The sequence below is a fragment of the Calonectris borealis genome, chromosome 8 (genome assembly GCF_964195595.1).
Source record: "Calonectris borealis chromosome 8, bCalBor7.hap1.2, whole genome shotgun sequence".
Lineage (NCBI taxonomy): Eukaryota > Metazoa > Chordata > Aves > Procellariiformes > Procellariidae > Calonectris > Calonectris borealis.
In genome coordinates this window covers 31,407,801-31,546,751 of record NC_134319.1, presented here as the reverse complement: position 1 = coordinate 31,546,751, position 138,951 = coordinate 31,407,801, and the positions used below count along the sequence as shown (strand labels likewise).

The 138,951-nt window shown below is 55.9% G+C and overlaps 1 protein-coding gene across 1 annotated transcript; it reads left to right on the top strand.

Moving 5' to 3' along the window:
- Positions 1-17,557: 17,557 nt before the first annotated feature.
- On the top strand, positions 17,558-113,186 carry CACNA1E (calcium voltage-gated channel subunit alpha1 E). The gene is made up of 47 exons (XM_075156803.1): positions 17,558-17,823; positions 26,436-26,541; positions 27,001-27,140; positions 37,622-37,725; positions 38,472-38,624; positions 38,929-39,110; positions 53,861-53,964; positions 66,705-66,820; positions 67,859-67,912; positions 68,270-68,404; positions 68,701-68,910; positions 69,996-70,108; positions 70,370-70,482; positions 70,604-70,735; positions 71,089-71,161; positions 71,569-71,686; positions 72,014-72,081; positions 73,507-73,604; positions 76,667-76,723; positions 77,971-78,579; positions 78,676-78,950; positions 79,566-79,722; positions 80,272-80,401; positions 80,951-81,010; positions 81,333-81,439; positions 87,374-87,470; positions 88,620-88,780; positions 89,211-89,348; positions 89,877-90,078; positions 90,277-90,441; positions 90,870-90,980; positions 91,988-92,071; positions 92,157-92,282; positions 92,484-92,549; positions 94,532-94,623; positions 95,072-95,237; positions 95,424-95,551; positions 102,856-102,952; positions 104,679-104,784; positions 105,932-106,039; positions 106,579-106,679; positions 106,977-107,083; positions 107,727-107,835; positions 109,151-109,279; positions 110,766-110,946; positions 111,058-111,251; positions 112,394-113,186. Exons 1-47 carry the CDS (start codon positions 17,558-17,560, stop codon positions 112,931-112,933), a joined length of 6,888 nt encoding a protein of 2,295 aa, XP_075012904.1. The 3' UTR covers positions 112,934-113,186.
- The last annotated feature ends 25,765 nt before the right edge of the window (positions 113,187-138,951 follow it).

Genomic DNA, 138,951 nt, shown 5'->3' with positions numbered 1-138,951 from the left:
TCCAGCCGCGGGGAGCTGTGCTGCTCCGGAGACCCCAGGGAGGGCTGGCTGGGGGGTCAGAGAGCTGCAGGTTCAAGGGGTACAGGGGTGCCCAGGTTGGGAAGGAGGAGGAAAGCAGGAAGGCAGGAGGTGCTACCCCTTCCCCTAGCCTTGGCGCACAGCGTTGTGTGCCCTGTGCCTGGTTTGAGAGGGTCTAGCCCAACAAACCCAGGAGAAAAGGGACTTTTGGTGGGCGTGGGAGGAGGGGAGGCAATTTGGGGGACAAATGGAGCAAACACCTGAGCCTCCCCTCTTTTTTTTTTTTTTGTGCCCCTCCAGAGTGATGAGCTACAACAGCACCAAAGATGCTGGGATTCGGCACGTGCTCCGTCAGCACCCCGGCGCCGGGCAGGGTGGCTGAGCTGGATGCTGCCTCCCCCCGCTACGTCCTGGCCCTGCCCGAGGAGGAGACGTGGCGCAAGCACCGGCTCGGCCTGATGCAAACCACCCAGTCCTGCAACCTGCTGGAACCCGAGAGCTTGGCCGAGGCCCTGGTCTCACGCGCTGCCAGCTTCGATGCCCTCTACGAGCCCCGGTCCCGGGATGCCGATGCCGGCACGGAGACGGGCAGCACCTTCGACCTGGGGCTCGGCCAGTACGTCCCCGTCAGCCCGGACGTTATCAAGCGCCGGCGGGGTGGGCTGATCGAGCAGAGGGATATTATCAAGGCGCACGAGGCGCACAAGATGCAGAGCACGCCGCAGGCACGGAGGAAGGAGTGGGAGTAAGTACCGGAGAGCCCCCAGCCCAGGTGGGCAGCCGGGGGGGAGCGGGAGCGTTCCCCGTCTTCCGTGGGGCTGGGGGGGGGGCTGCGGGGTGTCACATCGGCGTCACCCTCGTGGAGCAGCCAACACCAGCCGTGCTCCATCTCCTGGCACTCCTGAGCTTTTTCCCCATCGCCTTTGTTTTCCAGGGAGGATTTTTAAAGGCAGAGAACAACTTGAAACAGAGGGATTGAGATATTTTGGTGTTTTTTTTTTTCCCCTAATGTCTTCTGGGTCCCTTCTTCTCCCCGTGCTCTTAAACCTGATGGGCTGCACGGTCCTGCCTCCAGCAGCTGGGACCTTGTGCAGCACCCATCCTGCCCTGCCCTGCGGCACGGCTCATCCCACAGGTCCTGCAGGGCTCGGGCTGCTCTGAGCCGGCTGGACCCACGGTATTCTTCTGGTGGGGGGAGTTTGTGGGGTGTGCACGGGAGATGGAGAGAGATGCTGCTGTGGGGGGCAAGTGTGTGTCAGCCAAAACGGTCAGAGGTGCTTCTCTCGGCTCTGAGCTGGAGGGCGGCATCCGATGGGAACGGTGCGAAGGGGTCTCTGCGGATGAGGGGGTTCCCTGAATTGTGGGGCGGTTAGTGGGATGGAGAGCCTGGCGAAAGCAGACTTGGAAGTCTTCAAGACAGATTCCCTTGGCTGCAGCGGGGCTTTTGGATGCCTTTGGGGTCATCGCCTTTTGCTTTCACTGTAGTTTGAGCCCTGCTGCAAAGGGATTTGTATTTAATCCTAAGAAGTGGCCAAGTCCCCCTGAATCACAGCAAACTGGAGATGTTAATGAACCTGGGAGAATGGAAGAGAAGTGCTGGGCAGAGCTAGAACCCACTTATTTTACTTATTTTCCTTTAATTAATTTTTTCTCATAGTTTACCTTAGTGCTGCAAAAGAAACCCAGCTCCAGGTCCTGTCCTCCCTCGCCCAGCACCCGCTGCACAAACTGCATTTAAATTACAAGGTTTCCCCCTCTTGTGTCTACTCAGCAAAATTGCCTGGAATAAACTGCTGCAGACCATCCTGCTCCGATATCGCCCGTCCGGAGCAGCTCCCTGCCTTGGGCACTTTATTTGGGGAATAATCAATGTATTATAAAACCCCGGGGCGGTGAAGGAGGTGGGAGCCCCTCTATTAATTAGACGTGGCATGTTGCTTTGGTGACATCCAGGTCAGCGCTCCCCTCATTTGAAGTGGGTAAGATTTCTCTGGGATGCTTTGCGTGATAAAATTACTTGTGATAACACTGAGGCTGCTCCTGCCTTTTTTTTTTTTTTTTTGGAGGGCAGCCCATCAGCAAGGTGGGCTTTCCCTGGTCCTTTCGGCTCAGTCCTTGCCCCTTTGCTCCTGGGAAACCTCCTGGCCGGTTCCTGACTCAGGAAGCCCCGCACAGGGAAAATAAATTGACATATGGGCTCGGCAAGCGCTCGGTGCCTTGTTATTTTTCGTGACCCACCGGGGGATGCCAGATGAATAAATCATGGCTGGGCAGGAAGCAGAGGGATGGCCTCGTTAATTGTCGGCTGGCGGAGCGAGTTCCTAGAACGGCTGCTCGCTAATTAACTGCCTGGATGACTACAGCTCTATTTCGTGGCAGGGAGATGAAGCTGGAGCCCTTCCTGCTCGTACCGTGCGGGATCTGCCCCTTTCGCTGCCGCCGGCTTCTCCATCCAGCTGTAACTCAAAACACAAAGCCTAATATTTCTGTCTTTAATGCGATGGGAGTACGCAGGCGGCTGCCATCCCACCCGCTCCCTGTGTAATTGGGTGTTTCCCCAGGCTGGTAGGGTCCAATCTTTGCATTTTGCAGCTCTTGGATGCTTGGTTTTGGCGTTTCAGCCTGCTTTACCATGGTTTTGTGGGTGTGCGTGGGAAGTCACGTCTAAGGCAGGCATCCCTGAGATTTGGGACGGGCTGTCCTCCTTTCACCAGCCCGGGCTTGTCGTGGTCAGGGTCTGGCCGTCGGGCTCTCTCCTTGCAGACACCCAAGTCCATGGCCCGCAGGAGATGCTGGCGCTTTGCAGAAGCCCCCGACGCCGGGGGGGAAGCCGGGCTCTGGCATGGACGGCAGCCCTCGGGCTTTGCAGACCTCATGTCCCACCGAGGACCGGAGAGCCCCACTGCCTGTCCTGGCCAAGTCCCTTCCCGGGGAGCCGGTGATCTCGGCACGGCAGGCTGAGCCCCAGAGGGCTGGATCCATGCCTCTGCCAGAGTTAGGTGCCCTGGTACCTCTTCAACCTGCAAAAACCACATGCCAGAGGCTCCTGCTGTAACATCAGACTCATAAACCAGGGATGTTTCCCCAAAAACTTTGCCAAAGTCCAGGCTGGTGTGCAGAGCCAGTAACCCGGGTGCCATGGGTGCTCTCTGGGACTAGTTGTGGGGGAGAAAAAGCAAATTAATTTCCTTATCTGTGATTTTATTAGTAATAATGCAATTTCCTTATGATTTAATTTTCAGAAGGACCCATCTCGCTGGCATGGGTTGAATTGCCCTAGGGGCTTTTGCCTGGGCGGGCTGGTGTGAACTCTGCCGGTGAGCACCGCTGAGCAGGGAGCTCGGCCGTCGGTGGGGGTGGTGTTCTCCCGTGGTCCCAGCCTGGTGGTGGGCCTTAGATGGAACATGGGGAACCAGGAAAATGGCTTTTCTGCTCAGCTTTGAGCTGTGGCAGGCCCAGAATAACTGCTTTTTTTTTTTCTCCTTGTTGCCAAAATGTGACGAGTTAAGCCAGGGCGGTTCAGAGAGGTCTGCGCCTCCTTCACAAGGCTTCTGGGGAGTTTTTGGTTGAACATTGTGCTCCGAGCACTGTCTGTCTTGCACGAGTTAACTCTGATGGGTGTTTCCAACATGAGCCTCAGCTGCCTTGGTCGGGGCTCCGGGAATGGCTCCTCGGGCTCCTGTTTGCCAGCCGTGGCCGGCTGGCGTGCGGTGGGGTGGGCATGGGGAGCGAGTGCCACGTGTGCTGCTTTTCTGCTGCACGAGAGACCTCTGCTCCCCTGGGGAAGCTTTCTCTTTGGAGATGCGGCGTTCCTGGTGCACAGCCAGATGTTTGTGCGCAGCCGCTCTTGTGCTGGGTTGCAATGAGGGAAGAGAAGTGAAGGCTTTTTCTTACTCGCCGGTGTTGGCGTCAGCAGGTCTGATCCCTTCCAAGCCTCCATCTCTGTTGCCTTTTGCCAGGCAAGTGGCAAACCCACAAGTGAAATGTGCTTTCCCCTCAAGATGGAATAAGAATAGGAGGGGAAAAATGCTCTTTTCCCTATTTTTTTCATGGGGAAAGCGAGGCAGAGAGCAGAAGACAGTCTACCGTGTGCTGCTCGAGCACGTGCAGGGCAGTGGCTCTGTGGGAGGCTTAGCTTTATGGTGAAGGGTTCGTGTACCAGCCCACCTGGTTCTTGTGGAGGGGACTTAAGTCCAAGGCAGACACTAAAACCTGTTTTCCAGCATCCCAGCCTGATGCCCTGCCCTCCATCCCGCTATTCACACGTTAGGGTTGGGGATGGAGATAACCTGCTGCGTGGAGTGGTCGTGGTTGAATCACCGGTGCCTTTGCTGTGTACGCGTGGCAGCATCGTTTGGACTATGTCTGGCTGAGAGAGAGCTCAAAATTAAAGCACCTCGTCAAAATAAGCCAACGGGGAACCTCCTGTGGCTTCTCCAGGCTGAGCAGCTGCTTCCTTAGCTGATGGTAAGGACAGGCAGAGCCACCCGGGGAACATCCCAGAAAAGCCTTAAGCTGAGTTTGCAGCAGAGAGGACCCAAACCTGCCTGGCACAGCTTAAAATCACGTGTGCACAGATATTTATTGAGTTTAGCTTGTGCAATTTGGGGAATGCAAGCTGCGCCCTCATTTTGGAATGATATCTACAGCAAGGATGCATGGAAAAGCCTGATTCCCAGAGGCTGGGAAGGGAGCATGGGAAGATAGGGAGAATGGAGGGAAAGCAGCTGGGTCGTGGTACAGTTTGGGGGTGATAGCGTGGGGGTGGGATGCTGTAATTCAGTGTTGAAGTAGCTGGGGCTCAGGGGTGATGGGTGGCAGGTTTCAGTGTCCTGGGGGAAGCGATGCACTCTGCCCGTGGTACAGGAGCGTGCTCCTAGAGGATAAGGTCGTTAAAAGCAATCTCCTGTCTGGTAGCATCTTAGAGTTAATGGCTTTGATGCTAGGAGCTTGCTAGGTCTCCCTCGCGTGGAATGATCCACAGTGAGATCCCCATAGCCCGTCTGGGAGCCTGTGGTCCGTGGAGCGGCAGGGCAGGAGAGCTTTCTGCTGCTCGCTCAGATCCGTAGCTGCGACGCAGCTCGTGGGGAGCCTGTTGGGCTGGAGCATAATGTTACTGCAGCTCTGCCTGCGTGCGGTTTTATTGGAAGAAGTAAGAGAACAGAAGAAACTGTGAAAAAGCACAGGGTGTTGCTAACAGATCTCAGGGGCTCTTTACGACTTGGCAGTCTCTGTCTGGTTACGTGCATACTCTGCATCCTGGATTACAAATGAAGCTGACTCTTTTTTTTCTTAATCCTTTTTTTTTTTTCCTTTGGTGCTGAATGAGACAAAGGGCTCCCTTGGCGTGTGCTGGGCTGCCAGCTCCATCGCTGCTTCCCAGCATATTCCCCAGTGCCTCGCACCATCTGGATTTAATTTGGCTGCAGCGACGGAGAGGGCAGGAGCGTGCACGGGGTGGCATTGCCACTTGCTCCTCGGTGCCAGCGAGGCTGCCTGGGAAATGCCCCAGGGCTGGGGCTGCTTTGGCAGCAGCGTGGCCCTGGCTGGACCAGCGCCCGTCGTTCCGGCCCCCCTCGGATCTGCAGGGAAGGGACGAGCCCCAGGATGGCTCTGAGTTGCCGTCACAGATGCCGGTAGCTCTGCGGCACGGTTTTGGGAGAGGTGTTGGATGTAGTGGGTATTGCTGCTGTGCTATAAGGAGCAGCCCTGCTCTGTGCAGCAGCTCCTGCCCACCTGAGTGGGCTCCGTGGGGGGCTGCTTGGTGCCATCCTGCCCCAGCGTGGGGCTGCGGGAGGGTGCTGGCTCTTGGCCGCAGTGTTGACACTGGGAGGGAGGCACCTACGCAATGGCAGCCCTTGCACCCCCATAGGTGCTGCCAGGGAGGGAGAAGGTGCCCTGGCATCCCCTCCTGGTCTTGGCCCTGGTGCCAGTGTCCAGTGCCCGTCACCCCTCCTCACACCTCCCTCCCTGACCCTGCCCTGGGATGGGAGGTAGACGATTTTCCTCCTCCAGCACCTCTGCAGCGTCGGTCGCTGTCAGAGGCAGCTTAGCCACGTCCTTCTCCACTGTGGGCTCCTGTTGAGATGTCTGTGTGCCCGGGAGCTGGGCAGGAAGGTCAGGGCAGCGCAGGCAGCTGGCAGGAGCTGCAGGGGCAAGCCCTGAGATGTCGGTGACAGGCAAAGCCAGGCTCCTGTACCTGGCAGCATCCTATATGCATGTCTCCTATGCAAGTGCTCTGCAACCCAGGGCAAAGCAATTAACCTCTCCGAGCACCTAATGAGCAGCTCTCAGTTAAGATGACTCTCCCTGCTCATGTTTTACCCTGCAAGGGTAGCAACGCAGGTGGTGGAAAGGGCTGTGGATGTGCTAAACCCGAGGGCAGTGAAATATGGCTTTTTTTATGGTAACTTGGCCTGGAGCGGCAGAGGAGCATCTCTCCCAGAGGTGTCTGCCCTGGACCTCCCTGCGCTCTCCCCCCTTCCCTTCGGTGCAGACCCAGGTTTTGATGCACGGGGAGGAGATTGTTTTCTGACCCGGGATGAACTCGAGTTCTGCTGAATGTCCTGGCAACAGCGTGGAAACTGCAGCATCTTTCCCTGAACTCGAAGTCTGGGTTTCTGGCACACCCTGGAGGAAGAATTCCCTTTCTGAGTTAATTCAGGTGACTTTGCAAAGTCTCCCAAGTGCTGCTGGGGGGGGTGGGCAGTTACGGTTGGTCCCAGCCTTCCTGCACAGCTGAGGCCACTCTTCCAGGGAGCTGGGCTCGTTAGGAGCTGGTTGCTGAATGGGGAGGACGAGGTGGTTCCCAGCGGATGCCTCTGCTCAGGAGCTGCTGCCTCATGTTTTGTCACCGCATCCTGGCATGCCTCATTCCTGCTTCCCTTGCTGGAGTCTCAGCTGCAGCTGCGGGTGTTGCAAAACTTCATTAGCACATCTTGGGACTGCGTTGAAGCCAGGCACTGTGCTGGGGCTGGTTGTGCGTCCCAGGAACCAGCCTTTGGAGAGAGCTTTGGCCTGGGGCTGGCCAGGGCTCAGAAGCAAAGAATTGCTGGGAGAGGTGGTGAGGTGGGAAGGGACCTCTGGAGGTCACCTGGTCCATCACCCTGCTCAAGCTGGGTCACCTAGAGCAGACTGCCCAGGACCATGTCCAGGCAGGTGTTTAGTATCTCCAAGGATGGAGACTCCACAACCTCTCTGGGCAACCAGTCCCTAAATACTCAGTCCCCCTCACAGTTAAAAAGTTTATTCCTGTGTATAAATGGAGTTTCATTTATTGCAGTCTGTGCCCATTGCCTCTTGTCCAGCTATAGAGAAGAGCCTGGCTCTGCCTTGCCCCCCCACCATCCGGTATTCATACGCGTTGATAAGATCTTCTCTGAGCCTTCTCCAACCAGGCTGAGCAGCCGCAGCTCTCCCAACCTCTCTTTGTAGGGCAGATGCTCCACTCCTTTAGTCACCTTCGCTGGTGTTGCTGCAGTAAGTCCATGTCTCTCCTGTCCTGGGATGTGTCTCACCAGGGTCACCCCCTCGACCTGCTGGCAACACTTTGCCTAACGCAGCCCAGGAGGCTGTTGGCCGCCTTTGCTGCAAAGAGCACGTTGCTGGCTCATGGTCAGCTTGGTGTCCACCAGGTCCCTCAGGGCTTTCTCTGCCAAGCGGCTTCTCAGCCGGCATGTACTAGGTTGTTCTTCCCCGAGTGCAGGACTTGGTATTTCCCATCAAGCTGAACTTCATACTGTTCCTCTGCCTGTTTCTCCAGGCTGCTGAAGTCCCTCTGGATGGCAGCACAGCCCTCTGCTTCAGCGGTCCCAGCTTTATATCGTCTTCCCGCACCGCGAGCAGGGTTCATTGCAGCATGCATGCGATGAAACTTCTGGTATTCGGGACTCGTTTGCACCCTCGTCCATTCCCTCCCCTGGAATAATCCAGCCTGTTCCCCTCTCCCAGACACCCCCCAGTCCCTGTGCGATTCTGACGGGGGGCTGTCTGCTGGCCGGGAGGTGTTTGTGGGAGAGGTGCTTTCCAACCTCTCAAGAATATATGGTTCACGTTATTGTCTATTCACGGTTTCTAAGGTGTAGTACACCCCACCCCCTCGTACTATTTCTATTTAAGAGATGACAGGGTAATAAAACAACTCGGGATGGAAGGGACATCAGGAGGTATCTAGTCCAATCAGACCATGACTTATTTTTCACTTAACTGGACGTTTTACATTTTAAAACATAGATGCTGTCTCGTTGAGCACTCCCAAAATGGCATTTTCTTCATTTCAGACCACACAGTCTTCAAACCTGGGAAAGGTTTTTGAAAGTTTGGTGAAAACCCAGCTGGGAGGATTAGTGCACAACCCGTCCCCAGAAAGATTTGCAGACTTATCTGTACCGTGGGAATGGTACTTCCACCTCGCTGCACCGACGGACGCCAGCGACGGTGAAATTCCTACTGTGCGTGTACGCGTGGGACACGATCCCGGTTCAGCTGCCTCTGCGGGGTTAGGGGCTTTTCTGCACTTGCCAGTTGGTCCTTCCTAGTTCAAAAGGCGTTTGCTGCGTTTGTGCATGACAAATGTTAATCCCTGGCTTGGACTGCTTGCGCTACGCGAGAGCTGAAAAAAAAAATCCAGGTGAAAAGTTAAGAAGGTGCCTGAAGTTGTACTAAAGCAGCTTTCAGATGTGGCTCTCCATTTCCCAAGGTGGCCTTTGAAACATCCAGAGGTCTTTCTTACAAAAGCAGAGAGGAGGGTTGAGTTTCTCTCTCTGCTTACCTTTTGCATGCTCAATGGGGAAAGTCCGCTCCGCTCCTCCTGCGCAGGGTTACGGGTGCGTGGGTCACCCAAAACATGTCGCTCTTTCTGTTGCTTGGCTGGTTTTGGGCTGGTGCTATGCACACCAGCAAGGCTCTTGCTCTTTAACTGGGAAAAACATACTGGTGCTTATCCCCAGCCATGGTGCCGAAGGAGATCAGCGTGGCATCGTCCTTCCCAAGAGGCACCCCAAAGAGCCGGTGGTGTGCCTCATCTGTCACGGGTGATGCTAACCAGCTGCGTGAGGGTTGCTTGAGGGGAAGCCGCTTTCCCGCGAGCTTGGGGCACACCACCGTGGTGGATGATGCCATAACAAAACATGCATCATCTTTGTGAGCTCTGATACAAACCACAAGTCCATTTTTGTCATCAGAGGAGTTTCACAGGGGTAGGTTTTTTTTTTCCCTACCTCCTGAGACGATAAAACAGTAGCTAACATGCTGTAACTGTCTTCTCTGTGCATTTGCTCGAGTGGAAATAAGCCTAAAAATTCTTCAATGAACTTTTTTCCCATTGAGGAATCGCGCTCAGCCGCGCTTTCCCGGGGATGTGTTTGCCTTCGCAGAGGCTGTCGAGCTGATGACTGCCTGTCACTGCGGCAAGGGGTGGGGGGGTGGGGGAGGGATGGTTTTTTCGCACCTCCCAGCACCGAGTAGCTTTCGGAGAGAGGTTTTGCTCTTTGGCCTTTTCTCTTTCGCAGGTTTGGAAGATGGAAGCAACGTCTCCTCCCTGGCTGCGTGCCAGGGATGGGGCTTCTCTAAGTTCAGACTTGCCGGAAAAATTTTTCAACAGCTCTATCTTCTCCTGGCTCTTGTCCTGACAATGTAATTTTATTGAAGGCACCCTGTTTGCTAGCAGGGTGCTTCTGAGAAAGCTGAGTCTCTGAGTTTGGCTTCATGAGATTGGGGATGGAGATGATGGCTTTCTGGTCCAGCTTTCTTTTGATTGCTGGGGATATTTGCAGCCCAAAGGCAGGAGGCTCCTCCGTCATCCCGCTCGCTGGTACTGTCGTTGCTCTGTTTGTCTGACTTGAGCCTTGCAGGGCAGGCAGAAGATCAGAGAAAGCACAGGATGGTCCTCAGGCATGGACCTGCCTTTTGTGGGCGTGAAGAAGAGATTTAAGAAGGAGAAAAATCCTCCGCTGGCTTTGGCAGGAGCTTATGCTGCTGTGCCAGAGGGGTCACGGGGATGCCGATGGAGAAAGTGAGGGATTTCTTCCACTTAGGGTAGTGCAGAGCTTGAAAAAAATGCTTTTAAAAAATCCCTCTCTAACCCTTTGGCAGGCTAGAAGTAATCTCTCTCCTGTTGACTGTCTATGGCTGGCCCCGAGGATGTCCCTTTTTGAGCTTGATCTCCTCGCTCCCACGCACACACAAAGCTTGGTGGCTCGGTGTTTTGGTGTTCGGCTGTGGCAGGATCTGCCCCCTCAAGCCCTCTGCTTGCAGGGCTTTGGTGGCAAGCAGGGAAATATCCCCCCCGGGTCTGTGCGCCTTCCCTCCCTCCTCTCCTTGGTCTCCTCTTATCCGTGCCACCCAGCCCTGTCATCCTTTTGGCAGGCTCATTCTCAAATATCCCTATTTTTTTCCCATTGGATCCTCTCGACTCCAGCTCTCTGGAAGTGCAATGCCCAAAACTGGACCCATCAGAGCCAGGAGGATGGCGAGGTTACATCTCACCAGCTCGGTTAGTGGGGGGCTGGGATGCTCGGCTGAAGGCAGAGGTGGTGCAGAGGGATTTGGGGCTTGGAAGTGAGGATGGAAATTTGCTTTAATCTGATGGAAAAGCAGGGGCAGGCGGATAGCTGTTCTCTGGGAGGTGGGATTGCTGTGTGCATGCCCGGAGCAGCCTGGATGCGGCTGCAAATGCTAATTAGAGCCTGACTTGCAAGGTTAAATAAAGCAGCAGGGCACTCCAGGCAATTTATTAATGGGTGATTATTTCAGGTCTCTTCAGCTGAGCTGTGAAGCCTCCCAGACTAAGGCAGAGAGAGTTAGCCTAAGGAATGCTGTGGTCGTCGGAAACACTCAGCATGGGGTGTTTCGGTAGGAAATAAGAGAGTGGGCAGCGGCAGGCCGGGGGATGCTTCCCTCCCACATGGCATCGCTGCGGCCAGCACCAGGGCAAAGCGATGCTGCTCCTTGGCTGTGACGGTTTGGGGGGGACGGGGATCTCGTCTGCCTCTGCCTGAGCTGTCAGCAAACCCCTTGTGCTTGTTCGGTGGCTGCAAAGGTGGCCCTTGGCTTTGGTTTGGGCTTTTTGGAGAGCATGAAGAGCTGCACAGCCCATGGGGAGGTGGGTGAGCGCAGGCACCGAGCTTGACGGTGGCAGAGTAAGACCATGCACCAAAACCAACTCCCGTGGGTTTTGCAGGGCTGGATACAGAGCCCTGCTGCATCCCTGAAAATGCACAGGACCGGAGGTTTCTTGGCTGGCCTTTAAACCTTTCCCAGCTCTTTCAGCCTGCGATATTTAGTTGCTGAATCTCCCTTTGATTCAAGATACAGCATCCTTCTACTTTATCGGTAGCTCTGATGTATGAGCTGCTCCAATCCCACAGCGACGCGGTGTGGGGGAACATCCAACTTCAAGGCTCTGTGGTGTATTCGGGCACTTTTGGTGGCTTCAAGAGGCACATGAGGAGTTTAGCTTGGGGTGCTTGTAATCCCAGGGCACTGCGGGCAGTGGTGAGCCCCGGGGCTCAGGCCACCCGAGCAGGACCTCGTGCTGGGCTGCAGCGTAGGCATCTTTGCATGCCTGGCCTGCACCGAAGAGTGCTTGGGGAGAGCACGAGAAGCAGATTATACACAGCGCCTGATCCCTGCTCTGACATCCCGCCTGACTTGCGGAGACACCTTTAGCGTGTCTCTCCTTTGCTCGCCCAGATGGATGTCACAACAGATCAGCCGCTGGGAAGCATCTGCACGCGTGCAGCAAGGGGAGGAGGAGGAGAAGGGATGGAGGCTCCTGGCTTTTCCCCCAGGCTCTGCCCGGAGCTCCCTGAAAAAAACACGGCTAATGCATGCAAATAGCTCTGGCATCTTCCCCCCTAGAGAAGCTGGGGACTGGTGGGCTCTGCTGGGGTGTGGTGGGATGTTGTGGGTTTGGGAACCTTGAGTGGGACCTGCTGGGAACTCCACTCATGCTTGTGTGGCTTTTTGCTTCAGGTTTGTGTTGCATTTTGCTTGGCAGCTGGGAACTGGCAGGTGTTTTAAAAAATGGGGCTGAAGATGCTCTGGGCTGGATTCTTTTAGGCAAACGCTTGCAGAGAGGTTAGGAAAAGGGATGCCTGGGGTGGGAATGCAAGGTGTGCTGCATCTTGTGTCGTGGGAAGGGGCTGCAGGGGGAAAGGCTGGGTGAGAGCTGCTATGGCACTGCTCCTTCTGCACCTCCATCGCCTGCGCTCCTGCTTGCGAGAGCTTGTGGGGGGCGGAGGTAGAGTGACCAAAATCCCCATTTCCAGAGCGTTATTCCTCCATCCCAGGAAAGAGAGCTTTACAAGATTCTTATCCCATTGATTTTAAAGATGCCGAGACTAGATGTTGGACTCATGGTTCTTGGTAATTAAACCCAGCAGCGTTTGTGAATACAGGTGTGTTTTATGGCAATGTGCAGCAAATTACACTTTCAGCTTAAAGCAGTTTCAAGTTTTTCTGCCACTGCTGCTGTGTGACACCTGGTGTGGCTGCTTCAGCCGAATGACCGGGAGGAATTTGATGGGGCAGTGGCAGTTGCTTAAATCTGGATGCATAGTTTATAGCTCGGTGTGAAATTTGCTGGCTTTTGCTAGTCTTCCAGCCGTCTAATTTCTCGGTGAATAAATTATGGTGCTGACCCGGAGAAGTCAGCCCTTCAGGTCTGTGTTGGGGATGTGTCCAGGCCGTTTTACAAGATGATGCTCCTCTCTGTTTTTAGTGCTGAGGAAGGCAGCTTGGGGCGAGCAGCCATGGGGAGCACAGAATTGGGCAAGGCTACTACCAAAAAAAGTGAGCAGAGAGGCAACACTTGGCTTGACTGAGTTGCTTTGCTGCAAGGCAGTGCAGAATCTCTGCGGTGTAGCCGAGGCCATTGTGCCTGGCCCGGGGCTTTGTTGGCAGGGGAGATGCCAAGAGGGCTGTCGTGGCCCATACTGCAGCTGCTAACATCTGCACAGATGAACATCAGGCAGAGATTGGTGTGGTACCCTCCTCTGGAGAATGCCATCTTGGAGCTGCTTGGACCTTTTCCACCCGCATCTCGGGCGTCCATGGGTGAGGTGCAGCAGCCCGGGGATTCTGCCTCCCTGCTGCAGAGGTGTTTGGCTTGGCAAGGCTTCCCCTTTGCAAACGGGGAAAACATCTCTTCCTAATCTAGCAGGTAATGAATTTGTTCCTGGAAAAAAACTTCCATTCCTGCATGGTTATAAACATGCTTCTGAGTCACAGCTACCCAGTCCCAATTTGAAATTTGGCCAGAGCACCGTAGATGATTCTCATTTGATCCTTTTTTTTTTTTCCCCTTTCCTCTCAGCATAGCTAGAGCTTTATTTAAAAAAATAAAATCAAATCAGGATGCCAAAAGCCACTTTCTAAGATGAGTGCAGCCCATCAGAGCTCCTGGGAATATCAGTCACCAAAGCAGAGCCTGTCCCTGCTCTCCAGACCCTGCGTTAGGGATCTGTCCCCTGCGTGATGCTGTCCCTGAGATGAGGAGCAGCCTCGGCTTTCTGAGCAACCCGGGGCTCGGCAGAGGATGATTTTAATATCGCCTGTACCCAGCAATGCATAGGTGGGAGATTTTGGGTCGCCTGGGGTGAGCCGGAGGCTGCTCCAGTGACAGGAGAGCCGGGCGAGGGGATGCAATAGCTGGGCAGGGGGGTGTTTGTGCATCGGCTTCAAAGCACCCCGCGGGAAGGGCAGGCAAAGGGGGGGCTCGGCTCGGATCCCCCCGACTGCTGAGCGGCGGGGGGGGCTGCAGGGAGGGGGCAGCGGCCGCTAGATGGCAATGCCGGAGCGGCGGCAGCCCGGGCGCACCGGCCCCGGCCGCGTCCCTGCGGCGGAGGTGGGGGGTGATGGAGGGGGCTTGGTGCTCCCCTGGGAAGGGGTAGCCCGGTGTCTCTGGTGATGCCCCCCCCCCGTCCCAGTGGCATGGCTGGGAGGCGGGAGGAAAAGCAAGGAGGAGGCTTGGATGGTAATATCGGCGTGAGAAGGGGAGTTCGCCTGTCTCTGTAAGACCCAGCACATCGCAAGCGCCTTCCTGTCCCGGCACCCGCTGTTGCCCTGTCTTCTTGGATTTCCTTCATTCACAAAAAAAAACACAACCCACCAACCCCACATAGCTGGCTCTGAATCTTTGTGCCATGTTGAATCATGCGGGCATCAGCCACGCTTCTCCCTGACTCACCGATGCCAGCGTGCTGGGGTGAGGGTCAAGACGAGAACGGCAATAAACATCCTGAGAAACCGAGCCTGCATCTCTTGGCATAGCCAGGGATGTGGGGTTTTTTTTTTTTGTTTTCAATCTTCTCTTAAGGAGCTGCTTTCTCATAAATATCCCATCCTTTAGTACTGTCTGAGCAGGAGAGAGGCTCCCAGCGGGGTCATCCTGCGCTCTGCTCTGCAGCACCGAATATAGAGTGGCGCCGAGAGCGAGCCCCCGGGCGCAGGGGATAGCCCACTGCCCCAGCAGAGGTGGCCAGGTAAGGCTTGCATCCCTGCTTCGAGGGGGCAGGAGGAACGCTGCCTTCCTCCTCCTCGGCCCCTTGCACCGAGCGGTGAGGCAGGCACGGTGCCTCTGAACACGGGGAGTGCTGGGTCCAGCCTTCATCATCCTCCTCAGCCTCCGGGTACCAGCCAGAGCCTGAGCGTTTAGACTGGGTGGAGGCTTGCCTGCAGGCTCAGGGGGATGGGAGAGGGCTGGGGGGGTCAGGGGGGAGCCGAGGCAGGAGCTCTGCAGGGCTGAGGATCTGCTCCTGGCAATCGGCCCGGCCTTGGGCTTAATTAAGAGCAGCTTAAAAGGTTGAAAGGTGGGAAGAGCAGCATTGCTCCTGATGCTGGTGGTGGGGAGGAGGAGGAGGCAAAGAGGATGAGCCACAAATTATAATTGATTTGTTTAGGGCAGTGTCTTATCTGGAATGAATCAAAGGGTCTGTAATTAGTTGGTAGCTGGTGTGGCCTCCTTGCTGCCCATCGTTAGTGGAATGAAAGCCCAGGGTCACTCTGGCTTGTGCTGGGCCCGGCCGGTGGCCTAGGAAGCATTTTGGGAGGGATCTGCCCAGCCCTGCTCCACTCGTGCTGCAGTGTGGTGGTGGCAGAGCTGGAGGGGTTGCTGAAACCCAATTACACCCACATCTATTATAAGGCTAATTGGAGGAGCAAAGTCGAGTAGGGATGCAGCAGACGGGCATCGTGGTGAGCTGGTGGGCTCTCGGTGTCTGCCTGAGGTTGGGGGAATGATCCCATGACCTTTTTGCAAATGTTTCTCTGTTATTTTGCTGCGGAGGGCCTGATCCTTCCTCTTCCTCACCCAGCTGGCCCGAGGGCTTCTGGCAATGTACCTGTGAGAGCCTGGGACAAAAAGCGAGCCCTGTGGCTGTTTGGTCATGGTGTTGCCTGGAGGGTGGGGAAGTCCGTGGTGAGGTGCTGCCAGGCTGCACCGAGGGAGCAGCCCTTGCCCAAATGAGTTAATGATTTATGTGATGAAAGGCTTGATTTTTTTTTTTAATTTCTTTTTTTTTTTTTTTGTGCTGCCCCAAGCGTTCCTGGCTGCTGCCCAGCAGATGTGGGGGACAGGACAGCAGCTGCTGTTTGCAGAGCAGGTTGCTGGTGGTGGGGTGGCCAGGGGAAGAGCATCATGGGGACACGAGGTGTCTTGTGACGCCGGCTGGAGCTGCGGGTGCTCTTCCTGCGGGAAGGGCAGGTGGTGAGCGCCGAAAGCCCTGGGGAGCCCTTCGGACGCGGGGTTGAAGGGGAGGGGTGGGGGATCCTGCATGTGAACAGCTCGCAGGGTGTGCTGAGTGGTGAGGCCGGTGCCCTGCCTCGGGGTAGGGAGGACATTGGGGGTGCCCCTGGGGAGCTGCATGTCCCCTGTGTGTGCAAGAGGGCAGGGTGGGTTCCCCCAAAGGCGGGTGGGCAGGTAGCCCCTGAGCCAGGGCACAGCCCAGCCTAGGGGACCCTGAGCATCCCTGGGTGACCTTGGCACCCGCATGGCCACGGAGGTGAGGGCACAGCACCAGCCAAGTCCCCGGTCCCCTGCCCGTGGGGTGGCTGGGGGGAGCAGGGTCAGTGCCAGACTGGCCCCGGGGCCAGCCCCTCCCCGCGTGGCTGCTGCTGCAGGGACAGATCCAGACCGGGTTGTTTACACCTCTCCGATGAGCTGCTGCTGCTTCTGGCCAACATCAAGCATCAAAAAGAAAATACCGAGGCGGGGGGGGGGGGGTGTGCTCAGGAGGCTGATCTGTATGCGAGTGAGCAGGAGGGCTCTCCCCGGGCAGCACTGGCATCGGGGCGGCTCCGGTGGGGAACCGGGAGCCCCAAAGTTTCCCAGGGATGGGGGGACGATGCATGTGGCTGGAGAGATGCGGGCTGAGACGGCGTGAGCCTCTTGCCTCCCCTGCAGGTAGGGGGGAGGCAGAGCCCCCTCCCCTTGCCCCCCCCCCCCCCCCCAATTTAGCCACTCACCTAGAAACACCCATGTGCTGGAAAGCCCTCTGCAGCCAGGGCTTCTTGCAGGGTGGGGGCTCCCCCATTGCCTTTGTTCCCTTCAGACCCTCCCCTCGCCTCTGACTTTCCTTTGCGGCAGCTCCCGTGCTTGCCAAAAGAATGCACTGGATGGAGCGAGGGAGCGAGCCGGGCGGGCGGGCGTGTGTGCGCGCTTGTGTGCGCGTGTGTTGCCACTGACTTCATTAAAGCAAAGCTGTCCCCGAGCTGCAGAGGCGCGGCAGCCTTTAATTTCGTGGCCCGGCTCCTGCGGGAAGCCGGTGTCGCCTTTGCACGCTCCTACCCTGGCAGCGAAGGGCTGAGCATCTCTGCTGCCGCAGGTGCCTGCCTGGGGGCTCTGCCCTCCATCCCTGCCCGCTGCCCCCGGAGTCAGCAGATGGGTGACCGGGCTCTGGCAGGCTGCTGAAGATGGAGCCGGGAGGAGGGAGTTGGACACTTGGCTCTAACTAGGCTGGACTACGCTGCAACCTGTTCCCCCGGCCTCCCCTCCGCTGCGCTGGGTGCTGTACCAAATTGCGTCTTCCTTTGCGACGGGGCGGATGGAAGGACTTGGATCCCAGCCCTTTTCCCTGCCTGATCTCTGCCGGCAGGCAGTCCCCGGGCTCGACTTGCTGGGGGGGGGTTAAAAGGGGCTGGTTTGGGTTTGCAGGCAGAGCGGTGGGAAGGATGTGGCTGGGCTTAACCCCTTGCTTGGCGGAAGGTGCTCAGGGACCAAGCTGCTGCGGCCTCTGCCGAGCACGCAGGACAGCTCCCTGCCCTCCGGGCTGCCTGTGTGGCTGTTGGGGGGCTGGGGGGGGCGGTCTGGGGCAGCTGGCTGCCCACCATGCTGTGCCGGTGCCGCGCGTTGCTGCCTCTCCTTCTCCACGCGGGTCCCTGCTCCCCCGGAGGGACGGAGGAGAGACGGAGCTGAGCATCACCCGGAGAGGAGGAGGGGGCTGTGGTTGGGACTGCGCCCCGCAACCCCCCTCCCTCTTCTCTTCCCCCCCCCACTTCCTCGGTGGTGCTTCTTTGGCTCACCTGTGTGTTTTCTTCCAGGATGGCTCGTTTTGGGGAGGCGGTGGCCAGCAGGCTGGGCTCTGGAGATGGGGGCTCCGACCAGAACCGGAGCCGGCAAGGACCTCCTGCTCCTGCGGGAGGGACCCCAGGAGCCTTCAAGCAAACCAAAGCGCAGAGAGCCCGGACTATGGCTCTGTACAACCCCATCCCCGTCCGGCAGAACTGCTTCACTGTCAACAGATCGCTCTTCCTCTTCGGGGAAGAGAATATAGTCAGGAAATATGCCAAGAAGCTTATCGACTGGCCATATCCTTTCTGCACCCCTTCCGAGCCCCCCCCCTTTGCTCCCCGGATTTGCCTCGGTGGCCGCCCAGGACACGTGTGTGTGGCACTAGCCGGCAGGTAAGCGCCTGCCTTCTGCTCTCCTTCGGTGTGCGGAGAGGGGTGCGCCGTCCCCCGGGGATGCTCTCCTCGCCCTGTTGCTGCTTCCCCTCCTGCGCTCTGCTCGGTGCCTGGTGGGGAGCTGAGCCCCTTCTCCCCATGGGGAGCCCCCCTGGCCCCTCCTCAGGCTTGGATTTGGAAGCCCCCCATGCTGGCAAGGGGGGGTGTCTCTGATCCCGGTTTAACCCTGTATGCTTTAGGGTGCCTTGTGTGTGTGTGGGGGGTGTCATGGCCTTTCCTCTGTGCCTTGATATCTTGCTGGAGTTTCGCTACCCCACCCCACCTGGAGCCACCCATCCTATTGGGGATGGACCCCCAGGAACCTTCAAATTTCCAGACCCTGCTGGGTGGCAGCTTTGTCCCCTCCTGCACCTGCTGGCGTGTGCCCCCTTTGCTGCTGATCACATCCATGGCCATCCTCGCCCTGCAGCCCCCGGCCCCCCACTGGGAACTGGCTGCCCCCTCCCTGCAGCACAGGGGAAGATGCTGAAAATCTCTGGCTGTGTCCCATGGCCCCTTGGGGGGCTGGTGCAGGGGACCATGGTTTATTCCAGGGACCCCCCTCCTAGGGCTGGGTGAAGGGCGTAGATCCCATTGCTCCTTCATCCTTTCGTACACCCCCGTGCGCTTCTCTCCCCTCCCACCCTCCCTGCGGGTGCCCAGCACCGCAGCACGCGGCTCCCCATCAGCCTGGGCTCGGAACCCTGCTGTACCCTGAGATCCCTCCTGGGCTTTGTCCCCACCAAGGACTTGAGCCTGAAAACTTCGGCGTGGCCACGCTTTGGCTTTAGGACCCTCCCCGTGCCGTTTTCTGCAGTGGTGATTACATGCAGCTCTTGCTGCTGCTGCTTTCTCTCCCTGGAACTTGTTGGTTAACTTGCCGGCTCCTCCAGCGGGCGCGGGCGAGCTTGCCCCGGTGCCAAGCAGCAATGCCTTGGTCTGGTGCAACAGGTACCTCGGGGAAACCCTCTGGTGAGATGCAGGATGGGTCACCCACCCTGCTTAGCATCACTGGGGAAATAATCCCTTTGCAGCTCCGACACGTCAGGTCGAGCCTCTGTCAGGCAGGAGCTGGTCCTGGCTGGGGAGCCGCAAAGCCCCTGGGCTTGGGGGGGTGACCTGGGGGTGAAGGGGCAGCTCGGGGGGGGCTGAATTCCCTGTGGCATCCCTATATCTGCCCCTGCTGGCAGCGCCCGCTGGGTGGGCGGCTGTATGAGCATCGGTGCGGTAGCGAGGATGGGGACGCGGCAGCTCAGCTCGGAGCCCTGCAGGGCAGCGGCCGGGCCGGCCTGCCTGCTTTTCCAGAATATGCCAAGTTATTCACGTGCTTTTTCAGCGCGGTGTGGGAGGGCCCTCGCCCCTTCGGCTTTCATTTAAAGCAAGAAGGAGCTGGGGTGCTGCCGCTGGCCCGGCACTCCCCGCGTGGGCCGGGGTCCCGTGCCGGCGTGATGTCTCATCTCCAGGCAGCCGCTGTCTCCTAGAGACTAGAGCTTCACCACCGCGCAGTAAAAACTCCCCAGCATTATTCTTTCCTGGAATTTGCAATGCATGAGGGAGATGGGCTCATTTTATATTTTTTTTTCTAGAAGTGACATATCCCCACGTGAGTGCTGGGAACGGCCGTGCTCCAGGCGCGGGAGCTGAGCATCCCTGGCTGTCCTTTGCCTGGCTGCCATCTCTTTCTAAGAAACTCATCCACCCCGGAGCTCCTCTGCACCACTTGAGCTCTCGAGGGCTTGGGGACGAACAAAGCTTTTTGGTGATGAGTTTGGTGAGGTTGGCCAGGCAAGTTGTTCCCATCCTTGTAGTTGTAGCCTGGCACACGTAGCCGGTGCCTTTCAGTAGGGCCAGGGAAAATGTGTGAGCATCTCAGCTGCCTGGCCCGGAGCCCGTAGCATCGCTCCTGAGCGAGGGTGGTTTGGGGAGGTGAGCGTTGGATTTCGGCCACCGTCAACAAGAGCTGCTGGCCTCGGGAGGGAGATGGGCTGGTCCCAGCGCTGCAGGTCGGAGCGGGCACGGCACTGAGGAAAGCCAAGGGGGCTGGGGTGGAGCACGGGGAGGAGTAGAGGCTCTTCTTCATCCAGCTCCAGTTGACTAGGTAATAGGGCTAAAAATAACTGGTGATTCAGGCCTGTATATCTGCTGGGTAACTGTATAATTATAACCAGCAGCCTCTGCAGTTTGGCTTCCCAGTGTAAATAGGGATGATGCATGGAGGGGAAGGAGGAGAAATACGAGCAACTGGGATTGGGATGCAGCTCCGTGGGGAGTCTTTGCCGAGTTTCTCGCTGGAAAGCCCAGTGTGTTACCTCTGCTGGAGCTGCTCTTTTTACTGGTCCTGCTCAAAACGTGAGGCAGCTGCTGGTTTGGCTGTAGGAAGACCTACACCTCTTCTCCTTCAGAAACAAAGCCTCGTCCTGCCTGCTCACCTTCTGCTGATGGCCAGGCCTTTAGCCCTGATTTCATTTGTTTGGCTGCCTGGAAAGCTGCAATTCAGTTAGTATATGAGATGGGCTGCAGCTCAGCTATATCTGCTCGGTTCTTCATCTGCTTAATCACATTTGACCTGGATAAGATCCCTCTCCTGCCCCAGAAAGGCCAGATGACGTTGTGTGGCTCTGGCTCTGTCCCCAAGGACAGCCTCTGGCAGTGGACAGGCACCGGCCACCGTACCTGTCCCTCCAGTTTGGCAGGGGAGAGGGATGTCTATCAGTCCTTTGAGGACCTTGCTGTTCCCTGCAGCGAGGGCTTTCTCCTATCTCACCCCTTTGAGGACCAAATCTGGTGTTGGGCGGGGGAAGAGCAGCCGGGGTGTCCGCAAAGCCCCAGTGCGCATCCCTGGTCCAACACGCGTGGGGATTTTGCTCTGTGGGATGCTCACCCATGTGTGCCTGAACCATTTTGCTGGTGATGACTCCCACTTTGACCAGGGCATCTCTGATGCTGGGTGGGCACTGCCCCTTGGGCACCCTGGTAGTGTTATGCTACACCTGAGCAAGTGTCTTCTGCACCTTTGCTTTTGCCTAGCCGAGATTTTGGCAGGTCTCGCTTCCCCGCGGGAAGAGCTGCGCCGTGTCGTGCCGTCCTTGGGCAGCTCCCTCCTTGCGCTACCCAAGAACATCTTTTTTTTTTTTTTTTTTCCTTTTCTTTTCTTTCTTCTCCCTCTAGGGCTGTTTTCTGTGCCCTTCATTCATCAGATTTTAAACTGGTTTTTTTTTTTGGGAGGGGCGAGTAGGTGTAATGGCAGGTCCATCTTTTTGACAGCCGGAGAGAGCGAGGCTGCCTGTCAGATGGTGAATTTAAACAGAGGCAGCTGTTGTCATGGTGACGCCAAGTTGCATCCTGTTGCTGTGGCAACCAAAGTTAAAAAACTGATGTTAAGGCAGGAAAATCACATGATGTGGTTCTTTTTTGTTTTTTTTTTGTTTTTTTTTTTAAAAAAAAAAAAAAAAACAAAAAAAAAAAAACAAAAAACAAGGAGAAGAGAGATTTGATTTCTAGTTTTTAAGCCTAGGGTGAGGTGGGGGAGACGGAGACGCTTCTCCACGGAGCTGTTTGCACGTGGCAGGCAGGCACCCCGCATCCCTACGGGAGCGGCAGCAGTGTGGGCAGCTCTGCCCCGACCGGCTCCTGGCTGGCACTGCCTTCAGTTTAGCCCCTGATGGCGACCAGACCACCACGTTTTGGAGTCATAAGCAGTGATGTCTACGGTCACAGATACCGAGTGGAGTCTCCCCAGCTGAGGCACGTCCATGCAGTGAGATTTAGGCAGGCTGAGCACCTTGCCTGGGTGCTCCCTGTGAGCTGCACAGAGACAGGAGCAGAGCCCTGAGCCCACGCTCGCTCTCCTGAGCCTCTTTTGCTGTGCATCGTGGGCACGCAGGAGCTGGCTTGCGTCCAAAGCATGGCCGAAGGATTTGGGGTCTGTTGGCACCTTGTCCCTCTGATCATCCCTTTCTGTCAAACCCAGCAAAGCACGGATGGGCCGGGACTGCTGGGTGGCAGGGCACAGGGATGGGGACAGCCACGAGGGGCCATGGCTCTACGGCTGCTTGAGGGTACCAGGTAGCCTTATCTGCTGAGGGGAAGATCCCCCGTGTCCTTGGGGACAAGCCAGGGAGGTGCTGTAGGGCTCAGGAACCCCGGAGTTGAATTAGGACCGCTCATGGTCTTTGCTCCATTTGGCATTTTGGGTTTCCCTTGGAAAACAGCTTTAGAGAGGGGTGCTTGCTTTCCTGGAGCTGAGAGGAGGGGGGTCAGGGTGTCCTAGGGATGGGGATGTTGAAGAGGTGGGTCTGTCTTCCCATCACGCCATGTCTGTGTGGGGCAGGCAGCAGTGCTGGGGTTGGGACCACAGATGTAGGATCTGAAGCTCCCTCTCATTGACACCTGGGGAGCAGGGAGAGCCCCTCAGTGCAGCAGGTCCTGGGGGAAGCCTGCGGAGCGGTGGGAAACGGAGACTTAAGTTTCTAGGAGACCTTGGAGCTGGGCTGGGTGATGCAGGTAGGGCAAGGGGTTAAATCATTCCTGCCCTTCTTGCTGACCCTCTGAGGCAGGTTTCCTCTCTAAGGCAGGCTTCAAGAGGTGCCCACAAGGCCTCACTCCTCTGGCTCTTCTGCTCCTTCCCCACCTGCCTGCCCAGGAGCGGGGAGAAGGCATGGTCACTGAGGTGGAGAGATGGAGAAGGGCTTTCCACAGCTCCTGGCCCTTGCCCGCATCCGGGGAGGGATTTATCTCGTACCAAGCCTCTTGGGGAGGTTGCATCAATGTGTCACCAGCACCATAAATCCATCTTCAGGGCTTGGAGCTGGGCACACTCCCTGCGTTAGCAATATAGATGTTCTGGGTGGGCTGGTTTCGGCTCCCGGCTGGGGAGGGAGGTGAAGAGGGGGAGGGTCACAGCTGGAAGCAAAGATCCACCGATGGCTGGACATCCCCCTGGTGCTCCCTGCCACCTCCTGCCAGACCCACCAAGGAGCTCCAGCTCCAGGCATGGGGTTAGCTCACAGTGCCTGCTCTGGGTGGGCTGGGGCATGGGTCTGGGGGGGGTGTCCACATGGCCTGGGGGCACCTTCCCCACCTCAGACGCACTGGGAGGGAAGCGTGGAGCTGCAGGTGTGGCGTGCCCTGGGATCGGCCGAGTTGCTAGGGAAACAAGTCAACGGTGCAGGGGAGAGAGCGTTGGGTAAAGGAGATAAATCAATAAGAAAACCTATTTTTATCGGCTCCCTAATGATCCTCCAGGAGAAGCCAGACGAAGGAGGAGGAGAAGGCTGAAGGGAGACGGGCTTTCATTACCGGGCTTGGAGGGAGGCGAGTGCTACTCTGCGTTTTGGGTGGCTGGAAGGTTGTGTAATTAGACATTTAATGAGAGAGGAAACAAAGGAGTGGTAGAGCGTTGTCCGGTGAGCTCTAGCCCTCAGCTGGGAGGATTCTTGCTTGGCAGAATTGAAGTGTGTGGGTAAAATTTCCCCCGGTTCAGCCAGATGTTCCTGCTGTCCCCTGGGGAGGGTTTTCTTACCCTTGGCCTCTCAAAACCTGGCACAGCTGGAGCTACGAGGGCTTGTTTCCGTGGGGTTGATGCCTTGCAGCTCTCACCCAGCTCCAGATGGGATAACCCAGGCTCAGGTCCTTGGAACAACGGGGCCAGAGGGGTTTGGAGAGTCACTTTTGGCAGTGACCTCATGCTTAAGTCACGGCTTAGGGCAGCCTCTTTCCCTTGGACTTGATATCTGCTGACCCACGCACACGCTGGAGGTGGAGCAGGGATGTCTCCTGCTGGGGCTGTGACAGATGTGCACCATCCTTGTGCTGTCAAGCCAGATGTTGGAGCCAGCAAGGAAATATAGGGGCGAGCTGAGTCATTAGAAGCGGTCCTGAGCCCCCCAGCCGGGTAGGGCTCCCATGCTGCTGGCATTGGAGAAGTTGGGTTTTTCCCCCACCTGGGTGTTTCCCCAGTGGGACTAGCGGCCGCAGGAGGGAGGAGGCGGTGGCAGTAGGTGCCCGGCGCGGTGGGGAGGAGCGCGGGATGCTCGGTGGGGTTAGCCGCGCTGGGGCGGACAGACGGACTCGCCGGGCCATTCCCACACTTCTCATCTAGGCAAATGTGCCTAGCGCCTGGGGAGCTGGCTGCACCGCCCCACTAACACGCTGTTTTCTTTTAAGCCTGTGCTAATTGCTTGCAGACTTTCAGGAAAATGAAACAAAAAGACCCCAAATAGGCTGGCGGCTCAGGGCCAAGCGCCGCTGTCTGCGTATCAACTGAAGTGTGCTGCTAGAGGTGGGAAGCAGGGAAAGTACGTGGCTTTTGTAGGAGCTGTGTAATGAAATCCTTACTTGTATTAAGCCTGGGAGGAAAACTTTTGGGGTCTGGCCTCCCCCTCGAGCACAGGGAGCTGCTTGGGATTTGTGCCTGGCTGGCTCCAAGGTCCGAGCCCGCAGCAGTGAGCTCTGCAGCGGTCTTTCTTTTGGTTTGCCTTTAACTTAGCAACCATTAATTTAACTGAGTGGCCTTTTAAATGCCTTGGCTGAATCTTTCCTGGCTCTTTTCCCTATCAGGCTAAATACATCCTAGCTCCTGCAGGCTCTGCTTGGCTGTTCCTCCTGGCCAGCTCTCTGGGGACCTGCTCCGATGCCCGGCCCTGCTCCCACCTTGCCCGCGAGCCGCAGCGTGCACTGGGTTGCTGCTGCCGGGTCACAGTTTCCCGTGCTCGTGGCCAGCACTGGGATGTATTCTCTTGCCCATGGGCTTAGGGCCACTTGTGTAAAGCATCTTGCTGTAGTCAGCGGCTGCAGTGGCCACAAGGCAAGGTTGCAAAAGAGAAAATCATCCCTTTTCCCGGGGCTGATGGCACCTCCTAGCCTGAGCGATGTGAACCTGAAGCTGCCAGGTCTGGAGAAGCCCGGAGCGGTGGGGAAAGGGCTCAGCCAGGGCGCTGCTCTCCGTGCCGACTTGGTACGGTGGAAGCATGGATGATTTCTTTATAGGCAAATCCATCCCAGGTGGGATCACATCTCCTTTCTACAGATACAAGCCTTGGGAAGGTGGCAGTCCTCTCCCAGGGTGGCCGCTGACACCAGTGGTGACGGTAATATAGCTGTGGGGTTTTGGCCTGGAGGGAGTGGAGAAGGGGTGTGCTGCCTGCTGATGAATCTCGCCTCATTTTGTTTTCAAGGATAACAGGGCCTTTATTGCAAAGATGTGGTAAAGATGGATGGGAAGTCGGAAAGATGTGGCCGTCCGGTTGCTTGGGAGTGCTTTGTTTTCGGGGCTTGGCGATGGGCCAGGCAGGAGGAGGGAGCTGCACACCCCGGCCTCGCTCCCGGCAGCCCCTGTGAATCAAAAGGCAGGAGGGAGCTGAGTTTGGGGTGCTTTCCTGGGCGTCAGCCTGCCCTTTCCTCTGCCTCCCTTCCCCAGTCACTCAGGTCCTCAGATAGTCTACCTGCTGCCACTTGTCCTGGCGCAGGGTTGCTCCCGGAGGAGGGTCCGTAAGCCCTAGACATGGCTGTAGGATTTAGGATGCTCATAAGGATCCAACCAGATCCTGTTGCTAAAGTGCCGCTACCCCCTGGGGTCTTGCTGAAGTGTGGCCGAGGTAGGATGTCTCCGTAGGGAGTTTCAACCCTACCCGAACTGGAGCTCAGACCCAGGCATCATCAGTGTCTTGAGCTGCAAATGCTCAGCCTGGTGCTCTGCAGCTCCCAGTGCTGCCTGGGCTCACCCTGCCACCCGCCGGGTGCTTGGCAGGGGACCCTCGGTTCCCAGGGCATGTCCACCTTACCAACGCGGGGCACAGGGTGGGCTGGGCTGGGTTGGGTCCCCAGGACCTGCCAGGGATGCCCTGTCCTCCTCAGACTGTGCAGATAGTCCCTCCCACAGGGATCCTTTAGGACCAGGGCTGCTGATAGCCCGTGACAACTTCCTCCATGCCCCATCTCCTGCTGCTTCATGGTGGAAGAGAGAAGGCAAGCAGCAGGGCCATGGCATGCAGGGACGTGCCAGCCCCAGCCACCAGCATGCTATGCCAGGGAGAGCCTCCCTTGACACTGCCAGGGACCGTGCCAAGCCCTTTTCCAGATGAATCCCAACCTGGTCAGAGCCTAGTTGTCCACCTTCATACTTGTGTCTGTCTTCTGGGCTCCCACCACAAGCAGCGTCTCTCTCTCCCAAGAGAGCCCAGCAAAGGCCGTTGGTTAAATGTCCCATTGCCTTGGGAAGGAGGTGACGATGCTCAGCAGGTCTCCAGTGAGGAAGGTCCTGGGAGCTCTCAGTTCTTGTCACCCCTCTCATTTCCAAAAAGCACCAAGGTGGGCTTCACCCTCCTGCCCGGGAGCAGCGGGAGATGAAAGCCGGGCTGCGTGTGTGCATGGTCCTGTGGGGAAAGCGGTGGTGGCAGCTAACGAGCAGGTGAAATCAGGGATGGGCTGGTGGGTCAGGGACAACATTCACCTCTTCTCTGCTCCTTAACTCCCTCCACTCCCTTCGAGTACATGATCCTGGCGACCATCATTGCCAACTGTATCGTGCTGGCCCTCGAGCAGCACCTCCCCGAGGATGACAAGACGCCCATGTCACGGCGATTAGTAAGTACCCCACGTCCATCCCTCTCTGCCCTGTGTCGGGGGGTCCGGTGGGGGAGGAGGGGCACCCGCGGAGGGGAGCCACCCCATCCCACCAGCCAATTTCTGCTGGTTTCAGGGTGGTAGAGCAGGAGGTTTCCTTAAGGACCAGCCCCTCTAGCCTTCCTAGGGCTGCTGTCACATAATTCTTTTCCGTGGAAAGTGTTCAGGAAGGTTTAAGCCCCCTAAAAAGTGGGGTAGGGAAGGGGGACTGGGCAACTTGAGCGGGTTGTAGCCCCTGTTTTTTGTTTCCAAGGTTGATGCTGGCTGAGGAAGGGCTGGGAAAGCTTCCAAAGGGAAGGATGGGGCTTCCAAGGGGAAGGTGGAATGGGATGTGAGTTGGGTCAATGTGGAATGGCTGGTGCTGTGTTTGCCCTGTCTCCATCTCCCCCTCTCACTGTGTCACCGGTTCCCCTCCGGCAGGAGAAGACGGAGCCCTACTTCATTGGGATTTTCTGCTTCGAGGCTGGGATTAAGATCGTGGCTCTGGGATTCGTTTTCCACAAGGGCTCGTACCTGCGCAACGGCTGGAACGTCATGGACTTCATCGTGGTCCTCAGTGGGTGAGTCGGGCGGCACGGGGCTGTTGGTGGGGTTGGGCAGCTGGGCACAGGGTCTTGTCCTGGTGGGGACACGAGCTCCCAAATGTGGGGCGAGGCCCTGGTTTGCTGTTGTCAGTGGTGTTTCTTCACCCCAACGAGAGAGGGGAGGATGGTTCCCTGTGCTGGAAGCTCCTGTGTTGGCTTTGCTGTGGGCAGCTGATGGTGGGACAAGGCTCCCCATCCGGCAAGGAGGGCTGGCTCTGAGGGCATCATGTCTGGCTTTCCCCAGCTGGTGGCCTGACGTTTGTCACCCATCTGGGCATGGGGTGAGGTGGGGATGGGGTGGGAATATGGCCTGATGAGCAACTGGACATGGTTTGGGAGAGGTCTTGGTCAAAGCCCCCGAGGGGAGGGAGAGAATCTCTTCTCCTCTCACCTTCCCAAGCACTTTCCAGCCTTGGCCTGGTGCTGGGGGTTTGGGAACAAAGTCTAGGTGGGGCTGCGTTCCCAGGTGATGCTTGCTCAGCATCCCAGCACGCAGCAGCGATGCTGGGGGTGGTAGTGCACAGAGCTTCGCGGGTGCTGGTTGTGTCACTGGTAGTGTCATCTGCTGGGGACGTGGCCCAGATTTGAGTCCTGCTTGTGGTGTGATGGGCTGTGCTGGTGACATAGAAACCAGCAGGGGCATTTGGGCTTGTGATAGCCAACACTGGCAATCAGCTTGAGCAGAAGCCCCCCTGGGGTGACCCCCCCCCGACCCCTTGCTGTGTGGAGGGCAGGTGGGTGCCTGCAGCCACCGAGGGGTCCCGGGGAAGGGGTGCCTGAATCGTGGCCGTTGCCTTTTGCTTGCTGATGGAAACGCCACGTTCAGAGGAGCTGGTTTGATGCGTGCAAACAGATGGTGTCTGTGGATCTCCGAGCACTTCATGAGCTCTGCTGGGTGCAGAGCAGCTGCAGGGCTGGCCGGGAAACTGAGGCACGGGAGCCAGGTGAGATACTGGGGGTGTCTCCCAAGTTGCTTGCTGCACGGTCCTGTCTCTTGGCTTGCAGCCTTCTCCTGGGTGGTGGCACCACGTGGGACATGACACCCGTTTGGGTGTTTGGAGGAGAAAGGCGATGCTGAGCTTGGTGCTGCCAGGGGCATGGTGATGGGTGCTGCTTGTCCGTGGTGGAGAGGTGCAGGTTGGGACTGTGCTCGAGAGAAGGCTTGAAGAGAACGTGGCCAGGAACATTTTGACTCCCTTGGTCTAACGTGGACATGGACGGGCTCCCTGGGGAGTGGGTGAAGGCAGGGTGTCTCGGCGTGCTCATGGTGGGGTGATGCTTCTCAGTGGGCAGCAAACGGGCTGCCTGCGGGCGGTGCGGCCATCGCCCAGGGTGCTGCTGGCTCTTCTGCATCTGCAAAGTGACTCTCAGGGGAGGGTTCCGTGGCCAGGCAGGCTCGCTGCTGTGGGGAGAGCAGCCAGGCACCGCTCCTGGGCTGGGCAAAGGTGGTCACATCCCTGGTGACATCTCTGGGACACGTGTCACCCCTGGTAACAACAAGAGGGGATGTCTCGGCCTCACTGTGCAGCTGCTGGGCTGGGTGCGCAGAAGGCGGCCGGGTGGCTGGGAAATGCCCGTCGGCCGTCTCCTGGCCCGGGCATCCTTTGGGGCCTGGGCCAAGGGGAAGCACCGGGCTGGGAGGGGGGGTCGCCACGGCCCTCTCCCTGCCCTCCCCGCGGCTCCGGGCGAGCTGACTGTAACCGAGCGGGTGCTGAGTCAGCGCTCGGCAATTACTCACTCGCGAAAGCCTCGCCAGCTCCTTTCAGTGCCACGCTGTGCCGGGCCCCGTGCCAGGGAATCAATTGTCCGTGAAGGGCTGTTAGCGCCGTGCCGGCCGCCCTGCCGGGAGGTGCCCGGGTCCCCCTGATGCTGCTGGTTACGGGACCCAGCTCTCCGGGGTCTGCTTCGCCACCGTCACCCCCCTCGCATCCCGGTGTTTGCTCCAGCAGGGCAAAAGCCTCTCCAAGAAATGCCCGATTACCCGCCGGCTTTGCCCCAGCGGTGCCGGTGCCCGCTGGCACGGGCTCACCGGGCTTTTGGGGTGAATTCCGTTGTATGATGGGTGGAGGAGACAACCTGCAGATTTTCATCCTGGACCAGTTTTGGGGAGGATGGGGTCACTGGGGGATCGGCTGGACCAGGTTACGGGCTCCTCTGTGCTGTTCAGCTCTTGCTTTTGCCGTGCGGTGCCGGCAAAGCTGCAGTTCTTCAGCGCCATGGTTGCGCCTCCCTCGCAAGAAACTCTTGCCTGTTTGATCTGCTGAATTATTGGCAAATTTCTTCAGCAAATAATCCTCGGCTGGCAAATGACTTGCAAACAGCTTGCGGGAGAGGGTTTGCACTCGGCGGTTCACGCTGTGTCGGTTGCGTAAGGCGGGCGGTGAAGTCTGCACGGGGAACGTGTGCGGGCGGCCGGCGGGTTCAGGATCGCCTTTGCGGACTAAAACTTTACGCTTGATTAATATGTGAGCGTCTGGACAGAGACTATCGAACTTGGGAGAATTAATGGTCATTGGGATCTTGTCGCGACTTAGCAAGTGGCAGTGGCTGTGGTGGAGGGGATGTTGTGAGCATCAGAGGTGTAGGGTAGTGCTCGCCTCGGGACGCGCTGACCGGTTTGGGATATTGATGAATCCCATGATGATGGGCCAGAAAGGATACCCACGTGAGCAGGACCCACCCCAAGATCCATCCCTGATGGACCCAGAGGGACCCAGCATCACGCTCGCTGGCCCTTGTCCCTCCAAGGGTGACACAGGGTGTTACTTTTCCTTTCTGGACTTATCTTTTGCCACACGTGCAATGGGAGAGGTGCTTAATGCAGGTGGCATCACAGCCCCAGACACAGAGTTGGGGTTTTAATGAGCCGTGGGATATCCTGGGCATGCTCTCCCTGGTGTTAATTAGCCTAATGAGGGACTGCTGCTGCGAACAGCCTCCTGGGACCCTGTGCAGGAATGGATGGCACTGACTTGGGTTCAACTGGTGTTTGCTTCTTATGTCAATAAAATCCAGATTTTTTCATCTCGGTGGAAATCAACGCCCACCTAAAACTCCCTGATGCTAAAGCTTCCACTGGGGAACTAATAGGCACATTTGTAAACCCGCTCTGTTTATAACCTGTGGTTTCCAAATCATCATCGCTGCCTGAAAAAAACAGCCTGTTCTCCCCCAGCTAAAAATATTTTTCTCTGAAAACATGCATAAAATACCTTCACTCATTCTCAGGCAGAGCCGGGGAGGGGAATGTCTGTGTTTCCCCTGGGGCTTGGGGGTGCTCGCCTTGCCCATGCATGAACCAGACCTGGCCGGGCGCTGAAGCTGGACTCGTGAGCTGCTTGATGCAGCGTGTCCTGGACCAAAAAAGGGGAAAATTGCTCAGAAATGGTCAGGAAGGGCAGCGGGAGCTTGGCGACCTTTTAATCGGTGGTCGCAAAAGGGAGAGGTTGAAGGACCTTCAGCCATCAGCAACTGGAGCATCAGCTCCCTGCTCCCTGGGTGCAGTTAGCGTAACTAATAGAGAACGAGGACCTACACCAGCCCGCCTTGTCCTACACCGCTCGTGGAGAAAGAAGGGTTAAACTCCCTCTGCAAATATCCAGGTGGGTGTGTGCTTCACACACTCCGATGCCTGAGCATCATAGCACCGCGCTGGCTCTTTTTATAGCTGCAGCAGTAATACAATAACACGTTACGTGAGAGGTGAAGGGGTGGGGGAACGCTTCTAACAACGGGGAAAAAATCAAAATGGAAATCAAAAGGTTCTTGTGAAGTTGTGCTGCTCAGGAGCCGGGGAAGCAGTCGCTGTAAAACCGGGATAAATACACCGGGGTCGCTAAAAAGAAGAGCTGGTGTCAGGGTTTTTCGGAGGGTTTAATAACAGCCGCTACACCTGGATGCCTTTGGTGAAGCCCTTGGGCACTGTGGTTTTCATTAAGGGATCTTGTGGAGTGGAGCGTGGCCAAGGGAAGGCAGGAACGAATGATTGCCGGCAGTGTCTGCCGTGCCCATAGCAAACCCGGAGCCGACCGGAGGGGCACCAGCCTGTGCTGGCAGAGGAAAGCCCGGCTCTCCAAGCCCTGATGGCTGGCCTGAAAACCAAAGTCCTCTCCCTGCAAAGGCAAACGGCAGTCATGAACCCAGCCTCTCCCTCTGGTCTCCCGGTGAAATCCTGCGCACACCCGTGCCCTGATTTTCAGCCGTGGCTGGGATGAAGCAGGAGAGAGCAGTTCCTAGGAGGCTGCTTCCCTCCGTGCTGCGGGGTTGCAACGCGAGCATGGGGATGAAGAGGGCGGCTTGGCTTGTTGCTCGTTGTGGTGCTGCCTGGATTTTGGGATGACCGTCCTGGAAAGTGCCCGCTGTCCTTGTTGCAATTCCCCTGAGCTCCCCCACGGCAGAGGTGAGGGTGCTTTGCCCTCCTGTATTTAGTGCACCTCGCACAACCCAAGTTCTGCATGTCTTAGCTGGTCTTTCTGGTTTTGGAGGTCCAGAGGTGGGGCGGGGGGGTGTCCTGTCCGCAGGAGCCTGCGAGGAGTGTTGTCCTATGGGGTAAACCAGTGAAGAGACAACCCCGAGTCCAAAAGCAGAGCAATGCTTTGATCTCACCAGACAAGACTTTTTTCCTCTTCCCTTCTTTTTCTTGGACCCGGTCTCCAACCTGATGTCTGCCCTTACCCCCACCCCCTTCCCAGCTTTTTCCTTCCAGGACAATTAGTAAAGTGTTTGGTCTTCCGTTTGGATGAATAATTAATTCCCCAGCTTTGTGAATGATTCATGTGCCATATGCCATGGCGATGGGGCGTGCCTGACACCGGCACCTCGTACAAAGGGCAGCGTCGTTTCCCCGGCCCGGCGAGGGGACGGGGAGTGGGTGATGAGGGAAAAAGCTTTGTGCTGCCGGGAAGAGGTGGGTGGGGGGACGTGAGGTGACCCCTGGGCAGGCAGTCCCCCGGCTCTGGCTTTGGGGAAGGCAGGCACCCTGCCTTCCCCCGGCGCAGGATCCGACCCGCGTGCCGCTCACGCGCTTCGCCCTGTCCTTCCCGGCTCCTCTCCCCCAGCGCTTGGTTTCCCGCAGCCGTTGCACTGTGGAGTGAGTCAGTCCCTCCCACGCGGCTGCTGGTCCCCGGGGACATTGCCACCCCTCCGCCCCGCGTGGTCCCCAGCGGCTGCTTCCGCAGCCCCGACACCCCTGCTCCGCGGCGCTGGGTGCAGGGCTCCCAGGCTGGGGTGAAGCCCTCGTCTTCCCGGAGGGTGAAGCCTTGGGCCAAGCTGCAAAGTCCCTGTGCACCATTTCTTTGCCACGGACCTCGGTCTGGGAGTTGTGGGGTAAAAGCCTTCGAGGGAAGGGGAAAGGGGTTATTTTCCACCACATCCTCACGTGGGGAGGTGGTGTCACCCAGGCTTGGGTGAATATCCCTGGGGTCTCGGACCTCTCCTTTGGCATGAGTTCAGCCAACTCCTGCTGTGCTATGCGGTCGCGTGTATTTGTCTTTGCGGGGCCGGCTTTCCAGCCTCCTGGCAACGACTTTAGGTTTCCACCAGGTCCCGTTTGGGCAAACACAGTTTCAGCAGCATCTCCTCCCCCTGCCAAATCCTGCATCGGGAGGCGCAGGGCAGACTTTTGCAGAGGGGATGCTCCATCGTGTGCCGAATCCTGGGGGCTTCTCCAGGAAGAGGCGGCTTTGGGGGATCATTTCATCCCCCAGATCCAAGGCTGGTGAAGGCAGATTTTGTGTTCACCCTCAACACACCTTGCAGGGTGTCGTTGGTGCCCGGTTCAGGGCTGTCAAAGCTGCCAGGAAAGATGGGATCAGCAGCTTTGCAGCAGTGCCAGCCACTCGTGTCACGGCCCCAAAACCTAGAAAGAGCAAGCGAAGATGATGGAGGCTTTGAGGTTGCTCTGAACTGCGCGGAGGGCAGGACCTGGACCTGGTGTCCCTGTCTCCTGGCATCCCCAAGGCAGGAGCATTGCGCTCTGCTGGGGCATCCTCGGGTTGGGTGACCCGATCCCGCTGGCCCTGCCTCGAGCGGGATTTGGACCCAAGAGCCTAGAGTCCGTCCTGCTCCTCGTGCTGCTGCCTGCAGAGAGGGGAGGGATTGATTCACCAGCAGAAAAGGGCAAGAATGGGGTAAATTCATCAGGTAACTTACTTTCCGTGAGCCGTTTGACCAGTGTATTAATTATGAAGCAGTCTCCCTCGTAGAGTCGGGTGGCAGTGCAGGCCTTGAGGGGCCTTTCCACTTAATTATAAATATTAATTTGCGCATCAGCCAGCCAGCCAGCACCCTCCCTGCCCCAGATTTTGAGCTGAGATTAGTCTGTCTCAGCCGATCCCTCCCTGCACCCAGCACACCCCGGAGCTGCCCTTTGCTGGGACGGCTTGTCTGCATGTGCCTCTGCAGCGGTCCCGGATGGAAACGGTCGAGGGATGCTCAGTTTGGGGTGGGGGGGATGAATCGGGGGTCGATTTGATCATTTGGGGGTTCAGCCTTTGCTTGGGGTCCCCGGTGCGAAGCCCTTTGCAGCACGCCCCGAGCTGTCTGCGCTGTGTCCCCAAGAGCTGAGGCTTCAGGGCTGCTGGTGCCGCTCCCGAGGGGGTGATGGGGACGGGAGCGGGTGCGATGCGCAGCCTGGCACGGGCAGCGGAGGGACGGTGGGTGCTGTAGTGTGTGATTATGCCCGAATTTGGTGCTGGCTCTGTGCTCGTAAAAGGGTTTTGTGTGGGCAGGGTCATCGAGCATTGCTCATGATTTATTCTGCTAAATCCCAAGAGCAGGGACTCATTTTAAATGGGATTATTTTCTTTTTTTTTTTTTTTTTGCCCCCCTGGGAAAAGAAATCCATAGGTGCGGGTCTTCAGCTGCGCGGGCGTGCGCTTTGCTCAGCTGCTGCGAGCTGGAGCGGTGCCCGAGGGCTGAGCATCGCTCCGCCGGCAGCCAGCCCCAAACCTGCAGGTGCGACGGGCCCAGCGGGAGCTCTCCCTTCGCTCCGCAGCCTGTAAATAAATAAAATAAAATAATCATCCTGGTTGCAAACACAAAGCATCAGGTTTTTTTTTTTTTTTTTTTCTTTCTTCCTTCCCCTGAAAACATGTTTTTGTCTGCCGGTGATTGCTCACTATTCAATTATACTTTGGGGATTAGCATATATTTCCCATCCTGCCTCCTCTCTCATTTGCATTCTTCCAATAGCTCCTCTCTGCTCTTTTCTCCACCTGAAGTCTCTTCCCCCTTTCCTCTGAAGAAGTAAAACTAACCCCTTTGCCTGGGTGACCTATAAAAACGCCGCCTTCACTTTTTTTTTCCCCTTCTTCTTTTTTTTCTCCAGTACATATGATGAAAAGCATGAGATCATTGGGATTTTTATAGCTCAATCTGGCAGCTTTTTCAAATAACTTGGATGGTGAGATGTAATTTTAGTTTGGGTCCTTGCCTAAAAATAAAGAATAATTATTAGCACATCAGACGTGGATATTGTAAGTGTTCAAAAAGGGTTTAAATTGTTCTACAGATAACGGAGCTGCCACCCTGTCAGCGCAAAGGTCTGTCACAGCCCCAGTCCCATCGCTGCGCCGCACATCTCGAGGAGCTTATAAGAAACCTTAATGTGTGTCAATAAATAAATCAGAAACGGGTCGTGCTGCGTGATACGGGTGGCTCTTGGGGAAGAAAAAAAAAAAAAGGCATGCTTAGAGGGTTAATAAGCAATTAACAGGTGAGATGCTAAAGTCCGAAGCAGGAAGGTGTGTTTTGAGCCTTGTATTTATTCCTAGCAGTGTCTGTGCATACTAGCAAAGCCTGGCTATCGGAGAGAGGTGGTGTCTGTTACTCGGAGCCACTGAAGGGCTTGGGAAAAGCAGACGGAAGCCAGGCTCGCGTGCCTGGAAGCTTGCTTGGTTTTTTTTCCAGCCACCTCAATTGGTGTAAAAATGGCCCAGGGCTGCTCAGACCCTGCTCGGAGGCTCTGGGGTGCCTCGGTGCTCTGGGATGGGTTTGCCGGGAGCAGCTCCGGGAGCGCGTGCTCCCAGCGCATCCGCCCTCGCCGGGAGCCGCGGCTGTGCCCGCAAAAGGATGCGCAGGCACCTATTTCATGACGGTGGGTCATCTTTCTGTTGTCGGTTGGGAGACGTGTCTGCAGCGCAACCACCTCGCTCCGGTGATCTGTCCAAACCCCCGTCCGAAAAAGCTCGTGATGTCCCTTGTCCCCCAGCGAGGACAAGGAGCATGTCACCTTGCCACAGAGGAGTCCTCATTCTTAGCAGTTAATTTAGAGCGCGGGGAAGTAGTGCCCTGAAATCGCCTGAACCTTGCCTGAAGGCTCAGCGCGACGGCTCCCGAGCCCTTCAAATAAATCTGGGTTAGCAGAGGACTTTGCAGCCAGGGTGCTCTGCTCCCCTCCGCCACGCCGGACCGGCGGTGCCTCAGGTGATGGTCCTGCCCCGGGGAGGAGATGCGCGGTGGGGCTGGGAGTGGCGACGGCTCCACCTCCATCACTCCACCCGGCTGGGTAGGACCACGGCTCGTGCTGCTCTGTGGTGGTAGGAGAGAGCTGTCGATCCCGTTCTGCTGCCAGGAGCCTTCCAGCTGGTCTTTTCATAGTGCTGGGCTTGCATCAGCAAGCCCTCGGGAGGAGGGCTGGAGCCCGCATCCAGCTCGGGAGCATCCCTGGCCTCCTGGAGATGCTCAGCCCCAGCTGGAGTCAGCGCAGGGGCTGCAAATGCCTTTTCGCCGTCCCTTTGGGAGGCTGGTTGGACACCAGGTGTTGGGATGTGAGGAGCAAAAGCTGAAGGAGGATCTTGGCGTCTCCAGCGCGGTGTTGGGCGCAGCGTGTCCTCTACACCGGTGTTTTGGGGAGCGCTGGGTTACCCCGCTCTTGCTGGCAGGTTGCAAGAAAGAGATGAAAGCGCCCGAGCTCTTCTCTCTCCCACATGCTGCCGAGTGGCCGTGCTTTATCATACTTATTGATTTTGATCTTACGACCAATTTAACAACGCAGCTTTCCCCAGCCTCTGGGTGCTCTTGACTTAATTAAGTCCCTTTTTTGCTCTCTCGTCAGCCCCGTGGGTAGTGGGAGCTGGGCCACGGGGGAAAGGGAAAGTGCCATCAAAGGTAAAAGGTCCCTGTATATATCGGGGATAAGCAATGGGGAGTTGTGGGCGATGCTGGGGTGATGCATCCCGGCTGCTGCTGGGACCGGGTTTTGCAGCCCGACCCCTTGTGCCGGGGAAGGGAGGAAGAGGAGGCGAGGAAAAGGAGTTGAAACAACCTGGTTTGCTGATGTGAGAGCGTTTCTGCTGCCGGGGTATCCTAGGAAACCCAACCGCCTTTCTGGAGGGGCAGGTTGGTACCTGCTGTACCTCGGGGAGAGGGGGAGAGAAAGAGTGCTAATTGCTCAGCGCGCCAGAGAGCTGCTCTGGCCTGTAATTAGATGAATTAGTGGAACAATGACCCAATTTCCCTCGATTTTTGGATTGCTGCAAACAGCCCTGAGGTTGCTACCTCCCTCTGTCCCACTCTCCTCCCCGTCCCCTCCTCCCCCATCCCCTGCTCCTCCAGTGCAGCCCTCCCTCCTCCTCCTCATCCAGCACCCCAGGGACCGAGCCCGGATGGGAGAGGAGGCCACGAGCTCTGGCACCGCTGTCTGTGCTCCCACGGCTCTGCTGGCATCCCCGACCCGCAGCATCCCCGTCCCCGCAGCAGGTACAGGGGCCCTCAGTATTTCCACTGCTGGACTCGGTGTGCACTGGCTCCTTCCTGCCCCAATTTGTTTTGAGAGATGAGCTTGAAAAAAAAATCTTTGTGTTTTAAAAGAAAACCTCTGGAGTCCTTCCTGTGCCTGCCGGTTGCCTTCCAAGGTCATCAAACTTTCATTACTATAGACTTTTGAATGCATGTGAGGTTCTCGGCTCCTTCTTCACGATCCCAGAGGTGGGACTCTAAGGAAGCTCCATGTGTGGAAAAAGCCAGAGCAGCTGATGGCTGGAGGTGCTGCCAGGGGAGCATGGGTGACCATCAGGGGAACATGGGTGGCCATCAGGGGAGTGACCCCCGTCTCTGGGGCACCATCTCTGGTCCATGTGCCACCTGCCTGGAAGGGAGTTTAAATCCATGCGGCTGTGATGAGCACTACGTCTGCAGTGTTGACTGCATGGCATGGGTGATGACCAGCACTGTGGTGTGGGGCTGTCCCCCCACGTGGGACATGGATGAGGGGCTGCCAGGGCTGGGTGGCCCCCAGGTGGTTTTGGCTAGCCAGAGTGGCCCATGAGCTTTGGTGCCAGCATCAAACGGGGCTCGCTGGCATGTGGGCTTTGGAAGGTGTTGAATCTCTCTATCTGCCCAGGGACACAGTGCTCCTCACGGCTCCCCCCAGCCTGGCGTGAGAACATGGCCCTTGGCACCGGGGTGGCCGAGGGCTCTGCCCGGGGTAACTCTGCTCTCTCCCTGTCTGCCCGCAGCATCCTCGCCACTGCTGGGACGCACTTCAACACCCACGTGGACCTGCGGACGCTGCGGGCCGTGCGCGTGCTCAGACCTCTGAAGCTCGTCTCGGGCATTCCCAGTAAGTTGGATGCTCCTGGTCCTCCTCCTCCGCATCCGTCCTTGATGTCCTTCAGGGTGAGAGGGGTCCTCGTGCCACCTCTGAGACGTAGGGTGAAATCAGGGAAGAGGGGGACAAACCTCTCCCACGTAGTGGGAACTCTAGGATGGCAGCGTTTGGTGTCCCCGGGTGGCATTTCCCCCCGCCCAGCCCGCTCTGTGCTGGCACAAGGCTGGGCTCGGCGGCTCCGCTTCCCTGGCCAGAAGGCGGTGGGTGGATCCTTTCAGGACTGAGGTTTATTCAGGGGAGATTTGGGATTTTTTTGCAAGATTTCATCTGCCGGCACGGGGATAAATACAGAAACTAGGCTGCTGCTGGCACCAGTCTTCCCATCCCTTCTGCCCTGGGCACCGTGCTGGATCCGTGCCTTGGGGGCAGTGAGGGGGACAGAGCTGCACGGGCCATGTCCCACCGAGCCCAGGTGAGACAAGGACAGGCAGGATACCAGAGGGGGGACCAGATCCAGAAACCAGCCCTCTTGGAGCCTTGCTCTGCAGCCTGGCCCTCCCTGCTCCCCCTGGGATGGTGCTTTTCTCCATGGTCCTCAGCTGCCCAAAGATCCTCCAGGCTGTGCTGGCCTCTTTTATCTGTCTGATGACTGTCCACCCTCTCTGCTCACTCTTCTCCTCTTGCCAGAGGTGGGATGGACGTGCTCCAGGCAGGGGGTTTGATCTCCGTGCTGAGCTGTGCTCTCTTTCCCCTCCCAGGCCTGCAGATTGTGCTGAAATCTATCATGAAGGCCATGGTGCCTCTCCTCCAGATCGGCTTGCTGCTCTTTTTCGCTATCCTCATGTTTGCCATCATCGGCCTGGAGTTTTACAGCGGGAAGCTGCACCGAGCCTGCTACACAAACAATTCAGGTGGGGAGAAGGGCTCTGCACCCACGCTGCGTCCCACGGGTGAAAAACAGCCGGGACAAGTGCATGTTGCTATTGTGGGAAGCCCAGGGCTGAGAAGATCCTGCGTTTTGCTTTATGCACACCAGGCATCACCCAGTTGTGTTCAGGATGTCCCAATTTCTTACGGAGTGGTTTGCGTGCAGCCAGGTCCCAGCGTGGTCCCCTGCTTTGCCCCGAGCCCATCTGCGTTCAGGCTCTTCCCTTTGCCTGTCCCCTGCCTCTCTCTTACCTCTCCCTCCTTTGGCTCTCTGCTGTGTGCTTGCAGGTGAACTAGAGGAGCTGGACCCCCCCCATCCGTGCGGGGTGCAGGGTTGCCCCCCAGGCTACGAGTGCCGGGAGTGGATCGGTCCCAACGACGGGATCACGCAGTTTGACAACATCCTCTTTGCTGTGTTGACCGTCTTCCAGTGCATCACCATGGAAGGGTGGACCACAGTCCTGTACAATGTGAGTAGCACTGCTCTGGGGCTCTCTTTGGGCAGCTGGAGATGGATGGGGAGCCGGAGACAGTATTTCTGTGTCCTGGAAACCTGTGAGATGCTGAGGTTCCTTTGTGATGGAGATGGGGTCAGTCCATCCCATTTGGGCAGGAGATGGGGAATGAAGAGGCGTGTGTTATGTGTCTCTGGGCAAAGGGAGCTCCAGGGGCTTTGGCCCCCATCTCTGGCCTGGTTGTGCAACCCGTTGCAGAGAGCAAAACCCCGTGGGTATGGGCTGCAGCAAGCTGCCTGCTCGAGGGCTGTCCCTGGGGAGCGGGGAGGCATCCTTCCTTCCCTCCTCCTCCTCCTGGGCTCCCCGGGGCAGCTCTGTAAGAGTGGACGTGGTTTCTGGGCACTGCGCATCCGCTCTCCCTGCGGACCAGGCGGTGGATGTGCCTGCATCCCTGCGGCAGCCTTGGGAAGCCACGGAGATGGGCTCAGACCCCGTCCCTGGGGCAGAGGAAGCGTTTCGGTGTCCGACAGGGAGCTGAGACCTTTGGTTTTCGTGCTGCCAAATGTCTGTCGGTGCTGATGAAGCTGGGCTGGGTTCCTGTGGTTTGCAGCTGCTTGAAGTTGCTGATGCCCGAGCCCTTGGGGTACGCAGGGAGCGACTTGGGGACAAAGCTGGAAGCAGGAAAAGAAAAGCTACCGGTGATCACAAAGTGTGATATCGTTGTGGGTGATTGGCCGTATACGTACGCTTTAGTTTATGGGCTGGAAGCAACTGTGACAGTTCTGTTCCCAGCCTAATTTCAGCATCAATTTTGGCATCATTGCACCGGCAATGTTTTTATACTCTGGTTCCCGTAACACCTGGAGATTTGTAGAGTGGCATTGCTCTGTGGGAGGCAAATTGGATGGCTTGTGATGGGAAACATGCTTCAATAGTTACTTCGTTGTGAGCAGAAAGGCTGGCTTTTAACCTCAAGTGAAGGCACCTGGCTGTGCTGGGGTCCCCCTCCTGCGCCATCCATCCCAGGGTCCTTCTGGGAATGCAGGATGGTGTGCGCAGGCAGACGGACCATGAAACCCAGACTGGGGTAGAAAGGGGAGAGTTCATGGCAAGGGGTTGACCTTGCTACGAGGATTTGTTTTTCTTCTTTCTAAAGGAGATGGCGGTGTCTGGATCTTGCTGCTTCAGCAGAGGAATTAGGCAGGATTGCACCACCTGGGAGTTCAGACCGAAAAAAGATCATTTTTTGGCTGCTTCTGGCTTATCAATGAGATTAGAGACTTGACTACAGCATCTATTGCCCGGGCATAATTGAGCATAGCAGGAAAGGTGCATTTTCCTGCCTGGTGCTGTGGTTCCCCTGCCTCTAGCACAGCTGGGCAGCTGCTGCCTGCTCACCCCGCTGTGCCGCAGCCCGAGCGTGCCCAGCACTGCCCGTGCCCGGCACCAGCGACCTGCCCTGCATCTTGTTTCTTGCATTAATGACCGGCTCTCTGCAAAAACCAGGGGCTGCTTCCATCGGCGCTCTTCATGTCCCCTCCTCCCCATCCTTCAGCCCCTGCAGCAATTAGCAGCAACGTTCCCCGTGCTAGAGCCCCGCTTGTGGTGTGTGAGGAGCTGGTGAGCTACACGGATGGGCAATTTATGGTTTGATCGATCTTGTGGATTTGTACCGGCAACTCCCGAGAAAGTCTGGTCTCCTGCCATTTAGGGTGTCCTTACTAGAGCTGATCCATTTGATATCTGGGATTTGCTGATCCACCATCTGGATCTTACTGGGGAGTAAAGGTGGGAGATGATGCTGGGAGCACCGATAACCATGCTCTGCAGGTTTCCTGCGGAATCCCCTGTTTACCACCGTAGCTGCTAAACTGGGGGCTCTCTGGGTTATTTGGGGAGCCACAGCCCCAGTATCCGAATGCTTTTCTCAGCAGCAGTCGCAATGCCAGGCAGACGCGCTCTGTCACCGTGTCCCCGATGGCCGGGACCGTAAGGTGCCTCCCTTTCCTGCTCCTCTGCAAAGAAGCAGCTATTACTTACTTATAATGGAAGGGATTAGGGACCTTCCTTGGCTTTTAATTGAATGAGGGTTTGGGCCTTGGTATAGTAAAATGCTGCTGATTCACTTTGGGAGGCGGCGAGGGACGGGCACTGTTCCCAGCACTGTTGGGCTGTGCCTCCCGCCCCGCCCCGGGGACAGGGGCTGTCTCATAGGGTGCCTTTAGGTTGCAAAGGCTTGGAAGCAGCAAAATGGACTTCTGCTTTTTTTTTTTAATAGAAAAATGAGGCATACGCATGGGGGATGCGGTCCCCGGGGGCATGCTGGAGGAGGGCTGGGCAGGGGTGGAAAGGCACTGGGATGCTCCGCCGTCATCTTCGTCAGTTGGAGCAGCAAACCAGAGCAGGCTCCTACTGCTCACCAGCATGGCCCTTGCCCAGCAGATGTCCGAGGTTTGGGGGGATCGGAGGGGGACTCTGCTTTCCCACTGGAGTAAAGCGATGGGAGGCTGCGTCCTCACAGGTTAATGCCACAGAGGAGAGGGAGATTGCAGGAAAACCGCTTTAGCAATCTCTCAAAGAAATTGCTTACTATAGTATCCCCCTGTGTAACTGTACCATGATTTTAAGATCCATTTTTCCACAATTTTACCGGGAGTGGAAGCGTGGCTCCCGGAATTTGTAGATAGCATCACGAAAAGCTAATCGGCCCCGTGGTACTTTCCATGTGTGTTATTTCATGGATGTGCTTGCCTTTTGTCTTGTTTTCATCAGCCTTGCCTGCGTGAAATGCTGTCTTGCTAGTATGAGTTAAAAAAAGAAAAAACCTCAAATTGTGGGGTGTTATAGCTTTTCCAGCTCCTATCCCTCGGACCCTGAAGGACTTTAATTTCTTTTAGAGGGGAGTTTCAGCTTTGTGGTTCCTCTGGCTGTCTCTGTGGTCCAAAACAGTGGGCTAAGGAGTATTTTGTTTTTCTTCTTATGCTGGAGGAGATGCCCCTTCCCTGGGCTGGCTGGAGACCAAACCTGATTTCTGTAGGGACCAGAGGGAAAAATAACACCGGCGAAGAGGCTCGCTGTCCTACTTCTCCACCTCTGCCGGCGTGCCGGCACGGGGCAGGGGCTGCGTTGCAGTTTTGTATTAAACAGCGATGCTGGGCTCTGGGAGGGGGTGGCTGGGCTGGTGAGGGGCAGCCGGTGTGTGCCACGGCGCTGGCCGGGCACGGCACAGGCGCTCGGTGGTGCTCGTGGCTTTGGATGCTCAGCTCGGCTCCCCTGGTCCCGGAGAGCAATCAGGAGAGGAGTTTGAAATCGTTATTTCCTCCGAAACACTGACTCGAGAGACTGTGTTTATTCACCGAGATTATTTATTTGCTTTCCCGTTTGGAAGCGCTCAGCCACCGTGCTTGCAGGTAGCGAGGAGGAGCCTGACTTGCCGGGAGCTGCCGCTCTCCTCTTCCCCCACGCTGCCGGGAGCTGAGATGGGAAGAAAAACACCCGTGGCAAGCATGTGCCGGGGCCGTGGGCTGGCCTGGTGGGCTCTGCGGGGAGAGGGGTCAGCCCTGCCTGTCCCGGCTGGGTTCCTTGCCCGCAGCACTGCTCTGTGCTCTCCGGGGCCGGTAACACCAGCCACACGCTGGAACCGCAGCCCCCGGTCGGGCATTAGCGTTGGGTTAGTGCCGGACAAACGACAACACAAGTGCACGGAGAAAGCTGCTCTTTGTAGCTGTGGGAGCAATGCCAACGTGGGCAGATGCAGGCAGGAGAGCCAGGGCTGCCTGCTCCTCCCACCGGCGTCGCTCGCAGGGTCTGAGGCCGCTGCGAGGTGCAAGCGGTTGCAGTTGCGAGCGGTTGCTGAGGTTGCACGTGGTTGCAAGGGGCCATGGGTACAAGCATGGGCACGTGTCCGGCCGTTGCCCCGGGGCACCCTCCGCTTGCACCGGGAGAGGTTCCGAGCGCTTCCCAGGTACAGCACGGCCGGTGTGGAGGGCCGGAGCTTGCTGCGTGGGGAAAGCCTGTTTCCCTGCACGGATCTGGCTGTCAGGTTGAACTCCTGATCCTAATGGTGTGGCTCCAGTAAATTCCCAAGAGTCGGAGCAACCGGCAGTCAGGCAGGAGTGCCCGCACAGCAGTGATAACCAAGCTGCAGCTGGGTGATGCAAAGAGCCGGCTTGACTTCGCACAGGGCCACGGCTATTGGCAACGATGGGTAAAAACATTTGCCTCCTAAGCACACGCCTTAAAGCAGCACTGGAAGCGCATCCATGCTGCTAATTAAAAATGCACGGCAAGGAGTAATGGGAGCTAGCTGGCCACAGTTGCTTGCTATAAAGCCAAAAGGCACAAGGGATTGGGACTCTACGGAAGCAGGACAGCAAAAAGTTACAGGGAGCCTTAGGAGATGCCAGGGCTGCGTGTTGGGAGCCTTCTGGGTGCTTTTGCAGCAGGAGGAGAGCATTTGCTGGGGAAAGAGAATCAAGTCCTTGGCAACTTCCAAAACACCTACCGAAATGCAGTGGTTGTGGGCAGATCTGTGTGCCACAGCCTCGGGGGAGATGGGGTGTGCGGGTCTTGTAGCCCCGTGCAAAGCTGAACAGCCGCCTGCAAACAGCCAGGCGGTTGCAAACGCGCTCGTTAGGTGCGAAGCATGAGCCGTGCATGCAGAGCCCGGCAGCACAGACTCTGCAAGAGCAGCTGTAAAACACGAGCTGCTGCAAGGAAAGGGGTTTGCAGCGAGCGTGACTCAACCGCCACGTGCTTCCAGCACGCCCGAGGCACTGCGGCCAGGAGGGTGCAAGGGGAGCCCACCCTGCGGGAGTGCTGGAGCCCGGCACCACCACGGTGTTTGGGATCTTCTCTAAATGTGGGGTGCAAAAGGGCTGAGATGAATCTCACCATGTGCACAGGTCGGGGTTTCATGCTGCTGAGCTGAGTTTGCAAAAGTTGGCTTGGGCCGATTTTGATCGTGAAGCACCAAACTTGAGATCTTCTGCTGGAGCCTGGTTTTCAAATGTGATGAAACATCCATCCCTTTTGAAATGGGGACTGTTCAGGCAGCCCTGATTTGGGGCGCTGGGAAAGGGAGGTGTGTTATATCACTGGCCGTGCTGCAGCACAGGGATCAGAGACGGACACAAGGCTTGGCTGTCCTGCTCCCTGCCAGGTCCCCAGTTGCACTAGTCGAGTGGCCTTGGAGGGGCTCAGAGGAGGAATCTGTTTCAAAGCAGTTGCTTTTCCATGTGTGTGTGTGGACAAAATTGCTTGTCGCTTGTTGGCATAAATTCCCGGGGTGTCACAGTCATCCCTTGGGACGCTCAGCACCCAGCTGCTCTCCCCGCAGCACCTATGTGTGAACAGTGTGAGTGGGACCTGAGCATCGTGCAGGTCTGGGTGTGTTTCTCCTCTTGCTTTTCGGAGAGCGAAGGCAGTGCCTGGCTTTATGCGGGGCAGCCAGGGGCCAGCGAAATTAATGACTTGACCAGAGAGGAGTTTGCTCCTGTTGGGGTTTGCTTGGACTTGGAGCTGAGCTGGGAAACCTCCCTGAGCCCTGGTGCTTCCAGGAGCTGCTGCAGCTTCTTTGGACATCAGTGCCTGTCCCCTGGGGTCCCTGCTCCCAAGGCAAGGGCTACAGTGGTGCCAGCCATGTGCCAAGGGTCATCGGGACTCTGTAGCGAGGGCCGGTGGTGCAAAAATCCCCCCCAAACCAGCACCTGCCCTGACACCACGGTGATGGGCAGAGCACTGGAGGAGCTCAGTGCAGCAGTGGTCCCGCAGGGCTGAGCCTGCCCTGCTGCTCCTTCAGGCACTGTAGAGGGTGAAGCTGGGAGTGTGATGGGTAACGGTGGCTCCCGGCAAGGATCTCACAGGCTAGAGATGGTCTCTGGGGAGAGGAGGAAGAGGAGGGAGAGAGGCTGGAGAGAGGAGGAGATGGGAGGGATGGCAAAAGAGGGAAACCACTTGGCTTTTTAGCCTCTGTGCTCTGGGATGTCGCCAGGCTCTGGAGCTGGAACGCTTGCAAAGGGAAAAGGAGTCCCTTCTTGTGTGTTTTAAATTAAAATGCAACACAAAAAAATACCCTGTCGGGGAGGTATGAAAATTTAATCAACACCCAGTGCTCTTAGCAGCTCGGTAGCAAGCACAGATCTTAATGCCTCTGCAGCTATTCCTGGCGGCTCCCGGCCGTGCGGGCGAAGCGGGGTGTGCTGTGTGCTGGGGGGGGACGGGGGCTGCCAAAAAGTCCCTGGCACTTGTGGCACTGCAGGACAGAGCCCCTTCCTGCTTCTTCCTCCAAAACATTAAACACTGAGTGTTTTTAAATGCAATTAAGTTAGTGAGGACTTCAGAGAGGAGACTTCAAATTCCACCCTGAAGGTTTAAAACCTTCCTAACTTAACGAAACGAGTTGTTTTTCCCCAAATGGCTCCCGTTGGTGCCCGAGCCGGCAGCTCGGGTGCTGGAGCCCATCCCCAATGGGCACGTGTGCGGCAGCCAGCCTGCTTTACCCTCTTCTCCCTTTGGAAGAACCGGCTCTTTCTCCACACTCAGCAAAGCCAGACCCTCGCCAGCTTGCCAAATGTTCCTGCCTTTTTTTTTTTTTTTTTTTAATTTTTTCCCTTTTCCCTCCGTGTGTGCGCTGAAATGACACAGCAAGAAACAACCCGTGTCTGCTGGATTCCCAGCTTCGCAGGCATGTTCTGTCAAAAGCTCCCTGCCCACACCCTCCTCCCTGCCCGCGCGGGAAAGTCTCGCTCCTAGACCGTCTGCCGGCAGGAGTAGGGGAGCCCAGGGGCCGGTGGAGGCACCGATGCTCCGGCGCCGATGCTCCGGCACTGCCCAACAACTCCAGGCTCAAGGAGGGGAGGTAGCAGGGGGTCTCGGCGCTGCCTGACCCCCGCTGCTCATCTTCGTTAAGCCCAGGGTCTCTAATTTCATTAGCAGGTTTGGCGCTGGAAATTGTGCCAGTGAGGTTTTGTTTCCACGCCTCTGCGTTGGTGCACGTGGTGCTGTGCATCAGGGGTGGACTGGGGGTATTGGGGCGAGTCGGGGTCCTTGAGGAAGGTCACGCGTGGGTCTGCTGCCCCACAGCGTCGCAGCTTGGGGGTGTTCCTGCATTTAGGAAACTAAATTGTGGGGCCTGAGCTCCCTCTCTGGGCTTGCGGCGTGCTCGAAATGAAGCAGGGATCCAGCCTAGCAATCAAACCCCAAAGCTGATCCCATGAAAACCATGCCCTGCTGCAGCGTGCAGGCTCCAGGTCCAGCGGCGCTGGCCCGTGTCCGAGCCCGACGCTGAGGATCTGCGCTGGGAATGCCGGTGCTGCCTTAGCCAAGCACTGGGTTTAACGAAGGCTGCAGAGCTTTGCAAATAGTCCCATCAGGAAAAGTTCATCCTGCCTGCGGGGCAGTTAAGGGGGTGCTGTCATCCGGGGCTGGGTGAAGGTGCGGGAGGGGTCCGGGCAAAGGGAAGGTGGGGTTTCGGGAGCAGAGGTGGGGGCAGCTGGGGGGTTGCAGCGAGGGATGGCTGGGGGGAGAGGAGGAGGAGAAGGAGGAGGCACACGTGGGGTCAGGATGCTGCGGATCGATGCTGGGGCAGCTGGGTGTGATTTCTCGGTGGATCAGAGAAGAACAGAGCAATAATTGCTCTCTGTGCCCGTATCAAATGTTTTGAAAACTCTTGATTTTTAGTCACGCTTCTAGCAATGTGGGTTTTTTGCATTCCATTTAGAAAGCAGAAAAATGAAATATTTTTTTCCTGTTTCCCCACTCCTTCCCCTTCCCCCCCCCCCCCCCAGACACAAGCATGCCCACACGCTATGGGCTTTGCTGAGCTTCCTGGAGCCCCTCTGCAGGGACTCCTGCCTGCCCCGGCACCCCAGAGCACCCCGGGGCCGGCAAAAGGCAATGCTACAGGCAGAGCATCGGGCTGGAGGTGCCCACCCTGCCCAGAGACCCCGGTGCTCAGCCGTGGCAGGATGTGTCCCACCGTGGGCCAGCCCCGGTCCTGCAAAGGAAATGTACTAATTTCCTCATTAACCTGATTTGGAAAAGCAAAGTATTTTCATTCAGATCTTGTCCAGCGCCGGGGTCGCTGATGGATACCAGGCAGGGCTGGCGAGGAGTGAAGCATGGCCCTGCACGCAGGAGATCAAATTACTGCTATTAAAGGGAAGAAAGAGATCTGTTACTGCGCTGGGGAGAGCAGCAGCGGGTGTCAAGGTCTTGAGGGAACTGGTTAGGCCAGGGAATCTGCTGTAAGGGGTTTTTTTTTTTTTTTTTCTCTTTTTTTTTGCTGGGGTGTGGAGATTTTGAGGCTGTTCCTGCTGGCCTGCGTGTGTTTCACAGCTGGATGCAGCTGTGGTTTGCAGGGAGGATTGGGTTAGGGGGCCGTGGAGGTGATGCTGGGGGATGGCATCAGCCGTGGCAGGGTCACGGTGGGTGTCACCAGCAGGCAAAGACCGTCAGGAATTGCCGAGCCAAGGATTTGGCATACAAATCATGGAAACTGTGGTGTTTTTGCACCTGCTGTCCCGGCAGGTCTGCTCTGCTCTCGCGCCAGGCAGCAAGCCCCTGGGAAGTGCTGGGGAAGGCAGGCACAGCGTCGAGGGCAAAGCCTCCTGAGATCCTGGCTTTCCCCATCATCCCCAAACCCCCTCATTAGGATTGCAGCCAGGGGGGGAACAGACAGACCGACCTCTCCTGCCCAGTTGTGGTGGTTGGGACAGTTTGGTCACCCCATCCCTGCCTGTTAAAGCCGTGGGAGCTCTCCATGGGGTGGGGGATCCCTGGCAGAGGACCGTGATGAGAGCAGGATGGGGCCACCCATGTCGCTAGTGGTCCCGTGGATTTTCCCCCCCACCCCGTAGCATAGCGCTGCCGTATCCCCCCGAGCACGTCATGGCCAGTTGGTTACAGTGATGAATGTATATTACCCCAATCTAATTATGTGCCGTTTTGGTCCAGATTAAAACAGAAACCACAGAGGCTCTCTCCTAATGCAGATGGATTTTGAGAGGGGACTTGAATGGCTACGGGGCATCAGCCTGGGCAGTTGATGTTGGCCAAGCTGGTTGTGGAGGTCTCCAGGATGCGTCTCCTGCTGGGGAAGGGGCAGAAAGCCCCCCTCCTCTCCAGGAAAAGCCTGAAGTGGGAGCTCAGCCCTGTTACTAGACACTGGAGAATCCACCACTCAAGGAGGGTGGATCGCTATGCGAATGAAGTCCAGCGGCTCCCCGATTGAGATGGGTGCCCAGCGCCTTGGCTGGCCGGTCCCCAGTCCTTCTCCCCGCGCTGGTGGGCAATGAGTGGCCATTAAAAGTGCCCTGCACAGGCCGAACTTGCTCTCTGTTTATTTTTAGGTAGGAAGGATTGAATTTGTGGGGTTATTTGGGTCCTCCCCCCCCGCCCCTTCCTCTATAGCAAAGAAATCCTAAAAGTTTCCCATACGAGTGCAGCCCGAGGGAGGGTACGTGTGGGCTGCGAGTTTGTACTTTGCATTCGACTCGGGTATATATTTAGATTTCTTTAGATTTCTGGCCCCCTGAGTGAGACCTGCTTTTGCAGCTCCCTGTGCCTTTTCCCGCCCTTTAGGGGAAAAAAAAAAAACAAAACCAACAAAAAACCCCAAAAAACCAACACAAGAGCTGCTGAAAGAATAACCCTGTGTCGGGGGTTGAGAAGCGGGAGCCGGCGGGGGGTCCTTTGCCGGGTGGGGACCCACCGTGCCGGCTCCATTACCCTACGAGGGTCCTGCTCCCACGCCTTGGTGGTGTCATTCCTAGGCTTGGAGGCTTTGCCGGCAGCGGGATGGGTCATGTCCGAGACGTGAGTATGGTGGTTCAGCTCTGGCTGGGGTCTCCGCCTTGGCATGAGAAACACCTTTGGGTGTGTAGTCCCTTGGGGAAGCTCTGGCTCTCCCTAGTCTTCACCAACAAGCTCATGTTGGTTGTTTCGGTGTCTTGGGTATGCCTGGAGGCAGTAGCCAATGTGTTTCTTGGTCTGGTGGCCATAGGAGAGCTTTGGTGGTGGTGGTGGTTTAGGCTGGTGGGGTGCATAACGAAGAGGTGGTTGTCTTAAAGGGAAGGGAAGAAGCAGCAAAGATCAGCTGTCAGACAGCTCCTCCGTTTCCCAAAGGGCTTGGGTGAGCGATGGGACCTGGTCTACAGCGCAGGGAGCCGAGCATTGCTGCGAGGCTGGGGCAACAGCAAGGAATTTCTTCATTCAAGGAATTACCTCATTCATGCAATTTGGGGATTAAACTCTTTGTGTCTACCCTGACTTCTGCGCATGACGACCTCCTGGTACCTTCAGCAAAGAGGAAAAAACCTGTGGGAAGGCACAGTGGACCAAGGTGATGAACCCCCGCCTATGGAGCGATATTAAGAACAAACGATGCCCCAAAGGGATGGGAAAAGGGGCTGCTCGGTAAAGACAACTACATCTTGGTGCCAAAGAAGTTGTGAAGTGCCTTGGGAGCTGCCAAAAGTCATGCCGACATGGACTTCGTGGAGGATGCTCTAAAGGACAGCGAGAGGTTCCCCACCTCTGCAGATGGAAACAAGGCACGGTGAAGCAACGCCTGGGGAGATTTGGACATGGATGGATATTTCACCCTGGCTTTTGGTCAACAAAAAGACAGAGGCCACAAAAAGGGCTGGATAGTGGGAAGGAGGACACGGCCATGAGCGCGGCTGATGTGGAAACCAAGTGCCGAGACCATCGCGCCCATCAGCCCGGCGCTCAGGATGGCTTTCCCCCGCCCCACTCTCGAAGGGAGCTGGCACATGAAATGGCAGGTCTGGTAACAAGTATTTTTAACAACTCCATCGAGTTGGGGGAGGCACCATCTGACTGGAGAATAGCGAATGCGATGCCTATATTTAAAAGCGGGGGGAGGAGAGGGAAAAAAGTAAGGCAGGCAGGAATAGGACTGTAAGCCTGACCTCAATCGCATGCCATTTCGGAACAGATTTGGAAGGCAAAAGAGGAAAATGAATCATGGGTTTGCCAAAGGTAGGTCACGCCAGGCTAACCTGGCATTGGAGATCTGGAAACGTGTAGAGCTGCTCTTTATAGTAAAGCTTTTGCTACCAGAAAGTGTTAACCAAGCAGAGAAGAGGGGAAGGAGAAGAGGAGCTCTGCGAGGCTGGCAGGGAAGCAAGCAGTGCCGGGATGGCGCTGGGTGGTGTTGAGGGGACGTAGTGGCTGGTGGCAACCAGTGGGGCTCCTCGGGGATGAGTCACGGGCTTTCCTGCTTCCAGTGTCAGCCGGCTTCCCGGAGCTGGGGGGACGGAGGCTGCCACCCTGGGTTGGAGGAGTTTGAGGTCTGGAGGAAGAGATGCGGGATGCAGTGAGAAATGGAAAGCCATGTGCTTGTTGAGGAACAGCAAAGAGATCTCCTAGGAGCCCAGGTCTTGCTGATTGGGAAGTAGCAGTGTGGAGGAGGATGGGATGAGCGAGTGACCGCAGGGTGACCGCTGGCCAGCGGAGAGGCAGGGAGGTTTGCAGGCAGGATGGCAAAGTCTCGATAGCATCGCGCAGGGATGGAGTGGGACCCATCAGGATCGCTCACTCGGGTCTCCTGCATCCAGGGAAGATGAACTGAGCCTGGACTGAAGCAGGGAAGGGGCTATTAGATAAAATAGGGAGGGAGAGCCAGTCATACAAGAGAGAACTGGAGGAACGTTGCTTTGGCTAGCAAAGCAGAGGCTGGGGGTGGCCGTGATAGCTGTCTGTAAATACATTGGGATGGGAAACAGTATTCCAGCCAAAGGCCAATGCTGGTAAAAGAACAGAGGGGTATATAAAATGACCACAAATAAATAGGCTGAAAATTAGAGCAGCCAAAAATTAGAGAATCTGCTTGAGAAGCCTTCCAGTGGGAATAGTGAGTTTTTAAGGTAGAGCTGACAAAAGTCTGGGGGAGATTGCGTGACACGAGGGGGTCTGGACTCAGCAATTCTGCGAGACCCCGGCAACCTGCGTCCTCTCTCAGGCAAACGCAGCCAGGTGTGGTGAATCCTTTGGTTTCCTGGGAGTGGAGAGATGGGAATGCATCCACTCGTGTGTGTGTATGCTGTTCTGCGTGCTGATGTCCTGCTGCACTGGATGCTTTCTGGTCATGCTCTCCGCCACGGGCTAGAGAAGCAGTGGAAGATGCAGAGCCTGTGAAATGCCAAGCCCCTTGTGTTTCCCAAACAAGCCCCCTTGTCCCCCTCCGGCTGGGCCCTCTGCACCTCCAAAGGTACTGGAGCAACTCTTCCAGCTCCTTGGGGAATAAAAGGGCAAATTTTGGCAATCGGAGCAGCCGAGCTGGTACCAGATGACGGGCTGGAGCCACCGCAGCCTGGCTGGGCATCACCAGCTCCTGATTTTGTAGGGAACGTTGGGATGTGCCCTGGGAAATTTTATCTTGGGGCTGGAGGGTCCTGGCAAGGCTGGCACCAGGCAGGGGACCTGTGTGGCTGCTCAGGGCAGGACTGTCCCTGGGCCTGCTGGCATCGTCCTGGGTGGCTGGGACCATTCTTGAGCTTGCTGTGGTCACTGGTGTGCCGTTGGGTATGTGGGGTCCATGGCCGCAGCTCCCCATCCCCTCCCCTGCCCCAGCAGTGCCCCTCCTGGAGCCGCTGGCTGCTAACAGTGCTGGACGTATAACCCCCAAACCCTCCTAAAATCTCTCTAATCCCCTTTACCTCCACCCCCATGGGAGCTGGGTACACAAATGCACGTAGAGGTGGAGATCACAGACAGCCTGTCCTGGCAGGGCCCTGCCGAGCCCCTGCCTCTGCTTTCCCAGCTGTGGGTCCCTGGTGCCACCAGCTTTGGCCGTGTCCCAAAACCCCAGGGAAGAGGTGGTCTGGATGCTGCTGCTGGTATCGCTGGCTGATAACCCTGGGAAAACTGCCCTCTGCTCCATCATCTCATCCCCATCTCCCACTCCATCTCCTGCTGCGCATCACTGAAGGGGAGAAGGCCAAAGGAGGGGTGGCAATGGCCCAGCCCTGGGGAAAGAAGTCGTCTTCACCTTCATCTGTTTTGCATCCCCTGTGCCAAGGTCCTTGGGGAAAACCCATGGTTTTTGGGCAGGAGCCAGTTTCAAAGGCAAGTGATCCTGGCACGGGTGGCAGGTACCCAATGGCATCTTGGTGGAGAGCTGAAGCCCAGCCAAGCTCGTGCTGAGGGGTTGCACGATGCCTTGAAGACTAATGCTATGGCAAATGGTGCTGTTAGGGTAGAGTGCGGTGGCCTGGGTGTCTCTGGAGGGATTCCCATGCATCATTTCCACCTCCCTGTGCTTCTCCCATGGCCCCGAGGAAAGGGGCTGATGGTGGACTGGGGGTCTTGAAAGGTGCAGGACCTTGAGAAGATGCGCGTGGTTTCCCCCGTGCCAAAGGAGGAGGGCAGTGAGTCTTTCCAGATGTTTTCCCCAACCTCAAAGTCCTTGTTGCTGCTGGGTGCCAGGCGCTCCTCGGTACTGGGGTCTGCCCACAGCATCTCCCTCCCGGTGCTGTGGTTGGTGCCCGCAGTGGGATGTGCTGGCATTGTTCTTCCTGCCTTGGGCTCAGCGTCCCCAGGGCGGTGGGGATGCCGGCTGAGGTTCCCGCTGACGCCTCGGTCACTGGAGGAAGACTCCAGCGTGGTGGCTTTCTCTCCCTCTCGGAGATGCGCTTCTCCCCTTGCAGAGCCTCGTCTCGGCTCCTGCACTGGCTGACCGGGAGACGTGGTGCCAATGACTCAGACGAAGATGAGGGCTTAATTAGCACGGGGAGAGGGGGGAAGAGAGAGAAAAGAGAAAGAGTCTTTCATTGCAACAAGATTGATACCACCTCCCCCAGACAGTCACGTTCTGCCGCATCACCCTCCAGCCCGGCGTCATGTGCGCCGTGCCTGACACCGGAGGACAAATGGGGCCCGGGAAGCAGCTGCGAGGTACAGAGGGGCACTGCTTTATTTAAAGCCTCAATGAATAAATGTCTGGAGGTATAGAGCAGGGCTTGCCAGCAGCCTTTTTAGCTGTCGGGCTTTGCCCTGCGGTTAGAGTGACCCTCCGCTCTCAGCTCCTTGGTGTTGGGGTGACGCACCCAGGGCCGGAGGGTGTCTGGAAGGTATTAGCAATGATGCCATCAGCAAAATGCCCATTTGAAGGTGTGGGGCTTGTCTGCACCAGCCCCTTCGCCCCTGTGCATGGAAGGATGAGCATCGGCTGCCTCTTCTTTAACCGCCAGCTTTGCTTGCCCCAAGGCACCTCATAAATCTTTCCTCTCTTCCCGTGCTCGGCAGGCGCCGCTGCTGCGGGGCTGCTGTGCCCTGTCTCGCTGGGATGCGCAGGGGAGCACTGAATCAAGCTATCGTGGCGGGGCACACTCAGGGTGTCCCACTCGCCCTCAGCACCCCAATTTCAGGCCGCAGGGCCCTGCACCTCTGACTATATCATTGTCTTACAGCCCCTGCGTCCCTGCAGGGATGGTAGGAGGAGGCAGAGGAGACCGATCCTGCCCGATGAGGGCTGGAGACCGTGGAGGAGAGTGTGGCTGGGATAGGATGCCAAGGGGCAGGGGGGCACTGCTGGCTGGGAGCCCCTGTCTGGGCATACCTGCCTGCACAGGCAGCTGCCCAGTGCCCATCAAGGCTTGGCGGACATGGCCACATCACCCCAAGGAGCTTGGCATGGTCAGCCTGGAGGGAGAATCGTGCCTGAGCTAACACACCCTCCCTCTGCCCCGGGTGCTGGTGTTGAACATAACGTCACACGTGTTTTTTCTTTTCCCCTCTAGACCAATGATGCCTTAGGAGCCACCTGGAACTGGCTGTACTTCATCCCCCTCATCATCATTGGATCCTTCTTTGTCCTCAACCTTGTCCTGGGAGTGCTGTCGGGGTAAGCGAGATGCTGTCCTTCTCCTCCAGGTCATGCCCGTCCCCTGTCTCTTAGCCTCAAGGTTGGCCCCCAGTACTGCCGTGCCCCCCAGGACCCCAGTAGCTGGTTCCCCCCGGTCCCCTCCATGCCTGCCTGCCCCACAGCGAGGGATCGCTCCCCGGCTCTGCTTACCTCCTTCGCTCCCTGGGGAGCCGGGAAAGGGGCAGCGTTGAAGGGGTTTTCTCGTCGTTTCGCCTTGCTGAAGAGCTTGTGGGTTTGGTCACCTGCGAGAAATGGTCAGTGTCGATCTTCTGGCTGCTTGGGACCTGCTGGCGGGGAGAGACATGGGGGAGCCTTATGGAAATGTGCTTGAGTCTGGGGTGTGTTTGTAGTGGGGTGCGCATTTGCTGGCTGATGGAGTGTGGTGGGCGTGGGTTGGGATGGATTTGGGGCACGCGTAGGAGCGATGCAGGGCACCTTCGCGCTGTGTGGGCTGTGGCCGGGAGGATGTGCCCGGCGCCGGTCGGGGATGCGCACAGGTGAGGGTAGGGGTGCCTGGGGTGCACGTGGACAAGCCGGGGACACAGGCACATTGCAACTGTCCCTGTTCTGCTCTTCGCAGGGGAAAGGAGGGTTTAATCCAAGCCATTAAGCTGGGTTTGGAGACAAAAAGGCTTCTTGTCTCCATGACAATGAACTGTGGTTGCATCAGCACATCCTCAACCACTGGCAGGGGTTGGCGCATGGGGAGAGCATGCCCGCTCCTGCACTGGGCTCCTCTGCCCTTGTCGCAGGTGGTAGCGGGGACCCTGTGCCCAGCAGCATGTCCTTTTTTTCCTAATTGCTCATCGTGGCAAAAAAAAAAAGCCACCGTAGCACTGGTTTGGCCAGCTGGAAAGCCCTTAGATGCAGGGATCAATGTGGAGACTGGCCCTGGTCATCTCTGTCACTGTCCTAAGTGTCCCCGTGAGTTCAGGTGTGATGGTGGTGGTTTCAGGAGTGCTTCTGGAGCTGCAGGCTGGGCTTCAGGATCTGTTGGTGGGTTGAATTTCGCCAGCTCTCAGTCTGGGGTCTGACTGAGTCCAGGGGTTCTGGGGACAGGCTGCAGGAGGGGCTTCATGCTGCCTTGCAGGGAGGGAGCTCATATGGAGGATGAAGACCTCCAAGCAGCGTCAGGTGGCTTTTGCATTTCTTATGCCACATCCAGCTGGAGATTTGAGCAAAGTCCCACTGGGTGTCAGTGGCAAGCAGGAGCTTTCCTACAAAAACCTAGAGAAGGAAAGTTAGAAAGCTCAGGGCTAGGCAGCTGGGAAAAGGCTTTTACTGCAGAGTTGAATCGTGCCAATGTAGTGCGTTGTGTGGACACGGAGGCTTTTGGTGCTGGTGTGATGCTGAGAGCAGCCTGGGGACACAGCAAGGTAGCACCGCTCTGGCCTGCAAGCCAGCCGCTGGCAGGAGGACCACAGGGTGGCTGGTGGGATACCCGGCCCTGGTCCATGCTCGATCCTTGTCTGTGCCGGTACTGCGCGAGGCAGCTGTTCCCGCGCCCGCCGAATTGGATGCAGTTGTCTAGGGCTCTTCCCAGGCGCTGGCTGGCATTTCGACTGTTTGTTTATCGCTAATAGGGTTTGTATTGGGGAAGGATGCAAGTGGGTGGGTGGCCTAATTGGCAATGGAGATGCTCTCGTGGCGTGCCAGGTTACCTAGGGAAAAGCACGACTGCTCAGCTCCCCGGAGGGCTGAGCGAGGTGAGTGGAGGCGGTGAGTTGGGCTCTGCCACCCGATGGCAAGGCCACCACGCACACCCTCCTGCCTGGCCACGGCCACAGACGTCCTCTGCGGCTCGGTGGATGCAGTACCTTGGCGGTGGTGAAGCATCCTCTTGCCAAAGCTGCTGCCGGAGCCGCGGAGGGGTGCGACGCGAGGAGGGAGAAGGTACTTCTGCACGCAAACAATGCGTGTCCTTGAGTGCGATAAGAAGGGCTTTGTTCCTTGCTTTGCTTGTTTAGTTTTTATTGTTTTTAAGACTTCTCGCAATCCTCTTTGTGCTGGAAGAGAGCACTTGGCTCTGCTGCGGGAGGGGAAGGGTGACCTTTCCATCCCCCAGGCTCTGAGCGGGACGAGCAGGCAGGGTCTGGCTGGGAGGAGAAGGTCACTTTGGGGATGAGCTCCACAGAAACACATCCACGTGAAGGAAACCTTTCCCCGGCGTTACGGCAGCCGTGCCCAGCTAACTGAAATCGCGGTCGCTCTGTTAACTTGGGGCGCAGAGGTGAGCAGCGAGCCCTGGTAGCCCACTTGCAGAAACCTGGACCCACGTTGCTTGCAAACTGCACCATCTGCACTGGCAAATAACGAGGTCCACTCCGGATTTCCAGCCACCTTCTCAAGTTCACACTCACGAGCTGCTGCAGAGCTGCCTCTCTGCCCTCACTTCGTCTCGGCAGCGGTTTTCTGTGGGGAAACAATCAAACATCCGAGGCAGGTCCTGAATGCGAAGAGGCTGCAGGAGGACATTTGTATGTTTAACTTGCCACCATCAGAAGTTTGCCGGAGCCCAGATTTAGCAATCTTCTGGTTGCGATGCGCATCTCTCCCAACAGTCAGTTCCCCAACTGTTAAGCTGAGGCATGACCTCCGTGATGTAAACAGCCTGGATCCATCTGCTCCTAAGCACAAAGTATGTGGGAGAGGAAAAGAAATTATTTCCATCATACCGAGGCTCCTCGATTTTTCTCTTTAAATACTAACACGCACACATGCACTGGAATTGCATGCATGTGCAATTCTCCTCCTATTAAGAGGAGATGGAGTCGCTCCAGGCAGGGGCTTGGAGGGCCGGTTCTTCTGGGGCTTTGGCATTTATTGCTGTGTCTATTAACTTTCCCCCTGTATGGGTGCAATTATGGATCAATTAATTCCAACTGAAAGCAGGAAAGAAAAAAAAAAAATTGGCCCTGTTCCTCTTTGAGAGCAGGTATGAAGCCTGAGGAGATGTGACTGCTCAGCTTTTAAAGCTACACAAGCTACCGAAATAATCCTGGCAGAAGAGAGTCAGTGGGAGCGAGCGAGGATGGAGCATCAGCTGAAATGCCCTGTTTTCTGCCGCGTGGCAGCCGGAGGATTTGGGAGCTCGGGAGGATGCTGAGACTCATCTCAAGTGTTGCCTGCTGCTATCCTGTGGCCTGAGGTTGGTGTCATCCAGCACCCTGCTGCGGTGGGGCAGGGTGCACCGGCAGCTCTGCGCCTCTTCCCCGGGAGAACCGCTGTAGTGCAGAGAGAACGGCGCTGCAGGAGGAGTAGGAGGGGCGGACGGGACCTCCTCCTGCCCTGCGGCTGATGCCCGCTGCGGGCAGTGCCCTGCGGTCGGTCGGCTCTGAGTCAGGGGGATGCAGAAGTTGCATGTGCCCCGTGCCGGAGATTTGCAAAAATCTGCTCTCCCTTCTCCGTTAAATGGTTTGGGTTTTTTTTTTTTTTGCTCAGCTGTTTCTCATGTAAAACAATTTGGATCTGTGTGTTTGGGCTGCAACTCCAGAGCAGCAGAGACCGGGTGAGAGCCGTGCTGCCCCGTCCCTGCCTCCCGTGGCATGCGCGGTGCTGCAGGGGCAGTAACGCCATCCCAGTAATGACCACAGCTCACCACTGGTCCTGTCCTAGCCACTGCAGAGGTCCTGCCTGCTTTGCCCCTCCTGGCGAGAAGATGGTTTATGTCTAGCTTGTCGCTGGGAGCAAGAAGATGAAAGAGCGAAGATAAAAAATAAGCCATGCTTGGAGGTATAACGTTGAGGACTCATGCAGAGTTTCTGATACCAGACTGTGTTTTGACTCTTTTCCATCTCCCTTTCCCCAACCCCTGCAGAGAAAAAACGGTTTGCAATCACCCTCTTCCATTCATGGCAGCTTCTGTCCTCCTGTTGAGGGCTGGTAGAATCCCTTCCCCTATCCAGCCTCGTACTTCCAGCCCCTTTCCAGGGTGATAAAGCTGCTATAATCACTGGTATTCGTGGTCCGCAGCAATAGCTGAGTGGGAGCAGAGCGGAAGGGGATGCTGCCCGACCTGGGAAGGCTGGGTTCTCGGGTCTGCCAAGGAGAAGACCTCTGGAAGCTGATGGCAGAGCAAGAAGTTGAGCATGGTGGCAAGAAAAATGAAATCCATCTGCGTTGTACCAAACAAGAGAGTAATTTAAATGCTCCTAATTGCTTCTAGTCATCCTGGTGATGTTAAGTCTTTTCTCCCTTTAAGTCTTTTCTGCCCCCCACCCCCAGCTCTTGCACTAAGCCTTTGAAAGAAACGACTAATGTTATAATTAAAGGATCAACTTGGCAAGATTTCTTTGTCTTAAGATCTTCTTTCTTTCAGGTTGGGTTAGCGCTGCGTTCCCAGTCTCCGGAGAGTTTTCTTCAGCTCCTTCAGGAGCCTTCTGTACCATCTCTGAAATCTTTTTACTTCACTTAATTTGAATTTTTTTCCCATCCAATTTTGAGGCATAACAAATGAGAATAAAATTAAGTTTTATAGCAATTAATAATACGGGCGTCGAAGGAACAAGTGTACATTTTCAATGGAGGCAGGGTTGTTTTTTTTTTTTGCCGGTTCTACGCAAAACCTGGGCTCCGTGCGTTCGAGCTGGATCAGGTGGTTTGAAGCCAAAAACACTGGGAAGAGGATTAATGTCTCAGAGGTGGGCGGTTTGCGGAGGGGAAAGCAGGGAGACACGTCGCCACAATGCAGGAAGGCTTGTGGGGAGATCGTGAGGGATAACAAGATGCCAACAAACATACCCGAGAAATATTGCATCGGAAGCGTGAAAGCTTGGAAGCATCGGGTTTTTTTTTTTTCTTTAATGGTTGTAGCATCTCGGGGAGTGGCTGGGATGAGATGTAAAATGGCTGTGCCCGTTGTGTGTTTGGGGATTCACCAGTTGGAACCCCTTTTGAACGGAGGTGTGGGTGTAACGGGGGTGGGGGGCTGTGGTGGCTCCTGTCAGGTCTTCCAGCACCATCATGGGATGCATGTTGGTCGGGCCATGTTTGGTGAGAAATGGCCACGCTTGTCACTTTGTTCTGGGGAAGCTCTTGTGTCATCGACGTGGTATTTGAACATGAGTTCAAAGGAGCCTTTGAGCATCTATATTCAGCAGCCAGGTGGGCATCCATATTCAATGAGCGCCTCTCTGCCTTGCTCTGCTGTACCACCTTTCTGCGGAGGGCTTCCAAGCCCTTTGCAAACAAGCTGCCTGACAAAAGACGCGTGTGTGGTGTGCCGTATCTGCCGGTGTTCCAGGGAATAACGACTCCTCTTACAGCCAGCCGGACAGGATAAAAAAAAAAAAACAACCCACAACAAAGAGACGACTCAGTGACTTTCCCCTTTGATTTCTCTTTGCAAATTATTTGCCAGCGTGCCTCAACTACTTCAGATCTGCTCTTGTTCGTGCCTACTTGCAAATCTGCTCTGCGGACTGTGCGTTGTCTGCAGGCTGTGGGCGAAAAGGCTCGTTTTTGATCCTCTTGATAAAGCACTCGGCAGATAGTTCTTGCTTACAGATTGCTTTTGGAGTTGTTTGTTCCAAATCTTTGTAATTTCTGTCATCCTGGTTAATGACAGCAATCATGTGGCCGTGGCTGAAGCTCTTTGACTTGACGGATGGCTTTGGAGATGCCCAGTTCCTCCATGACCATCTCCATGCTTGCAAGGGGGTGCTGGGCACTCCTGTTGGGTGAAGTAGACAGGATGTCCCGGATGAATTACATAGTGTTATCAGTTCTTTGTACATCGTGGGCGGCTGTTTGTTTGTTTTGCAGCGGCGGAGTGACATATCTAGCAGTTACATTGTGGGTTTCACACTTGATGGTTGGTTCTGAATTCATTGTATTTGTGTGTTGAAGGCGTCAATTAGAGTGCTTAAAGGTTCCTGGGAAGTTAACGTGATGAAATGTTGAAAATTGGTGATTTTTTTTTTTTTTTTTTCCATGCTGTAACTCACCTTCAGTACTGGCCCCGCACCTTTCATCTGCAGATCGCTGTCACTTGCAAAGGGAGACTCTAAAACTGTTCTCCACTTACAGAGAATAAAAACTGGAGCATAGGAGGGAAAGGGAGGAGTGACATTTTCCCAGCGCTGCATGAGCCAGTGGGAGTGATTGCGAACAAAGCCCGGGGCTCTTGAAGCAGTGAAGCTGCGCTGCTCATACCAGCCCTGCCTGTTAAGAGTGGAATAAAATCCAGAACTTCCATCTCTGCTTCTTGCTGCTGAGGCTGCCAGACCCTCCGCCACCTTTCTGTAGCTTTCTTGCAGCATGGGTTGACCATGTTATTGCTGCCTTTGGTGCAACATTGCAAACAACAAACTTCTCTGAGCAATGGGACAGAGATGCAAACTCCAGCGTTGTTACCCTTGGAAAAATGTTGACGCTGAGACTCTACAACTGGAACGTCGGTGGCTCCCTTCTCCCTGTGATATTTGTGCTCTTTGTCATTTATTTTTCTCTACTTCAAAACAACAAGCTTTCCAAACTGTTGGCGGCTTTGAGCCCAGCCCAAGAGTCATGGAAAACCTGTCAGCAGGATTGAGCTGAACACAAAGCAAGCATCCACACGTGCTTTTCTCACTTCGATCATGGAGTACTGAGTACTTCTTATTCTTGGAGAGCATGCATGAAGCGTGTAGAGAGGCATCGAGCTGCCTGGAGCTGATCCCACCCTGAAATGCAGAGGCTGGACAGGACACCTGTATTTCTGCTGGGATCCATCGGTGAGGGACAGGCTTTGCAGCAACGTCCAGCTGATGCCCAACCGTATTCCCACGCAATGGGTGAACCTGCTCTTGGATGAATGAAGCCTGTTGACTGAAGCTAACTGTAGACAAGAAACAGGGATTACTGGAGAGAAGAGGGGAAGTATTTAAAGTCCTTGCTGTTCAGTGGGCGATGTTCCCCATGAGCAGATGCAAAGTGTGAGTTCTCTTGTATTTCTCACTGTTTTGAGTAGTTTCAGTGTCTCCGTTGCTGCTTTGGCTCTGCAGCAAATACCAATTATTTGAATTCTTGAACTTCATCTTCAAAGCCTGGACGCAAGAGATCTCCAGGTTGTCTGATCTGTCCTCCCATTGCCTGCTGGCAGCAGCACCTGTAACAGAGTTGCTCCTTGGGAAGAGCGCAGTGTCCCACAATGCAGCCAGCCAACGGTGGTCTTGTCCTCGCCGCTTTGGGCCCTCTGTGGAGCCACGATGGCCCGTATCTCTTTGAGGGACCAACTTATAAAAGGAGCTCTTTAGTGCTGGGAGTCTTGACTTTGCTTCTGGGAGTCTTGACTTTGCTTCTGGGAGTCTTGACTTTGCTTCTGGTGGCTCCTCATCTGGGGCCCCTCTGACCTCTCCCCACTTGTGGAGACAGTTTCCCATTTGGGCTGCCTTCTCCCTGTGTCTTCATGTTGTCATCGCCTTTCCCTTCTGCCTCTATTTTTGTTCACTTCTCCTCTTAGCATGGGGTGTCAACGCAAACTAGCATGGCAAGGTCTTTCTGAATTGTTCATGCTGCTCGGTATCAATCCTGTCTAATACAAGCCCCTTTAGGACCTGGTAGAAATGACAGAGATCAGCGAGTATCTATAAGAAAATCTGATTTAAGTCGCAGGCTTTCTCCAAGGTAGAAGGTAACCATCAGCATCTGCCCCTTCTGAAATGGGACAGTGATGTAATGGGTAATCTCAGGGCTGGTATCTCCCAGCTCCTTCCCGTTTTACCATTCGATGTCGCCAACAGCTTGTCAGCTTTTCGTTCCCCAACTCATGTGTCTGCCGGCACTCTATAAATACGCTCTCTTTAGCATCATCAGCTGTACGCTCTGTTTCTTGCTGCAGCTTTGTCACAACGTGGTGAACACGTAACTCTCACCAAAGTACACAGGGATGATCAAAAGCTAACGGCCACCGCTGAAAGGGAATGTAAGAAACGGGATGTTTCTGTTTTCCTTTTTTAAAATTCTTTTCACCAGTTAGTGCTTCATGGGAAGACTTTCTCGAGGCAATCCAGCTTTGTTAAGGAATCATAGAATAGTTTGGGTTTGACCTTTAAAGGTCATCTAGTCCAACCCTCCTGCAATGAGCAGGGACATCTTCAACTAGATCAGGTTGCTCAAAGCCCCGTCCAACCTGACCTTGAATCTTCTCTGACTTCTTCTGGCAATTCAAGTGAACTTAAATCAAACAATTGCCCTTATCCAAAAAACCTGTTGCCTCCTTCAAAGCAGACCTATGAAGCACATCTTCCCCCTGCAGAGGTTTCTGTACCTTTTGGACTCCCTGCTCTAGCTTTTACTCTCGGTTCAGTGCAATAATCCCTCTCTGCACTGCCAGTTCTGCTGTGCCTGCTTGCCACCGTCTGTTGAAGTTGAAGCACCAGGTTACAGACTGCACAGTTAGTTCAACACTCTTACTTCAGTTCCTTTACACCTCTTGGGTAAATACCATCTGATCCCCCTGGTTTGCAACTGTCTCATCCGTGTTTTCCAAACCGTCTGTTGTCAGTTCTGTCCCATAACCTTCCCTGACACCCTCCTGGAGTCGAAGGCGGTTTTTCCTCAAATTGTGGTGCTCAAAACTGAGTCAGAGCCATGAGCTGAGACCTCGCGAGTGCTGAGGAGAGCAGCAGTATTACCTGATGTCTTACAGATGGTGTTCCTTGTTATACATCCCATTATATGTTTTTTTTTTCACAGCAGCATAGTACTGCTACCTCATCCTCGGCGTGTAATCCAGTATTTCTCCTCTTCCCACTCCATCCTTTCTGCTGCCTCATATTGTTTTAAGGCTCCTTTGCCAACTGGTTTGTTGGAGGCATCTTTAACGGTGGCAAAAGGCGACAAATTGATGGGTTTGAAGATGGTTGGCTTGTAGTTTCAAAGCGTGGAAGCCACAATGTTGATATGACCAGCGCTATATACCTGCTCTGGACTCAAAGAAGCTCCAGAAAGGATACATGGGGGTTGCAGCATCTGTGATACTTTTTTTCTTAGCTGATTTTTGGGTTTGGTTTTTTTTGTGGTTGGGTTTTTGGTTTTTTTTGTTGTTTTTTTGTTGGTTGTTTGTTTGTTTTTCAAAAAAGGGGACCCATTTCCAAGCTGGATGCTTTCATATGGGTTCTTCTCCCAGTAAAACCAGACCTGGGCTCTCCAGCCCTTTGAGCGGAGTACACCGATGTAGTGAAATCATCGCTGCGCTGGTGCGAGCGAGGGTGCGGGGGCCTGGGGAGGAAGGCGGCCGAGCACAGTGGTATCCCGCAAGGTCTCCTGCCGGGAGCAGAGACGCTCTCAGGCCGCGTGAGGGGAATGCCAAGGCTGTGGAGAAGAATTTGCAGGCAGAGGAGGAGCAAACCATCTGTGCTCCAATCGCCCCGGCAGGCTGGGCACGGTGTGAGGATGGATGGTGCCCTTGCGTGCAGGAGGACAGATGGCACGCTGCTCCCCAGCTCCCACCATGACCTTCAGCGCTCGCCTCCATCGCTCGCTGCGTGCCTTCGGCTTTACGAGGCCGGACGGGGAAGGGCTGCAATGACACAGGGTTGGCCCAAGTGGAGCTTGCCTGTCTTGGGTGGACGTCTTCATGCTGGAGGCATCAGGATTTGGGGCCAGGAGACCCAGGTGGACAAGCAGAGGTGTTGCTGGTGGCGACCGTGCTTTCTGCTGGGGTCCTCTGAGCCCCGTCGCAGGGACCCCATGGGGCAGCACAGCCTCAGGCTCTTTGCACGGCAAAATCGGGCCATCCCTGGCGACGTAACCCAAACACGCCGGGGAGCAGAGCCCTTCAATGGGAGGCAGGCGCCCGGCTCTCTCGGCGATGCGATGCCGCCCTGCCTGTGACTTGGAGCCTTCCCAAGCGGCTGTCAGTCACCGTCGCTGGCCCTGTTCTCACTCACATACAGCATTATCTCTACCCGCTGCTGCAAATTGGCTCTGAGCAATCCTTGATCTGTCAGCATCGCCTACCCACTTTCAGATGTCACCAGCCCCCGCTGCTGCCCTGCTCGGTAACGTGTCTCTCTGAAATGTAATAATTCATTAAGTTGAGCTTAACTTTTCCCCCCCTCCCCTCTCTGCCACACCTTCCTCCTTCTAATGGACAAAAGCAATTAAGTTCCATTAGGGATCAAGCGTGTGGGAAGTGTCTCCCTCGGAGACACTGCCACAGCTGCTCGGACCTTGTCCCTGGATGCGTGTGGCACCAGCTTCTGGCAAATTAGGGCTCCGTGAGCAAATGGAGTTGGGTAGGGGGAAATGGTGCTCAAGGGGGGGAGTGCTGGAAAAGATGCTCCCATTCCCTTCTCTGGGAAAAGGTGATTTGAGGCTCAGCTGGTCCTTCTGGCTGGGTTTCATGGTGGATATGTGATGATGGCTTCTCCCACCGTGCAGCAAAAGGAGACACTAGCCTCGGCAGAAGAGGAACTGGAAGACAGAGGGATGGGCAAGCAGGAGGTGGCAGAGAAGGGCCAGATTCCCAGCTGGTGTAAATCAGGGGAAGCTTTCCAGGTGTTTCCAGTCACAGAGTATATCTGCAGGGTCTGGCTGGCCAAGCTTTCTGCCAAGGAGCGGGCTGGTGTGGGGCTATGGCCCGTGGGGCAGAGGTTCAGTGCGTGGGAGGACCGGTGGATCGAACCAGAGGGAGAAAGGCAACTTCCCCGCTAACTGTGGCTGCAAAGGGCATCTTCTTGTTTCTTGACATCCCAATTTGCTAACGAACAAAGGCCGGTGGGGGATGATGGCACAGCCAAAAAGGTCCTGCCTTTCCTCCAGCTAGGGCAAGGAGGGGTTTTGGCATGGCATGCCCAAAACTGAGAGTGCGTTTCGCTGTTGGCTGTGGGAGGTCCTTCCTTCTCCCCCATCTCCTCCCGCCCTCCTTCCCTCCACTTAGGCTGCTTTTCTCTTCCTTGCCTTTTGTTCTCTCCCCCTTCCCTGCCCTAGGAAGAAAGTCTCATTTCAGTCTGAAAGCCAGCGATGGAGGGGGAGAGTCATTTGATGCTTAATGCCAGAGCGGCGGGAAACTTCACCTTCCTGGGGTGGAATTAAAAACGCTTGAATTGTCTGGGGATCTTAAACAAGAGATGCAGGGAACATTCAGGGCTTTTCACACAAACACGCGCGCGCACACACACGCGAAAGCCCACACAGCATTAAGGGTGTAATAGCTCAGCTGGGGTAATGCACTTGAACTCTCTCTGCAGCAGACAGACCAATTCTTTCAGTTCTTTTGAATATTTTTTTTTTTTTTTTTGAGGCTGGAGATTGCTGCTAGTCTCCGGGGAGAGAGACGTTCGTCTTGCAGAGAGAACGGTGCCATTTGTTCTGCGCAATCACACTTCCCCGGGAGCATCCTGGGACCGGGAGGGGGCTGAGGGCGCGGGCTGGGTTCCTCCGTGCAGCTGGGGCTCTGCGGCCACCGGCGCTCGGGGACGGGATGGGGAGCTGCAGCCGGCGGATTGCATCCCTCTGACGTTGTTGCAAGGAAGGAAGGGTGTGCTGGGGGGATGTCTGGTGTGAGGGATGCTCCTTGTGTGCAAATGTGGTTGTCAATAGAGGTATAATGTGCTGCTCGAGATGCCCCAGGTATGTGGTGTGTGCAAGCACAGGGTGTGGGACCTCCTAGAAGCAAGTCTGGCCACGTCGTCTTACGTATAACCCACAGCGTGGGTGGGAGGTTACCTATATTGTCACCCCTGTGCTTCCTGCCAAATATTGCCATTTCTCTGTGTGTGATGACCATTGCTTAGGGCTTTGGGTGCTTCTTCATGCAGAGTGGGTGAAAACCTCAGGAGGGCAGCCTGCGTGGGCCTTCTGCATATGGCTGTGAGCAGACCATGCTTACCAGTGTGGTCTTGTGTTTTAACTGCACGTGAGAAGGTGTATATTGCCCTAGCTGCATATGGATGTCTTTGCACAGCTCTGGGCTGGGCTGTAGGTGAAATCCTATATCTTGTGTACTGAGGAGTGGTTTATGATCGTGCCTAGGAGTGCATGTGAGCACGTGGATGCTAGCACATCTGTGCACCACGTGTGTTAGGGGCTGCACGAGCAGTGGGCGCAGCGTTAGCTCCGGCCGGTGTTGCTCGGTGTTTGGCCCCAGGCAGGCGCGTGCCTTTGCCTGCGCAGAGCCCGTGAGGTGCTGCCTGCCCTCCTGCCTGCTGCGGTGCGAAGCCAAGCTGTTGTCCTTCTCTGGACTGGTGACCACGCCTGGACAGTTCGCATGAGACACTGAAGTCCAGAGAAGGACAACAGGGATATCTCAAGTCCTGAGAAAATCCTCCAAGGAGAGGCTGGAAAGAAAAAGGATTTAGAGGAGGAGGTGAAGGTAGGGGACAGGACCTGCCCTTCTCCATCCCCTTGCTGCCTCCTCACGGTGCCTGGTGGGACACACAGAAGCTGAACTGGTGCTGGAGTTGGGTGGTGCTGGGACCATCCTCCCCTAACAGCAGCACCTCCCAGCCGGGGCACGTGGGGCTGAGTGACCGAGCAGGGGGTTTGCTCATGTGCATCTGCACCTTACCTCCTGCAAAGACGCCTCTCCTCCTTTCTGTTCATTCATCCATCCATCTCCCGGCCATGCTTTGGCTGGGGATGACCATGCATTGCCCCAACATGCTCCAGCAGCCCTTGGCTTGTGCTCGCCCTTGGTCCCTGCCTCCCCTCCCAGCCCCGTGGTGCCCCCAGCTCCCCGTGCACCCTGTTGCCCCCGGGCCATGCTCTCACGGCCCCCCTCTGCCCTTCCCCAGGGAGTTTGCCAAAGAGCGCGAGCGAGTGGAGAACCGCCGAGCCTTCATGAAGCTGCGGCGCCAGCAGCAGATCGAGCGGGAGCTCAACGGCTACCGGGCCTGGATAGACAAAGCGGGTAAAGGCTGGTGGGCCGGCGGGGGGGGGGCTGCCAAGGGGGTGGCGGGCACTGAAGGGTGCTGGTCATGCAGAGTGGTGGGGATAGGAAGAGATCCCCTGAGCATCATCCAGTGCAACCCCAAAGTTGCACAGGTGCTCACATGGTGGCGTTGGGTGCATGGGTGAGCTCGGCGGTGTGTGAGGTGGTGTGATGGTCCGGCCAGGCTGCAAGCAAGGACATTGCCAACATGAAACTTCATGTTCTGTGCTATGAAACTGTCATATGTTGAACTTGAGGCGTATTACATCTCCAGGGAAGGCTGTGAGCATCACTGCTGTGAGCTTTGCTCTGCCATGGTTTCCTTTCTCTTGATGTTTGCTGGAGTCCCCTGCAGTGGTGGGCAAGGGGAAAGTAGAGCAGTGAACTGTGACAGTGATTTTCCAGTTAAGCCTGCTCCTGGAGCGGACTGGAGGGGATGCACTCACTAGTTCCCCACTTGGGGCTCCCACCTGGACCTGGGCGAGGGCTGGGCATGTTGGAGGTTTCCAGGCTTCCTGCTGACACCCAGCCATGCGCAACAGCCCGTGGGTCCTGGTCCCCGAACTGCCACAGCCCCTGTCCTTGCTTGCACCTCGTGGGGATCAGTTCAGTGTGTTCAGCCTTGGGAAGGGAAGATTTACACCTTCATCTAGCGTTCAGGCTGGAAAAGGATGGTAATTTGAAACGAGGCCTGAGTCCCAGACCTCAGCTTTGGTCCTGGATTGGGATGTTGTGCCCCAGACCTGTCTACAATGTTCAATTGCTTTAGTGGGGTTAATGGCATTGGAGGAAGAAGGGTTGATTACAAGTAATTTTTCTTTCTGATGCAATGTGTGGTAGCTGCCACTTGCCACCCTCCAGAATTTGCTTTTGCACACTTAACCAATACTTGACAAGAGTTTGCAACCTAGAGCAACCATCTGGCTGGGCAAAGTGCTTAGGTACAAGGCAGTGAGGTCTGATGTGCTCAACCAACTGTGTCTTGTCTCCTGATGCTGAACTCTGTGTTTTGCGTAGAGGAAGTCATGCTGGCTGAAGAGAACAAAAATGCTGGGACCTCAGCCTTAGAAGGTAAGACAAGCAATGCCCTGCCTAAGCACCTGCCTGCCCTTCCTTCTGCCTGCCCGCAGCTGAAGGTTGAAACCCTCTAGCTACGATGAGAGGAGGGAGGTTTGGGGATGCCCCAGTGGGGTCTGTGGCCTGAGAGAGGGGTGTGGGGAAATGGATTGACAGCATAACCCCTAAGAAAGCATGGAGGCCAGGAGATGTCTGGTCCCACACAGGGATAGCTCTGGACTAGGGTCACCTGGGTATCTCCATCCTGTTACCAGACCTGAGTTAACCAAGTATAGATCACCAAGTCATGATCCAATGAGCTGGCTGCTGGCAGAGTTGGGCCACCAACACCCCTTCTTCTTCCCTTCCCAGTGCTCAGGCGAGCCACCATCAAAAGGAACCGGACGGACGCCATGAACCGCGACTCAAGCGATGAGCACTGCGTCGATATCTCCTCTGTGGGCGAGCGGAGGCTGGCGCAAAGAAGACCTCTTCATCCAACCTTGGGTTAGTGCAGTTTGGAGCTTTCCTCCCCAAAACCTCTGCTAGTTTATTGAGTTGCGGGGGTTGCGCCTGTCATGTGGAGATGTCACAGATGTGCTGCTAGTTTGACAGCAAAGGGGGCAAACCACCCGCTGCCCCCTGTACCATTTAAAAACTGTGTGGTAAAGTCATGTCCCATAAAAGCAACGTCTGTGAGCCGTCTGTCCTGTTCTCATGTTGCGGGGAAGGCTGGAGCACCCAACTCCTTCTCTCACCTTGACTGGAGCACCCAACTCCTTCTCTCCCCTCTTTTCCCTTAGGTAACCCCTTGAGTCACTCTGGCCTCAAAGGTGCCAGAGTGGATGGTGCCTCCTACTTACGGCACAAGGAGCGACTCCTGCGCATCTCTGTTCGCCACATGGTGAAATCCCAGGTCTTCTACTGGATCGTCTTGAGCCTGGTGGCTCTCAACACTGCCTGCGTGGCCATCGTCCATCACAACCAGCCAGCCTGGCTCACCCACTTCCTCTGTGAGTCCCTGGACTTTGTGTAGGTTTGAGAGCACTGCGTGGGCAGGCAAAACCTCTGATGTGTTTGTCAAGAGAGAGAAACAGACTGCAGGTCTCAGCTGGTTTTATCCTAAAATTGTGAACAGTGGTGATGGAAAGCTTGCTGGAGATCCATCTTTGAATGCCCACAAGCAGTTGCTGGAAAGGCGTGAGTTTGCAGGGATGGGACTGCTCACGGGAGAACCCCCTGGTTAAAATTTTGGTGCAGAGCACGGCATGGAGATCCCAAGCTTGAAACCAGTTACTGAAGCATCCCCCAGCCCACCATGGGCCATGGTACAAGGTCAGGTCTCGGAGGCAGTACACCCATGTCTATTCTAGCGTGGTGCTAACCACGGAGCAGCGTGGTCAACCCCACAGCAGCCATGTGTTACTCCTGAGCTGCTGCAGTAGGGACAGTGCTGCTTTCTCAGCCGTGTTATTCTTACTCACCTTGAAAATGTCCTCGTCAAGCACCGGGCCTGCCCAAATTTGCATTAGCACGCTCAGGCCTGCCGGGATCCCAGCATGCCACAGTGTGGTACGGCAGCTGGTCGTGGTGAGAAGCATCTTTTGGACAAGGTGAAGAGCCAGACTCTTGCCCGCTAATGTTCAGGAAATAGCTGGAGAAGCTTTTCACTGGCTTTTGGCTGTTCAGCTCGGTTTCCCTGGCCAAGTTCCAGCCGTGCAATGATTTAAGTCCAGGTTGCTAATATTTCCCTACCGTGTCATGTGGTTAATGTCTTTGCAGACGCCTCGACCACTGTCATATAATGCTAAAGAGCTGCTCTGCTCCATGCTGGCCATCTCTGGTCTTCTCAAACCCCTGGGACACCACTGCACCTACCCTGAAAGATTAACTTGTGGGGTTGGTGCTCTGTTATACACAATTTAGCTCCTCACAGACAAGCTTCCCTCATCCCAAACCCTGCGAGCTTGGGGAAGCAGCGTGGTTCTCGACTTGTCCCATCTCTGTGGTGTGCTATATGGGCTATGGGTGGGTGCATGCAAGATGCTCCACGCAGCTCGGTGCCCCAAAGGTAGCGCGTCTGGGTTTTGTCTTTCAGACTATGCAGAGTTCCTGTTTCTTGGACTCTTCCTCCTGGAGATGTCCTTAAAGATGTACGGGATGGGGCCGCGCCTTTACTTCCATTCTTCCTTCAACTGCTTCGACTGTGGGGTAAGAGGCCCCAGAGATGCTTTGGGTGTGCAGGCAGATGTTTGGCAGGTGTCTGCAGCACAAGGCACCAAGGGGGAGAAGAACAGGATGGCCCTCGCAGTGGGCAGGGGAACTGTTTCTGCTGGGACAGCCTGCCCGTGCCAGACCGAGACACCAGGTCTTGGGCAGGATGGTGGGTGCCTCGTTTTACGGCACGTGAAGGTTTCCTGCAACAGCCTGACCGGAGCCTGACTTTGATTCATGGCCACGTCTGCTTCTCAGGTCACGGTGGGAAGCATCTTCGAAGTGGTTTGGGCTATCTTCAGACCAGGAACCTCTTTTGGGATCAGTGTCCTACGAGCCCTTCGTCTTCTGCGAATATTTAAAATAACCAAGTATGTACCAGCCGTCCGTGCCTGTCACCCTCTGTCTTGGACTGTGGCCGCAGCCCAGATCCAGTCTCTCCTGTTCTCCTGTTAGCATCGCTGCAAGTACTCCACTGTCTCTGTTTTCTAGGTACTGGGCATCCCTGAGGAATTTGGTGGTCTCGCTGATGAGCTCCATGAAGTCTATTATCAGTCTGCTCTTCCTCCTCTTCCTCTTCATTGTAGTCTTTGCCCTGCTGGGAATGCAGCTGTTTGGAGGCAGGTAGGTTGTTTCAAATCTGGGGGAAAGGAATTTTTTGATGTTAAAGCAAAGTGTGACACCCTCCTGGGTGCCCAGGAAGACTGTAGCCTTGCCCCTCAGCCCCCTGCTAACAGTGGTACCTCTCCTATACAAAAGTCCCGGCTCGGGCAGGTGCCTCTGGGCTGTGTGGGTCCTTCTGACCAGGAGACGTTTTGGGTTCTGGCACTAAATGCTCAGGAGACCTTCCTTAGAGTGGGGAAAGGTCCTCCTAAGAGGACCTAAGAGGTCTGCTAAGAGAGCTGATAGCACAGCAGTCAGGGGTTTGATGACCTTGGTACTCCAGCCCGTTTATGTCCTCCCGGTTCCACTTCCAGGTTTAACTTCATCGATGGGACGCCATCGGCCAACTTCGACACTTTCCCCGCGGCCATCATGACGGTGTTCCAGGTAGGAGCTGGGCTGCAAGGGGACACAATCAAAGGGACTTGGGACAACCTGCTCACTCCCCCCTGGCTGGAAGGGGCTCTTTAAACCAAACAAGTTCCCCTCCATCAGCTGTTAGGATATAACTCGCTTCCTCCCTCTCCTCCTTTATAACAAAGTGGATCGCAAGAGATGGAAACTCTTCCACCTCTGTTACAGAAGGTGGAAGAGTTTCAAAACTCTTCTGAGGAGACCTAAATCCTCAGCAGTGTCCAACATCATCTCCCTCAAGTGCTGCAGCTGTAGAGCTGGGTTATCCCCTGCACAGGGTCTCTGTACTTGACTCCTGCGCGTTGGTAGGATGGATCGAGGGGGCTGTCCAGGTGACGAGAAGGTGCGGATGACAGAGCTGCTGGCTTGCTTTCCTGCAGATCCTGACGGGTGAGGACTGGAACGAGGTGATGTACAACGGCATCCGCTCCCAGGGAGGCGTTCGCTCAGGCATGTGGTCCTCCATCTATTTCATCGTCCTCACCTTGTTTGGAAACTGTATCCGCCTGGCTGCTGTGCTTTTAGTGGAGACAACCCCATCTCATCTCCCTCTTCTGGGGACACCCACCTCCCCACCCACTGCTCCTTCCTCCTCTCCCAATTGAGGGAGTCCCATCACACGTGCAGCAGCCCTGGATATCCCAAACGCAGAGAAGGAGCTGTCTGGAGGTGCACTGAGGGCTCTATATATGGGATGGGTGAGGAGTTTGTCCCTCTGGCTGTTCCTCACTGAGCTGGTGAGGAGCCATCAGGGCCACCCTCCCTTGGTGGCTACAGACACCCATGTCCTTAACACGTGCCTTGTGCATCCTTAGCTGCTCGCAGATACTCTGCTGAATGTGTTCTTAGCTATTGCGGTGGACAACCTGGCCAATGCTCAGGAGCTCACCAAGGTATGTTCCAGTTGCTTCTTTTTCTTCTCTTGCTGGTGTGAAGAGAGTGAAGGAGAGGGCTGGCAAGAAAGGCACCAGGAGCACTGCCTGTGACTGTTCTCACTCCAGAGCCGGGGCCACCTTGTCCTTTAGCTCAGCCTGCTTTGGACAGAGGTCAGGTCAAAATGGAAGTGGGGGCTCTTCCGCCAGGAGGGTACGCAGGGTGCTCCACTGAGACGCAAACCCATATCGCTGGGCACAACCATTTAGACTTTGATTTAGGAAAGTGCTTAAACCCGCTGGTCTCATCTCTCTCCAGGAGCACCCACAGTTCCCATCGAGTGTGGCTTAACTATTTCTCCATTTAAGCTCCCCAGTGTTGTTTGCCTCCGGTCGGATCAAGATAATCCTCATCTGTCTGATGTGGGGAGGGTTATTTACCCAAGGACGCTGGAGATGCGGAGCGGGAAGCGCTTTCCCAGTGTCAGTATTTATTCCCCATCTGCCCGCAGGGCAGTGGACGTGATTTAGGATGCAATTTAGGATGGTGCTCGAGAAGGTTATTGGGCTTAGCTAGTTTTAAGACCATGCTGGGAAATATTTGGGGAATGCTAAAATATTGGGGCACCATCTGGATAATGGTGAGTAGGCGAGAGTTGCAAGGGTTGTTGCTGCCCTTTGGAGGGGACCAGCCATCCCGCGGTGCCTGTTTTTTTTGCAGAGCCCCTGCCTATTACCAGGTCCTTGGGGCTTACTGAGAGGCTTCCACGCTGGTATAAATCTGACCCGTCAGCAGCAAACGAAATGGGGCATGGTGCTTGTTCGCCTGAAGGGTGTGTGCGGGGGTCCCTGTCCTCCCGCGGCGGGTGCAGGTGGCACTTCCAGGGGCTGCCGGCTGCCACTGGGGTGAGAGGAGTGGGAGAGCCCCACGGCGTACCAGCAGCATCAATTAAGGGAGCGCTGAGTTTTTGAAAAGGCTGAATGCGTGCTAATGACTCCTAATGACATTTTTTGCTCCAGAGACACAACCGTACTCATTAAAGCAATACGGTCTCTGCCGGGGTCATTCATGGATGCCTTGCCTCCCAGGGGTCATTCATGGATGCCTTGCCTCCCACTCCATCAGGGGGATGCCTGTCTCGCCCCGTGGCTGTGAAGAAGGGAGGGCTGAGCTGGTCTACGCCGTCTGGGGCTGTTCTAGCGTGCACAGCCTGGAGTGGGCTGAGTTCAACTTATTTAAGTAGCACTGACACCTTCAGTAAGATCTGGTGTAGTGGGGAAGTTGCATCCCCATAATAAAATAAAGGCTGTCTCTGGAACTAGAGGTGCCTGCACCCCTTTTCTCCCACACGCCTTGGCATCTAAGGCAGCTCCCTGCCTCTGATGGCTTCACCTTCTCTTGAAACCCCAGCATCCCACTAAGCAACTCCCCTCTTTCCTCCGCAGGATGAGCAGGAGGAAGAGGAGGCCTTTAACCAGAAGCACGCCCTTCAGAAAGCCAAAGAAGTCAGCCCCATGTCCGCCCCAAACATGCCTGCTATCGAGTGAGTGACCCCCCCCCACCGCTACCCCGGTACCCCCCCAAGCCCACCGGTCAGCAGGGGGGAGGGCTGAAGCGGAGCCCGGCACGGCTGCTCGCGGGGCTGCCGCAATAAAAAGGGGTCCCCGCAGGGGGTGACTCCCTCTCGGGATGAATCCCTCTCTGGGTGTCTTCCTGAGGATGGATGAAGATCTGGGAGCTCCTAGAGCAGCAGTGCCTGCGGAGAGGTGTCGGAGCGGGGACCAGCTCACCCCTGCAGCCTCGGAGCTTGGGCATGGCAGAAATCTGCTAAAAGAGGCTTTCTGCCCCAAATGTGCAACTCAAACCCTCAGGGCTGCTGCTAGGGGTGGGGAAAGAGGCTGGGGAGGAGGAAGGTATCTCTGTTTTTTCTTGAGGAGGGGTGATATTTGTTCCCGGGGAGCGTTTCTTCGTGGCGGAGCTGCGGGATCGCAGCCAGGGCTGGGGGAGAAGGGAGCAGCGGTGTCACAAATCTCCCTCGGGTTCCTTCCCTGGTAGCAAATGCAGTTAGAAGAGATGGAGCAGGTTTGTGAAACCATGTTTGATTGTACAGAAATTTGATTTGGGCAAGAAAGAAAAGCCCCAAACCACATAAACTCCCGGCATGGTGTTAAGGAGCCTTTTCTCTGTCTTTCAGCAGAAAAAAAATCTGTTTTTTCCTTTCTAGACGCCTTTTTTCCCTTTATTTTGCAGTGTCATATGGTCTAAATCACATAAAACTTTCAAAGTCAACATTGGAACGAGGCGTTTTTGATTTGTTTCCCAAAACAGTACATTTCAGTACGGCTGAAAGGAGTGGTGTTTTTTTTTTTTTCTTTTTTTATAGAATCCCTTCCCAGGGAATTTTAGGTTTCGTTATGCTTTGAAATCCAGCCAAGCTCGTACATGGCAGAATCTCTTGCAGATTTACCGAGAGAAACCGCTGTCTTCAGGCGAGCGCTGATCTGGGGGGGTCGGAGGCAGCGTTGGGAACGGCCCCAGCTCCCTGGCTTGGCAGCGGTGGGATGCGATGCTCCCCCATCCCGCATGCATCGCCCGTGGTTTTAGGGGCAGCAGGAGCTGGGGGTACTTGTAAGCCCTGCCTGGTCTCCCAGCAGCCGCAGATATCGCCCTGGTTTGGGGGTGATGGGATGTTCATAATAAATCTGTGCCTGGCCAAGTATTGGGGAGTGGTTTAGGGGAGAGATGGCAGAGTCTGTGTGTCATGACCGTCTCTGACTACCAGTGGGAATGTGTCGGATAAAGCGAGGGAATAAAGGGATATAGGCAGCAGAAGAGGCTGGAGGAGGGACAAATAGGGGAGAAGAGGAGGGAGAGATGGACTATATTAGGGCACTAAAGGATTTGCCCACGCTGCAAGTCCCTGCTAGAGTTTTCTAGCCATTGTCAGATATAGCTGGTTAGGAAAACAGATCTCTTTAACCGTTTGTTGTTGTTCTAGTGGCGTTGAAATGGGAGGTATTGATATTTGCAGATCTTTTTTCCAGCTCCTCCCCTTCATGAGGATGGGTAGTGTCAGGGGCAGGAAGGGGGTGCGATGCCGTGGGGGCAACCCTCTCCAGCATCAGGTCTGATGTGCCTTCGGTGGTGCAATGCTGATGCCAGCAGCCGGGGAGGGCCGGTGGGGACATCATAGCAAGGGACAAGCCAGAGCAGAGCCGGTACCAAAGGGCTGTTGGAAACTCAGGACGGTGAAGCTGAGCCGATCTCTGCGTTTGGGCAGACGCAGATGGCTTCATTTCTATGTGGGTACCCAGCGCAGGCAGGTTTGGTACACGCGTTCCTGCCTGCGGAGAGGTCCGGTGGCACTCGGGGATGGGTGCTCCCACGTGGCCAGGTTGGCGTGGGCGGCTGCGGTGCCGATCGGAGTATTGTATTTGTACATGGGCGCCGTTGGTGCAGATGGCTCGGGGCTGTTTGACGAGTGGGTGGCCAGATGGACGCATGCGGATGCTGTCATGTGTTGGTGCCTAACGTGGTGCGTGGATGCGTTTGAAGGCTCGGCCACTTGCTGCGGGGATGGCAGCAGATCCCTGCCTGCAGGTCCTGCCCGCACAGCTCGGCTGTGCAATTCAATCTCTGCCTTGAGCGTGGCACCGGGCTGTTCCCGTGCACGAAGCCGTAAGGAGGCAATCACCAGCGTGACTCACCCAGGGGCTGAGGGTATCGCTGCACTCGCAGGACGGCAGCGAGATGCACCCCGTCTCGCCTGCGTGAGCTCTGCGTGCGTGCGGGGCGCTTGGTCCTGTGTGGTTGGGGTGTATTTGCTTGCACGTCCTGCACACGCACACATGGCATTAGCAAAAAGCAAAACCTGTAAATCGCTGCATGCACGTTTGCGTACGCTCGTGGCTGTTTGCTTGGAGCTGTGCGTATCTGAATCTTTTCTGTGCTGCTACAAAGGATAAAGCCTCGAATATCCCCAGCTGCCTGCAGTCGGTGGGGGTGAAGGGCACTGACAGCCCTGTTAAGCTTCTCTGTGTCGGGGCTGCTCAGGTGACAGGGGGTCTGGGGCATCTCAGCCCTGGGCTCGTGCCTTGTTTTTGCTGGGGAGCTTCACGTTCCCCTCTGCGGTCTCAGCAGCATCAACCCATGGTGACAGCTCTGAGCAGCTCGGAGCTGCCCTGACACATCGCTTCCTCTGCCACGTTGCCACGCGTTGCTTGGGAGAAGTGAATTTGGAGCAGTTTGAAAAAGTTGTTAAATATCCAAGGATGTAGCGGGGCTTCTGAGGGGCTGCAGCCTGCACCGCTCTCCCTGTGCCGCTGCTGCACGGCTGGCCAGCGCGGGGAAGGTTCTGTGGCCCCCACGAAATGGATCGCAGCGCGTGAGTGTGGGCAGCCCTGCAGGCAGCTCGTTGCCGGTGTGCAAGCGCGTACGTGCAGGGGGTTCACTGCTGGCTGCTGCCCTCCGCCATCCCGGTAGCCGGCGGCCGACAGGCAAAGAGATGCCGGCTGTCCGGGGTGGGGGGGACACCTCTCTGTGTTGCCCCCACGAGTCGAAGGAGGGGTGAAGGGGGGATTGAACCCGTTTGTTTTTCCTCCCCAGAAGAGACAGGCGAAGGAGACACCACATGTCGATGTGGGAGCCACGCAGCAGCCACCTGTATGTGGGCCGCGGGGGCGCGTGTCGTCTGTGGCTCCTGTGCTTTCTGTGCGTCCGCGGGACCGGGGCGCACGCCGCTCCCCTCCAGCCTCCTCGACGGGGCGGGGGGGTGTCGTGTGCGTGTGCCTGTATTCAGTGTGCTCCTTTGCACCCCCGTTTGTCTGCGTGTGTGCGTGCACTCGTGGGTTTGTGTGTGCCTAACCCCCTTTGTGTGCGCAGTAAGTGTGTGTCGGTGCGTGCCGCTACCCCGTGGACGTGCAGTCGCGTGTGCTCCGGGCGGGAGCAGTGTACGTGTACGCACACGTGTGTGCTCGTGGGTGTTTCCGTGTGCCTCGGGTGTGTTGGGAAGGGCACGTCTGTCTTCTCCAGGGTGTTTGTGTGCACGTTTCTGGCACTGCAAAGGTTTCATGGCATAGCCCAGTCCTCCCTAGAGCACACCTGCAGGAACGTAGAGAAGCCCAGTTACCCCACCAGCAGCCAAAACCGCTGCTCCCCAAGCCTCGGTGCAGGCTTCCTACCCGGGATGTGCCAGGCGAGGGGCTGTCCTGGCCGAGCACAGCTAAGTACAGGGAGGGAGGGGGCCTCCTGTGCCCGGTGACATTCTCCATTGCAAATGTCTCAGAGGGCCATCTCTCATTGAGAAAGGCAGGTCTTGTACCTGGCATCTTTTCCCCTCTTACTCACTGTCCCCAACCCCTCACGACTGCCACCCTTGCCAAGCTGGCTTTTGCGCCAGCGTCCCCTGCACCGTCATTTGTACCGTTAGGGCAGCGTCGCTCTGAAAAGGAGCCTGGCTCCGAGGAGCTGGCGATGCAAAGGCGTCCCCAGCGCAAGGAGGGATCCCCGGCTGCAGTGAGAGAAGGAGCCTATATTTAAGAAGGTGTCCCCAGGCAATCAGGCAAGAGGAAGGTGGTCACCGCTTGGCTGGGATAGGGCAAGCCGGGGTGCTGGCTGCTCCCAGCAAGCTGGGCATGCTGCCTGAAAGCTTCATGGCAGCTGTGAGGCTGCTGGGGCTGGTCCTCCATCAGCCTGACGTGTCTGAAGGGGCAGAAGTCCAGTTTCAGCCCCATTTCCAGCCCCTGCCAGCACCAGAGGAATGCTGGAGGGCTGGGGACGAAGCAGGAGCCCAGCTGGTAGCCCTGGGGATGGCATTTCCTTCTCCCTGGGATTCCCAAATTAAATCCAGGGTGGGTGCTTCGCTGGGGGGGGTATCCAAGATGCCGACCCCTCGTTGTCCCCCGTTGCAGGCGGGAGCGTCGCCGGCGGCACCACATGTCGGTGTGGGAGCAGCGCACCAGCCAGCTGCGCCGGCACATGCAGATGTCCAGCCAGGAGGGCATCAACAAGGACGAGCCGCCCGTCATCAACCCCCACGCCAGCATCTTCCGCAGGAAGAAACCAGGGGACGGCGTCGCCCTGGAGAAATGCGCCGATGAGCAAGGTGGTAAGGGCGAGCGGCCGCCGGCCGAGGGACCCGAGCAGCCGGCCCCGGGGGCCAACCCCGGCAGTGGTGAGGACAAGAGGAGCCCGTCGCCCCGGGCCAAGCGAGACAAGGAGCTGTGGCACCAGAAATCGTGCCACGGAAACTGCGAGCCAGGCGAGCAGGATGGGGCAGGAGGCGGCATCGAGGACAGGGCGCGGATGAGGCAGAGCCAGCGGCGCAGCCGGCACCGCAGAGCCCGGATGGAAGGGAAGGAGTCGGCCGGCGCCCTGGGGAGCCGCTCGGCCAGCCAGGAGATGGGTCTGGAGGAGGCCAGCCCCACGGAGGGGGCACAGGATGGGGACCGGCGCGGGGATGCGGCCGCAGCGGAGGTGCTGATTCAGGGGGAGCCGGAGGCGAGCGGAGAGCCCGTCAGGTTGGTACCTGGGGAGGGCATCTTGCACTTCCCGCAGCTCCTTGTTCTCTCCCCTTTTCTTCTCACACCTCTTTTCATCCCACCTCCCTCCTGCAGGACAAATGGGGTCCCTGCTGGCGATGCCGAGCTGGTCGGGACCGCCGAGGAGGGGAGTCCCCCACAAGCGGTTCCCGAGCCCCCCCGGGGGAAGACGGGCAGCCTGATGGAGCAGGACTGCAGCAGCCTGGACACCAGCGAGCAAGCGCTGCTGGAAGCCAGCCGCACCGTCAGCCGGAGCGAGCCCGACCTCTCTTCCATCACCCCCAACACCGAGAAGGCCACGGAGAGCACCACCATCATGATCGATGTCCACGACTCTGCTGTGGTACAGAGTGAGGACCCATCCGTCTTTCCTGAGCCCCTCTCCCAGCCCTCAGGGACCCTGGGGTGGGATGGAAAGCCGCTTGCATGGCTTTTCCTATCCACATCCATCAACTGGGGGGGCTTTCCTTGCTGCTCCTTGCAGCACCTCTCTCCAGCACCCCAGTTTTGCACGGGAGCCCGAAAACAGCACTGATGTGCCCCCGTCTCCTGGGGAACTTTTCCCTTTCTCACCTGCTTCCAACCCACCCCTTTGCCTGGTCCCTCCTTCCCCCTTCCTCCCCGCCCGAGCAAAACACTGGCATTCCCTGTTTTTCCTAACACATCCGCAGCCTCCGCCCAGCTCGCTGCCGCTCAACCCCCTTAACAGCATCCTCACTGTCAAGGTGAGCCGCTTTAAACGGTGTTATTAATTAAACAGCACTGCAAAAGCTGGCCTTGTTAAAACCGCTTTCGTCTGCTCCATCCCGGCAGCTCGTGTTTTTTCTTCCCTTCCAGTTCCTCTCCCTGTAACGGCACGGGGATGCAAAGCAGAAACCGGGGGGGTTGCACGTGCCTGGGTGGCAGGGACACCCCAGGGTGCTGCCTGGGTGCAAGACCAGGCAAAGGCTCTCGCTTTCCTGCAGTTAGCAACAAGACAGATGGCGAAGCCAGCCCCTTAAAGGAGGCCGAGACCAAAGAGGATGAGGAGATGGAGAAGAAGAAGCGGAAGAAGGAGAAAAGCGAGACGGGCAAAGCGATGGTGCCGCACAGCTCCATGTTCATCTTCAGCACCACCAACCCGTGAGATATTTTTTGGACCGTAGGAGCCCGGGACTGGGGAGGGCTGCAAGGGGAAGGACCCCTAGATGTCACTGAAAACAGGGGACCCCCTTGGGAAGGGGGCTGAATATCTCCCAAAGAGCCTGGATAACCAGCCACAGTGTTCCCCACGCCCCGGGAGCGCTCTCCCTCTGTGCCAGCCACGCTCGTGGCTTTCTTTCCCGACTGCTGGTTGCCAGCTGTGATTTTTATTCAATGTTTGTTGCATTTCTCTGCAGTTGTCTTCTCCCCCATAGCTCTTGCCCAGCTCCAGCAGCTTGGAAGAATAAGCCCCCCAATTTCTCGGGGACTCTCCCTGGCTGGCCACAGGGTGTCCGGGGGGCTGGGACAGCCGAGGAAAGGGGTCAGCAAGCCCAAACCACCCTTGAGCTCCCTTTTTTTTTGCTCCTCAGACTTTGCTGCCCATCTTTCGGCTCTGGAAGCTGTCGATGTGGGGTGGGTTTTGCACGTGGGCTGTGCCTGGGGCATGCCAGGGGCTCACAGGTCGGGGTGCGGGCTGTCTCCTCGCAGGGTGCGGAGGGCTTGCCACTACATCGTGAACCTGCGCTACTTCGAGATGTGCATCCTCCTGGTGATCGCCGCCAGCAGCATCGCCCTCGCGGCGGAGGATCCCGTCCTCACCAACTCCGACCGCAACAAAGTGATTGCAAACCTCCCCTGCTCCCCCCCATCCCGCAGGCAGAGGTCCTGCAGGATTTTAGTTTCCATGGTGGGGCATGTGTGGGACACGGCTCAGGGCAGTTGGTGGCAGCGCTTGAACCATGCCGTGGGATCTGACTTCTTCCTCCATTTCCTTTCTTTATAAACCCTGGAAATCCCTCTCAGCCTCCCACACGTGGGGTTTAGAGCCTGGGGAGCAGACCAGGGCGCCTTGTCGATAGTGAAGTAGCTTAAACTGGGGAGATGCTGATGTGCACAGGGACTGGTACGGGGGAGCACGATTCCGGCTCGCAGCATGATTTCAGAGCCGTTTGCACCACGCACGGGGAATGTTTGTCTCCTGCCTACGCAGGCTGGGTTTATGGCTGTCCTGAACTCTTAGGTGACAGGCTGGGTTTGGGGCAAGCAAAACTAACCCTCTGTTTGCACCTGAGCCAGGCGAGCGCCAGCTGCGGGGCAGTAACGGGGTCTGGGTGGGCACCCATTTGCTTGGCAGCGGCTGCAGAGCACCCGTGCCCTCTCTCTGCAGGTCCTGAGGTATTTCGACTACGTCTTCACCGGCGTCTTCACCTTCGAGATGGTTATCAAGGTAAGAGGCCTCGCAGGCTGGCTGTCCTGGGGGTGCTGAGTCCCGCAGCGTCCTTGCAGCGGGTGGGAAATAGCTCAGTTTTTTGGTTCTGGTCCTAAATTTGGATGATGGAGACTTTAAAGTTCTTAGTGCTGGGAGTCGAGAATGCTCGGCACCACTTTTATCAGTCTCTGGCTCCGAGTTCCCACAAAATATGATGCTCCTTGCTATATACCTGGGATGGGTCTGCTGCTGCCAGCGATGTCCCTGTCCCCAGCACGTCCTGCCTGTGGCTGCTTCCACTCGACGGCTGAGCTGCTCATTCCCTTCCTGTTTTTCTCAGATGATCGATCAGGGCTTGATCCTGCAGGACGGCTCCTACTTCCGAGACCTCTGGAACATCCTGGATTTCATCGTGGTGGTGGGAGCGCTGGTGGCTTTCGCCTTGGCGTAAGTGGCCCTCGTCCTTGTCGGCTCCCTGCCTTCCTTTGCCCGGGGTGGGAGGAGGATGACACTGTGTGTTATGGCTATTAGACCCTGATTTTTTCCGGATTTCTCTGCATCCTTCTGCTCTGCTTCTGGGATGGCTCCTGGAAGCGGTGCGTGGCTGCTCCAGAAAGGTGTTTCTCCTTGTTTGTCAAATGCTGGTGAGCAAGCAGGCAGTGGGCAAGGCGAGGCAAGCTGGAGATGCTAGGAAGAGGCTGGTGGTGAAAGTGGACTTGAAAGAGGGCAGAAGGGGCTCTTGGAGAGGGAAAAAGACCTAAGGGTGGCAGAGTCGGAGTTATACACCTGCTATGCATCCTGGGGCATACAGAGACAGCAAAAGCAGCAGCCTGCCAGGTGGAACTGCCCTCTGAACATGTTTGTGCTGGAAACGGTACCCCCGGCTGGTGGCTTTTCATCTGCTCCAAGGGGGAGCATTGCCCCAGAGCCCTGCAGGGATGGGGATGCGGCCGGTGGGGTCTGTGCCCGCATCCTCAGCAGCATCACGTCGAGGGCAGGGTGCTGCACGCTTGCCTGCAAGCGTGTTCCTGCTGAGCATCACCCACATGCCCGCAGGTGGGTGCAGGGTAGCTCGATGTCGGTGGTGCCCATGTCATGAAGGGAAGAAGTGTCCAGGGATGAGTTTTGTGCTGCTCTGCCCTCCTCCGTGCTGCCGGCTGGGACAGGCGGTGCAGTGTAAGCTTGAGGAGGGAGGAGTGGGTGCCAATGTGATGCTCACAGGCAAGGGCCACCCCCTGGTCCCCAGGGGTGCCTAAGGAGGGAGAGGAGAAGAGAGGAGGGGCTGGCACTCCGTTGTCACGCCGTTGGTCTCTCTTTGTGCCTTTGACACTGGCGGCGGTGACGTTAGTGCTAGTGAGAGGGGAGGGCCTGGCAGCAGCGCGTACTGGAGCCCTGTCCTTGTCACAGCTCAGGGACCGCGAGAGGCTCTCGGGGTGGCTGGCTCCGAGCCCCAAGGTCGCTCGATGGATTACAGCCCATAATCCATCCCTCCCATCTCACCCCTGGCCAGGCGGCAGCTCCTTCCCCTCACTCTCACCCACTTGCACCCTCTCTGGCTCATTGCTTTTGCCTTCCTCACCTTCCTCATCCCCTTCCTCACCCGGTGCTTTCATCCGCTGCTCTCCCCTCGGGAAGAGCATGGGAGAATTCAGCTCGCTCGGCAGAGGGATGAACCAGCCCCTGGGCAGGGTGGGGGGCTGACCGCAGACCCTGGTATGGGGAAGGGGCACGGGGCAGGTCCACTGGCTGAGGACACTGTTCTGAGCCTCTGGGAGGCCACCCAGGCCACCACGAGGATGGATCAAGCATCTCCAGGGTCTGGCTGATCCCCCCACTGGAGGGGGGGCTCAAGGGCATCAGCAGCCTGAAGATGTGCTGGGTGGTTTGAAGAGTTTAGGAGGACAAGGGAGCCTTTCCATTCCAAGGCATCTTTCATCAAGACTTTTTGATGGCTGAAGGAGGGAAGGTTGATGGCTCAGCCCGTTCCTGGGTGGATGGGTATCCTCACTCCCACTAACAGTACCGTAATCGCTTGTTGTCCCCTTGCCCCCACGCCACAAAGGTGGCATGCTTCCTGGGGTGGCCCCTGGAGTTGGCAGGGTCCCCACGTGCCAGCGCCGAGCACGTGGGGAAGGTGCCGTGCCCCTTCCAAACCCGCTTGCCACTTGCTTGCCTCCACCCAGCCTCCCGAGGGAAGGACAGCTCCCTTTGGGCACAGGGCAGCTGAATTCTCGAGGGCCAGCAGCCCCATCGGCTGCGGCACCGAACCTCCTCCCACAGAGAGGGCCTTTGCATCTCCACGTACGTTTGCAGCAAGCATCTATGTCACCTGCCCACTCTTGTAGCCGTAGCTGGGTAGATACTGAGTTGCTCGTGTCATGGACGAGGGCTCTTTATAATGTAAACCTGCAGGATTGTCTCTCTCCCCCACATCCAACGGTGGCTCCTGCTGGAGGAGATGATCTCATGGCTTCGGGGGTGAGGGGAACAAAGGAACCGCAGCGATTTCCAATGGGTTTATACATTATAAAGCATTTATAAGAACACCTGCCTCTCCTCTTGGCAGCCCAGCACCGCCGCGGCCCCGGGAGCCACAGGATGTTCGCCAGCTATAAATGTCCCAACCCGCCGCCCTCCCTCCCTCCATCCTGGTCTGGAGAGGAAAACTCTGGCGGTGACATCTCAATCCCCCTCCTTTTCTTCTCCCTCCAAGACCTCTTTGATGTGGGGCCGGAGGGATCCTCCATCTCCCCCTCCTCGCCTCCATGGCGCTGGGTGGGCAAAGCAATGCCCACGGAGCGGCTGCGGCGATTACATGGCTGAGAGTGGCTGATGACCAGGTCCAGCACTTGCCGGTAGAAGAAGTGCTGGGACATGCCATGCCATTGGGGTTTTCTGCCTTTTTTGCCTCCCTCTGCAGTTCGGTTTTCCCATGGCAGGTCCTGGGTAGCCATGGGCGCAGCAGGAGGTCTCTGAGCGGGTCCAGCAGTGCCACTATCATCTGCTGGTCATCAGTGCCACATCAAAATCAATGAGCAAGTGTTCACCTGTAAAGCCGTGTCTCTGTGTGCCATCAAAGCTTGTCCACTGCCTCCTTGGAGCCCATGCATCCCAAGCGAGAGGTCATCTTGGCTCATCCGTAGCTCTCCGTGTGGAAAGCGAATACGTCAATCCAAATGCAGCCTAAATAAAAAGCCCAATATAAAACCGTAAATCTCCAAAGAGTTCAAATTAAATTAGCTGAAATAACCAGAACCATAACTAAAGACCCTGCTCACTTTTGCCTCCCGTGGCACCTTCCGAGGAGGCATTGCGCAGAGGAACAGCGCTCGCTTGCGGCTTTGCAGAGCTGCCGAGCGGTGGTGATGCCTACGCCTGCGGGCTTGCAGCAGCGGGAGAGGTTGAGCAGTGGAAAGGTTGAGCGGTGGTCAGTGCGTAGCCCTCGTCGTCACGGCTGGTGAGCAAGGGCAGAAGTTTCTCCACCCAAAGGTACCCAGCAGAGCTGCCTCTTTCTTTGCCGAGCAGCATCTCCTTATGCTTGTCAGCACCGGTGTCTGGAAGCAAGAGGGACCCCTATGTACTGCAAAATAACCCGGTGTGAGGCTGCTCAGGACAGAGGTCTGATATCCCATCACAGAAGTGCCGCAGAGTTAAGCTATCACCTTTTCAACACACCTTCCACCTGTTTCACTAACATGCAGCCAGGGTCTGGCATTATTTTTATGATTTTTAAGAAATGTTTTACTTCGTAGGCTTGCCCCAAGTGCTGAGCCCTCTGCGTGCATGTGGCAGGGACTGAGCTGAATCAGGGACGGAGGTTTGATTACAACTAGGGACCTTGTAGACCACCGTGGCTTGTCCGAGCGGGTGTCCTGCTGGATTGCGATCCTGTGCTGCAGCTCAGGCTCTTCATCAGTGGATCTCTTGATGGAGCTGATTTACTAAAGTTAGCCTGTCTGGGTGGGAACTGTGCCCTTGCAGGTAGGTTCCCTCAGAGGCACCTGCCTTTGGCTGGTTGAGGCCAAGCCTCAAGGTCCCTCCCTGACTCCTGGACGAAGAGGACCATGCACCCACCCGCTGTCACCCACTGTCCCGCTCTCCGTGGGCTCCTTTTGCAGCCGAGGTTTCATTACACACCCACCTCCCAAAACCTCCAGCAGGGAGGGCAGGGGCTCCTGGCTCGCTGGATGAGTCTCTCCCTGGAGATAAGCCCCATCCTGGAGGACACATCGTGGTCTACTCATTGTGCTTTTCAACCCAGGCGTGGGGCGGTGGAGGGCTGCCGCAGGGTCCCTGCTGCCCGAGAGGCTGCAGTCATCCCCGCACAGTCCCCCTCTGCTTTTCTTACCTTCTTCTTCTCTTCTCTCTTTTTCCCTCTCTCCGTTGGTGCTATTTGGTGGCTGCCGGGCTGGATCGTCAACAGGAATGCTTTGGGGTAACTATGCCATTTGGGTCGCCGTGGGGAGCGTGGGGGGATGGGCACAGGCGGGTGTCTGTCTGTCCGACACCTGTGCCGACCCTTGGCTGCGTTTGCGGAGACTGGAGCACGCTGCTCTGCACGCACCCCTACGTTGTCCCGGGATGCGATAAAGGTGGTGTGCTCCGGGAAAGCGCAGACGGGATTGTCTTTGCAGGCACTGCAATCCCTTGCCTTCGGAAGAGGGTGCTTTCCTCCTGGATCTCGGTGTCTGTGCAGTACCCCGAGGTGGAGTGAAGCACACCCAGGGGAGCAGGGCACGGGGAAAGCGGTGTCTGCCGCAGGGCTGAAGGCTCTGCCCCGGCAGGGGCTTTGCCTGCACTGAAGCGCTGCAAGGACTTCAGCCCTGACGTCCTCCGAGGGCATGGGATGCGGTTCATGCCGAGCTCAGGGGGCTGGGGAGAGCTCAGCCTCGGCCGTAGACACAGCAAAGCCAGGCTTTCCTCTACGCATTATCCAGCTCTGTGTCCCATATCCATGTTGGATCCCAAGCAAATCCACAGGAGGTTTCCTGAGGCCTGAAGAGGTCCCTCCTCAGCAGATGTAAACCGCTGCAGCTGCGTTGCCCTTGGTGGCAGCTTGCACCAGCTGAGCGCTGCCCTCAAATCCCCACCCCAGCCCCGAGGCGGGTGCCCCAGCTGCTTACCCAGGCCCTGCTACTGAGCAAAGCAGGAGATGGGAGGTGCAAAGTGAGTCCCAGGGCTGTTTGAACAGTTGCTTCCCATGCATTTGTGGGGCTGTGCTCCTAGGGAGGACTATTAATTAGCGGTTTTGTTTACATCTCTTAATGATTAAGCCCATTATTGTGCTCCCTGATGCATTAACCCTCACAAAGGAGCTGTGTAATTTGGAGCATCTGTTGTTGTAAGTCATTTCCTTGACGTTTTTTGAGGGTGCCTGGTGGATCCAAACTGTGCCACCTTCACCAGGGCCTCTCTGGTCCATCCTGGGATCCAGCCCACGGGCTTTAGTTAAAAGACAAGAAAAAAAAATGGTATTGTGGTTGGGATTAATCATCATATTCAAGAAATGAGGGTCACGAGGGGACTTTTCTAAATAATTGTACTGGTAAGCCTTGCCTTGCTCAGCTGACTTGGGGTGGAGGCAAGTGCAGCCCTGATCTGGAAAGGGAAGAGAGGACTGAGACGTTACATGCATGTGGGATAGAGGACCAGGCTGACCGTGTTGGGTGGCAGCGATGGAATAAGGCAGAAAGCTGTAAGAGAGAGCATTTGTGTGAACAAGCACGGAGCAGGTGCTTCCCTAGGTGAATGTAAGGACCATGAATCTCGAGTTTAAACCAGGATGGAAACCCCTTTGTGAGACACCTGCACGTAGACCCCATTGAGTGCATCTCCCTCATTTTATTATGAATTTCTTGCAACCCGTAGTAACGGTAGAAAACAATTTGCAACGGTTGGGGGCCCCGTCTGCAAACGGCACACGCCTGCAGTAGGGAAGCAAACCTCCCGGCGCTGTCGAGCGGCGTGGCTTGGGGACATGGGGGAGGGAGGGTGCCACAGCACCCTTCGGGCAGCGGTCCTTGCTCAGGGAGAGCGTTGCATCGCTTGCTCCGGCCCTGGCATCGCGCTGCTTCCCGCAAGGAGGGGATTTGTTAAGGTCGCTGCTCCCCAGCGAAGGGGAAAAGTGCTAATCCTGAGGAGGAGAGGGTTGCTTTATTTTTCATCTCTGCCAGCTGTCAGCGGGTGTGTTGGAGGAAACTCATTTAGGTGGGCTGAGCGCTCAGCAGTCACACGTTTGTGGCCCTCCTGTTCTGATCCTCGCATGTGCTGGGGGGGGAGTTGTCAGCAGTTGAAAACCCCAGAGCATCCAGCCTCGGGTCTGCAAGGTTATTGTCTCTCCGTTTCATTTTTGGGTGCCTGTGCCTCCCTCCGACACGGTAGGACCAACAAGGGCCGGGATATCAAGACCATCAAGTCTCTCCGTGTGCTACGGGTCTTGAGGCCCCTGAAAACCATCAAGCGACTGCCCAAGCTGAAGGTAATGATCCCCATCTCCTGCCTTACATCTGTCTTCTCCAACGCAGACCGGTGGGTGCAGGGACCACGCGCATCGATTTGCTCGTGAGCGATGGACGAATAGTTTTCAAAGCATTTGCTGTATTTTAGGAGCCCTGTTTTCAAACACAACGCCCTTCAGGCTGCTTCATATCTGGAGGTGCAGCGAGTTATTAAAAGCAAGCTTGGATCTCTGCAAGGTGTCAAGAGTTTGTTCCTCTGCCAGGGAAAGTGGAGCTGGAATGGACATGAGGGCAGCAAAGCCCAGATGCTCTCCTGATAAAATAGGCTGCCCTGGCTTTGGGAGAGCTCAAATCTCTTTCCAAAGTTCATTATCTTTCCCACCAGAGCAGCTTGCAAACAACTCAGGATTTTGTGTGCTGTGCTGTCATGGTGTTGCACCGGCAGGGGATTTCCCATCTGAATAGAGGGATTATTTGTGCAGCGCAGGTAGGATTATGGATTTCCCTACCTTAGCCGATGGGGTATAGAGCCAGAAAGGGGTAAGAGACTGAGGAAGCCCTGAGGTTTTTTCACAAGGCAATATTTGGCTGATGGATGAGGCCCAGGGTGGCACCCCAGAGACAGGAGTTTTGACCCCAGCTGTTCTTCCCAACCAGTGGATGGATTCAGCCCATGTCAGTTCTTTTCTGGACACCTCTGTCTTCACCATGAAGCAGGGATAAGGGCATTCCTCTCTTTCTTAAAGTGCTGTGGGAACTAGGGCTGAAGGAACAGCCTGGGAGGTGCTGCTATTGCAGGCAGAGGTATTCGCTCTGCCTTGTTATTCGGGGTGATGCGAAACAAAGCAGCGTTTACTAATTGGTCTTGAGTGCTGCTAATTGCATCAATGGGGCCGTCCCCCATCTGCTGCCCTGGTTGCAGAGAACATTGGAGGATATAACTATCCATCCCTGCTGCTGTCTCAGGGGCTGCTCGGTGTCCGTGTGTGCGCTGGGGGGTTAAACTCGCTCATAAAATAGCCCTTTGCCTGGGAGAAGGCCCCGCTCTTTCTCCTTTCCACCCCAGGCATGGGAGATGTCTTTCCCCATGGTAGTCTTGAGGAAGGTTTTGGTCCCGCCCTTTGCCAAGGCTGTCGGTTCCCCAAGGTGAGCTATGCCCTCTCCTGCAGGCCGTCTTTGACTGCGTGGTGACTTCCCTCAAGAACGTCTTCAACATCCTCATTGTCTACAAGCTCTTCATGTTCATCTTTGCTGTCATTGCCGTCCAGCTCTTTAAGGGGAAGTTTTTCTACTGCACTGACAGCTCTAAGGACACGGAGAAGGACTGCATGTAGGTGCCTTGTTCAGTAGGTCCGATGCTGCTGACGCCTCTGGCAAAAGCAGGGTGCTGGGTAATGTCGTTTTTGGGTTCCCAGTTAAGTCCTTGGTCATGACTCACTCTTGGCCGTGGTCTCGTGGGGTGGATGGTGTGGGCTGAGCCCTGTCCCCATTGCTGTGTCAGCGCTGTGCATCCTTGCATGGGATGCGGGATGCAGAGCCCAGTATTTTGCTCCTGTTCTCCTTCTCGCTTCCCTTTTGCTTTCCCCTTCTCTCTTCCCCCCAGTTGTTATCCAGCATCTCCCCATTTCTCCCTCCATCCCTGCAGGAGGAGAGCTGCCCCCCTCCCACCGCACACACACGCTGCCCCCAGGGTTTAAAACCACTGTCCCATAGTCTGGCAGCATAAAAAGCAAGGTCACCGCTCTCTCCCAACCTTGCAGAGGGAACTATGTGGACCACGAGAAGAATAAGATGGAAGTGAAGTGTCGGGAGTGGAAACGCCATGAGTTTCACTACGACAATATCATCTGGGCTTTGCTCACCCTGTTCACAGTCTCCACCGGCGAGGGTTGGCCCCAGTGAGTATTCTGCTCCATCCACCCCCCTTGCATTAGGGTGGGCATGTCCCCTTTGGGGTGGTTGGGTTAATAACTGGCTTACAGCCAGGCTGGACTGAGAGAAACTGCTGGGAGGGAGGAGGAGAGGAATGATGAGAAATTATGTCTGGGCAAAAGAGCTTTAGCCCCCATATGAGGCTGGGACCATGGCTGGGGTTAGCTTCTTCCTTAGGGAGTGAATGATGGATAATCCCTTCTCCTGTGCGGCCCTGAGGTATATCAAGTTTAGAGATGACCATAGGACTACCCCTTTCTTCATGCTCTGGAAAATCCATTTTCCATCAGGGACACAGGCAAAGCACCGTAAAACAAGCTGTAGTCACTTAGAAGGGTTGTCCTTGAAAGCAGACTAAGGCAGAGGTTTATCTTATCCTTGTTACAGCTGTGGACAGAGCTGGCTGTACAAAGCGGGTCCCGTGAGAAGTGCCGCGTGGTGGCAGTCCTGACGGGCATATCCCTGGTTGCTTTTTTTCACCTGTCTGCCCACAGGGTGCTGCAGCATTCGGTGGACGTGACGGAGGAGGACCGCGGGCCCAGCCGCAGCAACCGCATGGAGATGTCCATTTTTTATGTTGTCTATTTTGTGGTCTTCCCTTTCTTCTTCGTCAACATTTTCGTGGCTCTCATCATCATTACGTTTCAAGAGCAAGGAGATAAAATGATGGAGGAGTGCAGTCTGGAGAAGAACGAGGTATGGTCTGGGGAGGGGGAAAGAGGACGTTTCCATGGGTTTTCTGCAGTTTGGGAGCTTGGAGCTCCCTAGATGTTAAAAAGGTGTAAGAGACCCGTGAGCCACCTGCCTTCCCAGCCCATGAAGGAAAGAAGCGTGGCAGCCACCGTCCCCCACGTTACCATCAGCCAGGGTCTGATGCACGTTGTTTTATTCCAGAGAGCCTGTATTGACTTTGCCATCAGCGCCAAGCCCCTCACGCGGTACATGCCCCAGAACCGGCACACCTTCCAGTACCGGGTCTGGCACTTTGTGGTCTCCCCATCCTTCGAGTATACCATCATGGCCATGATAGCATTGAACACCGTGGTGCTGATGATGAAGGTGAGCCCGTCAGAGTGAGCCTGTCCTGTTTGGGGCAGTGGGGAAAAGGAGCATTGGTCAGGATGGGACCAGAGGATATTTTTGGTTGTTTCTAGGAGATGATTTGAGACAGAACCTGAGCATGTATTCCCTTGGCAAAATCACTTGAAACACCACATGCCCCAAACTGGAGGCGAGATCTTCCCTAAACGAGATGACCCAAATGATCTGGACTTCTTAACTACTGCAGAAAGATCTGGATTTACTCTGTGCTTCCTTCTTAGAAGGAGCGGCAACTGTCCTGGGAGAGGGGTGGAGAGGGGAAGAAGATGGTCTTGAGGCACCCAGGGCCAGGAACATGGACCACCACAGGTCTTCCCTAGGACAGTCATCAGCCAAGAGGCTGGCAGGCCCCCTCCTGGCTAGCAATGTCTCTCTCTTTCCACCAGTACTACTCTGCTCCATACACCTATGAGCTGGCCCTGAAGTACCTGAACATCGCCTTCACCATGGTGTTCTCCTTGGAGTGTGTCCTCAAGATCATCGCTTTCGGCTTCCTGGTGAGTGGCTGCTCCTGTTCTTGATGAGGGTGTTAATTTGGACTTTGGCAGCACGCAGATCACAGCTGGAAGGTGTTAATAATGTGAGGTTGTCGCTGTTTATTTTGGGTCCCAGCCTGAGAGCTGCTTTTAGGCTGGAATCGCTCCTTTGGTGCTCATTAAACTTCCCACTGCTGGATGCTGGTGGGGGAAGCCACACCGTTGCTTTACTTTTTACCTCGTTTCTGTGGTACTTTGGTGCCTGGACCATGTACGTGCTGTGCAGCCAACTGCTGCTGCGATCATGCTGGTGGCTGCAGTCCCTTGTCCCCGGGAGCCATGAGATGCTGGCACGTTGCTGTCCTTGGGCTGTATCAGTTGGACCAGACCTGACCCACTGTGAGACCTCCCTGCCTAATTCACAATCCTCATGTCCCCAGCTGCTTATTTAAGGTTTGAAGCCACGGACTGCCTTTTCTTTAGCTACTCTTTGCTGCTTATGAGCAACTGTCGGATTTGCTCTTTTATGGTTTCTTTCCTGTTTCTAACCCATACTGGGAGATGAGGTGCACCAGCAGGAGGGCTTCTAGCCACCCTCCTGGCTCCCAGCAGCACCGGCCATGGTCAAGTCCGGTGTTGCACTGGCTCCTGCACAAACAGCAGGGGCTGAGGTGGGTCCGGGTGCCCACGAAGAGGAGGGCAAAGCAGCCTCGTGGCTGTGAGGGTCGGTGGGATGAGCTGTTGCAGCCTGATCAGGGCTGGTTGTGGCTACTTTTCCCACTCCCGTTCACCAGGGTGGCCTGTTGGATGCGTGAGTCATCTCCCAGGAGAAGCTGCTCACTGCAGACACGCTCAGCTCTGCCACCATCTCAGACGCAGGACAGTGCTCCAGACCGTGGCTGCATACAAATGGGCGGCCAGGTCTCTGCCGCTGCCATCCATAGGCAGCCTTGGCCCGTGGCCCAGTGCCCTTCAGACCTGCCATCCCCGAGCTCAAATCCATGTTCCCTCTCCCCTTCCTTTTGCAGAATTATTTCCGGGACACCTGGAACATCTTTGACTTCATCACCGTCATCGGCAGCATTACGGAGATCATCCTGACGGACACCAAGGTGAAGCAGGGGCTGGGAGCAGCGGGGCGAACCGCTGCGGGGTGGGGGGCTCCCGCCTCCCTCTGACCCTCTCATCTCCTCCCAGCTGGTGAACACCAGCAGCTTCAACATGAGCTTCCTGAAGCTCTTCCGGGCTGCTCGGCTCATCAAGCTGCTGCGCCAGGGTTACACCATCCGCATCCTGCTCTGGACGTTCGTGCAGTCCTTCAAGGTAAGTCACGTGTGCCCTGGTTTCCTCCCAGGCCACGGTGCTGGGGTGCTGCTCCCAAATGCAGGCTGTTCCCAAGGTCTTGCTGACTTGTTGGCTTGTAGGAAAGACGGATCGGCACAGCTTACCTGCCCACTGTGCTTTTTGTACTCCTCTGGAGCTGGACCTGTGCTAAAGGAGATGACTCATCTGCTTCTCTTGCAGGCCCTCCCCTACGTCTGCCTCTTGATTGCCATGCTTTTCTTCATCTACGCGATCATTGGGATGCAGGTGAGCGCAGACATCTCGGTGTGCATCCCTCTGGCGCAGACAGGCTGGACCAGCATGTCCTCAGCATTACGCACAGCAGCCAGCCCTGTGCCTGCCTGTCATTGCTTCACTCGGTCACGGTGTCTGGGAAGGTCCTGAGGGTGGAACAGCTTGTTTGGGAGCTGCAGAGCCACATGCCCTGGGGGAGCTGCCACGGGCTTGTTCAGTCAAGCTCCACAGCTGCCTTCCAACTTGTACCCTTGGAGATGCAGCCTTGGGGACTCAGCTGGGTGTCCTGTGTGGCAGCTGCTTTCAAATTGCCACCCCTTCATTTAGAAATTATCTCCAACTCCCTAGCAGCCCCCAGAGATTGATTTCATGCCTGAGGGAGCTGGTGAGCAGCCTTCTGCCTTTCCCATCCAAACGGCTGGATCACGGCAGTGATCCCTGCAGCCCGCCGTCCACCTTGTCCCTCTGCAGAGGGTTTCTGTTGTAGCCCAAGTAGATGGTCGGCTTGGGCTCTCGTGCTTCAGGACCTGCGATGACCTACCAGATGGTGGCAGGTCTGCAGAGCATGGGAAGACATGAGCTTTCCAGGTGCCAGCTGGTAAATAAGAAGCACGTGAGCTAAAACCCTCAGCTCCACGCGTGCCGCGGGGCTGGCTCGGTTCTGCGGTGACTAAATCCCACGCTGAAGATCTGACAAAGCATCTTCGACGACGAACGCTCGGGATCTGGAGCCGCCCGATGAGCGAGCCGCCGCAGTACCCAGCGCCATTGCCAGACGTGCGCTGCCAGGACGGGCAGATTTTGGGGAGGCAGCGGGCAGCGTGGTGGCCTCCTGCTTGGGCTGCTTGGCAGAGCTGGTGTTGAGTGTCTTCCACCCCCTTTCTCCCACCCCGAGAGTCGCGTGGCTGGTTTTGGCCACTCTGTCCTACACATCTCTGCGCCGGCTCCAGGTGTTCTCCGCGCTAAACAGCCGCCATCTGACTCAGCCCCCCTCCCTGCTGTGTGGTAGTATTTGATTTATTTTATTTTTTTTTTAACACCATTGTGAACAAATCCCCAAGCAGTAAAGTCTGTGGGCGTTATTTGAGCAAAATAGCTGGAGGCAGAAAATATTCTACAATTACACATTCCAAAAAACCTGTACAGGGAAAAAAATACTCTGCAGTTAGTGTATTTTTAGGTTCGCGGAAAGTGGAATAAATATTTAACAGTAATAACAGCACATTTTTCCTATTTCAGGCATTTTACGAATGTTCATTATGTCCTACCGCGGCCTCGGCTGTGGGTCATTATAGGATATTGTCCACGTTTGGGGCTTTGTTGCCTCTTTTGGCCCTGGGGATGGTAGTCCCCGGTGTCTGGCTGTCCGTGGTCGGTTAGCAGTCAGTCTGTCCCTCCCTCACCGAGCCCTTCCCCACCCTGTTTGCAAACCCCGGCATCACAGACCGTTTCCCCACAACAGAAAAGCTCCTGGGAGTTTCCAGGACCCAGGTGACCCAGCACCCACCCAGGGTAGTGCGACTCGTTCCTGCGCCTCCAGCGCGCTGGGGACCGCTGGGTGCCATACGGTGCTCGGATGCTACCCGTAGCACAGCAGAGGGATGGATGTGGAGTGGTTGGATTCGGTTGATCCCGGGTCCTCCATGCTCCTGTTTCCATGGCAGCTTGGCCTCTTGCAGCCTTTGCCGCCCACCGCAAATCCCTGCCGAGGAGAGGAGGTTTCCTTCCCCGATGGCTGCTCGGCGCCAACTCCTTGGCGTCCTGGCTGTGGACCGGCGTGCGTTTTCTGGGGGGCTTTTCCATGGGGGATTGCACAGAGAGGGTGGATGTCGGCTGCTTTGGGGACCAGCTGCGCTGAGGGTGATGGACCTGGGGTGGGGATCAGTCCCCGCAGCACAGGGGTGTGTGCCTGTGAGCCAAGGTGAACGTGCAGCCGCTTCCCTGGCCGATGAGCTCTTGCCTGAATAACTGAGCCCTTTTTCTCCCTCCCGTAGGTTTTTGGCAATATCAAACTAGATGAGGAAAGCCACATTAACCGGCACAACAACTTCCGCAGCTTCCTGGGCTCCCTCATGCTCCTCTTCAGGTAAGCAACCACAGAAAACTCCTTTAGCGGTGTTTTTGGGTGCAGGCGTGCCAGGAGCTGGGCTGAGCAGGTTCTTGCCATAGGCTGTTTGGTGGAGGTCAGCTTTTGGTGCTAGAGAGCAGCTGGGCGACACATGGCCACAGGAGCTCAGGAATTCCCTTTTTTTTCCCACCCTGCCCCAAAAAGGATGGCTGTCTCCCAGCTCTTTGGACGGGCTGGCTGGGGAGAGTTGGCCCCACGTGCCAGGAGCTACCCCCTGGCATGGCTGCGCTCACGTGGGTCCAGCTTGGTTGCTGCTGACCCAGTGCCTTGCTCCTCTGCACACCGGAGATGTGCTTAATTTGGGTAGGGGGTTGCAAAGCTTCTTGCGAGGCTTCTCCTGGGGGCATCTGCCGCGGCTCCATCCCGTGCCACCGCGAGCTGCTGAGCATGGTTGCGTTGGGCGCAGGAGTGCCACAGGAGAGGCATGGCAGGAGATCATGCTGTCCTGCCTGGAGGGCAAAGGCTGCGAGCCGGATACGACGGCGACCTCCGGGCAGAACGAGAATGAGCGCTGCGGCACCGACCTGGCCTACGTTTACTTCGTTTCCTTCATCTTCTTCTGCTCTTTCCTGGTGAGTTCCTCCCCCCTGAGAGCCCTGGGGGTCCCTCTCATCAGCCCCCCAACCTGCACACCCACCATAGGGTCATCTGCCATCTTCCATCTTCCCACGGTTACCTTTCCTTCTCTCTCTCCCTTCCCTTCTCTGCTCCCTCTCCTCCCACTTTCCTCTCTCTCTGCCTTTTTCCCTTTCACTTAGATGCTCAACCTGTTCGTGGCGGTCATCATGGACAATTTTGAATACCTGACTCGGGATTCCTCCATCCTGGGACCTCACCATCTAGATGAGTTTGTCCGGATCTGGGCAGAGTATGACAGAGCAGCGTGGTATGTAGCCAGCTCCTTCTCTCCCGAGCAGCTTCTCAGAGCTGGCGTCTCTGTGTTCTGCTATTGGAAACCGGCTGCGATGCCTGGGACGGTCAGGGAAGGGCTGCTCTCGCTTGCAGTCCTTACAAGGGCAGCAGCAGGTTCCTACAATGCCTGGTGGCACAGGAGTCTTGGGCGATGTTCATGGTTTGCCATGGTGTTTATCCTGAGTGCTGGAGGTTCCTGCTCTTCCTCTCCTCCCTGGCCAGCGGGCACGTCCCTCTCAGCCTCCTTCCCTGTCCCCGTGCACCAGCTGGGTGTCTCTACCCTGAGAACGGCTCCATCGCCTGGTCCCCAGCACCCACAGCTGCCCATCAGAGCAGGGCTGAGCGTGTCTCTGTGGGGAGATGCTGGGGGTCTGCTGGGCTCCTGCCAAGTCACCTATGGAGGACGTTGTCTGGAGCGTGTTTGATGGGCTTGGGGAATTGTGTTCCTATGCTGGCCAGCCCGCTCACCCCTCTAGAGACGGGAAGACTTTGTTTCCTGCACTCATGCCTTTGCTGATGAGGACCCCAGCGAACAGGGCTCCCACTTGCGGGCAGCAGCCTGTTCCCAGCAATGGGATGGGTTCACAGTGGCCATATATACCCTGGGTGGCCGGGCTCTGGCTCTGCTCCTGCTGCTGCTGCAGAGGAGCTGCTCTCCGCCACCCCTCCCAGCATGGTCTGGAGCATCCCTAGGGCAGCGTGGAGCCCTTGGCGGCTCTGGGAGCGTGTTTGCCCTCCACTCATTCCCAGCTCCATGTGTGGCCCCTTCCTCCCTTCCCCAGCCCAGGGACAGCCTCTTTGGAGCCATGACCCACTACCATTGTGCTGGGGAGCGTGGGCGATCTTAGCTCCAGAGCCCTTGGCAGCCACACGCGCTCCCTTTGGAGACTCTTCACCTCCATTGCTAATGTCCTGCCCTTCTAGAGACCAGCTCCAGCCAAGGTGTTTTTTTATGCCTAATATCATCAGCTCCTGGCATAGTTTCCTCCACTGTTTCTGTCCAACCCTGTGTAGCTCAGTGCTGGCCAGGTTCCTCCTCGCATGGCCTCCTCCAGCACCCTTGCTGCTATGCAAGGCTCCCGTGAGCAGGTGGGTTTGCTTGTTAGTGGGCGAATGTGCCTTGTGCAAGGGGAAGAGGTCAGCATGGGTGAGCAAGATGTCCTGATGGACAACTAGAGAAAGGAGAGGAGGTGAGAGCAGTGAAACCCCCAGCTGTTCGGTGTGGGGCTTCTCACCCGTGGCTTTTGGGAAGGATTTCTTCGCATCAGGCACTTCATTCACTCTCGCCCCCCATGATGGTGGCCTGGGTCTCCAGGACAGTCACTGAAAAAGTGTCTGAGCTGTCCTATCCATGCCATGCACCCCTCTGATTTCTGAGCAAGCCGTGCTCTTTCGTCATGATGTGTAGCCAGTGGTTAGGGGACGTGCACAGGAGCTGGTGGTGCGGGGCCCGTAGGGGCAGCCCTGGCCCCTGTTGCTGGGTGAGGAACGGGTGAGTACATCCGAACGGGTCCCACCATCCGAGTGGAGCAGCAGTTCGGCATCCTGACACCGACACCATCACATGAAGGTCTTGCAGGGAGATTGCCCAACACCAGGGGGGCTCAGGGATGGGTTTTGCCCAGCAATGCTCTGGCCAGCGATGGAGAGCGGATGGGAAAAGAGGAAGGAGAAACCAGAGGCAAAGGCACCGGGTAGGACGGTAATGCTGATCTTTGCCTTCTCATGCGGTTTCCCTCCAAGCTTGTCTAAGGATGCCCAGGAGGCTGCAGCACGCTGCACCTCAGCACTTCCACCCCACACGGTCCTGCTTCCCGAAGGGCTCTGCTCTGGAGCGGAGCGAGGAGCTCAGCATCCGATGGTCCCTGCACCCTCTCCTGCCAGCTCTCTGCCTCCATGGCTTTGTTATTTCAACCGGTGCAGGAGGGATATGGGCCATATCCTGTGATGACTGCACCCGGGTCAGGGGAGATGTGCTTCTGTGGGCGAGAAGGGGTGTGTGTATGGGAGGTTTTGCTTCTAATAATGTGTACCCTTGGCAGAGCGTGGTCTGGTGGTCAGAGCACAGAACTGGACTGCGAGAGACCTAGATGCTAGTGCCAAAGCCACCGGTCACCAGCTGGTCACATTATCTCTCCCGTCTCAGGTTCCCCAGATATTGGAGATACAAGTGACTCAGCTGCCAACCACCCTGTGAGGACCAGAGAGTTGGCTGTGCAAGGGCAGACTCTCTGGTGGTGTGATGGGACACAACTCCATCAAAAGGACTCGTGCTGGCTAGAACCCGACCAAGCTGCAGTCTCACCCCCTCTAAAATCCCAGCCCTCTTCCACCAGGCGTAGGCATCCAGGGGCACGATGAGGAAGGGTGATGGGGTGGTGTTCACCGCCAAAACTGTCCTTCTGCAGGGTCAAGATGGGTCAGTGTGAGGAGGTATGAGCTGACTTGCGGTGGAGAAGGCAGTAGCTGATGCTCACAGCTTTCCCCTCTCTGGGTCTGACAGAGCCAGAAGGAGAAGAGCTGGGCACTCCCGGGGGTCTTGCCCCACAGATGGCCCCAGCATCCTCCCATTGAGCTCTCCATCCTCCCCTCCACCCTCTCAGTGTCCTATTAACCCACCTGTGCTTCCTTTGCAGCGGCAGGATCTCGTATAAGGATATGTACAAATTAGTACGGGTGATCTCGCCTCCTCTGGGCCTAGGAGAGAACTGCCCCTACAGGGTGGCGTGCAAGGTTTGCCTCCCAGTCCTCCGCCACAACCTGGCCACGGGACGCACCATCCACCCCTCCTTCCCCCCCTGCTCCACCGCCACCGCGCCTCCCGAGGGAACCCTGACGTTGCTTTCCTTCGAGTTTAAAGAGGTCCGCGGCCTCCCAGAGCCAGCAGCTGTCCTCCTCGAGGGGAGGCATGAGTGGGGCCAGGGGGGGCTCAGAGCCTCCCGGGGTGGGTTTCGACAAATTGCGTCCCCCAGCCAGCCCCTCGCTCCGGCTCTGTCGACGCAGAGAGCCCCCGAAGGGTGGCAGGCCAAATGCCACCGTCCCTGCTTGGCTTCTCAAAGTGCCCTCACACGGGAGCAGGAGGTTTTTGGGGGTTCAGATGTGGTTTACTCCTGGGGAGGGAAGGGGGAGCAAAGGCAGGAGGATGTTGGGGACTTTGCCATTGTTTTGGAAAGTGAGGACTGGGGGGAGGACGGGGAAGCCCCTAACTTTGGGGGATGCCATGCTATGCCCAACAGACCCTTCTGCAAGTGTGGCACTCAGAGGACATACGACCACCTCTCTGGGGAGCTAGTCTTGCCCTTGGCTTGCCGGACCTTCTGGGAGGAGGTGACACCTGGGCACATCTCTGGAGCTCAACAGCTCCTCTCCCTCTGCTTGAGCCGAGCTCCCAGCTGCTGGCCGTGAGTCCACGGCAGCAGTTTGGCCTCCTTGTGTCTCTCTGACTTGCATGTTTTTTAAAAATCTCATTTGGGGTGACAGTTGAGCAAAATCCTGCACCTGCCATCTTCTCCAAAGTGCCACGACACCCATGCCTGTGTTCATGGCCCAAAAGGAGGAACCACAGAGCTCGCTCTTCCCTCTGCATCCCTCGCAGCATCTGAGAAGATGTACGAGGGAAGCTCAGATACCCCCAGCCTGTGATCTTGGCTCTGCAGGGGAAGAGGGTTCCTCGGTGTGGTGTGTTGTAGCCACCGCTTCCTCCCTGCCGCATCAGAAATGTTTCTTCCAGCCAGCATCCCTGGAGTGGGTCTGTCACCCTCCACAGCTGGTCATGGGGATGATGCACACATTTGAAATCTTGAAGTAGACCACCAGAAGTAAAGCAGAGCAAGCGAGACAAGACCTGGACTCTTGGTCATCTCATTTATGAAGCGGTGTTTAGGGATAGGAGATTTCTTGCAGAATCTCAGATGGCTCATCCATTCAAGGAGGGGCTCCTTGTGGTCTCTCCACTCTTCTCTGTTGCATCCCTGGCAAAGGATGGCAGCTTTGCCGAGGACACTTGCTCAGGTCCCTGCAGACAAAAGACACCTTCAGGAGGAATTCGTAGCCTTTCTCATTTGACATCAGGGCTTCACTGGCAAACGCTGCTCTCTTAAGCTGGATCACCTGGTGCTCAGAAGGGTACCTGTAATGCTTCCTGGGAAGAGGGAGCTCTGCAGCAGTCTGGGCTTTCTGCTGACTCTGCGGGTTGGACAGAGCAGTGAAGGTGGATAAACTCAAGGGGAGGTGGGGACAGAGACAGAGAGACCAGCTTCTGCTGTCATGTGAGGGAGACGATCCCCATCTCTTCCTTGTGTTACCTCGGTCTCCTCCGCCCTGTGCATGGGGTATTTCAAGGACATGAGAGATTTTCAGGGATTCCGACTGCCCTGGAACAATTCCCAAGAGGCAATTGATGAAGAAAGAAAACTCACGTGGTCGTTGCATCTTGCCACCATGGTTCAGATCCCAAAATGCCAACCCAACTTGCTCACCTTTCAGTTTGGTGAGCCTGCCCTGCACATCACAGTGCACAGGTTCCTCTTCCTGGAGCCCGCACCCCTATCCTGCCAGGCAATGTGACAACGATGACTTGCAGAAACAACCACCAACATGTTTATGGAGTGGTGGATGGCCTGCTCTGAAAGAGATTGTTCTTGGGCAAGTTCAGGATGCAGCATAGTGGTGCAGCATGGTATGGAAGCATACCCACTAGGCCATCCGCAGGTGGGCTAACAAAGGGGCATTGATGCAGGAAGACTTCCCATGGAAGACCAGCACGCTCTGTCCTTTTGCTGGGGAGAGCAGGTCTTGTAATCAAATCTTGCTGGAACTGTATCCTGGCAGTCAGTGCTGCTCCTTGGGGCCATCTCTACATTTCTTCACCCCCTCTGCTTCTAGCAGTCATGCAAAAGTGAGCCAAGGCATCACTTTTGTCCCCTAAAAGTAGCTCTTGAGATGGTCATGGGTCAGGTGAATGTTCCACAGACATTCATGTCACTGTGGACATCTCCTATTCCTGAACCTAGTCTTGCATCACTTGCTATTCTGGTGCTCTGCTTCGAACAGCCTGGTACGGCACAGTAGTTATTTCCTAACCACAGGAGGACAGATGTCCCCCAGATTTCCCCCTCCATCACTCACAGGGTTCTCTCAGAGCACCAGGACCAAGCCATTAGTGCCTGGCAGTTTTACAGGCCACCCTGTGCCATAGCCACAGGGCACAACTCCATCCAGGACAGATGGCCAGCTCTCCCATCAAGGATGCACCCATGCTGGGACCAGCTCTTGGGAGCCATCCTGTTGAGGTGGATGTCATTCCACGTGCCTTCCTGTGCTTCACTCCGTGGGGATGTGGTTTCTGGGCACTGCTGTGCTGCTCAAAACGCTTTAAGATCTCTGCTCTGAGAAGCAGCAGAGTATGCAGCCTGTCTGTGAGAACAGGTAGTGTGGTCCTTCTTCGTCACTGATGCAAACTCTTCCTTTCATGGGAATCCATTCTTCCTTCATTGTGCAGAGAATGTCAGTATGAAAGACAGTGTCTGATGTGTGCTGGGTACACTAAAATCCCCCCTGCCAAGAAGGATGGGTAGAAGATCACTGTCTTGCTTCCTTTTTGCACAAAGTTCTTGAGCATGAAAATTTTGAAGTCATATTCTCCTCTTAAGACACCTCAAGTCAGCGCACATCGAGGTCTGCCAAGGTGCTGCTTTACAGACTCCTGGGCTTGGATATTTCCTCTTGATCATCCCACTTAGTAGTCTCCAATGTTGTTATCAATCCTCTTTCCAACTCGTTTAGTTGTGTCAGGTCTCAAAGGGGATGGCTTGCCCAGCCTGTTCTGTGCCTGCACCCCAAACAGCTCCCACATCACCATCCCTAGGTCACATCCAAAATATCAGGACTAATCTTGGTGGGGGCCTCTTTGGCCAGGGGGCTGCTTCCAAACCAGCCGGTACCCCTGAGGAGATATCTTCTTCTCCCCTTTTCATACTGCTTTCAGCACATGGGTAGGGAATTGGCCAGGATCCCACGGGGAGTGCTTAATTTTTTGGCAGTGCCCTCTGTCCCAGGCCACCCCAGCTGAGACGGGTTCCTCTCCAGCAGCATCCTCCCAGCCCAGCTGTAAGGGTCGATGCTGTTGCTGTTGCCCTTGCCCATTAACCATCCTGAACGTTGCAGTGCAGGTCGGAAGCCTGGCACGAGGGGAAGAAGAAGTGGCCGAGCCCAGGATCCCTGGGAGATGTACTTCAGCGGCCTCCTGGATGTGCAGAGAGAGGGAGGCACAACCCAAATATCTCAGCCTGGCAGAGGGCTCAAGGCGTCATCGGGTGGCCCCATTTTGGTAGCGTTCCTCACCGCAGCGCAACCCTAGGCAGGTCCCCGCAGAGCAGAGGAGCGCGAGGTGGGGGTCCGTCCTAGCTGCTTCCCTTGGGAAACCCAAACGAACCCCGATGTTGGAAGGCCCGAACAGCTGCCTCTGCTGAGACTCTTTAAACTCCAACCTGGTGGAACTTGCAGCCGCATGTGGGAGAGAGCCAGGGCGGGAGCATGGCATGTACAACTTTTCCTCCCGGTTTTGTTTTTTCAGCCAATTCAGCATGCCTTTTGCACTGGTGCATGGTGGGAAAGCGGTCCATCCGCAGAGCCAGACGGAAGCAACTGGGCATCTTCCTTTGACAAGTGACCCTGGCCCACTGCCTTCTATGCAAGATGCTGCCTCCCAATTGCATAGACCTTATGAGCTGGGGATACACAGCCTTCCGGCTATGGGTTAGGTGGCGATGCAAAGCAATACCCAGGCCCCCCCCCGGGAGGGAAGACGCTACGGAGGCCACAGAGCACTGTGGTGCAAACCACCGTTATCTCAAATAACCCATGGCTTGAGTGCCGTGTATCTGATTTATACCACTCGCACACAGCCCTGGAACCTGTGGGACAAGTTGGGGGCTGCTGGAGGGCTTTAGGGAAGGGCTTGAGACCAGAGAAGGACTCCCAGACTCCTAGTGAGGCAGGCGCTTGAGGCCAGCAGCAGAGAGGAGAGGGGTGAGTTGCTTTCTGCCAGCATTCCTGGGTCTGTGTGAGCAGTGCTATAAATCCACATCAGGACAGTCTCTCATGTATGATTTGCCTTGATTAACGGGTTTCCTGTTCTTTTCCTGTTTGTCCGTTTGTGTTTTTTTTTTTTTCTCTCCTGTTTTCCTGTACTATTTTTGTTTGTACGTTTTTCTGCTCTCTGGGAATGCCTCCTCTCTCTCTGCATCTCCCTCCCTCCCCTTCCCCCTTCATGAGCAGTGGCCGAATCCATTACACTGAGATGTATGAAATGCTGACTCTTATGTCACCACCGCTAGGCCTCGGCAAGAGATGTCCTTCCAAAGTGGCCTATAAGGTAGATCAACCCTTCCTTCTACGGGGGTTAGAGCCGAGCAGGAGCCGGGGCTCAAGGGAGCTGCGGGAGGTGGGGCTGGGGGGAGCCGGGGAGGCGTTGGGGGCATCCAACACGTGTTTAGCTCACTCCTGGGGAGCCCGGTGTGTTCAGAAGAGTCCTGGCCACGCTGGCTGGTCTCCACTGCCCACGCACGTGATGCTGCCGTGGCCACTCGCAAGCCCGAGGAGCTCTGGGGTGGAAGACCCCAGTGGAAGAGGAAGGGCAGGATCAGCGATAGTGTGGAAGTGGGAGGGTTGGAGAAGATGAGGTGAGGAGCAACCCCGTAGCACAGTTGGGAGGGTGGGACGTCCCCAGGAGCTCACTGGCTCGTCTCCTGGGCTTGGAACCACCTTTGTCCCAGCCAGCGCAGAAACAGGGCTAAAGCCCATGGAGATGGGAAGCAGGTGGGCAGCAAGGACATATCCTGAAGGAGAGGTTCTGCAGTGCATGAGGAGCCAGGCGCATCGGCACGAGCTATCCCAAGGATGGCTTGTGCAAAGCAAAGCCAGGTGCCTTCAAGAAGCAGCTCTGAGTTGTACCTTCTAGCTCCTCCTGGAGCAGTGGCCGGCAGCCAGCTCACGGCACAGGTACAGCGTGCTCCCGGCTGCGTAGGCATGGAGCAGGAGCACGGGAAGCCCTGAAGAACATGGGGTGGGAGCTGCTAGGGCAGAACCCGGAGCTACAGAGCAATATGTTATCCAAGTCTGGAGCAAACTGAAGCTTTCCTTGGCCACGGGCTGCTGCCTGTGGCTCTTTCAGCAGCATTCAGGGCTAGTGAAGGGGGGGATTTCTGCACACTTGCAAACATGCTGCCACCCTCTCCAGCTCTCACGTGTTTGTTCACGCATGCATACATCCATCATAGTACTTTTCCAGGAGAAAAAGGGAGGCTTGAAGGCAGGGAAAGGACACGAGAAGTTGGGGAAAAGAAATGGGCAGGGAAGGGATGACCCAAGGTATTCACAAAGCAAAATATACTCTCTGGAAAGTGGATCTGGTCACTTCGGTTTGCACCCCGCCTGCCCAGGGTGGGGAAGGAGCATGGCGTGTCTAACCTGCCTTGGTTGCCCTTCTCTCTTTCCTTCTGCACTTTTTCTACCCCTCCTTCCCTTCCCCACCCTTGGATAATTTGGACCCTGTGCATGTGCTGGCAAACTTCATCTCTGAAAGACGCAAAAAGGGAGCGCCAGGATGTAGCATGCTAGAGGAATCCAGCTGATCTGAAGTCCCTGAAGGTTAGGGACCCTCTTCTCCCCTGCCCCAGGTGGGAAGGGTTGAGAGCCAGAAAGCCGAACCACCCGGGAACGGAAACCTGAGCCCCCTCTCCCCTTCCCGAGCATTCCCCACGCCCGCATCCCTGGCGGATCAAGCGTGTCTTCCCGAAAGTGCCGGGAGGTGCTGTGGCAGCCCCGGTGCCGTGGGGAGGGGGGCTCAGGGGCTGTTCCTGGGGTGCAGGAGGAGCCCTGGAAGGCAGTGAGCCGGTGTCCTGGGGTGGAAGGAGCCGGGGGGTGGCGGGGTGATCCTTGCCCTTCTTTTTTGGCTGTGCTGTTTTGACACTCTTTGTTGCTTTTTATTTTTTAATTTTTTTTTCCCTTTTGTTTAATGTTTAATTTCTTTTCCTCCAGCCTGGTCGATGTGTTTTTCGATATTGTTTTCCGTCCGCTGTTTTCTTCTCTCTCTTGCGCAGAGACTGGTGCTGATGAACATGCCCGTGGCTGAGGACATGACGGTCCATTTTACCTCCACCTTGATGGCGCTGATACGCACGGCCTTGGACATCAAAATTGCCAAAGGTAAGGTCGGTGGAGTAGAGAGGGGACAGAGCCAGGAGGGTTTTGGAGTGACCAGCACTCATCCTTTGGGCAGGCTGAGGACATCACAGCCAAAGTGGGGTTGGCTGTCCAGACCCTGGCATGTGGATGGAAGTGATTACCTTGAACAGGCAAATTTTTGCCGCTCTCTATAGAAAAACTATTTCTTTAGGGAAGAGGTGGCCAGTTTCCCACTAGAAGCTGCTTCTAGAGAGCAGAAACAGCTTGATGTCCACTAGGCAAAGGGGGAAGGAGAGAATTCCCCTTCCTCCCCATGTACAAAACCAAACCAAGGAGGGAAAAGATCACATGTGCTTGACTTCCTAAGGCTGGGGACCAGAAATCTCTCTCTCGGGGAAGATAAAATGTTCAGAGCAGGAAAACCTGCTTTGTTGTTGTTGCTGGAAACACTCTGATTCGTCAGATCAAAAGCTTTCTGCAGAAACGTGGCATTTTCAATAAAATGTCCCCTGGGAACAGCTCAGCTGTTGGAAGAAAACCCAACCCAGGGCAAGATACCAGCAAAAGCCCAGTGCTGAGACAGCTCCTTGGGTTCAAGCCCCTCTAGATAAAGCAGAGATTTGAACCTGGGTCTCCTACAGCTCGGCAGAGTTGCCCTGGGCTCAAGTGTCTCCGGCTGGCGCGTGTTGACAGCTCCCTTTGAGCCTGGGTCTTCCTCAACTCAGCAAATCCCTTCACCGCTGGTCAGAGAGCTCCGCTCTCCTTGCACAGCATCGCCGAGTATTTAAAGATTTCAACCAAGTGGAGTTGCTCTTTCACCAGCACATGATCCGCTCACCAGAAATGAGAAAGTGGGGCAGCAGCAGGTGTGTGTGGGCTGGAGTAGGATTGGAGCCGCAGAGACGGACCCAAGGCGAGCTTGAAGATGGCAGCTTTGAGTGGGAGGGCAGGGGATGGGGAGATGGAGGCGCATATGGAAGGGATGGTAGGAAAGTTTCCCTGTGAGAGCAGGAGACCAGGCTCGCTGATGCAAGATGGCCCTCCCAGCCCAGAGAGAGCTGGGTGCTGCTTGTGAACCTCACTTCAGGATGGGAAAGGGGTGTTTTTAGTTGGACCCTGGTGCTAGATCTTGATGTACGTGGGCCATTTTTTTCCCCCGTGGTTCAAGGTGGTGCAGATTGGCAGCAGTTAGACTCCGAGCTTCAAAAGGAGATCCTGACCATTTGGCCTCACCTGTCCCAGAAGATGCTTGACCTGTTGGTACCCATGCCAAAAAGTGAGTCTCTGGGGGGGCTGTCATCGCTGCCAAGTTTCCATCATACCTGCAGCAGCTTCTTCCTAAAGGGAGGTGGGGACCGGTCAGACCCATCCCCAGCTGGGGGAGGAGTGGGGAAAGGGTTTGTGTTGCTGTAGGCTGGCTTCTGCCCTGCTCTGCCTGACTGCTGGGGAACCCTCTTGAAAAATGCCCGGTTTGCAGTGATCTACTCCTGCCAAATGCAGAGTCTCCTGTAAATCATCTCTGGAGCATATAAGGGCAGGAGGCTGAGCATCACTTGCTCCGTTGCGTATGATGATGTGATGAAGGTGTGTGTCTTGGTGGTTTATGATGATGCGTTCAAGCCATCTCCATCCGTTTTATCTCTACGTGGAGTGTCTGGGTGTCCATCTCTCTTTCGGAGCGGTGAGCAGACTTTGAGGGTCACCAGGGTATCCCACAGCAGGGCTCTTCCCAGGATCCGTGCTGGTGCCTTCAGACCTGCTATTTCTGTTAAGACAAAAGTGTCCCCCACCTTCCTTCCCCTCTTATGCTCTCAGCCTCTGACCTGACTGTTGGCAAAATATATGCAGCCATGATGATCATGGATTACTACAAGCAGAGCAAAGCGAAGAAGCAGCGGCAGCAGCTGGAGGAGCAGGTGAGGCTCAGCGAGGGCGCGCGGTGGGCAGGAGGGGGTTGTTCAGAGCACCCCCGCCGCTTCCTACCACGTCCCGACCAAATGCGCAGCCAGCTGCATGGGATGCAGCTGAGGGATGAGGATGGTGGTACAGGTTGGGCTTTGGCGACTATAAGGCATGCGTACATGCATCCTCGGCCCCCAACAGCAAACATGAGCACGCTGTCGCCTTCCCAAGCGGTGGGGGCTCGCATGGTGAAGCACTGGCCGTTCATCTGTATTTCGTACAGGCTCAGCTTCTTCCTTTCTTCAATACAGAAAAATGCCCCCATGTTCCAGCGCATGGAGCCATCCTCTTTGCCACAGGAAATCATCTCGAACGCGAAGGCTCTGCCTTACCTCCAGCAGGACACCCTCTCGGGCCTGTGAGTATTGCCCTGAGAAGAAGGGAGGTATTCCTGTGGCTTTTCTGTTCCTGCAGCCCTCGTTTTGTTCTCTGGAGCTGGCACTGGGATGCACAGAGGGTTAAAGAGCTGCTGAGAGCAGGAGAAACCCAGTCTAGGGCAAAAAGGTCCCGGCACAAAGCTTTTGCAGGATCCCAGGTAGCTGGTGTGCATCAGCACCACCAACAGCAGCGGAGGTGGCTAAGGGGGATGGCCAGGCGTCTGCATGGATGCTCTTCTTGCAGGACCATCCCAGCACTAAGCTGTCTTACCGAGGAGGGTCTGGGATGGACCTGAACCTGGGGAGCTGTTGAGCAGCAGGTCCCTGGGTGGTGCAGGGTGGGTGGGGGATCCCAGCACCCTGGCTGGTGGGAATGAGATGGTGGGAGTTGCTGGCACTGCACTTGGGATGTCCCCACTGCTGCCGCGGGACCTGGGGCACTGGTGTCCTCTCCTGCCTGGGCACCACTTCAGCTCTCCAAAGAATATGATGTTTGTCCTGGGGGTCTTGACAGCCTTGGGGGGCAAGCACGAGGGCTCCCCAGCTCTGAGCCACTGGAGAGACGATGCCCAGTGATGGCAGCACCCCGCTTGTGGCCTTCCTGAAGCCGGACTGTCTTTGCAGGAGCAGCCGGAGCGGGTTCCCCTCGCTGAGCCCGCTCTCGCCGCAGGAGATCTTCCAGCTGGCATGCATGGATCCGGCCCACGGGCAGTTCCAGGAGCACCAGTCTCTGGTAAAGTCACGCATTGCCCAGCGGGCGCTCGCCTGTGGTCCCAGCAAGGATGCTGGTGGGCACGGGGAGGTGTGGGGCTGCCGGCACGGAGGTGAAGCACCGCTCCCTGCCCCTGTGGCAGCTTCTGGGTCAGGCACGGATCCAGAGCAGGGGACAAATGTCCCCGGGTGTCCCCCAGCTGGGGCTCTGGCCCCTTGCCTCTGTCCGGGCACTGAGGACGCAGCCATCCCTGGACCAGCCCCGGCTGGTGGGGCCAGACAGCGGCAAGTGGTTTTGGGGCGAGAGCTGCGACCGGGGTCTGATGTCCTGCAGTAAAATATCCTTCTCTTCACAGGCTGCTCTTTTTTCCACTGAGCGCTCATTTCAGTGGGTTACCCCGTGCTGAGTGATGGTATCTGATGTTTTCGGATTCATGTTCATTTTGTTGTCAGTGCTGGTGTCCCCAATCCCAAATCAAGCTGTCAAACTGTCTCCAACAGGAGCATACCCCTCCGGCCTCACACACATGCCGGCCGGCAGCAGCAGTGTCTGTCTGTGTGTGTGTGTATATATATATATACATATCTATATATATCTCTCTCCATGTCTGTGTGTGTGCATTCGCGCACCACCCCGACACTTGTCGGATGCAGTGTTGTACCACTGTGCATCTCCAGCCCGGTCCGTGTCCCCGGGGTCTGTGGCACTCTGTGTGACCTGTCTACCGCGCAGGCGGGCGTCCCCTGCCCCGGCCACCCCGACCGTGCCACCGTCCTGCCGGTGGGGAGGTGGCAGATGAGACTCCCCCCTCCCCATAAAGTCACCTTCTAGCAGATCTCCAGGGTCACTCCCTGCCCACCTCCTTGACACCACGTCCTGTACAAAAGAGTCCCCTAAACTGGGAATTAACCAAAGCGCAATGGTGCCGCGGTCGGCATGCTTTCTTTTAACGGGGATGTGGCCAGAAAGCCTTTAAAGCAGGGTCAGAGAGAAAATTCCCTACGCTTGTCCCCTTCTGGCAAAAGGAGGGGGAGTTAAAGCCTGGGCAGTCAGGGCACCCCCAGACCCAGGCAGGGCTTCCACTGCCGCTGGAGAGGTGCAAGGTGAATTGGCCATCAGGCGAGTCTGAAGCACCACATCTGGGCTCACCTGCAATGGATCGGAGATTATTTTTCAGTGGCGACCTGACGGGTGATATGTCTTAGACTCCCTTTTTGGCCCGCTTAAATTCTGCCCCCGGTTGAGGAGCAGGGCTGTCCCCTGCAAACGGGGCAGAAGCAACGCGCTGCCCTGCTCCAACCCCATCCCAAGAGCTTGGCTGTGTGTTTATTTCCAGGAGCCAGAGGTTAGGGAGTTTCAAAGAGTGCAGCCCTCTAACCGTGGCAGCTGCCTTCCCGTGGACACTCAGGACCACGCTGTCTCTGGGAGGGCCTCCTCCATGCCTCGTCTCACTGTGGATCCCCAGGTAAAACCAAGCAAAGCCCCCACGGGTGCCGGGTCCAAGCAAAGCCTACCAGGTAACACTGGGGCTTTTCTCCGCGCTGAGCGAGTCCCACCAGCCTCACGGCTTCCCCAGCGCCCCGATATCAGACCGTCTCCCCATCTTTGGGGTGCTGCACAAGTAGGAGAGCTGCTGTTCCCCTACATGGGGGACAGCGGCAGCAGAGAGCAGCCAAGGGAATCGATCTCCTGGCTCATGTGGGAGGTCCACCCTGGAACAGGGAGGTTGCAGGGTCCCCCCACGGCGGGACACCCCTCCTTTCCTCCAGTCCCGGGTGCTGGCTGAGGTTGGAGGAGTCCCAGCCCGGCTGTCAGATGATCTCCCAGGTGATGAAACACCTTTTCCTTCCTTTCCTATTGTCCTAACGCACATGCTTCTCCGTCTGTCCAGGGGAACCCAGGCCACATCTCACCTCCTCGTTTGTCTGCGGGGTTTCTCTGTTGTTCTGTCTTGTACTCAGCCTCCACCGAGACACAGACGCTCTTATGGGGTTCGGTTTTGCTGTGGAGCCTCTGGGTCTGCTTTCTCACAGAGGTCCTGGTGTCGGTGCTGGTGTGACATGTCGGGGCGTGAAGAGGGAGGGAGGCTTTGCCCTGTGGGCTTTATGGACTATTTGGCAGCAGGGGAGATGATCAAGAGGAGACGATGGGAGCAGAAAGTGTATGGCGCGAAGAGAGGAGACAGGGAGAACGGCCCAAGGCTGCAGAGGCAAAAAGCTGCTAGAATAAAGCAAAGGAAAATATAGAAGGAGGTGATGTTTTCCATAAAACATGCGAGAACACAAGCTAGAAGAAGGGGAGAAGGTAGAAAGGAGAAGCACGGGAGAGAGAAAGGAAAGGAGAGGGAAGATAAAACAACAGCGTGAGCGGGGAGAGAGAGAATGAGTGCAGGGGATGGGGACGCGGGAATAAATGAGGACCAGGGAGGGGTCTGGAAAAGTGGCAGCAGCAGCCGGGAAAACAAACACTGAGCAAGGGGTACTGGAGGATCCCCCCTCTGTCAATGATTTCTTCTTTGATGTTTCTGTTTGCTCCGCTTGACCCTGTTTTCAAGGCAAGAAGGGATGCTGAGACAGCCTGGGGGGGGCAATGGCCTGGTACCCCCCGTGTCCCCACGCCGGGGCGGATGCTGCTGCTCTTCCCCCGCCACGCAGCGCCTTGGCTTGAATCACAGTCGCTGGCTTTGCTTGTGGGGCGCAGCTCCCAGCCGGCTGGGGCCGGGGAGCTCACAAGCACAAAAGCTAAACCCCGCTTTCCTCCTGCCCCTGATTTGTGCAGAGATTATTTGGGGGGGCTGCGCTCAGGCTGGCCACCCCCCGACCCCGAATCTCCCCATCCCGGAGGCCGGTGTGCCAGTGGTAATGGGTGAACTGGTAATTGCTCGACCGCCGTCCCCCTCCCAGCCCCGCGCGGTGCTAACCCCCTCCCCGGCCGGCCGGGGTTGCTTGCAGGTGGTGACGGACACCAGCTCGATGCGGCGATCGTTTTCCACCATCCGGGATAAGCGCACCAACAGCTCCTGGCTGGATGAGTTCTCCATGGAGCGTAGCAGCGACAACACCTACAAGTCCCGCCGGCGCAGCTACCACTCCTCGCTCCAGCTCTCCGCCCGGCGCCTCAACACCGACTCGGGTGAGCAAGGGCGGGTGGCCCCATCCCACACCAATGCCAAAAAAACCCCCAGCCGAGCATCCCCCGCTCCTGGGGAGGGGACGGTGGGGGACTGATGGGGATGTCCTGCAGGCCACCGGTCCGACGGGCATCGCTCGGGCGGCAGGGAGCGGGGTCGATCCAAAGAGCGCAAGCATTTGCTGTCCCCCGATATCTCCCGCTGCAACTCGGAGGAGAGGAGTCCCCAGGCGCACGATGAGTCGCCGGAGCGGCGGCGCGAGTCCCGGTCACCCAGCGAGGGCAGGTCGCAGACACCCAACAGGCAGGTGGGTGACAATAACCCCTTCCTAAGCACAAAGGCAGGCGTAGAAAAAGCTCCTTGCCAAAACCGGGAAGATAAGCCCCAGCTCCTGGCCTGTGTCAGAAATATTGTGGCCAGCAGGAGCAGGGAGGTGGTCGTGCCCCTGTACTCGGCACTGGTGAGGCCACACCTCGAATACTGTGCTCAGTTTTGGGCCCCTCACTACAAGAAGGACATGGAGGTGCTGGAGCGCGTCCAGAGAAGGGCAACGAAGCTGGTGAAGGGCCTGGAGCACAAGTCTGATGAGGAGCGGCTGAGGGAACTGGGGTTGTTTAGTCTGGAGAAGAGGAGGCTGAGGGGAGACCTCATCGCGCTCTGGATGGGGGTCGGTCTCTTCTCCCAAGTAACAAGCGATAGGACAAGAGGAAACGGCCTCAAGTTGTCCCAAGGGAGGTTTAGATTGGATATTAGGAAAAATTTCTTTACTGAAAGAGTGGTCAGGCCTTGGAACAGGCTGCCCAGGGAGGTGGTGGGGTCACCATCCCTGGGGGTATTTAAAAGACGTGTAGATGAGGCGCTTAGGGACATGGTGTAGTGGGCATGGTGGTGTTGGGTTGATGGTTGGACTCGATGATCTTAGAGGTCTTTTCCAACCTTAATGATTCTGTGATTCTATGATTCTCTGCGCCGTCTCTCTTCCCTACGGTGGCATCTCTGTGTCCCCTGTATGCTGAGCAGGCTGGGGCTGCTCAGGCACCCTGCAGAGCATTTGGGGAGAGGAGTGGATCTCCACGCTGATCCTCTCACCACTGTGGCATCCGCTCCCTGCCAAGGTCGAGGTGTCCCAGCTACACAAGCCTGGAGATGCCGATGCTTGAGTGTGCTTGAAGCCCACAGAGATGCTGCCTGTAGAGACCAGCAGCTGGCGAGCCGTTAGCTCTTCCCGCAGCGGGTTTGCGGGTGCTTTTTACTTTTGACCACCAAGAGCAGACACCATCTTCATCCCTGCAACAGACGCCGAGACAGGGATGGGGCAGGCGAGGGCACAGCGGGGCCTTATCCAAGCGGGAGGATGCTCCAGGGAGCCCAGGCTCAGGCTGGGGGGGAGTGGGTGCCCGGCATTGCCCGTCGCCCCTGTATTCCCCCACGTGTCTTGGTGCGTTGCAGGGAACGGGCTCCCTGAGCGAAAGCTCCATCCCCTCCATCTCGGACACCAGCACTCCCCGGCGAGGCCGCCGCCAGCTCCCGCCAGTGCCCCCCAAGCCGCGTCCCCTCCTCTCCTACGCCTCCATGCTGCGGCACGCCGGAGACGCCTCGCCGCCCGCCGAGGAGAGCGAGGGGGGGTCCCCGCTCCTCTCCTCCACCCTGGAGCCCAACGCCGCCGGCCTGACCGAGTCTTCCAGCTCCCCGGCGGGGAAGCAGAGCCGACAGTCCACCCCGCAACGCTACATCTCGGAGCCCTACCTGGCCCTGCACGACGACTCGCACGCCTCAGACTGCGGTGAGGAGGAGACGCTCACCTTCGAGGCGGCCGTCGCCACCAGCCTCGGCCGTTCCAACACCATCGGCTCGGCCCCGCCGCTGCGGCACAGCTGGCAGATGCCCAACGGGCACTACCGGCGGCGGAGGCGAGGAGCAGGGCAGGGCGTGATGTGCGGGGCCAGCATCGACGTGCTCAGCGACACCGAGGAAGACGACAAGTGCTAGAAGCTGCCCCTCGCTCTCCCCGGCCCCGTTTCAGCTCCCCCCCCCCCCAAGCCCCGCCGCCGCCCTGCCCCTCTTCAATGCATGCTCTTCGCCACGCCTGGGAATGAAACAAAACCAAAACCAAATGCAGGGAAAAAGGAGAAAACCAAACTGACCGGAACGGAGGGGAAAAGGAGAAGAAAAAAAAAAAAAAAAAAAAGAAAAAAGAAAAAAGTCTTTGTGCAAAAAAAAAATTAAAATCTGTCGACTTTCATTTATTACTATCACTTTTTTTTTCTGCACAGAGAAGCATTTGATGGGCGGCGGAGCGGCCCGGCCGGGTGCGCGTGCTGGGGGTCGAGTGAGAGCCCCCCCGGCCGCGGCCCTGCTCCCTGCCCCGAGCGGGACCCCCGGCGAGGCTCGTCCTGATGGTTTTCCACTTCCCGAGGCCGGAGAGTCCCAGCGAGGGGGTACCAGGGGCCCCCTTTGCTCTGTCGCTCGGGCTCATGCTGCTGTGGCTTTGAATTTCCCTCCCCGAGGGTCTCATCCAGCCCGGCAAAGGGGCGAGGTGTGATGGCGGGGTGCGGGGGACCGAGGGCTCGGGGTGCACCAGGCAGACCAGAGCAGCTCTGCCTGCCGGGGAGGGGGGCAAAATCGAAGCAAATTGGTTTGTACTGGGGCAGGCGGGAGCAGGGCGGGGGGCTCAGTGCTGCCGAATGTATCCTGTCTCCCTCCGACATATATTTATTTATATACGGAGAACTCTAGGTGTGCCTGTGTGTGTATATACGGTATGTGTGTGTATATATATTTATATGCTGTATATATAAAGATATACACATACATGGATTTGTTTTAGTCATCTGACAATGCTGGGGAGCCCCTTGGGGGTTTAACTGCCCGCACCCCGTTTGGCGGGGGCATGACCAAGCCTCCCCGGGGGGGGCTGCTGCGCACCCGTCGCTGTAGCAGAGCATTGGGAACGTCACCCTGCTCCCCTCGCCCCGTCCCAGATGTTGCCAGCGGTGGGAATCACATTTTCTCCGTTAGAGGTGGCTGCGGCGAGGGGTCTTTGGGCAGCTCTGCTGCCGGCTGCGCCGTGCGGTGCCTGCGGGAGCCGGGTGCCCAAGGGCCGAGGACGGGGCTGTCCCTGGGGCGACGGCTGGCTTGGCGCTGGCGGTGCCGAGGGGGTGATGGCAAACCTCTCAGAGGCCTCTTTGCTGTGTTTTCCCAGGAAAAGAAGATTCCCGCGTCCACAGGGGAGAGAAGATGTTGTGCGTGAGTGACGGTCCCCTAAGATCTGTCCTCTCGGCAGAGGCGCCTGGCTTTGGCACCTTCCCTGCCTCAGTTTCCCCTGCAGTTCGCTCCCAGGGCCTGGCCCCCCCTTCGGAGGGGGGCTGCCATGGGGGTGGCTGGGTTTGCAAACCCCATGGCCTCGGCGTGGGGGCAAGTGGGTGTCCGAGAGCCGGCGGGGCTTTGGGAGAGGAGCATGGTCCGGGGGGCGAGCAGGGTGGCTTGCGTCTCCTGCAAATACTGAAAATGTAGTACAGGGCCATCTTCTAGCACCAGTCATTAATTAATCTGGTAATTATGTGCTGTCAGCTCTAACGATGCACGCGCACCCTCAGCTGTGGGCGCGATGCTTTGCCTGCCAGCCCGGGGGAGATGCTGGTGGCCTTGTGGCGATGGGTGGCTCAGCCTGGCGATCACCGGCGTGTTTCTGCTGTGAGTTGTGTCCGTTGGTCCTGGGGAGCCGGAGGGTGCTGTGCCTTTGGAGCCCCAGGGAAGGGCTTGCTCCATGGGCTGGGGGTCTGGTCGGTGTGGTTGGACCAGGCACAGCCATGCGTTTGGAGATGGGACGTGACCTTCACCCTGCTCTTCTGCTTGCCCATGGCTTCGCTCTGCTGCGGGTTGTTGTGGTCCTGGGGCTGTTCTCCAGCCCCTCTGGCTGGCCGAGCAGCAGCTCTGGCCAGGCTTTGCTTTGGTTCTGGATAACCCATGTCTCCTCCAGACCGAAAGATGCCATGGGCACAAACTGCCCTGCTCCTGCATGTGCAGATCAGCCCCTGCCCCGATCGCTTTGTGAGCTCCCCCAGAGGAGCTCTGCTTGGCGAGAAGCAAATCCCACCAGCTCCGAATGCTGCTCGGTCATGGACCAAAACCCCTCTTTCTAATGGTCAAGCTGCTCTCTGCGCACCCAAGGAGCGGGTTTCGCTTATGGGGCCAAAACCTCTTATGGGGCCTGGATCGGTCCCTGCCGGGGACCTCTGCTGTCCCTGCTCGCCCCGCGCTTCCCAAACAGACACCTCCAGCTGCCAAAGGATCCAAAAATTCTCCAGGAAGCCTTCTCCATCGCTCTGGCTCAGCTCCTGCATCCCCCATCTCGGTGCTTGGGGGCAAGCCGTGCCCCATGCAGCTGCGGAGAAGGTGCTGGCTGGTGGCATGGGCATCTCCTGTCCCCTTCTGGGCATCTCCTGTCCCCTTCCGTAAGCAGTTCGTGGCTTTGACCTGAAGCATTGCTCCCTGTGCCGGAGTTTGGGGGAGCCAGGTCTGACGGGCAGCGTCGGACCTCGTGGGGGCCAGGGCCAGGGATGTGGCGGTGCTGGGGAGCGGGGGAGGCGATGCCGTACGTCCTCTAAATATAGGTGCTGGCATCGTCTACTTCTAAATGCAGAAAGGTGTCTGACAATACGCCGGGCTCTGAGTAACAGCCAGCGGGGAGGGGAGGAGGCGGCTTTTTGTGTCTGTGCCTGTTGGGTGGGAGGGAGGGAGGGATGCTCTCGAAGTGGGGGGCACGTTTCATGCGGATTTCAAGCTTTGGGCAGTTTTCTTTCCTCGGCCCCAGAATGGGGCCGGCGAGCGGTGTGCGGTGACGCTCTGCAGCGGTGGTACGGGCTGGGGCAGAGCCCCTCGGGGTGCACCCGCATGTGGCAGCGGGCTGCGGCGTCCGAACCTGAGCTTGTTGGCATGTAAGACCTGTGTTTTACTAACGTACAGAAATTGTACGAAGCAAACCAGAGCCCCTTTTTTCCCGGGGGGGGGGGGCCAAAAATGGCCCGCTCCTGTCTCTCCTGCAATAGCCACAGTCCTGCTCCCGCGGCGGGAGGGCAGGTAGGGACCCGCGGGGACAAGGTGGCACCTCCAAAGCACGTCTCTGAAACCAAAAACAACCCCCAGGAGAAGCACGGAAAAGACTACGCTGAGGGGGAAGGCAAAACAGCCCCGAGGCACCATCGCAGCCTGCGTCTGGCTTTTCAAGGCGCTGGACTCACTTTGCTGCTGTACGATCTCTCATCCGTGGCTTTTTCGGACATCTCCTTCGCCTCCCCGGCACCGGGGATTTGCCACTGCACTCGCCGTCGATGGCTGCTGGCCGTGCTTGACCATGGAAGGGAGGATGAGAAAGCGGGGTGACGTGTTTCAATCTCTGCCTGCATGGGACAAGCCCCTGCCCAGGCAGGAATTCACCAGTAGCATGCAACTGGTTCCCAGTTTGGTGCTGGGACTGGGCTCAAAGCCCTGCAAAGCTCCTGGGGGGACCATGGAGGGTGAGCAGGGAGATGAGGCAGCCCCGGAGCATGGAGCCCCGCTGTCCCCTCCGGGCTGGCTGTCCCAGCCCCATCCTCCTGTCCCTGTGTGAGGCCTCGGAGGGCAGAGCCCCCCTGGTGCGGGGCTGGCGGCTCCTGGGGCTGAGGGAGGGTGGGTGGGAGATGCTCTGCCTTCATCCCCCAGGCACCGGGGCGGGATGTTGTGACATAACATGCTCGTTCGGGCCCAAACGGGGAACCGAACCGACTGACGGTGATGTACAACTTGAATGGTTTTTGTCAAGAGGAAAGAAAAATAAAACCTTGTTGTAAAGAACCGCCATGGACCCTGTCTCGTTGGTACCCCCCCCCGCACTGGCAGGGTTGTGGAGACGCTGGGTGATGCTGGACCCCCGCAAAATGTCCCCATGGTAGGGAGGGGGTGGCACACAGGCTGTGCTGGGCAGCCCCATCACATGGGATGGGGGGTCCTCCAGCGTGGGCGCAGGGGCCATCCCCTGCCAGTGCTGCCCTGGCATCCCTGTGGTCCCCAGGCAGGGTGGGGGGCTGCGAAGGGGAGAGGGAGAGAGCACGTCTGGGAAGGGTTGTCACCCTTGGGTTGGCTGCTTCCAGACACGCCGGCTGGAGGGCACTGAGGGGCACTGGGGGGTCCGGGACCAGGAGCCTGTGGAGCTGTTAACAGCGTCACCGCAGCAAACTGGCCTGGGAAACCAAGAGCATCGCGGTGACATCGTATCACTGGAGAAATGCGAGGGATCACCAGCCTGCAAACTGAGAGCTTGGAAAACCTGCTGGGATCCGCGGCTTTAGGGGATTCAAACAGCTTGGCCACCCCTCCACGCCCGCGCCTGGCAGATGTCAAGTGGATTCAGATGCTGTTGCCCGGTCTGAAGCTCAGGGGTGAGTTGTCAAGCAAAGATGCTGAAGTCAGGCCTTATATTTCTTTTTTGCAGAGCTATTTAAAGCACAAAAAGTTCTCCAGCAGCCAGAGGGGAGGCAGCAGCCTGTGGCAGTCTGCAGGCTGAGCACGGGTGACAGGGATATTTTATGGCTTTTCAAAAGGACTCTTCTTTTTCTTTCCCAGCGGCGGGAGGGTGCTGTGCCAAGAAGAGCTCAGGGAAGGATGAAGGCAATTGCTCTGCTCATCTGAACCACTTTGAGCCGAGCTTACCCTGCGTATCTCCCACACGCTGCTGCCCCTCTCTGCATGGTGCCACCGAGGACCAAGCCCAAACGTCGTGACCTATAGGAACCGGCTTTATGTTGCACTTCACTTTGTGCATCTTTCCCTTTATTTCCCAAATGCTGTCAGGTTTGGTTTTCAATTCTTTGGCTCACGAAGTGCTAAAAAGCGTGTTTTCAGCAGGAAGCGTACAGTTCCATAGGGACATCGCCCAGGAGATGGTCCAGCTTTGAGGACACTTGCCCAGGCGATGGATGCAGTGACAGCCAGGGGCTGGAGGCAAAGCCCAGCATTTTTCAGGCTGGGAAGCACATTCCCATTTTAGAGCCAAAAAAGTGATCTGCATCCCTGACTGTGGGGAAGGCTCTGCGGGGTGGTGATGCCTTCTTCATTGCTGAGGGCTTTGCACCGGCACTGGAAGCAGTTGAAGGAGACGACCTCCTCCGGTGCGGGCCAGAAGTCCTGCATTAACATTTTTTGAAGTGAATGTCATAAGTATGAACTGCCTCAAAGGCTCTGAAAGCGGGACTGAGTGTGCAGGTCTCTGATGGACCTTGCCTGGGAGGCTGGTGCCAGGATGAGTGATGGATGTAGCTAGCTGAGTGCTTAACCTCCTCTGCTGCCTTTCCTCAAATCCCCTAAAATATCTGGGGCCATGAAAAAGATAGCTGGAGCAAGGCAGGGAAGGCAGAGCTTCACCCTAGCAAGGGAAACTGGTGCTGCAAAACGGGGAGCCTTCGCTGTCGGAGAGCCAGCGTTCTGCCTGGCAGGCGCAGAGGCTAAAAAAAGCCCCTTGACAAATGGAACAGAAAGGTTAAAATTATCTGTACATCATCTGAATAACAATGGCAATGCAGATTGTACCTGCTTATAATAGCTGCAGGAGACAGGGGATAAATCGGGAACAAAAGTACCCCAGAAACAGATGCTGCTGGCGTGCGGCTAGCAGAAGTGCTGGGGCTGCTCCTCCTCGCCGGGACTTGGGGAGCCGCGGGGGACAGGGCCACCGAAACCTGGCCTGTATGTGCTCCCCTTACCTTGCCCATGGGTGCTGCAGGGTCCTTCCAGCCCTGGGTCCTGGCGGAGCTGCCCAGGCAGCTTGCAGGCTCCCAGGACATGGGAGCAGCCCCTGCCCGCGGTACCGGCATCGCAGCGAGTGTTGTGCACAGCTTGTCTTGCATCCAGGCACCTGGGGGACATGAACAGCCCTTTTTCTGGGACTGCTGCAAATCATCACCCCGTAATCTGGCTCTTCTTCCCGGGAAAAAAACCCTTCCCTGGAAGAGGCCTCATCTTACTAGATTTTTTCTCTCTGCCCTGCTTTCCTCCGACTGCCCCCTGCAAAGCCAGACGAGGGCACATGGCGCTGGGTGCATCTGTAACTCTGTGGGCACCAGCTCTTCCCTAAAGGCTCCCCAGATTATTTTTAAGGCAGGATGCCAGCAATTGTGCATCCCCGGGGGGTTGCGAGGGAAGCCTGGCTCTGGTCCTTGGGCACTCAAACACCGCCTCGGTCAAACGCCTGGTGACGACCACGCTCACTCCTCTGGCAAAACAAGGGAAACTTGGATGTGAGGATGCTGGAGCCAAACCCAAACCCCTGGGGGGAGGAAGGGACAAGCGGAGGGGGACAGGGAGATTGAAAGAATGAAACCTTTTGTCTTCCTTCTTCCAGTCCCAGCGAGGTGTTTAAAATCCGTATGTAGAAGGCTGAGCGGGCAGGGGTTTGCTCCCTCTGGGGACACAGCTGATGGCTCAGAGGGGAGATGCCGGGGACAGTTCTCATCCCCCACTTCCCTTTTATTCCTCCGGTGGTACTTACAAGCGCGCGCTCTCGGTGCCAAGGATGTGTGTGGGCTCTGAAGTGGGGCTGGTGCTTACTCATGCCAGGAGCCACGTGGCATTGCTGGCAGCGTTGACGGTTCCCCGGGCGAGCATCCCCCCCACGAGCAAGCACATGCAACTGCTGCTCCTTTCCGGCACCACGTGGCTCCCCGGGGAAGTGGGATGCTCTCACGAGGGTTGTCCTCCCCAAAGGGCTTGAACCGCCTAGCTCGGTTCAGGACCTCTATTTTTTATTCTTCTCATTTATTTATGTCTCTTGACAATGATCTTCTTTGCTCGGCCATGTAGTGCTGCGCATCCACACTGGCTGTGTTGGCCAGACCCCACGTGAGCAGGTGAGATACCACGGACTGCCCTGCAAGTTGGCCCCTACCAATGCATGGAAGAGCGAGCTGGCAAATGCTCTCTCAGGAGCTTTTTGGGAGCTGCTTTGTGTCACCTTTGGCTTTCCAGGCGACAGGGAGCGAGGGGATGGGCAGGGCTGGTCTCTCCCCTGCCTCTCCCGTGGGCTTGGCTTGTCTCAGTAGCCACTGCCCTATCTCCTGGTTAAATGCCACCGAGCACAAAAGAGCCCACTGTGCGTTTGCCTTTGTTATTTCTGCGTAGATAATTAAAAAAATCCCAAACCAACACAATTCTGCCTTCTAAATGAATGCAAAAAGCATTAATTGCTCTCCTTCCCCAGCTGGTATCTTCCTCTCACCAAAGCGGGGCTCTCCAGGTGCCAGGCACCCCTGGCAAGGGGCAGTGGGGTGCTGGGAGGGCTGGGCGAGCAGGTGGAAACCCAGCCGCCGTGATCTGCAGCCAAAATCACTCGGTGCATTCGGCTCGAAGCCGTTGCAGGGCTGGGAGCTGGATGTCTCCGCAGCGGTCCAGCACACGAGCAAGCTGCCGTAGGGACCAGGGCATGGATGCGACGCACCCGGCAGGCGGCTCCAGCAGAGGCACCGGCGCCGCTCGGGGTGCAAGGGAGAGGGAATAAGGATAAGAGTTAAGGATGCGCAGTTATTTGCTAAAGCCAGGCTTAAGCTAGGCTCTCTCTCTCCCTCCCACGCGCGCTCCCCTGGGACTCAGTCAGTCAATTTATGGAGCAATCTGCCATAGATTATGTGATTTTCAGATTGATTTTCACAGATCTGCATCATGGCCATCATGAACGATGGGGGGGTTTTCCGTTCCAAAAGAGGAGGAGCAGAGGAAGGAAATAAATCTGAAGGTTGTATCTCCCAGCGGAGTTTAATCCTACAGTACCCAGGCAAACACACGGGCTTCGGGCCATGGCGTGACATCTCTGGGTCCTCTGGGCAAAGCACGGAGCGTGCAGGGCCGTCAGCCAGAGCCACAGCTCCCCACTGCCCCCTTCCCTTGGCCCCTGAAGTGTTGACAGGAGCTTGCAGATGGCCTTATTTCCATTCTAATTTACTTTGGGGGGGGGGGGAAAGTGCAATCAAGCTTTTTTTAGGTTTTTCTCACTGATCAAAGGGTGGGCTTCATTTACACAGCCATCATTTTTTAAGGACCTGTCCTAGCTTGAGCCCCTCTTCCTCCAGCATGTGATATTGCGCTGTCTCAGCAAGTCTCACCTCCTTTAGCAGCTAGGAGCGCATTAGGAAACCAGCGTGAGCTGTGCGAAGGAGCTGTGAATTAGCAAAACCTCCCCTGCCCCTTGGCAAAGCCTTGTCTTACACCTCCTAGCAAGAATAGCTACAGCTGCTTTCTGCAGCAGAAGTGAGAGCAGAGGGGGTGCGATGGGGGGGCAACGGGACAGGCCGTCAATCCTTGCATCCTCTTAAGGACACAGCTTTGGGTCACAGTCTGCTACCCACAGTCCAGGCTATCCACACTGGTCCTGTGGCCCCCGTGTCCCCAAATGCCCAGTGTCTCCAGCCGTGCGTGTCCCATGGTGGATGGACCACCCCGTTGCAAGGACAAAGGTCCTTGCCCCCAGGTCTCAGCGATCACTTGGGGTGGAAGATGCCCCAGCAGGTAGCAGGGAAGGAGAGCAACGGAGGGTGCAAGCCAGGCTGGGCTGACTGAGAAAGCCACCCATGCCCACCTTCTGCTTGGGGACATTTCCGTGACGAGTGTTGGCAAATCCCTGCTTTGCTTGGTGCTGGTTTGGGAAGAGGGACATCTTCCCACCCTGCGCCAAGCGGACCGGTGCTGCGGAGAACCAGCTTGCTCTTCCGCGCCTGCGAGATCTCAGCAGTGCCGGTGGGGATGAAGACCCACGGCTGATAGTGAAAGGGGCAGATGGGATTATCAGTCATATGTACTGCCACTCTCTTCTTGTCTTAGCCTCTTTTTTCCCCGCATTAACTCCTCGAGCGGGTTTTCAGCCTGTGCTAGCAACAGCAATTTGATGCTTGACACAATTGGCTTCTTCCCGCTGTCTGTGAGAGGCTGGTGGGTGTTCAAACATACCCGACGGGACGTTTCTGAGCAAGGCTGCCCTTCCTCCGCATCGCGCCCCAGGAGCATCCCGGCAGGAAAGCCTCCCTGGGCGCTGGAGAGCCCAGCAGCTCGCAGGGGAAAGGCTTTTGCAGCTTCTTTGCCTGCTCCCACCCTGTCCCAGATGCAGCCCCCCACAAAAAGACGCTAACCTGCCTAACTGCCTTTGCTAATTTTCCCCTCTCCTGCATCGCTCTCTTTGCTCCAGTATTTAGCGATCCTTGCCCTAGGAAGAGCTTGAGAGATATGCTCCGGTAGCAGCAGCTAATGGCTGGGAAGTCATCTCAGCCACAGCGGGCAGCTTTCGCTAGACCTCCTTCTCCTTCACGTGTGCTCCCTGAGCACGTCTGCCCAAGGAAAAGGGGTGAGAGAGACGGCTGGCCCAAAGCCGGGGTTAGCCACCAACTCTGGGTGCTGCACATCAATTTAATACCAGCACAGGTTTGTTCAATGATTACTCATCACCTCTGGCTGTAAAGCTGCTGCTGCCCTCTGAATCTCTGCCTCCACCGCACCCCCATGCTAGAGGGACCCCCTCGAAATATTCAGCCAAAGCAAGCGGACTGTAGGAGACTGTAGCAGAAGGAGATTTTGCAAACAAAATCTGCAGCCCCTGCTGGGATTTGCTGTGCCCAGACCCTGTTTGCGCTTGCTGCATGCACACACCTTCCGCCAAGGCACACGTGCCACCGCGAGGCTCGTGCGGTTCGGAGACGGAGCTGCCGGCACCGAGCGTGGCCCCGGGCCTCCCGTGAGATGCTCTGCAGAGGGTTTGGTGCCAGCTCCAAGCTCAGATCCCTGTTCCCAGCTGTGCAGGAGATGCTGCAGTCCCCAGGTGTGGCCCATGAGCCACCTCTTAAATAGCGGTGATGAGGCTGAGGGGCTCTCCCTGCCCTTCACCCTGGGGGAGTTGCAGCTGGTCACTGCAGAGGGGGGTCTGTCCTTTGGCCAGGAGTCCAGTCCTGCTCACAGGTGGGGAAACTGAGGCACAAGATCATAGGACTGAGAACAGCAGTTCCTAGTGGGTCGGGCATTGCTCCTCTGGTCTTGGCAGGAGCTGGTGCTTGCTGCCTGAATGCTTTAATCATGTTTCTTAAAGTTTCCCCTTGTAGAAATCCCTTTTTGCTCTGCTTGCAAGGGTTATCTGGTGGGGGATCAGGAGGCTTTCAGTCGGGGCTGAGCTGCTGTCCCCATTGCCACCGGGGCTCTCACCTGCCCCTTGGACCAGCCTCTGCATCAAGGGAAAGAGGTTAAGCCATATTTTTGGACACAAATGACTACAGCTCCAGTGAATTAACTCGGAGATGTTATTACAGGCCGTGAGAACAGGTCAGGTTTCAGTCGGGGAAGGAAGCGGATATGTTCTGCAATTGCCTCCTGGCTGAAATCAGGCCAGAAAATAAGCTTTCCTCCATATTCCACCCCTTCCCTTGGCTCACGGTGCGGGGGGACGACTCCGCCACCCCTGCGCAGCGCTGCCGGCGAAGGGGAGCCGGGAGGACGCTGTCCCGCAAACAGGCTGGGACAGGGGAGAAGCTCCAGCAGGGAGGGAGTCTGGCTCTTCTCCCAGCAACAAAAACTTATTTTAGCTGGGAAATTGGACGTCGGGAGGGCTAGACAGACCTCCCAGGCTGAATTTCACAGCCGTGAGTAGAACAAGTTGTTGATTTTGCCAGCGCTGCCATAAGGAGACATGTTGCAGACGGAGAACGCTGTATCCTCCGTTCCTGACAAACGCCTGTCATGATAGCTTGAATATAAAGCAGGGGCTTGGGCAGAGGGAGCTTATTTAGTGTTTGTATTTTTCCATAAATTCGTGTTTCTCTGTAGGTCGTAAGAACCTCCAGAAGCCCAAAGCAAAGCCAGGGCTCCTGTGTGCACAGCAGAAACGCAGGAGCGAGCTCCATCGCCCGCAGGCTGGCTCCTGCAGAAGAGGAAGCCAAGTCATGGTGTGTTGGCATCCTCGTCATGCAGAAGCAGGCACAGAGGATGGCAGTGATGTTCCCGTGAGGTACCTGGACTGGATGGGCCCGGTGTTGCCTGGTCCTACAGCAGGGAGCCTTGTCTTGATGCCATAAAGCCGAGAGGCCACGTAGCAATGCTGGTGGCCAAGCCACCAACCTCCCCACCCCGGTGTTGATGCCATGGGCCCCTGCCAGGACGTGCTGCGGGGAGGAGGGAGGGCTTCTTTTTGCCAAGGTCACCAAGGGGGACCCTCCTTGGCATCCTCCTCCTGCTCAGCTCCCTTGTTCCTCACCATTTGCTCCAGCAGCCCCCCCTACACCCCCAGAGAAAGGATTTACTCTGAACAGGGTTGTCCCCTGGCAGCGTCCACCACCCCACCTCGGTCCTGGCAGTCGGAGAAGTGAGACAGACGACAGCAGGACCAAGGGGACAGCTGAGAGGCGAGTGGTAAAACTGCAGATAGATTTATTTCAAGATGCAGCTGGAATTTTGTCTCATGCCTGTCCCTGTGCTTTGTGCCTGACGCTGTGGCATGCGGGGACAGATGTGAAATGCGGCTCCGTTTAGAGCCTGGGAATAGCAAAATCTCCCTTCAACAGCCATGTTTTAATTTGCATTTCTAGGGCTCTGGCAGAAACCTGGGTCCTGTGGTGTACTCAGCAGTGGATGCACTAAATGGCCATGAGTTTCTAGATCGCTGACCTGCTGGGGCAATCTGGGCAGTTGGCAGACCCGATAGCTCTCCTGGTGTTAACACAGCAGTGCTGGCTGCAAGCAGTGGCTTGGGAACTGGGGAGTGGACCAGCTGGTGGGATTGGGGGGTTTTTTTTTTAGTGGGTTTTGGTCTATTAATCCAAATCTCAGCCTGGCTTGGCTTTTTCAGTGCCGCTGGTTGAATAGGCTGCGACGCAGGATGAAATGTCACTGTGCAATCAAATGGGTGACGGGTGGAGAAAGGAAAGGAGGGCAAAAGCAAACACGGAGGGGAGAGAGCAGCAGGGCTGGAGGTGACCCATGCAGACCCTGTCCTAAGAAACACAGTCCCCAGAAGTGTGAGGATGAACTGCTCCTAGAGAAAATAAAAGGAGGGAGCTGCCACCGAACAGCTGCTCTTTCACTCTCCTTCATTGAGCTGCGACGCTCATGCGTAAGGCTCGCGTGGTCATGGTGGCAGATGTCTGCAAGGTGCTGTCACATTTGCACCAAAAGTGCTCTCAGTGCTCCTCCGATGCTGTCAAGAAGCCCCGGGCTCGCTGCTGCCGTGTGCCGCAGTGACAGCCTGCCTCTCAGCGGAGATGGGGCTCCCGGGGGTGGTGCCATCTGGACGCCCAGGAGGAGACAGCCTTTGCTCCCTGAAACAGGGTGGGAGAAGCAAATCCTATTTTATGGAGGCACGAATAGCTTCATCGGTGGAAGAAGGAGACTTTACCAGAGGTGGTTATCGAGTCCTGAGCATCCCGGCTCTGGCTCCAAGCACAAGTTAGGTCTCGGCGGTGGAGAGAGCAGAGCGTGCCTTTGGTGAGAGCAGATGCTTGCGGGCAGCTTGCTCGCTCGCCGTACAGGCAGCGGTCGCTTGCCTTGCCTGCCCATTGCAGATTGAGCTCGCCTGGCACGGGGCTGGCTCCCTGCAGACTGGTTGTTTCCATGCCTGGTTGGCTGCCCGTGCCTCGTGTTGGCTGGTGTGATGCTCCCCAGGGCGAGGATGGCTGCAGATATTTTGATGAAGTCTAAAAATCTTTCCACAGCTAATTAAAGTGCAGCCAGCAATCAGCCCGTGCTCTGTGACTTGGTCTAATGTGGGGTCTGCATCTCAGGAGATGCACACAGTGTGTCCCAGTCAGAAAAGCCCTTTTTGGCTTTTCTGTCACATGGAAGTTTGTGTGGCTTCCCTAGTCAACAAAAGAGGCTGCATGGCTCTGCAGCTGCGGCTGAAAAAGATGAGTCAAGGTGCTCCATGAAGCCGCAGCAGCCCTGTGAGCTCACCCAGCGGGGGCTTTGTGGAGCAGCAGGGCAAGGATCCCCCGTAAAAGCGGATTCTGGCATTTTCTAAGCTCTCCAGCAGCAGCCACGGCCACGAGTGTCTCATAACAGCCTCTCCCGCAGGGACCCCGATGGCTCTTCAGCGGTGATCTTTCAGCGCTGAGTCAGGAAGAGGAGCTCTCCGGGCTGAATCACAGCAGCAGTCACGGCGTGTGCCTGGCGACCTGCTCATCCAGGTGTGGGTCCTACCAACCGAACCGTTCAAGTGAACACAATGTCCGTGTTTTTTAAATGAAACCTGCTTCTTCCCTTTGCTCAACTGCACTTCCAGCTGTCCCCATGTGTCTGCTAAGTGCTAGGGCTGTCACGGATGGGTGACCCAGACTCACGGCTCTCGTCCCCCGGGAGTACCAGCTCCTGTCGGGAGGACCAAGTGGCTCAGGTTTCTGGTCTGCTCCCCGTGATGCCACTGTTGTCTTCTGTGGGCATCATAAGCCTGCGGGGATGTGCAGAGCGGCTTGTCCTCGCCCTGTCTGCCGCGATGCTCTATCACTCTGCAGGTATCCGTTGCAGGCGCCGATCTTGCAGACCGAGCCAAGGGTGGATGAATTTCTTTTTAAACAGAGGCTATGCAGAGGCAGCTGTGAGGCCCTGCCAGTGGAGAGCATATGCTGTTTTGCAGGAATGCAAAAGCCAGATGATTTCTCAATGTGCCCAGCTAAGATAATACCGAATAATCTTGTTTGCATTTTAATTTCCCAGCCTTGTTGGGAAAAGCTGATACACCACTGTTCTCCCCCTCCGTGGGCGGTGTGTGCCTGCGAACACGCCTGTCGGAGGGTAGCACTAACAGCAGTTGGGCTTACCCCGGCTGCCGCTCTATCCGCCAGGAATGGCGGGATCAAAGTGACATCGAGGGCTCCAGGGTGGCCGGGAGAGCGTTGGTGCTGTGACGGTGAAGGCTGACCCACCGCTGGAAGGCACAGCAGGACACTTGGCTTCTCTTTTTTGTGTGCCTCGCAGAGGCTGGAGACGAGTGGCGGCCACCGCCTGCCCCCTCCCCGGCGAGGCTTTCCTGTGCTGAGAAAATGCCCGGCTCCGTCTGGTTGTTTTTCCCGGCTGGTGGAGCTGAGTCATTGCTGTTCTTCAAGGAGAACGTTCGTTTGCCCCCAAAATGGTCTCCCTCCCCGTGCGGCCAAGCCTGTGTCCCTCTCAAGGCTGCTGTAATTGTCGTCTTGTGAATCTGTGGGTTTGTTTAGCTGAGGAATTTGATTGCCATTCATATATCCCCGTTCTGTAAAAACGTCCACTTCTCTCCGGGGATGGACTGTTGGGAGGCAATGTTACACCTTCGTTCACGGATCAGCCCAGTGCATGTGTGAGACCTCTCCACGCAGCTGAGCATGGGAATAAAACCCCTTTGGTTCCCCTCAGAGAAGCAGGCACTCCTCGAGGCCTGAAGTCATCCCATGGGCTCCCAAAATTCCGCCTACGTGCAGGGGAAGGATCCCCGCTTTCAGAGGAGCAGGCGTGCAGGTGAAGGCAGTGGGCAGGTTGTGACCCCGTCCCGGTACGAGCACACCTCTCCCTTGGCCCAGGCAGCCCAGCCTCGCTAGCCAGGTGCCGGTGTCCCCGAGCCCGACCCCACTGCCATTGCCCTGGCAATGCTCTCGGGTTTTGTTTGCCTTTCCTTGAGACAACATACCACTAAAAACTCTCATCTATTTAATTCCTTGCTTGCACACCCCTTATATACTTTACCAAACGTGTGGGACCAGCATATCTCCTCCCCTCTCCCCGGTGAGGGGAATAGCTACTGCTTACCAGTTGGAGACACTATCACCTACTGGTGGTGAGCACTGGTGTAGGATCCTGCAAGCCTGCCCCTTCCCACTTTTCCTCCGCCCTGCCCGTCTGTCTTGCAACCCTTTCCTTACTCTCGAAAACTGTGGAAATAATCAAGTGTTTGCAACAATTTTCTACAGAGCCCGTTTCCTCAGAGAGCTGATTAAAGGTGAATAGGAGAGAATCTAATTGCATCTATGCTTTTATCTTTTCCCGAGGCATCACAAGAAACAGGAGAACAAGAAAATCCTGGATTCTGCGGGGTCAAAGAAACTTCTCTAATCTCCCTCGTTAAACAGGAGCGGCAGCTCTCACTGTGTTGATAACGCTGGTGGTGTCAGCGGAGTTGTACCAGGGGTGAATTTGGCCTGGCTTGTCTCAAGCACGTCAGAGGAGACGGGCAAGGCTCTCATCAGCAGACACCGGCAAAGGGAGAGCCGGGCAGAGGCAGCCACCGACGCCGGGGCTGCGTTGTCCTGTCCCGTGCAGAACAGCAAACGCGGATGGTGAATCACAGGCTGAGCATCGCTCAGCATCCATAAGGATGCAGGAAGGTTTCTCCCAGCAGCTGCTGTGCGCTGCCCGCGGCCCTCGCGGATGGCAGCTTTCTGCCTTCTACTTTCATCCTCTTCCTTAAGAAGATGTCGTTTCTGCCTTTCATCCTCTTGCTGTTTTACAGCCAGGCTCCTCTCATTTACCTCTGAGCTCTGGAGGGGGTGGGCTGGGGACATCCCCACGGGAACTGCCAGAAGATCTGCTGTGGCAGAGGACACCAGCTCCTGTGTCCGGTGGGGACGGGCTGGGGGTCTTGTCACGCACCCGCACTCAGCCCCATCCAGGAGAGTGGGGGCTGCTGAACGCCGCAGGCGGGTGGGACATCTCCTGTGATGCACAAGGACAAGCCCTTGTGTTTTCCTCGCTAACCTCCATCTTCGTCTCGTGTATTTTTCTAAGCAAATCTCTATGGAAACAGGTTTGTAATAAAGCCTCTGTTTTTCATTTTGCTTCGTTGCTCTCGAGGAAGGAGGGGGGCAGAGACCTATAAAGGGCAGATGAGGTTTAGGCAGGGAGAGATGTTTCAGCTGCCTTGGCCCTTGGCACAGACGGGAGCAGCCTTAGCATCCCTTGGTCCTGCCCTCGCTGATGGGAGACGGAGGCTGAGATCAACCAGACCCCTTCTTGGCTCCCTCAATTTTGGGGACGACTCGACGCCGGGCTTACACAGCCCTTCCTCCTGCCCCAGTTGGATGGAGGGGAGCACTGTGGTGTTGAATGGGGCGTAAACCATTCTTGCCCAGAGTTAATAACGCAGACTTCATGTTTCCCCAGTGAGCTACCAGCCCTACAGCACCCTGGGTCTCTTGAAGGTCACCCAGTGCTAGTACTGCCTCGGCGTCCTGACAGCACCCACCGTGACATTGCTACGGGGTCCCTGTGAGCCACCTCCGCGCCCGCTGCGGGGGGAGCGGGGAGCTGCGGGGTGTGATGCAAAGGGTCCGGAAACCACCACGAGACAGAAGGATGCACAAGCCCCCGCCTTCGTGGGACGCTGGAGCTCCGTCATCTCGCAGAGCTTCCTGCCCGCAGCCTTTCGTGAGCTTTCTAACTTGTTTGTTTATTTTGGGGCGGGAGAAGGATGTTTTAAAGGAGGAATTCAGTGCCAGATTGGCTTCCTCTGCATCAGACAGAGCAGCGCACCAAAGCACGCTCAGAGCTGCAGGAGGGAGCTGTGTTTGTCAGCTCCTTCTGCTGCGAGTCGCCCTCGATATTCAGCAACCCCGGGCCTTTCCAGGGGCTGCGCTGGCTGCGGGGGCTACTAAATCCAAAGCAACCTGCAGTAAACTAATACTCAGATCCTGGGGTTTTTTTAGGACACTCTAAGCTGTTTCTGTTTTCCACCCAGAGTGAACTGGTCCCTGAATCAGATGTAATTGGCCTTTGACATAAAGATGAGTCCATGGTGGCATCTGGCCCTCTGGGTCTGGAAGGAGGGTCTTCCGCCCTGACCAGGAGCTGGTGTCCTCTTCACTCTGAGAGCTGGTCCTGCTGCCCATCACATTGGCCAGAGGCTCCCTGGCCCACGGAGGATGGAAGGACATGCTGTAAGAGGTCTCTCTCCCCCTCCCCTGCTTTTCTTTAAGTAATTCTTTGTCTTCAGCCCAAACCAGCCATGTGTGGCCACCTTGCAGGTAGAGCTTGCTCCAGATGAAATCCATCTCGCCCGATCCCTTACCCGCTCTGCCGAGAGGCACAGCCCAGGGGCTGCTCCGCGGGAGCCGTCAGGGCTGATGTTTGGAGATCACCAGCTCCAGGTCACTCCAAGGGCCCTGAGCACGGAAAACACTCCCTTCCCACTGCTGTTTCTGGGAGAATTATATTTGCTTTAAGAACAGGGATTCAGACTGTAATGCTAATGGTGCTTCTTTCCAAAAGGAGCCAATATTACAGGGTCTTTGTGGTTCTGCTAGAATTCCAATACGTGATTACTGGGGTTGAAACACTGGTTAATTACCTAGTCATTTGTTGTAATGCTCCCAATTAACTTGTGAAAGCATAGCAAATGCATTACTTCACACCTGTTTTTAATGGCTTATACAAGGTTATTCATAGATAATAGAAGATAAACAGTGTTGCATGTGATACTAGGGTGGTATAGCACTTTCCTGCTTCCTTGGGTGTCCTTTCTTAGCCTGGGGAAGACAGGAATTCATATATGAGATGAGGTAAGCGCCTTAATGTGATTCATTTCACCTCCAGGCTGACCACATCACCTTGGATGTGATTCAGTCAAGCACGGCTTTCGTGGTAGGCATGGGAGCCTGTCAAGCCCCATGGCAATGCTGGCAAGGTGGGATGGTTCAGCCTGCTGGGGAAACTGGTCAAAAGGAGGTCCTGCAGCATCGTCCACCTTTGAGCCTTGTTGAGCTTAGTTATCGCAGCCTCTTGGTGTTGGGGAGTAAGGGAAGGGTTTTCATGCCCAGGCAGAGGGGCCAGCCTTCACCCAGCCCCGCTTCTCCTCGCCGCCTCTGTGCACCGCCTGATTTCATGCCCACAAGAACGCGTGCGTCGAGGCAGTGTTTGCCCATACAAGTGCCTGTTTGCCCACACCACGCATTTGTACATCTGGCTTGGCAGATTGGTGCACATGCAAAAATGGGCAGGAAAACACTGAGGCCTGGATGGCAAACTGGGTCTGTTTTTTCTCTCCTTTTTCTGTGAAGGTGCTGCTCGCAGTTACCTGGTTACAGCTGCATTGAAGTGTGCCCTTCAGGAGAGCTTTGGCTCCCAGATATTGCTCTCCAACAGCCTACATTTTGTCTCCATGTTTGGTGCAGTAGGTCACCTAAAAACATTTGTTAGTTTTTTATCCACAGAGCTTTCTAATGACCTTTTCCTGAACTTGGTGTTTCAAGGCATATCCCTCCTGCAAGGCCCTGTAGTCCCTTCCCCATGCTACCCCAAAGCAAGCTGGTCTGTCAGCACAAGACACACAGCCCGAGGAAGGATACTAACTCAGGTCCTAGACCCAAGCCCGGCATGTTCATGTCATGATACCCTAAGGGGTAGGGATTTAAAGCAAGCTGCCCTGCCCAGGGCAGGCTCAACCTGCCCGTGCAGATGCCAGGAGGTAGCCTTAAGCTGCCCATAACTTGGCTGTGTGTCTGGACCCAAGGTCGTATATAAGAAGGACAGGCGACAACAGAGCATCTTCTCCAGCCTCACTGAGTGCCAATGGCTGTTGCCGTGTCCAGCAACAGAAACCTGGCAGGGCCAGACTGGCTGGAAGGTGAGTGTTTCTGGAGGTGGCTTTCTTGATTTACTCCATCTCTCATTTCACCCTCTTTTGAGCAGAGGTCTGTGGGAGACTGTCCGCAATGGCTGAGGGACAATACATGGACATCTAGGTGCAGCTCCCCATGCAATTTCCCTGCTCAGCAAAGACACGCTCGAGAGATTATCCCAGCGCGGGTGATGGCTTTTAACCACAATGGCCATGAAAGTCTCCATTATTTATCTCCAAGCTGCTTAGTGATAAAGTGGGTGGAGAAGGAAGCCACATTTCCTGCTCAAAGAGTGTGTGGGAATACCTTTTCAAATGTTAATTTCTCATGTTTTTCAAAAAGCTACCCAAAGGCACTGGTCCGAGCCGAGCAAATGCTAAGAAGCATGTACATATTCAAACCAACTAGGTTTTAAAAAGATATTTGGGGCGGGGGAATAAGAAGAAGCTCCAGGAAAAAACCCACCACCATTTTCCCCACTTCAAAGTTAAAATTAGATGTGCACATTTCCCTCTTCTCTGATGTGCCTCCCTCCAGGGAAATAGGTGATGAATGCAAAAGCCCGGAGGGAGCAGGATCAGCCAAGGGGTTCCCCTCCAGCAATGTTAATGAAAGTCCTTCTCCCAAATCCTTCGTCCCATGGGCACCCATCATCAAACCCCGACCGACTGGTAAGCAGTAAGACCACCAGGCAGGGCTGATGGGGGCTGGCTTTGGACACGTGCCCAGGAGATACAAAAAGCCACACATCCGCACTTCTGGCTTGCATCCGAGGCAATCTGGTTCCCCAATATTAAATCGTCCCACTGTAAAATTCATCAGCTTCCAGGATTTCATTGTTGATAAAACCCCTTTCTACAGGAGCCGCCCAGGTAATATGTGGCTAGTTGGCTGTTGTTAATACACATCCTAGGGTTTTGTGTTGTAGCTTTTGCTTCAAAAACAAAAAAAAAGTCATGAGTGATTTTTAATGCAGATTTGAAAGAAAAGAAAAAAAATCTCTTGGGTCTGTACCCACCACAAGTTTTAAAGTGCAGAATCTGTGTCTGTTATTGAATAAGAAATGCATGCTGACTGCCAAATTTCAGCTTGAAAGCAGCCAGAAGCTATCTGGTAAAAAACAATGTTTTGCAAATACCTTTTGTAATTGTAAAAATAAAAAAAAAAAAAGAAAAAAAAAAAGAAAGAAAAGGAAAAAAACCCAAACCAGAAAGAATTCACCAGTTATTAACCCTTGAAAAATACGGGATCTTGTATAACTCAGAGCCCAGAAGTGACATCTAAGCTGAACAAACTCTTGAAAACATGAATTTATAGTTTGCATCTTATTCCTTATAGCCAAGCAGTTTTATAACCAATGTCTCTTCATCCCAAGTACTCAAGCCAGAACAGAAAAGGCCTCAAGCCTGGCAGCGAGTGGATACGGATCTTGCTGTCCCTAAGTACAAATTCCCTCATTTGTAAGGGTTTGGTTAACTCTCATTTTGGCCAGCCCTGGAACAATAATGTCCTTTCTTGGTCTGGAAGTTGTCACTATTGAACAAGGACACGCAGCTCCCAAGAGAATCATCTGATGGTCTTTGCTTCCCTCTTGCTTTTCCCTTGGCCAAGCAGTCCTGGGAAGAGATGGGGATGTTCAGTGAAACCCCACCCTGCTTGCTCCTCCACAGTAACGAAACACGAGAAGAGGCTTTTCCACTGAAGAATAAGAAATCTGGAGTAAATTAAAAGAGGATGGAGATATCTCAGCTGGATGTGACCCTGAGCTGTGCTGCGGGTGTGCTTACAGCTAGGTGAGCATCCCTTTGCACCTCGGTGAACAGGCGTCTGTGTCAGGCAATACGGTTCAGGAACCGCACGGCCCCATCGTGGTCAATCGAATGTGTCCATCTGCGACAGCTCCTGAAGTCAGAGTCAATAAAGGTAAGGGGTTTGGGGTTCAGCAGACGCTCCTCTTCCTCATCACAGCACCCCGAGTGCGGGGCCGCACAGCTGATGCTGATACGCTGCCTTTCGCCCTCGCTCTCCTTGAGAGCCCCTCCTGACTTAGTCTGCATTTGCAATCCCCACCCTGCTATCAAGCCACTTAGTGCACAAAAAAATAAGTCTTCGTGATGTACAAAGAAAAGGAAATCACGGGGAAAAGCTCTTTAAAACACACATTTTTTACAGATCAAGAATTTCACAACCTAGCGGAAAGCACTAACAATACTGGACCAGGCATTCGTAATATTTGGTGCCTGGTTTATAGAGCTACTGCAGATAATATCCCCAAATAAATACTTCTGTGACTAATCCCTTGGAAAAAAAACAAACGCAAAGAAAGAGGCTGTCACATGAAATGAGATGATTTTGATGTTTGTTTTGTATTTATAAACACAAATTCTGCCTCTTGGGCTGTGTAATATGCTTCATCTAAAACCCTGTTAGTCTCTCGCTAGGTAAACATGCGTTTGCTCTCTGTCTTCATCCCATCCCTCTATCCTTCCCCAAAAGCCAGCCAAAAGTCCTTGTCATCCTCTCTGGACTCAGGCAAAACTCTGCATATTTTGCTGAGGATCTAGAGGTACAAAGTCTTAAATTATAGAAATAATCGCATTTTCATTCAATGTGATTAAACTATGGAAATTTTCTCCTTGGGATTTTTTTGCATAACAGCAATAATAAAAACCCATAAAGAAAAAAAACCAAAACCTGTTGGTGTCATCAGAACCTAAAAATAACAGGAAGATGACTGCTGGTGCCAGAATGATACCAAACAAAATCTATTATTGAATTAGATTCTTTCCAATTGTTCTTAGGAATTTATTTCCCTCTTCCCCTCAGGGTTTGTTTGGAGCCAAGGTATTCTGCCTGCCAGTGCCATTCCAGCACTCAAATTAACAAGAAGTGATGTCTCTTACAGTAAAAACCAATATCTATTAAAAAATTGATGAAGGCGAATAAGCTAAGGAGTTTGCGGTCTCTGGTTTATCACTGTCAGCTGGGGGATAACTTTGAATGGAGGGGAGAGCTGCACAGCCTCACCCCATTGCCACGGCCAGGATGAGCCTCCCATTCCTGGAGGGATAGACCTGATCTCCCAGGAGCAAGCAGCAGGAGAAGCCTGACTCCAGGTACTGGTGCAGCTCATGGTCTGTCTGGAGCACCTGGCACTCTTTTCCCCCCTGCTTTTCTTCCACTGGCAGATCAGCAGTATCTGTTTTCTCTCCGGTATAGGTTCAGACGCCCCGCTTGCTGCAGTTTGCTGTCCATTCATTTAAAGGGTTTCATCTTTTATTTATTTCCCCCATCTTTCACTCTAATTAAGCTGCTATCAAGCTTCTTTCGTTGTAGCTGAACAACTTGGTGACTGGGGAGTTTCTGCTATGATGGCAAAGGGACTTCATCCAACAGGTCAGCTTTTATAGCTTAGTCTACACTTCTTTCCTGCTCTAGTATCTTAGCATTATTTTAAGGGTCTCCTGAAATCATCTGTCACCATTTCTCAGAGTATTCTTTGCTCGCTGCTGTTGCTGCTCCACCGTTACCATTATCTTGACCAGCAAAAATGAGCCGATTGCTGACACTGCAGTCAGGCCCTCTTGAAATGCAGGCTGTGCTTTCATTAGCTTAGTGGCATGCACTTAATCTGCAGTACCACCCTGAATTTATCTAACCATGTCATCGTCATCTGTAAGGATTCCCTGACTGTTATATTAAAACTGCTGGCATCCTCCTCCTCTCTGCCCTGGCTGCTGATTTTCTTATGGCGCAACATTTCAGGCCTTCTATCAGCCTGGATCTCGCCCTTTGCATCTCCACTGTCACAAGTGAACTTGGTCCTGCAGACACGGTGATGCTGAACAGACCCACCATGAGGGCTGGAGGAGTCTTGGTTTCGACCCAGGATCGGAAAAAACCATCCATATTTTACAGCATCCTCTCTTGAGCTTTCCTGCACTGGTGGGAGGCGCATGAGGTGACCAAAAGCTGGTGCAGTCCAGCAATGCAGCCAGGGTGATCCCACTGTTAGCATTAACACCACCGACCTGCTTTACCCCGAGCGTTTTTTCGATAGCCAGCGAGCACGTCGGATGCGATGCCTTCAGCTCCGCCATCCAGAGGCACGCTAAATGACACAATCCCGGCTGGAAGGAGCCGTGTGTTTTCTCCTGCGTGCAGCTACCGCTGTGCTTCCAAACATGTCTCTCCTCTTTCCTTTTTTTGTACGGTAACTTTGCATACACAAACGTCAAACAGCAGCTGTTTGGCCAGCATTTTGAAAAGCAACTAGTGATTTTAGCTGCCTTAATTTTGAAGCTAGGGTTTCCACTCCACAGAGTAAAAAGGTTTCCTTTTCTTCTCCAGTACCTGTAGATATTTTTACTTATTTCCTTTGTAAACGTGAACGGTGGAAACAGTCAGACCTTATCAGTCATGAGCGTCTTTGAGGTTTCCCCTTGCAGAAAGAAAATGTCACGGTGCCTGTCAGAGCCAACTTACTCAAAGCTTCTCCTACTTCAATTAAGCAGGAACAAACCTATAATGTGTCAGAGCCCGTGCTAGGTAAACGGCGTGCTGGATAATTTTGGAGGTGACTTCAATGCTGGGTTTGAAAACTTGAGCAGGAAGCTGTGCTGAGAAGGGTTTCTTGAAAAGCCCTTTGCTCCTTTCTGAGCCATCCCATCCCCAGAGCCTTTTCTGATGGTTTGGCCCCTCTTGCCTCTGGCTGGAGCTAGAATTGAAAAGGACATGTGCAGCGGTTGGGAAAAAGGACTCAAGACACAAATCAGATCAAGGCTTTGAATCCTCTGAAGTGTCCAAAGGAAGCCTGAAAAATGCAGCTGAAGGAATTGATTTTTAGGGCACAGATTTAATCTGCTGTAGCTGACAGGTCACTGGTTAATAGTTTGGTTTTTTGCCGTGAACCCAGAACAGACCTCTGTGCATGGCTGTTGTTTTTCCAGTAAGTGGTTAAGGGCAGAAGAAAATAAAATTCAACAGGTGTCCCCTCGGGATCGAGCTAGGAGCACTTGGTGAATGAAGTGCTATTCACTGGGGGAAAAGCTACAGGATACTGATTTTCTTCTGTCCTTATCTGATGACACAAGAGTAAAAAAATAGTTTCTTCACCTGTGCTGGAAAGCATTAAAACAGAAGTCCTAACTGCAGAGATGGAATTGCTGCACCAAGTTAGCTGTGGACAGTCACACTGGTGTGCTCCCACAAAGAAAGTGTGGAAAAAGGGACAAGCCCGTGTTCTTCCCAAAGTCAGGATAAAGGCAAGCATCCCACCCTACAGCACGTTCAAAGCATTTTGTTGATACCCCAAAGCACAAAGGAGATCCTGGCAATGTCGTTCACCTTTTGACTAGAATCAGCACCAGGACAAAGTGCCCCAGAGATCAGCTCCGTATCATCACCCTCCCATGGATGGAGGCAGGGCAGCGACTGTGCAGCGTGCGGGTTTACCTGTAAATCTCATTCATCACACACCGAGTCTTCTTCTGTCTAATCCTTTCTTCTTCCACGCATGGCTAAATAATTTCATTGCAGCAAGGCAGTTGTCCCTGATAACATGATAGGACGCGATCGCCTGACTGGCTTATGTCAAACCTCAGAAAAATGAATTTTAAAGAAGTGTCGCTATTAATTTATCTACTTCTCATAAAATTCATCTTGCTAGTCCTTGCTTCTCAAATACGTTTTTTTTTATGGGGTTGACTTCAGCCCAAACCTAGGCTGCTCAGAGGGTGCATTGCCTGCCCTCTGCTCCTTCTCCACAGGGACTGGCCCAGGTCAGCAGTCGAGGGAGGGAATAAGTGGGGAGATCTGATAACAGGCTGCACGCTTGTAAAAATCACGCTCGCCATACATGGGGTGGGTGGGAGAAGAAGCAGGAGGCTTAAACAATAGCAAAGCAAATGCAGTTTGAACACGACAGAGGAGGGAAAGAAAACATGGTTACGATAGGTATAGGGTAGATGCTAGAGCAGATCATGGGAGAGATTACAGAGGCTGCATCTGAAAAGTTTGTGTGTGGAGCCTGTTGAACTTCTCTTTCTGAAGCGGATTTTGGTGTAAATGACCGTGCCTTTGTGTTAGAGAGGTGAACTGCCAGACCTCTGCAGTTCACTTCAGCCCTATTTTTTATGATTTTTGTAGTGTTGCTGTGGGAAATCAGGAAGAATAAAAGGGGAAGTCTGTCTTCTCTTATAAAACTAGAAGTAAATGCATAACACAGCTTAATTGAAATTACTGACTTCCCCAGATAAGCTGGATGTAACTAGATCAACAGTGATCTGGTTAATACAGAAAAATGACTTGCGATATCCAGTGCTCACAGACTGGAGCACTGAGGATGGAGTGGCAAGACACCGATAGCGAATCTCCATGGGGAAAGAAGACCATGTAGATTTTGCTGCTGCCACAATAAGGATAACTTGAGCAAAAATTAAATCCAGTAGTTCAACCCTAGAGCAGAAAAAGGAGGGGATGAGAAGCTGGTTTTAATAGCACCACCCCTGGGGTTTTGGTCCTTTGTTGAGTTTCTTGAGCGGTTCCCTGCTGTTCTGGACCTCGGTTGAAGGTGTAGGCTCAGTATGATCTCTAAAGTTGTAGAAGAAATGAAGTCATTTAGGAATATAATTGAAAACACAGCAAATCCATTGAGCTGAGCTGAGTGTGTTGTCCTTGAGTTCAGCTGGAAACCTGTAACATCTGAGGGACACGCTAGAGGAAAAGAGGACTATTTAAGGAGCATCTGGAGAGATGGGCTTCAGCTGCCCTTTTCCCTATTTATGCTTATTAGAGACGAAATTGAAGTGCAGCATGATTAAATTATGCATATAAAGAAGAGCTTCCACAAACAAGAAAACATAAGCAATGTGGGAAGGAACAGAACTGCAAAGAGAACGAGAGGAGCGAAACCAAACAGGATGCCAAACTGCAAAAGACATTTCAACAGCACCTAATTAAAACTGTTCACATTTGCAACAGACAGAAGGTAAAGACATTCACTAGGAAACAGAAGAAAGGGGGAAAAACATTAAAAGGAGTGATTTAGTCAATCACAGGAGATTCTGGAAAAATAGCAAGCTTGAGCAAAGGCCAGTTCCAGAACATGAAATACATTTAGAGTTGGGGGGTTATTTCCATTAGTTGGGGGGTTATTTCCATTTGTCTTCCAGCAGAACGGACTCCAGCCGGTAATAATGAAAAATATAATGTGCAGCAGCCCCTGCCCACAGTGTCTGCAGCCTATGGGGAGCTGGCACTACCAACGTTTTGCGTTTATCTCCATGCAGTGATTTGAATAAGATCACATAGCAACCAGTCCAGGACTGAGAAACCAACCCAGTTCTCCCAGGTCCCACTCCAATAACTTAATCACAAGATTATCTTCCAGCTTCTTTTGTTAATTAATGAATCTTCATCTTTTGGCTTCAGAAACCATAG

Excerpts from the sequence above, each read along its gene's own strand:
- CACNA1E (XM_075156803.1), top strand. The coding sequence starts at position 17,558 with ATGGCTCGTTTTGGGGAGGCGGTGGCCAGCAGGCTGGGCTCTGGAGAT. Across the intron at positions 107,084-107,726 it reads CAGGACACCCTCTCGGGCCT|GAGCAGCCGGAGCGGGTTCC; the intron begins GTGAGTATTGCC and ends CTGTCTTTGCAG. Across the intron at positions 107,836-109,150 it reads TCCAGGAGCACCAGTCTCTG|GAGCCAGAGGTTAGGGAGTT; the intron begins GTAAAGTCACGC and ends GTTTATTTCCAG.